This window comes from Coregonus clupeaformis, chromosome 19, assembly GCF_020615455.1.
Source record: "Coregonus clupeaformis isolate EN_2021a chromosome 19, ASM2061545v1, whole genome shotgun sequence".
Taxonomy (NCBI): domain Eukaryota; kingdom Metazoa; phylum Chordata; class Actinopteri; order Salmoniformes; family Salmonidae; genus Coregonus; species Coregonus clupeaformis.
Window position 1 is genome coordinate 43,611,662 of NC_059210.1, and position 122,083 is coordinate 43,733,744.

Consider the following 122,083-nt stretch of genomic DNA (forward strand, 5'->3'; position numbering starts at 1 on the left):
CACATAGATTAACTGTTATCTCTGAAGCAAGGTGTTAACATTTGCTTCCCGCCTCTCTGACACACTCACCTATTCTTTCAACACCTCATACAGGAGTGTTAAACACTGGTCCTGGTGGGCCACAGTTTTAGCTGAGCCTGAGGATTCTGTAGAGTTGATGACTATTCTGAGTTAAACAGGACCCTAACCCAACTCCTGCTCCTCCACACAGGAACCTGCTGACATTATCAAAGTGTTGATGGGGCGCATGTCTGTGATTTGTAGCAGACAGACAGGCAGGAGCAGCCTGGTTACAATAGCACACAAATCAGTGAAGGGGCTATTGTGCAACAAGCGCTCACAGTTCACGTCAAAATTAGACATTCATTCATGTTTCTCAAAAGTAAAATTTCGAAGTTGTTCCAAACGTAACATTTCAAGGTGTTTAACATTACGTTTAGGCATTAAGTCCACATTTTTTAGGTTAGGGTTAAGTTTAGGAATCTTAAGATTAGGCATTAACTTCGAATGGTTAAGTTATCAGAACTCAGTACAAGACCCAGATGCAGACAGTTCGAATCACAGATGTTTATTAACAAAACAGGGGGCAGGCAGACAGAGGTCGGTAATCCAGGGCAGAGTCAGTAAGGTACCGAATGGCAGGCAGGCTCTGGGTCAGGGCAGGCAGAGTGGTCAAAACCTGAAAAACTTGAAAAAAAGGGGCTAGGTAGAAACAGGAGTACTGGAAAAAGACGCTGGTAGGCTTGACGAGACAAGATAGACAAACAGAAAACACAGGTATAAATGTACAGATGATAATGGGGGAAAATGGGCGACACCTGGAGTGGGGTGGAGACAAGCACAAGACAGGTGAAACAGTTCAGGGTGTGACATAAGGTAAGTGTTAAGGTTTGGGATAGGCTAATTTCAAAGTGTTTAAGGTTATATTTAGGCATTAAGTCCACATTTTTTAAGGTTAGGGTTAAGTTTAGGAATTAACTCTGAAATCTTAAGGTTAGGCATTAACTCTGAATGGTTAAGGTAAGGGTTAAGGGCTGGATTTGAACATGCAACCTTTGGCACCAAAGACAGATGCTTCTGCCCATCCACCATCCCGGCCACAATGCCTGAGCAAAAACCGAAAATTCTATATATCAATATAACGCGTTGTCATCCCTACTGCCTCTGATCTGGCAGACTCACTAAACAAAAATACGGAGTTTGTAAATGATGTCTGAGTTTTGGAGTGTGCCCCGTCTGTCCATCTGGTTTGCTTAATATAAGGAATTTGATGTATAGCATTTGCTTTTACTTGAGTACTTTTTCCACCACTATACTTAAGTATAGTGGATTACAGCTTTATTCTAAAATGGATTAAATAGTTTTTTCTACACACAATACCCCATAATAACTAAGCAAAACATTTTTTTTTGAAATGTATTAAAAGTAAAAAATTGAAATATGACATTTACATAAGTGTTCAGACCCTTTACTCAGTACTTTGTTGAAGCACCTTTGGCAGCGATTACAACCTCGAGTCTTCTTGGGTGTTTCGCTACAAGCTTGGCACACCTGTATTTGGGGAGTTTCTCCCATTCTTCTCTGCAGATCCTCTCAAGCTCTGTCAGGTTGGATGGGGAGTGTCGCTGCACAGCTATTTTCAAGTCTCTCCAGATATGTTCGATCGGGTTCATGTCCGGGCTCTGGCTGGGCCACTCAAGGACATTCAGAGACTTTCCCAAAGCCACTCCTGCATTATCTTGTCTTGTGCTTAGAGTCATTGTCCTGTTGGAAGGTGAACTTTAGCCCCAGTCTGAGGTCTTGAGAGCTCTGGAGCAGGTTTTCATCAAGGATCTCTCTGTACTTTGCTCCGTTCATTTTTCCCTCGATCCTGACTAGTCTCCCAGTCCCTGCTGCTGAAAAACACCCCACAGCATGATGCTGCCACCACCATGCTTCACTGTAGGGATGGTGCCAGGTTTCCTCCAGACGTGACGCTTGGCATTCAGGCCAAATAGTTCAATCTTGGTTTCATCAGACCAGAGAATCTTGTTTCTCATGGTCTGAGAGTCCTTTAGGTGCCTTTTGGTAAACTCCAAGCGGGCTGTCATGTGCCTTTTACTGAGGAGTGGTTTCCATCTGGCCACTCTACCCAAAGGCCTGATTGGTGGAGTGCTGCAGAGATGGTTATCCTTCTGGATGTTCTCCCATCTCCACAGAGGAACTCTGGAGCTCTGTCAGAGTGACCATCGGGTTCTTGGTCACCTCTCTGACCAAGGTCCTTCTCCCCCGATTGCTCAGTTTGGCCGGGCGGCCAGCTCTAGGAAGAGTCTTGGTGGTTACAAACTTCTTCCATTTAAGAATGATGGAGGCCACTGTGTTCTTGGGAACCTTCAATGCTGCAGAAATGTTTTGGTACCCTTCCCCAGATCTGTGCCTCTACACAATCCAGTCTTGGAGCATTGCAGACAATTCCTTTGACCTCATGGCTTGGTTTTTGCTCTGACATGCACTGTCAACTGTGGGACCTTATATAGACAGGTGTGTGTCTTTCCAAATCATGTCCAATCAATTGAATTTACCACAGGTGGACTCCAATCAAGTTGTAGAGACAGCTCAAGGATTATCAATGGAAACAGGATGCACCTGAGCTCAATTTCGAGTCTCATAGCAAAGGGTCTGAATACTTATGTAAATAAGGTCTTCATGTTTTTTATTTTTAGTACATTTGCAAAAATGTAAAAAGAAACTGTTTTTGCTTTGTCATTATGGGGTTTTGTGTTTAGATTATTGAGAAAAAATAATAATGTATTACATTTTTGAATAAGGCTGTAACGTAACAAAATGTGGAAAAAGTCAAGGGGTCTAAATACTTTCCGAATGCACTGTATATTTAAAACAAGATACTTTTAGAATTTTACACAAGTTGTATTTTATTGGGTGACTTTTACTGTTACTTGTGTCATTTTCTATTAAGATATCTTTACTTTCACTCAAGTATGACAATTGAGTACTTTTTCCACCACTGCTATAGTGTGTGTTCGTGCGTTTGTGTCACGACTTCCACCGAGGCTGCCTCCCCTCCTTGTTCGGGCAGGTTTCGGCGTTCGTCGTCACCGCTCCATATATCATCATTCCATTTGTCTTGTCTTGTCAATTACACACACCTGGTTCATATCCCCTCATTAGTCCGTGTATAAGTGTTCCCTCTGCCCCCTTGTCCTTGTGGGTGATTGTTTTATGTGAAGATGAGTGTAGCTCGGTTGAGCTACCCGTACTTTGTATTGCCGGGGTTATTTTTCCCCGTGTGCCTGTATTGTATTCCAGTGCGCCTGTATGACGCCCTGTGCTGTTGACGTTATCCAGCGTAACTGCGTACTAAGGAATAAACTCTGTATTCGGTGATTTACCCTCCTGCGCCTGACTCCTTCAAATCACACTCTCACAGTGTGCGTGTGTGTGTGTGTGCATGTGTGTGTTCGTCGGTCTCAGACAATCAGTGTGTCTCTGGTTTGGGGTGAGTCTTATTGCCTCTATGCCACTTCAAAGGGACTGTGGCTACATGGAGGCTGATAGAAAGTGCCAAGACATTTCCCCTGTTTCCACTGTAGCTCTGTTCATGGTGGTCCTGTGCTGGAGCAGGATGGCAGCTCTCTGATTCAATTAAAAACACCACCAATCTAGCACACACGCACACACACACACATACACACACTCACACATACACACACACACACAGCATTCCACAGTGGTCTTAGTAATTCACAACATCCCTCAGATACAGCTCTCTCTCAGATCCAGTTTCACATTCTTCTGTTCCATTAGAGTTTAATAATATGCTCTGCACTGAACGACAATGGCATGTCATTTATCATAAACTGGTATAAATGAGTGGAGGGTTTAAACTTGTTGTAATGACTGCCATTGACAGGTGTCATGCCAACCCTTATTATGGTCATTTGTCAGTATGTTAGCTCCACAAATGTAATCAGAATAGTAACATTCCATAAACAAGGTCAACCAAAGCAGAGGTCAGGAGAGAGAGAGACCTCAGGTCTCCCCAGTCATAAAGCCAACCATGTCACAGAGCTTTTCAAATGTTTTTTTCAATCCCGCTCCTCCCTTCTGTTCTCCTGAACCCAAACTTTACACCCATAAATACGCATGTCACCAGGCCTAGCATGATGGATGACAATACACAGGAGGTTGGATGGGCACTTTCGCGTGTCACACACATACACTCACACACTCACACACTCACACACACACACACACACAGATCAGTATATTTCAGAGTGCTCCGTGTGATGGATGATAATAAACAGCAGCTTTGACGGTCACTTCCACAGATCACTCCAGCGGTGTAACCCAGCCTTCCACTGAACCATCTGTGACTAGGCCTGGGTTTCCCATTACTGGCACTCTACACAGGGAAACTGTCTGTCCAAGGAGCCCGAGCACAGTACGGGCTCTGAGCCAACATGGTGGCCACAAAGCTTCCATAACTTCATGGAATGTCTGACCAGGTGAGCTGCTCAGAAATGATCTCTGGTGTCTGACAATGGGAGGGAAGAAGAGAGGGAAAGAGGAATGAGGGGAAAGGGGCGGGGTTTAGGGAGCTAAATAAGAAGTTGATGAGCTGTACCAATAAAGGCAGAGGACAAGTGATATTTTTTACATCTGTGTCTGCCGAGTGTGTTCAATGGGCTGGGAGAGTGAGGGTGCTGGGCTGTACCCACTAAGAAGCTGGACAGCCCAGATATATGTCACCTATGTGTGTTCAACAACATTCTGTTGGCCAACCATAACACACCTGGATTCTCAGTCAGAGTGCTTCAGATCTAACTTTCCTCTCTCCCTCTCCTTCTCTCTTCTCTACCTCAATACATCTCTCCCAGAGCTACTGAACTGATGGTATCAGAGTTTCACAACAGGCCAAATACTGAATGGGCACACGGACGGATGGACACAAACACACACACAATACTAAGAAATCACACAGTGCATGTGTGCCGAGCCATATGACGTGCACCTGTGTAAACGGGCTTGGTATCTGGTGGCTCTGTAGAACAGTGGGTCCTCTCTGCTTCTGAACACTGCTGGAGAAGAGTAGTAGTCATCCCTGATCCCTGCCTGACCTCTGAGCATGGGGTCTGGTATATATACACTACACGCTCTCTGCGCCTGCTGTGCACTGTGGCGTGTGTGTGTGTGCCTGTAGGTGGGTTAGCGCGAGCGTGTGGAGTGCATGCGTGCGTGCATGTGTGCATGTTGCATGCGTGCGTGCATGAGCCCATGCATACGACTCTGTGTGTGTATATGTGTGTGTTCAGAGTTGGTGTGTGCAGGAAGAGTTGCTGGACAGAGGCAAATATTGACACAGCATTAGCATGAGTGAAAATATTTAGACTGTGTGAGGAGACCTTGAGAGGAACTTCTGGATATGGCATAGTAAAACAAACCCCCAACATCAACAGTCAATCACACTATCGCTTCCAGACGTTTTGGTAAAGCTTGTTAGGTGTTTGTCTAAGAGGATGCATAGTGAGGCTTCTTTGTTACAGGCCAGGTGGGTAACAGTGAAATGTTTGGTCATGAATATAAAACAGTCAGATATGTCAAGATCAGATGTTTTAAATGTTTACAGACTTCAGATAACCTATATGGAAATATGTCCAAACCCCGACTTTTGCCTGATTCCTGATTCCAGACAAATAAGGGAATGTTGGAATACAACAGTGCATACAGTGCATTCACACAGACTCCTCACTCCCCCTAATTCCTCTCTCCTCTCCTCTCCTCTCCAGAAACAGGAATAGTGAAAGAGAGAGGGGTAGAATGGAGTGAGAGGAAGATAAGGAGATTGAGGGCCGACAGCTGGTAGAGTAAGAGTGAGGAGTAAAAGGGGTGTATACTATGAATGACAATGTTAAGGCAGATATCTGAATGATCACTACCATTACACTGAGAAAGACTGTAATAAGGAAGAAGTGTAATAAGGAAGGAGTGTAATAAGGAATGAGTGTAATAAGGAAGGAGTGTAGTAAGGAAGGAGTGTAATAAGGAAGGAATGTAATAAGGACGGAGTGAAATAAGGAAGGAATGTAATAAGGAAGGAATGTAATAAGGAAGGAGTGTAATAAGGACGGAGTGTAATAAGGAAGGAGTGTAATAAGGAAGGAGTGTAATAAGGAAGAAGTGTAATAAGGAAGGAGTGTAATAAGGACGGAGTGTAATAAGGACGGAGTGTAATAAGGAAGGAGTGTAATAAGGAAGGAATGTAATAAGGAAGGAGTGTAATAAGGAAGGAGTGTAATAAGGAAGAAGTGTAATAAGGAAGGAGTGTAATAAGGACGGAGTGTAATAAGGAAGGAGTGTAATAAGGAAGGAGTGTAATAAGGATGGAGTGTAATAAGGAAGGAGTGTAATAAGGAAGGAGTGTAATGAGGAAGGAGTGTAATAAGGAAGGTGTGTGTGTGTGTGTGTGTGTGTGTGTGTGTGTGTGTGTGTGTGTATGTGTGTGTGCGTGCGTGCGTGCATGTGTGAGTGTGTGTGCGTGCGTGCTTGTGTGCATGGGTCTGTAATGAGAGCTCTGTTGTGTTCAGCCAGGGAACAGGTGCAGAGTGGGAGTTAGAGTCATTAGACCTCTGGGAGGACAGCTGCCTCTCTATGGACCATGATCCTCTCTGTCTGTTCCTAACTTAAACATCCTTTACAATCAAAGAATCCATGCCGATGGATACACACTATCTGTCAACCGCTTGCTTGCTCTCTCTCTCTCGCTCTCTCTCTCTCTCTCACTCCCTCTCTCTCTCTCCCCTGTTCTCTCTCTCCCCTGTTCTCTGTCTCTGTCTCTGTCTCTGTCTCTGTCTCTGTCTCTGTCTCTGTCTCTGTCTCTGTCTCTGTCTCTCTCTCTCTCTCTCTCTCTCTCTCTCTCTCTCTCTCTCTCTCTCTCTCTCTCTCTCTCTCTCTCTCTCTCTCTCTCTCTCTCTCTCTCTCTCTCTCTCTCTCTCTCTCTCTCTCTCTCTCTCTCTCTCTCTCTCTCTCTCTCTCTCTCTCTCTCTCTCTCTCTCTCTCTCTCTCTCTCTCTCTCTCTCTGAACTTATGAAGCAAGTGGTCGGTCTCTTTTGAGATGCGGTCGTATTTCCTGCTTATTCCACTTACCCTGCACATACTGTGTAATGGAATCAACATACCAATATGTGAAGGACTGCAATTAGAAGAGTGATTTCAGTGGCTGTGAGGTTACACATGTATTTCAAACATCAGCGAAACATCCTATCACAACTGTAACTCTGCTAAGCCTGAACCGTATCACATCTCTTCATTGAATACCAATCACACAGCTAGAGATTAATAATAATATTAATGCTGTCAGGGTGACATTTTCATCACACACATACACACACACACACACACACATACACACACAAACACACATACACAACACTTTCATCATATTCACAAGATTCAGTGAGCAAAATAACTGTAACGTTTCAAATAGATGGGAATTAAATCCGATCCATGTGATTGGAGATGATCAGATTCAGAGAAATTAAGGTCTCCTTGAAGAAAATGGAAAGAGAAAAAAAGCAAAACAAAGGAAAGTGGACTCCAAAGAGGTGTACATTTGTTCACTGTTACAGTTTTATAAACAGAATAAGGAGTGTTGACAATATCTGTCACAGACTACACACAAACACACAGCTTGGAGAAAGAACAGACTGTAACAGCAGAATCTTCTGGAGAAGAGAACACACTAATAACAGGGCTTCAGACAGATGAGAGAGAAGAGGGGGAGAAGGGAGAGAGAGGAAGGAAGAGAAGGAGAGAGGGGGGATACAAGAGATACAATGGAGATAAAGGAGAGAAGGAACGTGACAAGTGAGAGTACAATTTTTAAACAAAAAGCTAATAAAGAGTGAGAAATAGGGGACAGAGGGGAAAAGACAGAGAGAGAAGGAGAGGAAATAAGAGAGAGAAACTAAAGAGTCTGGATAAACTTTGGCTCTGGTCCATGTTAATGCTGCAGGAGAAGGGTAGTAGAGGGAAGAAGTGGAGGAGGACAGGGAGTGAGGGAGGAGAGGAGATGAGAGGTGGTCAGCTGCGCTGTGCGGTGCAGTGCGACGCGTGGAGAGGCAGTATTTCTTGGAGCATAGCGGGGAAGAGTCTGACCCTGAGATACACACAGCAGGCTGCACTTCAGCTGTCAGAGAGAGAGATAGAGAAAGGGGAGCGAGAGAGAGAGAGAGAGAGAGAGAGAGAGAGAGAGAGAGAGAGAGAGAGAGAGAGAGAGAGAGAGAGAGAGAGAGAGAGAGAGAGAGAGAGGGGGTTTCTTCTCATTAGCAGGGGTCAAAAGTCAGCCTTGAGAAGGAAAATGAGTGAATGAATGAATGGCACACACACACACTCTGGTATGTATCCTCTGCTCTGAGCAGTGGAAGCAGTACACACTAGTAAGCACAGTTGTTTGGATCCTCCCTGCCTGATCAGAGAGGAGAGAGAGAGAGCGCAAGAGAGACATCACAAGAGAGAGAGAGAGAGAGAGAGAGAGAGAGAGAGAGAGAGAGAGAGAGAGAGAGAGAGTGTCTCCCTCTCCCCCCTGCCTCTCCTGCTTCTCCTGGGCTTGTGGCCAGACACTTCCTCCATTGGATCCTGAAAGAACACAAGTTGAGGATACCACATTGCTGCCTTAGACAGAAGGACAGAACATACAGCAGCACTTTGGAAGGAATAGCAGCAGTATTTATTTTCCTTCATTTGTTCAGACAGAAAGACGATACAATATCCCTGCCAGGCAGCCACGAGAACGACAGTCAGTCGGACAGACGGACAGAGAGCAGCAGTGGTCATGCAGCTGGGGCTGTAACAGCTGGAGTACTCTCTCTCGCCTGAAACAATTGATTTTAGGAGCGACGTTCGTCACTCCCCCTCATTTATTGAATCATAGTCCTGTAGGATCTCCCCTCATAAAGATGGACACAAGACTGCAGTAGTCCTTACAGACTGACACAGAACAGTAGGAGGTTTAGGAGCGCTCCACTCTGAGATCAGTAGAAGGAAACCGTGGATTCTTCCCTCTCGGAGGGCTGAGAGACCTGTGAAACCTGTGGTCAGAGACTGGATTACTGCCTTTTCCTATGGAGGATAGTTTTATGATGATACTGTATATCTGATTTAACATAACAGATTCTGGTCATAGAGCCTGGACTCTCTCTGGTGGATATTTCCTACTCTTCCCTTGGACTTAAGTGGTGATTCACGCTGGATTGGCTTACTCCCTGCTCGGTGTGTGTGTGTGTGTGTGTGTGTGTGTGTGTGTGTCTGTCAGGATGGAATGTGTAAAGAGTGTGTCTCTGATTCTGTGTGTTTTCCTGTTGAGCTCAGCACACTCAGCCCAGAGCGTCTATCCCAGGATACGACTCTCCCATAAAGGTAGGAATCCGGCACGTTAGTATGTGTGTGTGTTGGCTAAGCGACATCATTAATTACATGATCATGCACAGCGTTCTCTATAGTCCTAACTGGTCAAAGTATGCTTTAAGGAACCTAACATTCTTGTTCCAGCAATGTTAAGGCAGGTGTGTCAGTGACAATATAGAATGTTTTCTAATAGACACCTCTGCACAACCCCGTAACATTCTGACAGTTTATTTACAACATACAGTGGGGGAAAAAAGTATTTAGTCAGCCACCAATTGTGCAAGTTCTCCCACTTAAAAATATGAGAGAGGCCTGTAATTTTCATCATAGGTACACGTCAACTATGACAGACAAATTGAGAAAAAAAAATACAGAAAATCACTTTGTAGGATTTTTAATGAATTTATTTGCAAATTATGGTGGAAAATAAGTATTTGGTCACCTACAAACAAGCAAGATTTCTGTCTCTCACAGACCTGTAACTTATTATTTAAGAGGCTCCTCTGTCCTCCACTCGTTACCTGTATTAATGGCACCTGTTTGAACTTGTTATCAGTATAAAAGACACCTGTCCACAACCTCAAACAGTCACACTCCAAACTCCACTATGACCAAGACCAAAGAGCTGTCAAAGGACACCAGAAACAAAATTGTAGACCTGCACCAGGCTGGGAAGACTGAATCTGCAATAGGTAAGCAGCTTGGTTAGAAGAAATCAACTGTGGGAGCAATTATTAGGAAATGGAAGACATACAAGACCACTGATAATCTCCCTCGATCTGGGGCTCCACGCAAGATCTCACCCCGTGGGGTCAAAATGATCACTAGAACGGTGAGCAAAAATCCCAGAACCACAAGGGTGGACCTAGTGAATGACCTGCAGAGAGCTGGGACCAAAGTAACAAAGCCTACCATCAGTAACACACTACGCCGCCAGGGACTCAAATCCTGCAGTGCAAGACGTGTCCCCCTTCTTAATGTCCAGGTCCGTCTGAAGTTTGCTAGAGTGCATTTGGATGATCCAGAAGAGGATTGGGAGACTGTCATATGGTCAGATGAAACAAAAATATAACTTTTTGGTAAAAACTCAACTCATCGTGTTTGGAGGACAAAGAATGCTGAGTTGCATCCAAATAACACCATACCTACTCTGAAGCATGGGGGTGGAAACATCATGCTTTGGGGCTGTTTTTCTGCAAAGGGACCGATCCGTGTAAAGGAAAGAAAGAATGGGGCCATGTATCGTGAGATTTTGAGTGAAAACCTCCTTCCATCAGCAAGGGCATTGAAGATGAAACGTGGCTGGGTCTTTCAGCATGACAATGATCCCAAACACACCGCCCGGGCAACGAAGGAGTGGCTTCGTAAGAAGCATTTCAAGGTCCTGGAGTGGCTTAGCCAGTCTCCAGATCTCAACCCCATAGAAAATCTTTGGAGGGAGTTGAAAGTCCGTGTTGCCCAGCGACAGCCCCAAAACATCACTGCTCTGGAGGAGATCTGCATGGAGGAATGGGCCAAAATACCAGCAACAGTGTGTGAAAACCTTGTGAAGACTTACAGAAAACGTTTGACCTGTGTCATTGCCAACAAAGGGTATATAACAAAGTATTGAGAAACTTTTGTTATTGACCAAATACATATTTTCCACCATAATTTGCAAATAAATTCATTAAAAATCCTACAATGTGATTTTCTTGATTTTTTCTTCTCATTTTGTCTGTCATAGTTGACGTGTACCTATGATGAAAATTACAGGCCTCTCTCAGCTTTTTAAGTGGGAGAACTTGCACAATTGGTGGCTGACTAAATACGTTTTTTCCCCACTGTACAGTATACCCATTTGACATATACAGTGCCTTGCATAAGTATTCATCCCCCTTGGCGTTTTTCCTATTTTGTTGCATTACAACCTGTAATTTAAGTGGATTTATATTTGGATTTCAGGTAATGGACATTCACAAAATAGTCCAAATTGGTGAAGAGAAATGAAAAAAATTACTTGTTTCAAGAAAAAATTGAAAATAAATAACGGAAAAGTGGTGCGTGCATGTGTATTCACCCACTTTGCTATGAAGCCCCTAAATAAGATCTGGTGCAACCAATTACCTTCAGAAGTCACATAATTAGTTAAATAAAGTCCACCTGTGTGCAATCTAAATGTCACATGATCTGTCACATGATCTCAGTATATATACACCTGTTCTGAAAGGCCCCAGAGTCTGCAACACAACTAAGCAAGGGGCACCACCAAGCAAGCGGCACCATGAAGACCAAGGAGCTCTCCAAACAGGGCAGGGACAAAGTTGTGGAGAAGTACAGATCAGGGTTGGGTTATAAAAAAATATCTGACGCTTTGAACATCCCACAGAGCACCATTAAATCCATTATTAAAAAATTGAAAGAATATGGCACCACAACAAACCTGCCAAGAGAGGGCCGCCCACCAAAACTCACAGACCAGGCAAGGAGGGCACTAATCAAAGAGGCAACAAAGAGACCAAAGATAACCCTGGAGGAGCTGCAAAGCTCCACAGCGGAGATTGGAGTATATGTCCATAGGACCACTTTAAGCCGTACACTCCACAGAGCTGGGCTTTACAGAAGAGTGGCCAGAAAAAAGCCATTGCTTAAAGAAAAAAATAAGCAAACACGTTTAGTGTTCGCCAAAAGGCATGTGGGAGACTCCCCAAACATATGGAAGAAGGTACTATGGTCAGATGAGTCTAAAATTGAGCTTTTTGGCCATCAAGGAAAACACTATGTCTGGTGCAAACCCAACACCTCTCATCACCCCGAGAACACCATCCCCACAGTGAAGCATGGTGGTGGCAGCATCATGCTGTGGGGATGTTTTTCATCGGCTGGGACTGGGAAACTGGTCAGAATTGAAGGAATGATGGATGGCGCTAAATAAAGGGAAATTCTTGAGGGAAACTGTTTCAGTCTTCCAGAGATTTGAGACTGGGACGGAGGTTCACCTTCCAGCAGGACAATGACCCTAAGCATACTGCTAAAGCAACACTCGAGTGGTTTAAGGGGACATATTTAAATGTCTTGGAACGGCCTAGTCAAAGCCCAGAACTCAATCTAATTGAGAATCTGTGGTATGACTTAAAGATTGCTGTACACCAGCGGAACCCATCCAACCTGAAGGAGCTGGAGCAGTTTTGCCTTGAAGAATGGGCAAAATCCCAGTGGCTAAATGTGCCAAGCTTATAGAGACATACCCCAAGAGACTTGCAGCTGTAATTGCAGCAAAAGGTGGCTCTACAAAGTATTGACTTTGGGGGGGTGAAGAGTTATGCACGCTCAAGTTTTCAGTTTTTTTTTTGTCTTATTTATTGTTTGTTTCACAATAAAAAATATTTTGCATCTTCAAAGTGGTAGACATGTTGTGTAAATCAAATTATACAAAACCCCCAAAAATAAATTTTAATTCCAGGTTGTAAGGCAACAAAAAAGGAAAAATGCCAAGGGGGGTGAATACTTTCGCAAGCCACTGTATCCTTTGTCCAATGGCTCCATGTCATCCATTTGCTGTGGGGAAAAACGGGTCAATAGTGCAGGCTGATAGCAAATGAAAATGTGATGCAACGTTTAGAAATAAGTTATTACTCTACTAAACTGCCCGTTATCATCACTAAGTGTATACCTAGCAACAGTATCATCTCTGCTGTTAGAAACTGTTAATGAGTATTTGAGATTACTCTATGTGAGACGTGAGAGGACCTAAACAGCTATGACATTGTAAAGTGTGTTTTCTCCTTGTGATTATCTTGGTATTTTGGCATTTTGGTATTTTATTAGGATCCCCATTAGCTGTTGCAATATCAGCAGCTACTCTTCCTGGGGTACCCACAAGACATGAAACATTACATAATACAGAACATTAATAGAAAAGAACAGCTCAAGGACAGAACTACATACAGTGGCTTGCGAAATTATTCACCCCCCTTAGCATTTTTCCTATTTTGTTGGGGGGCTGTATCATTTGATTTACACAACATGCCTACCACTTTGAAGATGCAAAATATTTTTTCTGGTGAAACAAACAAGAAAGAAGACAAAAAAATATTTAAGTCATACCACAGATTCTCAATTAGATTGAGGTCTGGGCTTTGACTAGGCCATTCCCCTTGTTGCTTTAGCATTATGCTTAGGGTCATTGTCCTGCTGGAAGGTGAACGTCCCAGTCTCAAATCTCTGGAAGACTGAAACAGGTTTCTCTCAAGATTTTCCCTGTATTTAGCGCCATCCATCATTCCTTCAATTCTGACCAGTTTCCCAGTCCCTGCCACTATGAATGCTCGCTGGGGCCTGTCTGTATTATTTTCCCTCTCTTATCACCATGCTGGTTTAGATAACATCTCACAGTAAATGACTTTAATATATACAGATGTAGGATCTTAATTTGAGCCAATTTGCTACAGCAGGAAAATAATCCTGCAGCAACAGGAAATTATTTTTGTAGGGGTTGATACATTTTTTATTAGGGCAAATCAAGTCTGACATTTTTAAGTGGAATTACAAACTTTAGAAGCCTTTTTAAACTCAAATACACTAAAAGTTAAAATTTCCTGCTGTGCAGGAAAATCCTCAGCAAAGAAAGAGTGATCAAATTAAGATATTGCATCAGTAGAGGGATGAGGGAGAGGGAAAGAGAAGGGAGAGAGGAGGAAAGGATAGGTAGAAAGGGATGAATAACTGAAAAAGTGAGGAAGAAAGAGTATGCTAGAGGAATGGAAAGAAGGGAGAGACGAGCCCGGGAGGCAGGGAAGGAAAGAGAGTAGAAATGGAGAAGAGAAGCAGAAGGAAGGGAGGGAGAGAGTAGAGCTTGTTTGGTTAGTGAAGTGTGTTAGGCTGGTATATTGACAGAATCCCTTGCTGAGTGTTGATCTGTGCTGATGTGTTCAGTCATAAATGTCACATCAATTACAGTAATAACACTGACTTTCATATTTCACCTGAGTCATTACTAACCTGGGGGAGAGGAGCTGCACTGACTGACACTCACACACAGTCAGGGACAGAAAGAGAGAAAGAGAGAGAGTTAGAGTGAGAGAAAGAGAGAGGGAGAGTGAGAGAAAGGCAGACAGATGGAGGAAGACAGATTGTCCAGGTGGAGAGGTGTCTTTGTGACTGGCATTCACACCACAGGAGAGGAGAGGAGAGGAGAGGAGATGAGAGGAGAGGAGAGGAGAGGAGAGGAGAGGAGAGGAGAGGAGAGGAGAGGAGAGGGAGAGGAGAGGAGAGGGGAGGGAGAGGAGAGGAGGAGGAGAGGAGAGGAGAGGAGAGGAGAGGAGATCGAGTTCATACTGAACTCGATCTTAAACAAACTTTCATTCTGTCTGCTGTATGTCTCCTCTCCCTCAGTCCACCCTTTTCCACTCCATCGCTCTCTCTCCCCAATCTTTCTCTTACTCAAAATCAAATCAAAGTTTATTGGTCGTGTACACAGATTTGCAATGTTATCGCAGGTGCAGTGAAATGCTTGTTTTTCTAGCTCCAACAGTGCAGTAATACCTATCAATAAAAAAAATCATTTAAAAAATCATAATAATTTATATAGAATGAGCAATGACTAGAATACAGTATATACATATAAAGTGAGTGAAACAGTATGTAAACATATTAAAGTGACCAGTGTTCAATGACTCTATGTACATAGGGCTGCAGTCTCTAAGGTGCAGGGTAGTGTACCGGGTGGCAGCCTGCTAGAACAGTGACTAAGGTTCAGGGCAGGGTACTGGGCGGAGGCCGGCTAGTGGTGAGTGTCTAACATTCTGATGGCCTGGAGATAGAAGCTGTTTCTCAGTCTCTCGGTCCCAGCTTTGATGCACCTGTACTATCTCCGCCTTCTAGATGGTAGCGGGGTGAACAGGCCGTGCTTCGGGTGGCTGAGGTCCTTGACAATTTTCTTGGTCTTCCTGTGACACCGAGTGTTGTAGATGTCCTGGAAGGCAGGCAGTCTGCCCCCAGTGATGCGTTGGGCTGACCGCACCACTCTCTGGAGAGCCCTGCGATTGCGGACGGTGCAATTGTCGTAGCAGGTGGTGATACAGCCCAAGAGGATACTCTCAATGGTGCATCTGTAGGAGTTTGTGAGGGTCTTAGGAGCCACATTTTGTCAGCCTCCCGAGGTTGAAGAGCTACTGTTGTGCCTTCTTCATCACACTGCCTGTGTGAAGGGACCATTTCAGGTTGTCAGTGATATGCACACAGAGAAACCTTAAGCTTTTGACCCTCTCCACTCCCTTCGATGTGGATGGCAGCGTGCTCTCTCTGCTGTCTCTTGTAGTCCACGATCAGCTCCTTCATTTTGTTGACATTGAGGGAGAGATTATTTTCCTGGCAACACTCCGCCAGGACTCTCACCTCCTCCCTGTAGGCTGTCTCATTGTTGTTGGTAATCAGACCTACCACTGTTGTGTCGTCAGCAAACTTGATGATTGAGTTGAAGACGTGCGTGGCCACTCAGTCGTGGGTGAACAGGGAGTACAAGAGGGGGGCTGAGCATGCACCCCTGTGGGGCCCCCATGTTAGGATCAGAGTGGCAGAGGTGTAATTGCCTACCTTCACCACTGCCTGTCAGGAAGTCCAGGACCCTGTTGCACAGGGAGGGGTTCAGACCCAGGGCCCTGAGCTTAGTGATGAGCTTGAAGGGCACTATGGTATTGAAGGCAGAGATGAACAGCATTCCCCCTCCTTCTCTCTCTCCTGTAGCGTGTTCTGGCTGGAAGAGCATGCTGTAGAAGGCTGCTGGTGGATCCTATCATTATGGAATGAAAAACATCTAAGCTTTAATAATATGTGTCTCATGGTCTCTGCCAGCGTTGATTTACACCCACCCACCGACACACTGAGACACACAAACACACACACAGAGGGCGAATAATGTGAATACCTTACAATGTGCAGGCCTTGAAGGCAGATCAGGAAAAGAGAGGAATGTGGTTAAAGTCTCTGTTATTAGCTCTGAGGAAATAACTATCACAATACAGTGAGGGAAAAAAGTATTTGATCCCCTGCTGATTTTGTAAGTTTGCCCACTGACAAAGAAATTATCAGTGTATAATTTTAATGGTATGTTTATTTGAACAGTGAGAGACAGAATAACAACAAAAAAATCCCAAAAAAAGCGTGTCAAAAATATAATAAATTGATTTGCATTTTAATGAGGGAAATAAGTATTTGACCCCTCTGCAAAACATGATTTAGTACTTGGTGGCAAAACCCTTGTTGGCAATCACAGAGGTCAGACGTTTCTTCTAGTTGGCCACCAGGTTTGCACACATCTCAGGAGGGATTTTGTCCCACTCCTCTTTGCAGATCTTCTCCAAGTCATTAAAGTTTCGAGGCTGACGTTTGGCAACTCAAACCTTCAGCTCCCTCCACAGATGTTCTATGGGATTAAGGTCTGGAGACTGGTTAGTCAACTCCAGGACCTTAATGTGCTTCTTCTTGAGCCACTCCTTTGTTGCCTTGGCCGTGTGTTTTGGGTCATTGTCATGCTGGAATACCCATCCACGACCCATTTTCAATGCCCTGGCTGAGGGAAGGAGGTTCTCACCCAAGATTTGACGGTACATGGCCCCGTCCATCGTCCCTTTGATGCGGTGAAGTTGTCCTGTCCCCTTAGCAGAAAAACACCCCCAAAGCATAATGTTTCCACCTCCATGTTTGACGGTGGGGATGGTGTTCTTGGGGTCATAGGCAGCATTCCTCCTCCTCCAAACACAGTGAGTTGATGCCAAAGAGCTCCATTTTGGTCTCATCTGACCACAACACTTTCACCCAGGTCTCCTCTGAATCGTTCAGATGTTCATTGGCAAACTTCAGACGGGCGTGTATATGTGCTTTCTTGAGCAGGGGGACCTTGCGGGCGCTGCAGGATTTCAGTCCTTCACAGCGTAGTGTGTTACAAATTGTTTTCTTGGTGACTATGGTCCCAGCTGCCTTGAGATCATTGACAAGATCCTCCCATGTAGTTCTGGGCTGATTCCTCACCGTTCTCATGATCATTGCAACTCCACGAGGTGAGATCTTGCATGGAGCCCCAGGCCAAGGGAGATTGACAGGACTTTTGTGTTTCTTCCATTTGCGAATAATCGCACCAACTGTTGTCACCTTCTCACCAAACTGCTTGGCGATGGTCTTGTAGCCCATTCCAGCCTTGTGTAGGTCTACAATCTTGTCCCTGACATCCTTGGAGAGCTCTTTGGTCTTGGCCATGGTGAAGAGTTTGGAATCTGATTGATTGATTGCTTCTGTGGACAGGTGTCTATTATACAGGTAACAAACTGAGATTAGGAGCACTCCCTTTAAGAGTGTGCTCCTAATCTCAGCTCGTTACTTGTATAAAAGACACCTGGGAGCCAGAAATCTTTCTGATTGAGAGGGGGTCAAATACTTATTTCCCTCATTAAAATGCAAATCAATTTATAACATTTTTGACATGCGTTCTTCTGGATTTTTTTGTTGTTATTCTGTCTCTCACTGACCAAATAAACCTACCATTAAAATTATAGACTGATAATTTCTTTGTCAGTTGGCAAATGTACAAAATCAGCAGGGGATTAAAAACTTTTTTCCCTCACTGTATTACCGTAATATCAATCTATCTTGTTGGATTTCTCTGGATGTGGAGGAGTTTGTTTGAAATCATGGACGTAGTCATCAGAGATGTGTGACTCAGTTTCTGTCTGGTTTACAGGTGCTACATTACTGTAGAGATCAACAGAGTCTGCCCTTTAGGTCCGTGGAAATATGCTCTCAGATGGACATCCTCCAGGACTGAGTTTACAAGTCAGAATTATTTTGGGACTGTTATCAGAGTTTCCAAGGTCATCTATATGGATCATCAGAGCTCTGACATTGAGATTATTTTCTTCTGTGTTCATATTATTACTATCTCTTTCTCCTCTCTTTCATTCCACTCATCTCATCCCCCTCTTTCGTCTCCTGCATCTCTTCCCTGAACATTTCACCACGTGCGTAGGCGCAACTCTTTTCCAACACTGTTCATCTTTTCCGTCAACTATAATCTTGATTTACTCTCATTCCCATCAGTTAACTTAGAAAATCTGCTTTTGTTTCGAGTTGCAATCACAGACTGTCTCCAGTTTCCAAAGCAGAACAGACCTTAAGCTCTCCATGCAGCTCCTCCAAAGACCTTAAACACACTTCATGAGAGCCTAATACACCCTCATTGGGCAGTGCTTTCAGCCAATCAAAACTCTTTAATCCTATTGGTACATCGTCACGTCTGTCTGATTGTCTAAAGATGGCTGCCAGAGGGATTGGTCAGGCCATAGTATTACAATGAATAGAACGGACCTCCTTACTGAAAAAAACTATGAACAAACAATGACAGAGCCTTAGAATACATTACATGACTTGAAATTATATGCGGTCTTGTATTGTGTGTTGCATGTTTTGTCTGTATCCTTTTTATCTATATATTCTGTTTATTATGGAAACACCATTTCACCATGTCAAATTCCTGTGAATAAAGGTGATTCTGATTCTGATCATCTGCGTATTGTGGCCCTGTAGTGAACTCTTCATGGTAAAACAAGCATTATATTATGCTCTATGTTTAATGAGAGGTTGTTACTGCTGGCATGTGTCAAAGTATGGTGTGGTGGAGGCAGAGGGACAAATGAAGAGGTGGGGTGGAGGGAGAGACGGAGCCAAAACATGATTTATCTCTCTCCTACCATCTCCATCTATCTCTGTCCTCACACTTGGCTGGAAGCTGGACATTCACTAGGATTCCAACACAGACTGTTTTTTTCAGAGCCTCAATCTGGTTATTAGCTAAATAAATACCAGAGAGAGCCAGGCATTGGACTAATTCAGAGTATTGTCTTTTCACTTGCTATAACTAGGGACAAAGTACAGGCCTGCCATGTCAATGTGGATCCAATATATCCAATCCGTACAGGACCTCCTTCAAACACCGGTTATTAGCTCTCCAGTATTGGCATGTTCTCTAGGCATTGCAGATTGCGTCCTCTGATTCATACATTCCAAGCTGAGTTCTATCCTAACTGTGTCACTACACCCAGATAATAGCTACCTGTACAGAGGCTCTCCTCATTGAATGTGTTTAAAGAGACCATTATGGGTTTAAGAATCACATTAAACTCTGAGCAAAAGTTGTTACTGGAGCTGAATGTGAGAGGTAGTTCTCTGCTGTTTCTGATCACAGGGAAAAACATTATAATACCCCACAGTAACGGCCAATCCTTCAGATAAGTATGAAAATTGTCTTCTCCAATTTCTCAGAAATAACTTCAGACAAAGTCTAAGACAGAGAGACAGATGGCCGAGACAGCTAAAATATATTTTCTTGAAATGTGTCTGATTTTAATCAACGTATTGCTGCTGAAGACCACAGCATTTACTGAACATTTAACTAAAATAGATTTTAGCATAATTCAAACAGTATCTCTGCCAAATGAATATTTATTTAGAAAGCATAATCATTTTGTAACATTGGTAAATATTATTTCTTAAACCTCTGATTTTCTGTGCGTGGTGAATCAAGTGTTCAGGTGATGTCAGAGGGTTTGGACAGAGCTAATGTCAGACATGTTCACATGAATAAATAAACTCCTGTCCCTGTCATGTTGTAGTGGAACATTTTCCTCTCAGACAAGTCAAACAGTGAGCGCCTAAAAGCTCTCATGGGCCATACTTCACCACCACACTACTTTAAACGACATATACCTTACATACTTCTTACATACTTCCATGCAGTAAAAGCACACAGTTAAGACATCTGTTGTCCCCATATTGTAGATGGCATTCTGAGGTGATTTAAAATCTGCTGAACATACTGTGCTTCAACTCTGACATCTATTCCATCCCTAATATGTTTAGAGTTTGCACATTTTAGACCTGTACACCATTTGCGTTCTGATCATTCCTGATCATCCATGGCTCTGTTCCACTCCAATGTCTAGTCCTTATTCCTCTGTTCAATCGTTGATGTCCTACTGTGTAGTGCTCAGGTAGTAATTACCAGTAAAGAGCCCCCCTCTGACTGGTAATATAAATCCTTCCTTCCCAGACTAGAACAGAAGAGAGCTGCTGTATGTGTTTAAACGTCTTAAATGGCTTAGCTGGAGGTGGGTTTGTGATGAGGAATGAGTTGGGGAATACCATTGCTGCATGAAGCCCTGTGTTTGTTAGCTGAAGTCCTGTATCTTTTAAGTGAGGGGGATTTTTCTCATTAAATGTAATGTGTGATGTGAGACGAATTAAGTATTTTCCATCTACTCTATAATTACTACTATTCCCCCTTTCCGCTGACTGGTTCAGCTCTGGTGATAAAACAGAAATAGTACATCTTTATACTCTGGTGATAAAATAGTCTTTATATAATGTACTGTATAACTACCTTGATAGGATGTGAGAGGGAGATGTGTGTAATCACCTTAGGGGAATAGGAATCTCTCTCTCTTTCTCTGTTTCAGCCTCTCTCTCTCTCTCTCTCTCTCTCTCTCTCTCTCTCTCTCTCTCTCTCTCTCTCTCTCTTCTCTCTCTCTCTCTCTCTCTCTCTCTGTGTCGTGTGTGTTCTCTGTAGCTCTGTAGTGTCCAGAGGGTGAAACAGCTTGTGAGACATTTCTGCTCTGACCTTTTAACAGTACAAACACCAGGGGGAGAGGAGGAGGGTTGAGAGAGAGAGGGAATGAGGGGAGGAGAGGATGCAGTGGGTGAAATGGTATTGGGGTGAGGGATCCAGGGCTAGGGTATTGAGGGTGAGAGTGAGGGGGTTAGGGATGAGGCAACGGTGATTTGAGGTAATGCCTATTTAATCAGGCAGCACATTGCAGTCTGTTTGCCTATAGCTAGCAGACCCACCACTTCCTCCCTTTGAATGAACCTCAGCCTTTACTATCCCCACAGACAGACACCATGGAGCAGATGGGGTTTAGGGTTCTAGAGAGGACTGTTACTGTGGCGTCTACTCTACTAGCTGAGCTTTAATCAAACTCCATCATAATAGAATCTCTGTACACTCTCTGAGAGACTTCGTCTGTGTGTGTCTGACGTGACCAGTGCTCAGAGATATTTGCCCTCTGATGTCTGTCTCTCCTTTGGGGTACAATGATTTACACCCCACAAAGCAATGCACAACCTAGTCACATCAAACTTAAAACAGAGTTGGGGTGAACCACATGACAGTGTGTTTATCATGTTTTTGTTCTTTACAGGATGTATTATGTCAGGCAATCTGGTTCTCCTGCTCTCCAGATGTAGCTATGCACTCATTCAAAGATCACAGGTCACTTCGCCGACCTTCTCCTGTCCTTCTTCTGTTGTCATCCATCCTTATCTTCTCTCTGCTTTCCCAAATCTTCATTTTACTTTACCTCCACCTCTTCATCCACCTCTCTTCCCCTATGTTACCCTCACTGCCATTCTCATGTACTCTTCCCCTCGCTCCTTTCTTCTCCCCCAGCTCATCACCCCTAGCTCCTCTCCTACTCTCTTCTATCCTCTTCTCTCCCCCTTTCTTCTGTCCTGTTCTACTAAATGTGGCTCTTATTTTACTCTGTGACATTATTCCCCCATGCATGGTGCTCCAGGAACACAAGGCCATCCCACGTGCAGGCACCACACACACACTTCCCTCTGGGGACTACAGAGTCTCACGCCCCCCTGTAGAAAATACAAGAAAGACTCATTATTTTCCTTTATAATGCAAACATTTTTCCATCTCTTCAGTAGACTGTGTCACTGCGGACAAATGGGAATGCCTGTCATCAGTACACACACTTTAACATTGAACCTGTGGTTAGAACTATACTATACTCCCGAGTGGCGCAGTGGTCTAAGGCACTGCATCGCAGTGCTAGCTGTGCCACTAGAGATCCTGGTTCGAATCCAGGCTCTGTCGTAGCCGGCCGCGACCGGGAGACCCATGGGGCGGCGCGCACAATTGGCCCAGCGTCGTCCAGGGTAGGGGAGGGATTTGGCCCGGCAGGGGATGTAGCTCAGTTGGTAGAGCATATGGCATTTGCAACGCCAGGGTTGTGGGTTCGATAAAATAATGTATGCACTAACTGTAAGTTGCTCTGGATAAGAGCGTCTGCTAAATGACTGTAAATGTAAACTAGCAACTTGCCAGTGGCAGGACATCAACATATTGAATTATTGTCTTTACCTTTCCCAAGGTTTCCCAAGGTTCATGTTTTATTGACTCCTCTGTATTTCTCTATAACTACACATCAGTGTTTCCATCGCCTCACCACAATTGAGTAAAGTAAAGGTAGCCTTGTTTCCTCCCAGTCTGTCACACTCCGCTCTCTCCCATAGTAGCTAAAAAGTTATAGCATTTCCATGGAGGGATTGAAATTGTTTCTTATAATTTTATTTCTCCAAATCTCCCCTGCTATCTCTCAGCAGTTCACAGGCAGGCGATGAAAGGATTAGTCTCTCCTCTTTTTCTCTCCATCCGTCTTCCATTTGAAGTGGGAGCACAGTAGACCTGTGTGTCTCTCATTCTCTTTTGTTTTAGTGAAGCACACACTCCCTCGTTCAACTCCTTAGCTGAAGAGAGTCACACACACACACACACACACACACAAACACACACACACACACACACACAGCAGCTGCAGAAGATGACAGGGAGGAGAGGAGTGGAAATCCCCTCTGTCTATAGAGAAGGAACAGAATTAACTGTTTTAGATAATTATACACTGTTTCACTTGTATTAGCTCTACCTGTTACTAAGCATATATCCGCATGATCAAATCATCATATGTTTCATTCCAATATGCTATACACTGTATATGGGTCAATATCACCATAAGGTGCCTTTGAGACTTCCCCATTTCCCCCCCAAAAAGCTGAGATTTTCCATTGAACTTCATATTCATTGTATTAAGGATATGTTATGCTGTTAGAAATGCATATTGGTCAAGCTCCCACACTTTTTATAAATTAACTGCAAGCAGACAATTTACATGCAAACAGCAAAATATGTCCACCCTGTCATGGACAATTTCAAAGCAGAATAAATACATTGTAATTACATAGTGATTATAAAACGTACATTTTCAGAAAACTATTTAGTCACTTTCTCAACAATATATTTTAGTTTATGGGAAAAGTATTTGGATAATAATGAAATTATGGCAAACTATTTGTTTCTCTATAAAATCTGCGAGAGTTGCACTTTCTTTTCTAAATAAAATCTAACAAAAAAGATATCTGGTCTAACTTTCAAACAATACTATTTGGCCCTCATTTGTTTATAAAGGAATCACACAAAAGATTTTGCTAACTTGTGAAAATAATTTGTTTATTTTAATAGAACATGAAAATAACAGGGTGGACAGTGACATGACAGGGTGGACCCTGGGCATGACAGGGTGGACACGTTGTGAAATGTCATTGAATGGCCTCATAAATGCAAGGAACAATGCAAGAAAATGATGTAAAATATGCCTTTTCCCATGTAGGGGGAAATTACAAGTTGAACAGACTGTTTTTGATCCACTCTACCTGCATGCAGCCACTGAATAAAGATGCCCAAAATGAGACATTAATGTGGCCTTCTAGCGTTAAACTCTGTACATCATTCTGCACAGTGAAAGTCAAACATTCAACTGTAGAACAAGAAGAAAAATGTTTTTTAAGTGGAGAACAGTTGATTTGAAAAAACAGAATATTACAGAAAGATCACTTGGAACCATCTCCAAACAGTCTCTCCCTTTCTGCAGAGACATGGCTCAGTTCTGCAGTTGCTGTTCCACATACTTCCATGCAGACACTTCAATCTGTACAGAGCGCTTGTTCAGAGCCTGTGGTTCTGGTATTAGGCAAAGTACCTGCCAGTCATGGTACCAACAGATGTCGTCCCGAAGACTTGGCCATTTGAACTTGTTTATGCCATGGCGTTGCATACACTTAACTTTCACACTGTGCCCTTCTGCATCCATGATGATACCTGGGTATGCTTCATTGTCATAATTAACGACGCACCACTCTCCAATGTGCTTTACCTCAATCATTTCTGGTCTCCTAGGATTATCTGGTGTCTTTCCACATGCTGGGGACTTGTCAGATGAAACAGGAACATTAGCTAGAGTGACCTCTTGAAGGTTAAAGCAGGGGCAGTCCAAAACACCTTCCTCCCTTTTAAACAGACATGAAATGTCTCTGTATTTCATTTGGCCGGGTGTCAGACTGATAGCTTGGTGGATTCGCATAGTGCCTTTTATGGCAGCTATTGCAGGTACCTCAGGCTTTGATTCAATATCCCTCTCTGGGATGAAGAACAGCTCGACAGATGTGTCCAGGCTTTTCAGCTTGTTATACAAGCTCTGGGCATCAGGAATGTCTCCTCCATGGGCTACAATCCGGTCTGCTGACCTCTTGAGGGCCCCACCCACACCGTCTGGTGCCCCCTTCCCATGATTAGCCTCAAAGAAATTCCACGTTATTTATTTGAAGCCATACTTGTAGGGTTCCGTTGAGAGGTAGAAGAAATTTCCCTTTTGTCGATACTGCGTTGCAGGCCCATCGCTGAAAAAATGAAGTGTGCTGACTTGAGGGTGTTGTTCTCTCACTACCTTCAGAACTGGATCAAGGTGGGCCCAGATGGCCACAGGGTCGTGTCTTCTGGAGGGTGATATGGAGCAGAAGGTGTGTGGCGCTTGTTCACCAGTGGTGTAGAGCACTCCAGTGTGCAGACTGGCCTGCTTGTGTGAGCCTCCAAAATGCACAGATTGTATTTCTTCGCTGTACTTACATGAGTAATTTTCGCTAAAATCTATATGCAAGAGGGACTCATTGTGCTGGACTCAAACTGCCATTTAATGTTGAAGACATGGCTCCTAAAATGGAGAAGCCTCTCCTGGAAATCTGTGTTAAGCCAATGATCTAACCTGGAGGGCCCTGGCTCATGCTGATTTTCAGGAGTTTCAGCAGGGGAGTTGGGTGGTGTCTCTGACTGTAGCAAAGCACTGGCCCTGTTTCTGGCTCTGGCTTGACTTTTTGCCTCTCTCCATTTCTTTCTTTTTGCCCTCTTCTCTCTCTCACTGAGCTCATTGACACCCTTCTTCTTTCCAGTCTCTCTGTCTTTTTTCCATTTGACCTTTTCTTTCTCAAGGTACTTTCTTCTTCTGTCTGGGTCAGCATCACGACGTTCCCGATATCTCCTTGCTATCTCAGCTCCTTTTGATCTCATTCCTTGAAAAAGACGATTCAAAATGTTCCCTTACACACTTTAATTGGCAGTCCCGGTAAACTAGGCTTGCATTATCAAACTAGGTTTGCTGATACCGATATCGCCAAAAAAATTGTCCATATTGTCCATTCTTACTATGTATAGCATGTACTGTTATAAAATGTGTGTAATAGCTGTTGTAATATGTGTAACATTATCAGAATGTGGCCTAAACTATGCACATGTCCTTCCTGTCATGAACCATGTCCACCCTGTCATGGAAGGCTTGCTGACAGGGTGGACAATGACAGGGTGGACATTTTTGGCTAATGTTAGCATTTAATGAGCACATGGTGGACCTTCACTTAGCAACATACTACAGTTAGCAAGCTGACTGTGTACTGTTTTACAAATATATTTCAAAGTTCTGATAGGTTTTTCTATCAATTGATATTTCACTATGACAGAGTGGACATGTTAAGCTTGACAACATCCAACTACACACATAATATGATGAAAATTATGAAACATAAGTGTAAATACTTACTCTGCAACTAGACACTGCTTCAGCCTTCATTGAAGAAAGACAAAGTGCTCGTAGTGATGTCACTGAAAACATCAGTGGGTTTCTTAAAGGGGCAGTTACCCCATAATGACAGGGTGGACAGCAATTGCAGGGACACATGCAAAATGTTCAATATGATTATGAAAATACAATATACATGATCAAAATTACTTGTTTTATCAAATAACTTATTGTGGACAGTAAAACCATGTAAATTTTTTTGGGATTTAGTATCATTTAACCACTTATTACACACACTGTAGTTAGCAGAGCAGTGTGTGGGACATGCCAAAATCACGTACATCCGATGAAAAAAATTTAATAAAATGAAAGAAACACTTTTTTAGAGACTTATCATTCTACTGATATGTGTGCAAATGTTTGGCCACTTATAATAAGACTTCAGACTTTCATTATTCTGCTACATTTTCATGATGACTGAGTGAGTCTGATGAGGACACCAAAGGCACCTCATAGTGATATTGACTCATATCCATTTTCAGAAATGTTGGTAAATTAGCTTTTATTGTTTAAAGAACTTATGAAAGAGATTGGTGGGTTTTTTCACTTTCTAATCATGGCATGGGGTTGTTCAATGACAGACATGTATTTGCTTAAAATCTATCACTTGATGTTTTTTGCAAAATGCTATAACTGCCTCACTCTCAGAGAAATAAGAAGTCCTGCTAGGTTTTACACAATCAAATGTAAAAAATAACTACATTTTTAATAATGAAATGTATAGATCATACATTTGTGACATCAATATTTAAAAATATATTTAAATAACGAATAATTGAATACGGTAATATGATATCTGTATGTAAAACATTAATATTTTACATTTTAATCATTTAGCAGATTGTCACGATCGCTATAAACAGCGGACCAAGGCGCAGCGTGATATGCGTACATCTTTTATTTCGTACACAACACTAACCAAAACAATAAAACGATACGTGAAGTCCTAGGTTATACACCAAAACAAACCTTACGGAACAAGATCCCACAAATAACTAGTGCCAACAGGCTGCCTAAGTATGGTACCCAATCAGAGACAACGAGAATCAGCTGCCTCTGATTGGGAACCACCCTGGCCAACATAGAAAACACGAACTAGAACAAAACATAGAAAATCACACATTGAAAATCCACACCCTGGCTCAACATATAAGAGTCCCCAGAGCCAGGGCGTGACAGTACCCCCCCCCAAAGGCGCGGACTGCGACCGCGCCAACCAAACACAAGAGGGTAGGGGCCGGGTGGGCATTCCGCCTCGGAGGCGGATCCGGCTCCGGGCGTGACCACCACTCTCTCCGCACCCCCCCCCCGCAGCGCCCCCGGTCTGGTCTGGCCCCGCTGGCCGGAGCTGGACTGGACATCGGTGGAGCGGATTGCTTTGGCTCCGGTGTGGAGCAGCTGACCGGTGCCGGACCAGGCACCGGTAGAACAGGCACGGACCGTGCCGGACTGACGACGCGCACCACTGGCTTGGTGCGGGGAGCAGGAACGGGCCGGACCGGGCTGACGACGCGCACCACTGTCTTGGTGCGGGGAGCAGGAACAGGCCGGACCGGGCTGGCGACGCGCACCACTGGCTTGGTGCGGGGAGCAGGAACGGGCCGGACCGGGCTGGCGACGCGCACCACCGGCCCGGTGCGGGGAGCAGGAACGGGCCGGACCGGGCCAGACCGGGCTGGCGACGCGCACCACTGGCTTGGTGCGGGGAGCAGGAACAGGCCGGACCGGGCTGACGACGCGCACCACTGGCTTGGTGCGGGGAGCAGGAACAGGCCGGACCGGGCTGGCGACGCGCACCACAGGCTTAGTGCAGGGAGCAGGAACGGACCGTACTGGGAAAACACACCACTGGCCTTGTGCGGGAATCAGGAATGGGCCGGACCGGACTGGTGACACACACCACTTGCTTGGTGCGAGGAGCGGGACTGGGTTTCCACATAAACCTCTGCTCCCTCTGCTGCCTACTCAGTTCCTCTTGCCGTGCATCCACACTCTCCTTCTCCCTCGTGACCAGTGGCCCCCGTAACCTGGCGGCCTCCTTTGCCAACCTGCCGAACCGCTCTATCGCAGCCTCCCGCTGCCTCGCCGTCCACGGTGTGAGCCCCCCCCCTAAAAAATTGTTGGGCTTGTCTCTCCACCGTGCTCATGGCCTCCATCCCTCTTGCCAGACTCTCACTCATCTCCTCCCACGTCCATCCTCTCTCCTCGTCACGCTGCTTGATCCAGTCGAGGTGGGATCTTCTGTCACGATCGCTATAAACAGCGGACCAAGGCGCAGCGTGATATGCGTACATCTTTTATTTCGTACACAACACTAACCAAAACAATAAAACGATACGTGAAGTCCTAGGTTATACACCAAAACAAACCTTACGGAACAAGATCCCACAAATAACTAGTGCCAACAGGCTGCCTAAGTATGGTACCCAATCAGAGACAACGAGAATCAGCTGCCTCTGATTGGGAACAACCCTGGCCAACATAGAAAACACGAACTAGAACAAAACATAGAAAATCACACATAGAAAATCCACACCCTGGCTCGACATATAAGAGTCCCCAGAGCCAGGGCGTGACACAGATGCTATTATCCAGAGTGACTTACAGTAAGTGCATTCATTTAAAGATAGCTTGGTAAGACAACCACATATCACAGTCAAATATAAAGAAAACAAACATTCCATTCCAGATAAACAATGGATACATACAGTGAGGGAAAAAAGTATTTGATTCCCTGCTGATTTTGTACATTTGCCCACTGACAAAGAAATGATCAGTCTATAATTTTAATGGTAAGTTTATTTGAACAGTGAGAGACAGAATAACAAAAAAAAATCCAGAAGAACGCATGTCGAAAATGTTATAAATTGATTTGCATTTTAATGAGGGAAATAAGTATTTGACCCCCTCTCAAACAGAAAGATTTCTGTCTCCCAGGTGTCTTTTATACAGGTAACGAGCTGAGATTAGGAGCACACTCTTAAAGGGAGTGCTCCTAATCTCAGCTTCTTACCTGTATAAAAGACACCTGTCCACAGAAGCAATCAATCAATCAGATTCCAAACTCTCCACCATGGCCAAGACCAAAGCGCTCTCCAAGGATGTCAGGGACAAGATTGTAGACCTACACAAGGCTGGAATGGGCTACAAGACCATCGCCAAGCAGCTTGGCGAGAAGGTGACAACAGTTGGTGCGATTATTCGCAAATGGAAGAAACACTAAATAACTGTCAATCTCCCTTGGCCTGGGGTTCCATGCAAGATCTCACCTCGTGGAGTTGCAATGATCATGAGAGCGGTGAGGAATCAGCCCAGAACTACACGGGAGGATCTTGTCAATGATCTCAAGGCAGCTGGGACCATAGTCACCAAGAAAACAATTGGTAACACACTACGCCGTGAAGGACTGAAATCCTGCAGCGCCCGCAAGGTCCCCCTGCTCAAGAAAGCACATATACATGCCCGTCTTAAGTTTGCCAATGAACATCTGAATGATTCAGAGGAGAACTGGGTGAAAGTGTTGTGGTCAGATGAGACCAAAATTGAGCTCTTTGGCATCAACTCAACTCGCCGTGTTTGGAGGAGGAGGAATGCTGCCTATGACCCCAAGAACACCATCCCCACCGTCAAACATGGAGGTGGAAACATTATGCTTTGGGGGTGTTTTTCTGCTAAGGGGACAGGACAACTTCACCGCATCAAAGGGACGATGGACGGGGCCATGTACCGTCAAATCTTGGGTGAGAACTGTAGTATATGATGAATGGTGGTCATCATTGCTGTCAACAAAAGAGTCCATCTGTGCTGCATCGTGTCAGAAGTTTTTATTCATACCACGAGGTTACAGCATAAATTACAGACACGCGTTGTCTGGAGAGCAGTTGCCTCGAATTATAATAACCGCTCTGGGGTTTATTGTCTAAAACCCTTCTTATATAGACAATACCAAAATAAGGGTTACCCCCTCTTCTGGCCAATCACCAGTCTCCCCTCGGGCGTCACCCTCCAAGCGGCACATTTCAAATAACATCATAAAACATCCCCCCTCTGGCCTGAACAACCAACATTCCATTTCGTCATGAAAAACATTTAACAAAGGCATAATCTTCAGATACGATATTCCCCCCTTTCGAGACGAAATAAAAGTCTCGAAAACAAACAGAATAAGATTATGACTATTAACCATTTATCTCATTGAGTATCTTTAACATTAAACCAAACACATTCTCCTCTAGAGTGTAAATACCTTTCTATGAAATACCTGTTTATGAAGTGTGAATACATTACTATGACATATGAAGAAATCTCTATGGAGTGTAAATACATTACTATGACATATGAAGAAATCTCTATGGAGTGTAAATACATTACTATGACATATGAAGAAATCTCTATGGAGTGTAAGAGCGAAAAACTGTCCAGCAGCCATCCATCCATATCAATCAAGACAGTAAAATTCTCTCACGGTCCCTCTGCCCCAGGCAACCACAGTCGATACTCCAGATAACCTCATTAACCATGTAAATGCATTTGAAACTATGATGTAATTAAATACACATGTAAGCCCTGCAAACAAAATCCTATCCATAAACATTCATTGTACGGCTGGTCAACCCATAGGACCGGACAATGAAACTCTCCCTTCCTAGCCTCTCTGTCCCTAAACATTCACCGAAATAAACAAAAACATCTAAGATCCTTACATGTAGTCAATAACATCAAACATCATTCTACCAAAATTAATACCTAAAAATATGACACAATTATGTATTACACATGTCTATATTTCATTGCCAACACTGGAATGTAGTCCACTACACTTCATCTCCCTGTAGTGTCCTCTTCCAATGGACTTGTTGATGATGGAATCAGCCACACCCTCCTTGTTTCATCTCCTCCAGTCATATTGTCCCTTCATATTGTCTTTGTTTGAGTATTCCAATCTCCACATGTTCTCCCAAATGCTTCTGGAATGACAAGAAAATAAACGACCAAACAGTATCTTTTGCAAAACAACATTTTCAAATTAAACCTCAACATCAATTTAAGAATATAAAAATGACCTATAAATGATGTATGAATCACATTAACCTATCCCCCCCTTGATTCATAAATCATACCAACATCACCCTACTATTGAAAAAAAAATAATAATTTGAAAAATAATCAACTCATAAAAAAATGATATTTATCCATCAGTAGTCCATCCATCTTTATCCAGATCAGAAACAGTCAACACCGGCATCTGAGTGTTGTCTCCAGGAATCACTCTCCAACCTATCTCAATATCATAGCTTTCTCAAAGGTCAGTAACAAATTACAAACATCACACAGTGTTATCAAAGCTGAAACTAAAATCTGACCCATCACTGCCCCTACTGGCCTAATTGATCTTGCAACCAAATCTTCTCAGATCTCCCAAACACATCCCTTATAATGCATCTATAACCCCAGTGATCTTATCTGAACTATCTGGACTCAAAGTATAACTAATATTTATCAATATGATCTTCCCAAATGTTACACCATACCATGAATAAAGTCCCCCTTCTCCCTTAAATTCATCCTTCAATGATAGGCTTGAAGACTATGACATGTCACCCTTTTAACCCTAGATTTAGCTGTGTCCGGTGCTATCCCTCTTATAATAGTAGAAACCTCATATGGAAGCTTCAACGTTGACATGTAACCAAATCCTGTCCATCCCTAATGTAAGAATATAGATGCTTTATCACCCCCAAACCCCTAAATATCTCTAAAATTCCCCATAGTCACATTGTCAGTCAAAAGCTAATCATTTAACCATCAAAGTCCTGCTTTTCTACTACCTGGTACATAAAAAGTTACATTATATTTGTCATCTCTAACCTTATGTTCATGCTTATCCAAAGTTATCATATAACATCCCAATATGATATTCCCATAAACATACCCTTTACCTCATATGTTTTATTAGAACAAAAATAACTTTTAGCCCTCAATGTTTCACCTGAATACTTCAGGATTCCGTTGTTACCTGATTTTCCTTTCCCATTTAACAATTCCCATAGGGTAATTCATTTACCCAAGAACACTACTTAAACCTAGGCTTAAACCACTGTTCTGACAACGACATTATTTTATCGGTCAATGACTGTTGCCGATACCACAGTCATGACAAAGCATATGTGACACTCTGGCTCCAGGGACTCTGATTTATGGAGCCAGGGTTGTTCATTTTCATTTGGGTGTATTTCTATGTTGGGATTTCTAGTTGTGCATTTCTATGTTGTGGTGGTTCTTGATTATTCATGTGACTCCCAATCGGAGGTAACGAGTGACAGCTGTCGGCTCGTTATCTCTGATTGGGAGCCATATTTAAACTGTTGTGGTTTCACTGTGTGTTTGTGGGTTTTTGTTCCGTTTCAGTCATAGTCACTGTTGGACTTCACTATCGTCTTTTGTTTTGTATTTACGTGCTTTATCAATTAAAGTCATCATGTTCACTCAACGCGCTGCGTATTGGTCTGCTCCCTGTATAGACGACCGTGACAGAAAAACCCACCGTAAAAGGACCAAGCAGCGTGTCCAGGAGCAAGACAGCTGGACATGGGAGGAGGCGCCGGGTAAGGAGATCGAGAGGCTGGCGATGGCCCAGGTGGGCAAATCGTGGTCCTGGGAGGACATGCTCGGGGGCAAGGGACCTTGGGGGAGGATCAAGGCCCTGGCGAGAGAGGAGCAACGGCGTCAGCAGGGCCATCGTTGGAAGGACGAGAGGCAACCCCAAAAAATTTTTGGGGGGGGGCACATGGCTTGGGCGGCTGGGCAGCAGGAGGCTGCCACAGGGAGATATGGAGAGAAGGCTATCGGAGTACGGGAGCCATTGGCGAGTAGAGGGAGGGAAGTTGTTGTGGCACGGCGTGAGAGACTGAGGTGTGTTACCAGTCCGGTCCGGCCCGTTCCTGATCCCCAGTTAAGGCCAGTGGTATGTGTTCCCGGTACGGACCGGCCTGTTCCTACTCCACGCACCAGGTCCACGATGTGCGTCGCCAGCCCAGCCCGGCCGGTTCCTGCTCTCGCACTACGCCTGTGGTGGGCGTCGCCAACCCAGCCCGGCGGTTCCTGCTCCACGCACCAGGGATACGGTGCGCTTCGCCAGCCCGGCCCGGCCTGTTCCGGCCACTCGCACCAGGGATACGGTGCGCGTTGCCAGCCCAGCCCGGCCTGTTCCTGCTCCACGCACCAGGGATATGGTGTGCGTCGCCAGTCCAGACCGGCCTGTTCCTGCTCCACGCACTACGCCTGTGGGGTGCGTCGCCAGCCCAGCCCGGCCGGTTCCTGCTCTACGCACTACGCCTGTGGGGTGCGTCGCCAGCCCGGCCCGGCCTGTTCCTGCTCCACGCACCAGGGATACGGTGCGCTTCGCCAGCCCAGCCCGGCCTGTTCCTGCTCCACGCACCAGGGATATGGTGCGCTTCGCCAGCCCGGCCCGGCCTGTTCCTGCTTCCCGCACTAGCCCTGAGATGCGTGTCCTCAGCCCGGTACCTCCAGTTCCGGCACCACGCATCAGGCCTACGGTGCGTCCCCAGGGCCCAGCATGCCCTGTTCCTTCTCCCCGCACTAGCCCTGAGATGCGTGTCCTCAGCCCGGTACCTCCAGTTCCGGCACTACGCGCCAGGCCTAAGGTGCGCCTCAGACGGCCCGAGTCTGCCGTCTGCCCAACGGCGCCTGAACTGCCCGTCTGCCCAACGGCGCTTGAACTGGCCGTCTGCCCAACGGGGCCTGAACTGCCCGTCTGCCCAACGGCGCCTGAACTGCCCGTCTGCCCAACGGTGCCTGAACTGCCCGTCTGCCCAACGGCGCTTGAACTACCCGTCTGCCCTACGGCGCTAAAGCCGCCCGTCTGTACTGAGCCTGCAAAGCCGCCCGTCTGCCATGAGCCTTCAGAGCCGTCCGCCAGATCGGAGCCGCTAGAGCCTTCCGCCAGACAGGAGCCGCTAGAGCCTTCCGCCAGACAGGATCAGCCAGAGCCGTCTGCCAGACGGGATCAGCCAGAGCCTTCCGCCAGACAGGATCAGCCAGAGCATTCCGCCAGACAGGATCAGCCAGAGCCTTCCACCAGCTATGAGCAGCCAGATCCGTCAGCCAGCCATGAGCAGCCAGAGCCTTCCGCCAGCCATGAGCAGCCAGATCCGTCAGCCAGCCATGAGCAGCCAGATCCGTCAGCCAGCCATGAGCAGCCAGATCCGTCAGCCAGCCATGAGCCGTCCAGCCAGGATCCGCCAGAGCTGTCCAGCCAGGATCCGCCAGAGCCGTCCAGCCAGGATCCGCCAGAGCCGTCCAGCCAGGATCCGCCAGAGCCGTCCAGCCAGGATCCGCCAGAGCCGTCCAGCCAGGATCCGCCAGCCAGCCAGGATCTGCCAGAGCCAGCCAGCCAGGATCCGCCATTTAGTCCGGTACTGCCCCTTAGCCCTGTGCTGTCCCTTATCCTGGTGCTGCCCCTTATCCTGGTGCTGCCCCTTATCCTGGTGCTGCCCCTTAGTCCGGTGCTGCCCCTTAGTCCGGTGCTGCCCCTTAGTCTGGTGCTGCCCCTTAGTCTGGTGCTGCCCCTTAGTCTGGTGCTGCCCCTTATCCTGGTGCTGCCCCTTCTCCTGGTGCTGTCCCTTAGTCCGGTGTTGCCCCTTAGTCCGGTGCTGCCTCTTAGTCCGGTGCTGCCCCTTAATCCAGTGGGGTTATATTGGAGGGTGGTCATTTGGAGGAGGCTACGTAAGCGGGTAGTGACTATGGTGGGGTGGGGACCACGACCAGTGCCAGAGCCGCCACCATGGACAGACGCCCACCCAGACCCTCCCCTAGACTGTATGCTGGTGCGCCCGGAGTTCGCACCTTTAGGGGGGGGTACTGTGACACTCTGGCTCCAGGGACTCTGATTTATGGAGCCAGGGTTGTTCATTTTCATTTGGGTGTATTTCTATGTTGGGATTTCTAGTTGTGCATTTCTATGTTGTGGTGGTTCTTGATTATTCATGTGACTCCCAATCGGAGGTAACGAGTGACAGCTGTCGGCTCGTTATCTCTGATTGGGAGCCATATTTAAACTGTTGTGGTTTCACTGTGTGTTTGTGGGTTTTTGTTCCGTTTCAGTCATAGTCACTGTTGGACTTCACTATCGTCTTTTGTTTTGTATTTACGTGCTTTATCAATTAAAGTCATCATGTTCACTCAACGCGCTGCGTATTGGTCTGCTCCCTGTATAGACGACCGTGACAGCATAACTCTAACCCATACCTGACAGAGGCCGCGCGACCGTCTAACACGTCTTGGGCTGGCACCCCCAACAGACATCAACCCTCAAGATTCCTCACTGACCTTACAGAATGAGTTAATCTATCTCTAATTTTCACAACAGAGGAACGAGCAGTACTGATCAGATACCCCCCCCCTCTGTCATCAAAATCAAAAGACCCCATCCTGCAGCTTCCATGATGAATCTATATTCTCCATTTCAGATTAATCTATATTGTTTCTATCTGCTCTCCTATTTTAATCCTATTCGTACTATCATTGACAGCCCTCTCCATCCGTAACATAAACTCCTGAGTCATTAATTTCTTTCCAAAGTTACCATTACCGTCGTTGATTTAGTTGATGAATTAAAACCCTTAATTCCTTCTAGTGGAAAAGCTACCCATATCCCATGTGTATTATTCACTGTTGGAGTGACTACTGTAATAAACTTATCCCTTAACTCCCTCTGTGACTGTGGAAACTTCTACAGACTTCAAATCTTCCATTATAAGCGTTACTTTATGAATTACATAGCCCTTTAACCAATAATTCCTAACCGGAACAAATTCTAATGCTTGCCCTAAATAAGTACACATATATTCTCCCTGACCTTTCTCTGTAACATTACGCAACATAAGTGAACAGTCACTCCTAACCCTCTTCTAAACTATACCTCCTTTTACTCCTGGTCCTGATAACAATACTTATTCTCCATAATTATCTCTCCATATGGGAGAAACGTCCCCATCCTAAACCCTAATAAGTATTTTTCCCCCTAAAATTGGTGCTGTATTGGTTCCCTTATAATCAAATGCGATATATTTATGACTTTAATACCTATCAATGTTGAAAGAGTTAACTTGCTTCTCACTGTTGTTATAATAGACTGAAGTGTGAATGTCCTTAGTTACTCCTAGTTTTTCCCCCAATATAAAAGTTGTCTTTGCTTGTCCTTCCATCTATCACCACTAGTGTCACTTTTTCCCCAAATCTCAGTCCTTTCTCTAAATCCCTGACTTTCAAACTTTTGATTACACAAAATACCCCTATAATTACCTTGATCTTCCTGCTGGAAACTGTAACTATAGATACTCAATCACCCTCAATCTTCTCTTATCCATGCCTCGACTCCTAACAGATCTAAACTCCTACCATATCTTCCCACTAAACTTTAAAATGTCCTTCATCACTGTTCTCTCTCTCTCTTTCTACTACTAACTTTGAAACTTAGCTTACTGTCTTAGAGTCCCTTCAACCTAGCCTACCCCTAACTTATTTTAATCTAATCTTTTCTCTCATAACATTTAAAACCTTTTCCCCTGACTTATTGACAAAATCTCTTACCACCAAATTTGTAGAATATGTGATTGGGAAAGTTCCCCACCTGCTTCTGACTCATTACACACAGACTTGGCAAAACGACTAACCACCTTTTAGCCTAGCCTGAAATCCCTTAATGTAAGAATGTAACCCAGAATAACAGTCACCCTATTAAGTTTATTTTCCCAGACAGATTGTCTAACAGGCAATCTAATAGATTATCATCCTTCCTATGATATTATCTTTTAAGCAAATGATTCCCAAAAACCCTACTTTTTAAAATATTCTACCAGACAGTCAGTCGTCTAGTGTACATCTTATTGTACGCTTCAATTTACACCATGCATCTCTTTCCCAACAATGCCATAGGTATATTGTCCTAATATTAGTATGTCTCTTTTACTTCCTCTTTGACTTTTATAGCAGAGCTCAATTGATTCCCTAAGAGTAATTAAACTGTTTTACTACATCAAACCCCTATCCTACCCTAATTAATTTTACATAGTGAGATGTTTAACCTCTTTAGGCCTAAACCCAAATAAGTTTTTCCCTTATTCACTATCACTTCTAATGGCCGGTTGTTTCAACTGTTAGCTATTTTCTCTTCTCCTCTAATCGAGGCTCTCAGCAATGCACCCCCCTTCCGGATCTTCTCTAGAACAGGTGATCTTCACTTGCTCCTTCATCTTCCTCTGTTGTTTTCTCCTGTTCTTGGGATTCTCTCAGCAGTTTTCTTGGTCCTGTTCCTTCTCGTCGTTGACATATCAGTATTCTTCAACCTTAGTTCTAAGTTCTGTCCTCGAAATATCATCTTCCATCATCTTCTTACTTTTCTTCTGTGCCAGTCCTTGTAGGACAAACTCCTCTTGAAAATAAAGCACCTTTAATCTCCAAATCTTCATCGCTTTCTTCATCTTCAACTTCCATCAGAGATCAAATCTCGTGTACCCTTCTTCGTTTCTCTCTTGCCAACTTCCTTCTGATCACAGAGTCATATCCACCCATGACCTCTCTCAATCACTCTCATCTTCATCATCCTCTTCTCCTTCACGTTCCAGACCTCTCATTTTCTTCCGTCTTCTGGATTCATCTTCATCGTTGTTTCTGCTGGTACCCTATCTATTATTTGTTCATCTTAATTTCTGATGCAATAATCACTCCTAGATGATCATTGTAAGCTGAGAATAAACATCCCTAAGCTCTACTTTTTAGCCTATCTTATCGCTGGAATATTTTATCAATTTCTGTTTGAGAATGAAGGGCAACTTTTGTTTCACTTGCCGGATACCCTAGCAACACTTTAATTAAAGGATTACCACTATTTCAACCCGTGTAATGACTTTCATAGTCCTGATATCTTTTTCCCCATTGTAACAAGCCTTTCTATTCCTTTATTGTGAACTATCCTATTTTAGACTATATAAGTTATATAGGCTTCCCCCCTGTAATTCTTAATATAACCTAAACAAATCCATTAACAATCCTGAATAATTAACCCCAATTCCTATTCCTATGTCACCAATATCAATTAGTGTTAGCTATCTTACCACAACCCATCAACTGCAAGTAAATGCAAGTTAGTCATCTTCAGACTAAAATACCCATAAACAAAGCCTTCTAACCTTACAACCCTCCAATACTCCAATTCCCATAACCCCTTGCTCTATTAGCTCTAATTATCTTAAATTTACAGAACAATCCTCAATCCATCCTTGATTCCCAACACATCTGTAATCAAACCCCAGTGATACACAGAGCCACCAAAATACAATTTTTAATGAAATAGTATTTGCCAAGCCTATGTAAAATTGTCATAACATCACATATTCTGTTAGGATGATTTTGTGTACTAGCCTGATCCGATCCTCTCGTCTGCCTCGTCACACCTTGTTCGTGACGCACACGTCAGCCCCTTCTCTCTCTCTCCTCTCGTTCCATGTTCCTCTCATATTTCACAAAAACATAGAAACACACAGATTTCAGCAGTTAATGCAATCACTGAGTATTTCCAACCATTCAATATTCATTCGTTCTACATTATTCACTCTAAGACTAAACTCAGAACTAAATAGATCGCTCACAAACATTTTGATTTTAATCCGTCATTTAATTATTTAATTCAATCTATTATAATCCGTTATCATATATTTAATTTATAAATTCAATAGGTCCCAAAACAAGTTTCATCTTAACCCACCGCCGTTTAAACTTATAAGATTCGTGTTAAAATCTCTTTATGCGTATTTGTTCCGTCGTCTGTGTTGCTCTGTCTCCCCCTGCAGTTTAACCAATGTGTTGTTTTGCAGAATCCACGCATGCGCAAATATCATTTAACCTCATGCTTGAGTTTTAGCATCCCCTCGTGGTGTCGTTTAGTGCCGTAAAACAAAACGTTCCCTAATCTCGTACCATAAACTCCCCTTTCTGTAGTGTAGTGTCGCAAAATTAAACGCATGCGCACATCCATTCAAAAACCCGTTTTCACCTCCACTAAATGGATAACAGTCCAGCTGTACCTTTCGTTCCCCTCCTAGTCAAACAACATTTAACAGCGCTCACAAAACATACAACCTGACTTACAGACAGTGACAAGTTTAAGAGACTTTAATCCATCGCAATGGAATCTCTAAGGATATCCGTTAGCATGCATCACGCAACACAATTAGCCTTTAGCCTCTAGCCACGATGTACCATGTAGCATGAAACAATCAAGCATTAGCTTCAGCCTCCAGCCAACTGCGGCCTACTAGCTATACAAATGAACACCCGCACCGCGGCCAAATCATCATCATCGCAATTATCTCCGTCTAACTTTTTTTGTTGCCGTAAGTTCTGGATAATCATAGAGAGGTTACCCCATGCATTATAGTTCGTCAACCATACGATGAGTATATAACATGCATATAATTCGTCCAGCTTAATAATTCCCAGAATTAACCTTCCACCACCTAACGCGTTGCAAGGATTTTATGGCCCATTCCTAAAGAATCGCCTCGCCTCGAGGTCTTTTCCAGATTCACGGTGCTCTAACTATGCAGACATCTTCCAACATTTATTCTCTACCAATCCATTGTCACCCGTTACCAATGAAATATACACTTTCCACTCTAATTATCATTGTCTATAGTTACCAATGAAATCACATTTTAGCAGACTCCAGTCGACCAGCAACAACGCCACCCGAAACACGGTCGTAAGGGTACACTCCTCCAGTGTACATAAGCAGTAACAAAACCAACAACTTAGCTGTATCTAGTCGGGTCATGACTCCAGACCAAAGTCAGCTTGAGTTAGCCTGGCGACTCCAAATGCAGCAAAGAAGGATTGCATCATCCCCTCCTGGCAAGCTCGCCATTATGTAGTATATGATGAATGGTGGTCATCATTGCTGTCAACAAAAGAGTCCATCTATGCTGCATCGTGTCAGAAGTTTTTATTCATACCACGAGGTTACAGCATAAATTACAGACACGCGTTGTCTGGAGAGCAGTTGCCTCGAATTATAATAACCGCTCTGGGGTTTATTGTCTAAAACCCTTCTTATATAGACAATACCAAAATAAGGGTTACCCCCTCTTCTGGCCAATCACCAGTCTCCCCTCGGGCGTCACCCTCCAAGCGGCACATTTCAAATAACATCATAAAACATCCCCCCTCTGGCCTGAACAACCAACATTCCATTTCGTCATGAAAAACATTTAACAAAGGCATAATCTTCAGATACGATAGAACCTCCTTCCCTCAGCCGGGGCATTGAAAATGGGTCGTAAATGGGTATTCCAGCATGACAATGACCCAAAACACACGGCCAAGGCAACAAAGGAGTGGCTCAAGAAGAAGCACATTAAGGTCCTGGAGTGTCCTAGCCAGTCTCCAGACCTTAATCCCATAGAAAATCTGTGGAGGGAGCTGAAGGTCGAGTTGCCAAACGTCAGCCTCGAAACCTTAATGACTTGGAGAAGATCTGCAAAGAGGAGTGGGACAAAATCCCTCCTGAGATGTGTGCAAAACTGGTGGCCAACTACAAGAAACGTCTGACCTCTGTGATTGCCAACAAGGGTTTTGCCAGCAAGTACTGTCATGTTTTGCAGAGGGGTCAAATACTTATTTCCCTCATTAAAATGCAAATCAATTTATAACATTTTTGACATGCGTTTTTCTGGATTGTTTTGTTGTTATTCTGTCTCTCACTGTTCAAATAAACCTAACATTAAAATTATAGACTGTTAATTTCTTTGTCAGTGGGCAAATCAGCAGGGGATCAAATGCTTTTTTCCCTCACTGTAGCATACACATTTAAAATCTATGAATCAAAAATCTGTTATATTTTAGACACACATGAAGGTACCCATAAACCATCATTTCTGATGAAAAACCCAAATGTGAAAAATCGGTGGATATATTGTTTTGGAAATAAACTCTTCATATTTAATTCACTCAAGTCAAGTCCTGTCATTTCATTATCATCATGATTCATCACCATTATCATTTTTGTTATTAGAATTTGTCACCTTTATCCTTATCATCATTACCATATACACTGTTATCAATATGAAGGGCTTTTGGTCCAGCTATGTGTTAACTTATCTGCAGAGTTCCCATTAATTCCCTCAGTGGATGACAAGCTCTGTCCTGCTCCACTACAGGTCTGTCGTTGTTATTGTCAGCTGAAGCATTACACATTCCATAGTGTGTTACATCTGGAGGTGTGTGTGTGTGTGAGCGCGCCCCACATATGTGTGATCAGGGACCTGTCGCCGACGAAGATGGCTGCCTCCCGACTAGCTCTTAGGAATCTTTGCAGTATTTTGTTTTTTTTATGTATTATTATTTACATTATTAGCTCAGAAAGTGTTTTGCATCATTACATACAGCCGGGAAAAACTATTGGATATCAGATCGGCGGTAACTCACCAGCATTACGACCAAGAATACGACTTTCCCGAAGCAGATCCTTTGTTTGCTCTCCCCAGGGCAACTGAACTGATTACAGCGGCTGACCCAATACATCGCCGGCGGAGGAGAGGCACTCGGAGCGGCCTGCTGGTTCGACTTAGTAGGCGCGCACACCACCCACCGCTTCCAAGTATTCTACTCGCTAATGTTCAGTCTTTGGTTAACAAGCTCGATGAACTACGGGCAAGGATTTCCTTCCAGAGAGACATCAAGGCCTGTAGCATCCTCTGTTTCACGGAAACATGGCTCTCTTGTGATATTCTGTCGGAATCGGTCCAGCCAGATGGGTTCTCAGTTCATCGCGCAGACAGGAATAAATATCTCTCCGGGACGCAGAAGGGCGGAGGTGTGTGTTTCATGATTAACGACTCATGGTGTAATTGTAGTAACATTGAGGAACTCGAGTCCTTCTGTTCACCCGACCTAGAATATCTCACAATGAAATGCTGACCGTTTTATCTCCCAAGAGAATTTTCTTCGGTGAATTTTCTATCCCCCCTCAAGCCGATACCACGACGGCCCTCAAAGAACTTCACTGGACATTATGCAAACTGGAAACCACATATCCTGAGGCTGCATTTATTGTAGCCGGGGATTTTAACAAAGCAAATTTGAGGACTAGGCTGCCGAAGTTCTATCAACATGTCGACTGTTGTACTCACGCTGCTAAAATCCTCGACCATTGCTATTTGAACTTCCGGGACGTTATAAGGCCCTCCCCCGCCCTCCTTTCGGCAAATCTGACCACGACTCCATTTTGCTTCTCCCTTCCTATAGGCAGAAACTCAAACAGGAAGTACCCGTGCTAAGGACTATTCAACGCTGGTCTGACCAATTGGAATCCACGCTTCAAGATTGTTTTGATCAAGCGGACTGGGATGTGTTCCGGGTAACGAATACACTGAAACGGTGACTGAGTTTATCAGGAAGCGTATAGGTGATGTTGTGCCCACTGTGACTATTAAAACCTACCCTAACCAGAAACCGTGGATAGATGGCAGCATTCGCGCAAATCTGAAAGCGCGAACCGACGCATTCAACCATGGCAAGGTGACTGGGAATATGGCAGAATACAAACAGTGTAGCTACTCACTCTGCAATGCAGTTAAACTGGCAAAACATCAGTATAGAGACAAAGTGGAGTTGCAATTCAATGGCTCAGACACGAGACGTATGTGGCAGGGTCTACAGACAATCACGGACTACAAAAGGAAAACCAGCCACGTCGCCAACACAGATGTCTCGCATCCAGACAAGCTAAACACCTTCTTTGCCCGCTTTGAGGATAACACAGTGCCACTGACGAGGCCCACTGCCAAGGACTGTGGCCTCTCCTTCTCCATGGCCGACGTGATTAAGACATTTAAGCATGTTAACCCTCGCAAGGCTGCCGGCCCAGACGGCATCCCTAGCCGCGTCCTCAGAGCATGCGCAGACCAGCTGGATGGTGTGTTTATGGACATATTCAATCTCTCCCTTTCCCAGTCTGCAGTTCCCACATGCTTCAAGATGGCCACCATTGTTCCTGTACCCAAGAAAGTAAAGATAACTGAACTAAATGACTATCGCCCTGTAGCACTCACCTCTGTTATCATGAAGTGCTTTGAGAGACTAGTCAAGGATCATATCACCTCTACCTTACCTGTCACCCTAGACCCACTCCAATTTGCATACCGCCCCAATAGATCCACAGACGATGCAATCGCCATCACACTGCACACTGCCCTATCCCATCTGGACAAGAGGAATACCTATGTAAGAATGCTGTTCATTGACTATAGCTCAGCATTCAACACCATAGTACCCTCCAAGCTCATCATTAAGCTTGAGGCCCTGGATCTGAACCCTGCCCTGTGCAACTGGGTCCTGGACTTCCTGACGGGCCGCCCCCAGGTGGTGAAGGTAGGAAACAACATCTCCACTTCGCTGATCCTCAACACTGGGGCCCCACATGGGTGCGTGCTCAGCCCCCTCCTGTACTCCCTGTTCACCCATGACTGCGTGGCCAAGCACGCCTTCAACTCAATCATCAAGTTTGCAGACGACACAACAGTCGTAGGCTTGATTACCAACAATGACGAGACCGCCTACAGGGAGGAGGTGAGGGCTCTGGGAGTGTGGTACCAGGAAAATAACCTCTCACTTAACATTAACAAAACAAAGGAGACGATCGTGGACTTCAGGAAACAGCAGAGGGTGCACCCCCCCATTTCTCATCGACGGGACCGCAGTGGAGAAGGTGGAATGCTTCAAGTTGCTTGGCGTACACATCACCGACAAACTGAAATGGTCCACCCACGTAGACAGTGTGGTGAAGAAGGTGCAACAGAGCCTCTTCAATCTCAGGAGGCTGAATACATTTGGTTTAGCACCTAAAACCCTCACAAACTTTTACAGATGCACAATTGAGAGCATCCTGTCGGGCTGTATCACCGCCTGGTACGGCAACTGCACCGCCCACAACCGCAGGGCTTTCCAGAGGGTGGTGCGGTCTGCCGAACGCATTACCGGGGGCAAACTACTCGCCCGCCAAGACACATACAGCACCCGATGTCACAGGAAGGCCAAAAAGATCATCAAGGACATCAACCACCCGAGCCACTGCCTGTTCACCCCGCTATCATCCAGAAGGCGAGGTCAATACAGGTGCATCAAAGCTGGGACCGAGAGAATGAAAAACAGCTTCTATCTCAAGGCCATCAGACTGTTAAATAGCCATCACTAGCACATTAGAGGCTGCTGCTGCCTATTGAAATCACTGGCCACTTTAAGAAATGGAACACTAGTCACTTTAATAATGTTTACATATCTTGCACTACTCATCTCATATGTATATACTGCATTCTATTCTATAATATTCTACTGTATCTTAGTCCATGCTGCTCTGTCATTGCTTGTCCATATATGTATATATTCTTAAATCCCATTCCTTACTAGTTTTGTGTGTATTGGGTATATGTTGTGAAATTGTGAGATATTACTTGTTAGATATTACTGCACTGTCGGAGCTAGAAGCACAAGCATTTCGCTACACCCGCTATAACATCTGCTAAACACGTGTATGTGACAAATACAATTTGATTTGATTTGATTTGTGAGCCCCACGCACTGTATGTGTGTTTGGTGCCACGTGTGCCTGCGTGCATGTGTGTGTATGTGTGCGTGCAGGTGTGTGTGTGTGTCCAGGTGTGTGGGTATGTGTGCTTTAATGTGTGCTCAGTGCATGCATTTTAAGAGCTGTAACTGCCTGGATTAGATCATTACAGGAAGCATGTCTGGGCGCTGGAATAACACCACTGCCACAGCCCCTCTGTCTTTACCATAGAGATCTAATATCACTTAAACACACACACACACACACACACTGTTTGAGATCAATGATGCTACCAAAACAATCAGACTAATCTCAATCCTAATAGCACCTAGAGATCTAATACCTCTTAAAACAAACCTTCACTCTGTTTCTACCACACATATCTCTAATGCTAGCAAAACAAACAGACTGAATCTACCAGAGAGATCTAAAACCAGAAAAATAAACTAAATCTATTGGTCTCTTCCAAGACATCTAATACTGTCTCTACAGATGTAATGCTACTAAAAACACACAGATGTTGAAATAACAAATCACAGAATTCCCCTCCTGAAACACTGGCATTTAGAAAGCCCTGTAGGTGTTTGAAGTCACTTGAACCTTGACATATAACTCCAGAGAAGTTATGTCTGAGGAGACAGGTAGGGGGAGGTGACGGTTATGGTAGCCAGGAGTATTCTCCTCTCCTCTTTGCAAGAGAAAATGGCAGCTACAATTTGGGAAAGGGAGGAGTACAAATAGAGAGCCTCATTTGATCATATAAACCACCCGTGTCCTGGACTGCTCTGCATGACACTATGAAGCTTTAGGGGGTTTCCTAACACACTCCAGACTATGTCTCATCGTCCACAAGGACATCCAGTCGTGCTCCAGGGCCCAGGGCATGCAACCCACCACAGCCCACAGGAAGTTACCCTCTCTGGGGCTGTAGCTCCTGGCTCTGGTCCTTCACCTCCAGACCCGGGCTCCAGAGCTGTAGACATGATAGAAGGCAGGCCTGACAGGTTTGATTAGAGGGAAAATATGTGAATGTGTGTGTGCGTGTGTGTGTGTGGTTGTGCCAGCGTGTGTGTGACACGTGTTCAGTCACTATTAAACTTCACCCTCAAACTCACGGTCTAGTGACACACCGTTTCCTCTTTTAGATAAATAAATAGGCTAAATAAAACTGAGAGAGATAAAGGCAGAAGGATAAAGTCTCCCCCCCCACCCACCCCCCCTCCCTAGACACTGATCTAAGGCCCGTTTTACATTATTCTCCTAATGGTTCAAGTTAGGATTTTGTGGACTGTAAGCTGATCCTAGATCTGTGCCTAAGGGCAGCCGCTACCCAAGGTCAGATAAAGACAACAGTTCCGTTTCCTGTCTGATTAAATTACTTCCTCCCCTCGAGACAGCTGATAGGCTGGGCTGTGAGGATCAAATATCCCATTCAGCAATCACAACATCTTTCCCAGACATTACATCCGAGTTCCTACCAATGCTCTTCTGGGAGAAGCTTTGGGATATGACCAGTGTTCTTCCTGATTTGTATCTTCAAGTTCATAGCACATGATACAACAAAAGTTGAACCATGAAAAAGTACGCAGTTGTTATCCTCTACGGGATCGATGTCCCGTATACGAGACTGTTGAGCTAACGTGCGCTAATGTGATTAGCATGACTGTTGTAAGTAACAGCAAACTTTCCAGGACATAGACATGTCTTATATGGGCAGAAAGCTTACATTCTTGTTAATCTAACTACACTGTCCAATTTACAGTAGCTATTACAGTGAAAAAATACAGTCTATTGTCTGAAGATTGTGCACAACAACAAAAAATGTATCACGGCAACTGGTTTGATACATTCACCTCTGAAGGTAAAAAAACATTCAGTAATCTTGCTCTGATTTGTCATCCTAAGGGTCCCAGAGATAAAATGTAGCATAGTTTTGTTTGATACAATAAATGTTCATACTCAAATGTAGGAACTTGGTTCTACAGTTTGAACCCCTGCTGTCTCTGGCTCCACACCCACCCCGCCCAGCAATCTAGATGTGTGAAAGTTAGTGTATAAGCTAATGATCCATAATGTATGACATTCCTGGGAGTGTGTAAACTTACATTTTGTATTACCATATCATTTTTGTCGTTCTCTATAGTTATGTACTTGAAAATGTATCAATTGACCAATTTGGCACATTTGCTTCACTGGATCGATCTGAAACTTTGCAAACGCACTGCTGTCATCTAATCTAAATTGCGCCTAAACTGCAATATTATATTGTGGCCTTTCATTTCAAAGATGATAGAAAACTTCCACAAACGTCAAAGTGTTTCCTTTAAAATTGTATCAAGAATATGCATATCCTTGCTTCAGGTCATGAGCTACAGGCAGTTAGATTTGGGTATGTCATTTTAGGCGAAAATTGAAAAAAAGGGTCTGATCCTTAAGAGGTTTTAAAGTTGAGTAAAAGTAAAGATACTTTAATTGAAAATGACTCAAGTAAATGCTACACATCAAATTCCTTATATTAGGCAAACCAAGACAGCCCCATTATTATTATTTTTACAGACAGCCAGGGGCACACTCCAACACTCAGACATAATTTACAAACGCAGTATGTGTGTTTAGTGAGTCTGCCAGATCAGAGGCAGTAAGGATGACAATGCGTTATATTGATAAGTATGTGAATTGGACCATATTGCTGCCATGTCTGAGCATTCAAAATGTAAAGAGTACTTTTGGGTGTCAGGGAAGATGTATGGGAGTAAAAAGTGCATATTTTCTTTAGGAATGTAGTGGAGTGAAAGTAAAAGTATATAAAAAATATATATATGAATAGTAAAGTAAAGTACAGAGACCCCAACAAAAATACTTAAGTAGTACTTCAAAGTATTTTTACTTAGTTACTTTACACCACTGGTACTAGATACATTAGCATTATTACATTAGGATCTGTCTCTGATTCATCTGACTTACAGTATATTACACTGCCTCATTGTAAATACTGTTGAAAGGTGAGCTCATTATTGTAGTAACTTCCTGAACACATAAAAAAGGCATGGTGACTGCAATGGGGCTATTAGCCTACATTCGTTCTCAAATTAAATGATTGAATGACATGAGCAAAACGGCATAATATGAACCCAGTGCTACCTCTGCTAATGAATATGAAGTAGCCATTCACGTTCTGTTTTAATACTCATCTGTGTAACGGCTAACCTTTTCTTCATAGAGTAAAATCTTCCATGTACTTCCCATCACTATAATATTTAATAGCAACCTACTCACATCCTTGGCTTTATAGAGGGTTTCATTTCAGTGGGTTCCTCTCAAAGCCTCTGAGGTTACAGGGGTTAGAGCTCTCATAGTGGACTCTGGGTAATTTGGGGCAGCTTTTAGGAATCCATATGACAGGGTAATTGTTCAGCTTTAAAAGACATGCATGCACACACACATGCACGCACGCACACACACACACACACACACACACACACACACACACACACACACACACACACACACACACACACACACACACACACACACACAGATGGACAAAGCACCTTAGGGTGTGCTATTTGTTATGGTGATGCTAAACAGCCAGTGAAAAAATTACCATTCATCACAGGCGCTCTTCTTTTACGTAATGTTTGGTTTAAGTGCTTGAAGCTATTTCACTGAGTGCAGATTTCAGATCACATTTTACAAGCCTTCGATCATGTGGGCACCACTGTTTCCTACTGGTCGTGTAAATGTAAAAGCTTGTTCTGTGGGCCTACAGGCTTTAGAGCTGTGTCAGTGGGCCTATAGATTTGTAATAGCTAAACCGTCTCTCTCTCTCTCTCTCTCTCTCTCTCTCTCTCTCTCTCTCTCTCTCTCTCTCTCTCTCTCTCTCTCTCTCTCTCTCTCTCTCTCTTTCATCTCTCTCTCTCTGTCATCTCTCTCTCTCTCTCCCCTCTGTCTCTCTCTCTCCCTCTCTCTCTCTCTCCCTCTCTCTCTCTCTCTCCACTATCTCTCTCTTCCCCTCTCTCCCTGTACAGAGCTATGGGAGTTGAACAGGACGTGGGTGTTCCAGGGACCAGGTCCCTCCCTGCAGCCCCAGACCATGCTGTTGGACGAGGCCCATGAGAGGCTGTATGTAGGGGCTAAAAACACCCTGTACTCCCTCAGCCTGGAGAGAGTTAACCACCAACACAGAGAGGTAGGCCTGTCTGTCTGTCTGTGCGTGTGTGGAGGGGATTTGAACTCTTCCCCCTCCAGGTCAGTAGGTTACCTAAACAGAGTGTATGTGTTTGCGCATCTTCATTATATTACCAAGGAGTCTTTCCATAAAGAGCACACAGCTGGACACAGAGAGGAAAGAGATACTGCCATATGCCCAGTCTCAAATCCGAACTGCCCCCTTATCCTTTGATTGCCTAGGTGGAATTGTCTCCATATTACTAATACTATAATTAACTTTAATAATATTAACTTTAATTACGTTTAATTACGTTAGACAATGACATAAAGGGCAGGATAACTGACTACGGAACATATCTGTAATGTAGAGAAAATAATGTAATTATTATTGTCCATTTCCTACTGAGTCATTATTATAAGGTAATGTAGATTATTATTATTGTAAAAAATGTTCTCTTGTATCACTGATGTAATAACATCTTTAATGATGATAGAGAGTGATTTGGGGCTAATGTTTTCAATACAAACATGCTGTTGTGTCCTTACTTGACCCTTGCAATTACAAAGACACTATGTTTACTAGGGCAGACACTGAGGGTGACACTGATGGTTATGGAGACCATTTGCTCCTCATTCTTCACATAAACGGACATACACAACACAAGATGTTATGATGCACACCAGTCAAACAGACATACAGTACATTGTGCATCTGTGAGTGTTGGTGTCTTATGTATTGTCATTTCTCCACAGATCGACTGGGCCAGCTCTGTGTCGCAGGTAGAAGATTGTCTGATGAAAGGTAGAGAGAAGGTAACATAATCTGCTCATTCTACATTTGTAGCACTCCGTAATTCATTAAAACATTTTATCTGTCACTGTTTACCCTACAAATACGTACCTAATCACTCTCTATTCCTCCATCCTTCTTGTCCCTCCCTCCCTCCCTCCCTCCCTCCCTCCCTCCCTCCCTCCCTCCCTCCCTCCCTCTCTCCCTCACTCCCTCCCTCACTCCCTCACTCCCTCTCTCCCTCCCTCCCTCCCTCCCTCTCTCCCTCCCTCCCTCCCTCCCTACTCCCCTCTACCTCCCTCCATCCCTCTGTTCTCTCTCTCTCTCCCTACAGCCAGAGTGTGCTAACTACATCAAGGTGCTGCAGCAGTATAACACCACCCACCTGTTGGCCTGCGGAACAGGAGCATTTAACCCTCACTGTGCCAAAATCAGGGTGGGACACACAGGACAGGTGAGCAGGGTTGGGAGGGTTGATTGTTGACTTGGAGTTACTAATAGGGCTGATATACACTCAATGGTCAGTTTATTGGGTTCACCCATCTAGTATCGGGTGAGACCCCCTTTTGCCTCCAGAACAGCCTGAATTCTTCAGGGCATGGAAACATTGCTCAATTGGTATCAAGAGACCTAATGTGTGCCAGGAAAAAAAATTTGCACACGCAAAATCCTGACTAAAATCAAATCAAATTGTATTTGTCACATGCTTTGTAAACAACAGCTGTAGACTAACAGTGAAATGCTTACTTAAGGGCCTTTCCCAACAATGCAGAGAGAAAAATATATATAGAGAGAAAAATAGAAAAAGAATAACACAAGGAATAAATACAAAATGAGTAACGATAACTTGGCCATATACACAGGGTATCAGTACCAAGTCGATGTGCAGGGGTACGTGGTAATTGGGGTTGATACGTACATTTAAGTAGGGATAAAGTGACTAGGCAACAGGATAGATAATAATCAGTAACAGCAGTGTATGTGATGAGCGCAAAAAGGGTCATTGCAGATAGTCCGGGTAGCTATTGGTGAACTATTTACCTAATTATACTGAACAAAAATATAAATGCAACATGCAACAATTTCAAAGATTTTACTGAGTTACAGTTCATACAAGCAAATCAGTCAATTGAAATAAATTAATTAGGCCCTAATCTATGGATTTCACATGACTGGGAATACAGATATGCATCTGTTGGTCACAGATTCCTTTTTAAAAAATGGGCCTTACAATGGGCCACAGGATTTCGTCACGGTATCTCTGTGCATTCAAATTGCCATTGATAAAATGCAATTGTGTTCGTTGTCCATAGCTTATGCCTGCCCATACCATAACCCTACTGCCACCATGGGGCATTCTGTTCACAACATAGACATCAGCAAACCGCTCGCCCACACGACGCCATACACTTGGTCTGCGGTTGTGAGGCAGGTTGGACGTACTGCCAAATGCTGTTGTAGGCAGCTTATGGTAGAGAAAACTTGAGACATCTGTGGCATTGTGTTGTGTGACAAAACTGCACATTTTAGAATGGCCTTTTATTGTCCCCAGCACAAGGTGCACCTGTGTAATGATCATGCCGTTTAATCAGATTCTTGATATGCCACACCTGTCAGGTGGATGGATTATCTTGGCAAAGGTAAAATGCTCACTAACAGGGATGTAAACAAATTTGTACACAACATTTGAGAAATATAAGCTTTTTGTGCTTATGGAAAATTTCAGAGATCTTTAATTTCAGCTCATGAAACATGGGACCAACACTTTACATGTTGCGTTTGTATTTTTGTTCAAAGTATTTAGCAATCTTATGGCTTGGGGGTAGAAGCTGTTCAGGGTCCTATTGGTTCCAGACTTGGTGTATCGGTAACACTTGCCATGAGGTAGCAGAGGGAACAGTGTATGATGTGGGTGGCTGGAGTATTTGACAGAGGTCCTGGATGGCAGGAAGGTCCTGGATGGCAGGAAGATAGGCCCAGTGATGTACTGGGCCGTACTCACTACCCTCTGTAGCGCCTTGTGGTCGGATGCCAAGCAGTTGCCATACCAAGCGGTGATGCAGCCCGTCAAGATGCTCGCAATTGTGCAGCTGTAGAACGTTTTGAGGATCTGAGGTCCCATGCAGAATCTTTTCAGCCTCTTGAGGGGGAAGAGGAGTTGTCGTATCCTCTTCATGACTGTGTTAATGTGTGTGGACCATGATAATTCCTTAGTGATGTGGGCACCAAGGCTCTCGACCTGATCCACTGACGTTGAAATAGAGGTTGTTGTCCTGGCATCACACTGCAAAAATCTCTGACCTCCTCCCTGCAAGCTGTCTCATCGTCGTCGGTGATCAGGCCTACCACCGTCGTGTCATCTGCAAACTTAATGATGGTGTTGGAGTCGTGCGTGGCCACACAGTTGTGGGTGAACAAGGAGTACAGGAGGGGACTAAGCGGGCACCCTTGAGGGGCCCCCGTGTTGAGGTTCAGCGTGGCAGATGTGTTGTTGTGTACCCTCACCACCTGGGGGCGGCCCATCAGGAAGTCCAGGATCCAGTATCAGAGGGAGGTGTTTAATCCCACGGTCTTTAGCTTACTGATGAGCTTGGAGGGCACTCTGGTGTTGAACGCTGAGCTGTAGTCAATGAACAGCATTCTCACACAGATGTTTCTGTTGTCCAGGTGGGAAAGGGCAGTGTGGAGTGCAATAGAGATTGCGTCATCTGAGGATCTGTTGGGGAGGTATGCGAATTGGAGTGAAGGGGGTGGGGTGAGTTTTTTATTTTATTAATATTTTTATTGAATCATGATTTTTCAAGGGGTGCTGCAGCACCCTCAGCACCCCTACTTCCCACGGCTATGGATAGGAGTGGAACCCGGTGTGGTCGTCTGCTGAAATAGCCCATCCGTGACAAGGACCAACGAGTTGTGAGTTCCAAGATGTCATTCTGCACACCACTTATTTGCCTGTTTGTGGCCCACCTGTTAGCTTGCACGATTTTTGCCATTCCCCTTCGACCTCTCATCAACGAGCTGTTTTCGCCCACAGGACTGCAACTGACTGGATGCTTTTTGTTTGTCGCACCACTCTTGGTAAACCCTAGACACTATGGTGCGTGAAAAGCCATTTCTGAGCTACTGGAACCGGTGCGCCTGTCACCGACGATCATACCACGCTCAAAGTCGCTTAGGTCACTCATTTTGCCCATTCTAAAGCTCAATTGAACAGTAACTGGATGCCTGTCTCCCTGCTTTATATAGCAAGCCATGGCCAAATGGAGCAAACCATTTTCGTGAATGGGGTGGTGTACCTAGTAAATGTATGAATACATTTAGAAGGACATGCTGCTGGTTTGGCTCAGTCTCGTCATCTGTTCTTTAGACACATGCAGTCTTTCCTAAATGATCTGTAAATACCTCAACACATCCAGTGGTCAATTTGTGTCTCCTCAGAGAGAGAGAGAAGGGGAGTTTGTTTATTCACCTGACAGAGAAACACAGAGATACACAAGGAGTGACATAAATTAAGAGTTTCTTTCCAAAATGCTATATATCAATTTTCAGAAATGTTGGTAAATTAGCTTTTATTGTTTAAAGAACTTATGAAAGAGATTGGTGTGTTTTTCCATAATCTAATCATGGCACGGGGTTGTTCAATGACATGTATTTATTTGAAATCTATCACTTGATGGTTTCAATTCAGATATGTTTTTTTTTGCAAACACTATATATCTGTCTCAATCTCAGAAAAATAAGTAGTAATGCTAGGTTTTACACAGTCAAATGTAACAAATAACTACATTTTTTATAAAGAACTGTACAAATAATACATTTGTGACATAAATATGTATTTTTTAATAATTAAAATACAGTCAATACATTAATATGAGATACAGTAATTTGAGATCTGTATGTAAAGCATTTACATTTGACATTTTAGTCATTTAGCAGATGCTCTTATCCAGAGCGACTTACAGTTACTGCATTCATCTTAAGATAGCTAGGTGAGACAACCACATATCTCAGTCAAATATACAGTATATGAACATTCCATTCCAGCTAAACAATGAATATATAGCGTTTTGCAAAGAAACACACATTTTAATATACACCTAAAATCTATTAATTGAAAATCTGAGAACAGTAATAAATTATTTTACAATAATTTCTGGTGGAACCCACCAAATTTGAACAATTGGTGGATATAGCATTTTGGAAATAAACTCTTCAAATGTAGTTTGTCCTCTGAGAGAGAAAAGGAGCGAGAAACAGAGAGAGAGAGAGAGAGAGAGAGAGAGAGAGAGAGAGAGAGAGAGAGAGAGAGAGAGAGAGAGAGAGAGAGAGAGAGAGAGAGAGAGAGAGAGAGAGAGAGAGAGAGAGAGAGAGAGAGAGAGAGAGAGAGAGAGAGAGAGAGAGAGAGAGAGAGAGAGAGAAGAGAGGTAGAGAAATAGAGAAATAGAGAAAGAGGGACTTAGAGTTAGTTTGTGTCCGCTGAGAGATAGGGAGTGTGTTTGTTTGGGCTGTGAGTTAGTTTAGTTTATATCATCTACTGTCTGTCTGAGAGAACCTGTAACAGCACCATCAGGAAAAACTACGAATCTTCCTCTGGCACCAGGCACGCTATGGCTAAGGTCAAGCTCAGGGATGTCCCTGTGTGTGCATGTGCCAGCATGTGTGTGTGTTCTCACTCCTACTTGTTGGTCCCCAGGCCAGGCAGTTTGAGCTGGAGGAGCAGAGTGTAGAGAGCGGCAGAGGGAGATGTCCCTACGACCACAACAGCCCCGTTACATCCACCCTGGACAGTAAGAATACCTAACACTGCAACGCATTTTCACTTTTGTTCTTTCACTTTCTACCTTATTTTGTGTTTGATGATACATTATGTTCTTCTCCCAGTTGTCTCTCTGTCTCAGTCAGGCACACTAATGCTAACCCTTTTCAAGACTCATACTCTAGTCTAGTAGAATTGCTGTTACTGAGTATATTGCACAGTGCTTAGAGGCAGGTTTAGTTTTAGCACAATGCTGCCACCATGTGGAAATAAAGTATACATCTGTTATTTTCAGATTGTGATAACTAACCAAACATAGTTTCCCAAAATTACCAACATTTTGATTTTAATTTTGTTCTTCATTTTATGTTTGTGTGACAAATCTGAGGTGTAAAACTTTGCTCTGGTGAAACATCTGGTTTATTATGCTTCTCTGTGTGTGTGTTTGTTAGGAGGAGAGCTGTACATTGGCCTGTATACGGACTACTGGGAGAATGATGCAGCTCTGTGTCGACTGAACAACCAGAGCTACACACGCACTGAGAGAGACGACAGACAACAGCTCAACGGTCAGTGGCTGGGCATTTATCTCATTATTACTTTCTGTTTGATCTACACACTTTAAAAAAAAGGTGCTACCAAAAGGGTTCTACCTGGAACCTAAAAGGGTTCTTTGGCTGTCCCCATAGGAGAACCCTTTGAATAACCCTTTTTGGTTCCAAGTAGAACCCTTTTGGTTCCAGATATAACCCTATTGGGTTCCATGTAGAACCCTTTCACTGTGGGTTCTACATGAAACCCAAAGAGTTCTACCTGGAACCAAAAAGGGTTCTACCTGGAACCAAAAAGAGCTCTCCTATTTTTGACAGCCAAAGAAACTTTTTGGAACCCTTTTTTCTAAGAGTGTATGCACCTCCCACTCTATTTTTCTGCCCTTATAGAGATTGCTAGCTGCTTAGATGTCACGGTACTGATGTGGATGTGGTGGTGAAGTCAGGCGCAGGACACAGCGGATAAGTCAAAACGACTTTACTGAAGTGATTGAACAATATACAAAAATAAATGGCCTCGAAACAACGGAGGCGAACTGATACGCAAAATGCGTAAAACACTCATAAACAAAAGTACCGAACCTCACAACAAAACGACAGGCGGACAATAACACACAACTACAAAGCATAACACAGGGAAACTTATAGGTGACATAATCAGGACAGAATACGAAACAGGTGCACTAAACTAGACATGACCAAACAAACATCGAAAACATCAAACGGTGGCAGCTAGTACTCCGGGGACGACGAACGCCGAAGCCTGCCCGAACAAGGAGGAGGAGCAGCCTCGGCGGTATTCGTGACAGTATCCCCCCCTTGACGCGCGGCTCCAGCCGTGCGCCGACACCGGCCTCGGGGACAGCCAGGAGGACGCGGTGCAGGGCGCGTGGGATGGTTACGGTGGAACTCCGTCAGGAGGGAGGGATCTAAGATGTCCCTCCTAGGCACCCAGCACCGTTCCTCCGGACCGTACCCCTCCCACTCCACGAGATATTGTAGACCCCCCATCCGACGTCTCGAATCCACGATGGACCGGACTGTCCAGTGGGGGCGGAGGAGTCTCTCTTATCTCACTGTCCTGGAGTGGACCAGCTACCACCGGCCTGAGGTGAGACACATGGAACGAGGGGTTAATGTGATAATCATTAGGCAGTTGTAACTTGTAGCATACCTCGTTCAATCTCCTCAGGACTTTAAATGGCCCCACAAACCGCCGACCCAGCTTCCGGCAGGGCAGGCGAAGGGGCAGGTTTCGAGTCGAGAGCCAGACTCGATCTCCAGGTGCGTATACTGGACCCTCACTGCGGTGGAGATCGGCGCTCGCCTTCTGTCTACGGATAGCCCGCTGCAGATGGTCGTGTGCAGCGGTCCACGTCTCCTCCGAGTGCCGAAACCACTCATCCACCGCAGGAGCCTCGATCTGGCTCTGATGCCATGGTGCCAGAACCGGCTGATACCCTAACACACATTGGAAAGGGGTCAGGTTAGTAGAGGAGTGGCGAAGAGAGTTCTGGGCAATCTCTGCCCAAGGGATATAACCCGACCACTCCTCCTGCCGGTCCTGGCAATACGATCTCAGAAACCTACCCACATCCTGGTTCACTCTCTCCACCTGCCCATTACTCTCAGGGTGAAAACCAGAGGTAAGGCTAACCGAGACCCCCAAACGTTCCATGAACGCCCTCCAGACTCTAGAGGTGAATAGGGGACCTCGATCGGACACTATATCCTCGGGAACCCCGTAGTGCCGGAAGACGTGGGTAAACAAAGCCTCAGCGGTCTGTAGGGCAGTAGGGAGACCCGGCATTGGGATGAGACGACAGGCCTTAGAGAACTGATCCACAACGACCAGAATAGTGGTATTCCCCTGGGAGGGGGGTAGGTCAGTGACAAAGTCTACCGAGAGGTGAGACCACGGCCGTTGTGGAACGGGCAGGGCCTGTAACTTCCCCCTGGGCAGGTGTCTAGGCGCCTTACACTGGGCGCACACTGAGCAGGAGGAGACATAAACCCTCACGTCCCTAGCCAATGTTGGCCACCAGTACTTAACACTAAGGCAGTGCACTGTCCGGCCAATACCTGGATGTCCAGAGGAGGGTGACGTGTGAGCCCAATATTTGAGACGATCGCGGATCTCGAACGGCACGTACGTCCGCCCCACTGGACACTCCGGAGGAGTAGGGTCGGTGCGTAATGCCTGCTCGATTTCCGCATCGATATCCCACACCACCGGTGCCACCAGACAAGACTCCGGCAGTATGGGAGTGGGCTCAATGGACCTCTCCTCTGTGTCATACCACCAGGACAGGGCGTCTGCCTTACCGTTCTGGGACCCTGGGATGTAAGTAAGCTTAAAAACAAACCGGGTCAGAAACATGTTCCACCTAGCCTGACGAGGGTTCAGTCTCCTAGCTGCCCGGATGTACTCCAGGTTACGATGGTCAGTCAGAATGAGAAAAGGGTGTTGAGCCCCCTCAAGCCAATGCCTCCACACCTTTAGGGCCTGAACTACAGCTAGCAGCTCCCTGTCCCCTACATCATAATTTCGTTCCGCCGGGCTGAGCTTTTTAGAATAAAAAGCGCAGGGCCGGAGTTTAGGAGGCGTGCCTGAGCGTTGAGACAATACTGTCCCAATACCGGCCTCTGACGCGTCCACCTCCACTTGGAACGCTAAAGCGGGGTCCGGATGCGCCAGCACCGGAGCCGAGGTGAACAGGTTCTTCAGTTTATCAAACGCCCTGTCCGCCTCAGCCAACCACTGCAAACGCACCGGCCCCCCCTTCAGCAGGGAAGTGATGGGAGCTGCCACCTGTCCAAAACCCCGGATAAACCTCCGGTAGTAATTGGCAAAACCCAAGAACCGTTGCACCTCTTTAACAGTGGTTGGAGTCTGCCAATTACGCACGGCTGACACACGGTCAATCTCCATCTCCACCCCTGACGCGGACAACCGATGACCCAAGAAGGAGATGGACTCCTGGAAAAACAGACATTTCTCTGCCTTGACATACAAGTCATGCTCCAACAGCCTACCCAACACTCGGCGTACCAGGGCTACATGCTCGGCTCGTGTAGAAGAGTACACTAGAATGTCGTCAATGTACACGACCACACCCTGCCCATGCAAGTCCCGGAAGATCTCGTCCACAAAGGATTGGAAGACTGAAGGAACATTCATTAACCCGTACGGCATGACGAGATACTCATAATGACCCGAGGTGGTACTAAATGCTGTCTTCCATTCATCTCCCTCCCTAATGCGCACCAAGTTGTAAGCGCTCCTGAGATCCAGTTTTGTGAAGAAACGCGCTCCGCGTAATGATTCCGTCATACTTGCAATCAGAGGAAGAGGATAACTGTATTTAGCAGTGATCTGATTGAGATTACGGTAATCAATACACGGGCGCAACCCTCCATCCTTTTTCTTCACAAAAAAGAAACTCGAGGACACAGGGGAAGTGGAGGGCCGTATGTATCCCTGTCTCAGAGACTCGGCTATGTATGTCTCCATAGCCGCCGTCTCCTCTTGAGACAAGGGATACACATGGCTCCGCGGAAGTGCCGCACCCGCCAGGAGGTCTATCGCACAATCTCCCCGTCTATAAGGTGGCAATCGCGTCGCCCTAGTCTTGCTGAACACGAGTGCCAAATCCTCATACTCCGGGGGAATGTGCATTGCGGGCACCTGGTTCGGACTCTCCACCGTGGTCGCCCCTACGGAAACACCTAAACATCGCCCGACACACTGGTTAGACCACTCCTTGAGAGCCCGCTGCTGGGCGATTAACCAAGGATGCCCCAGTACCACGGGATACGCAGGAGAGTCGATCAGATACAACTGAATAATCTCTTCATGACCCCCCTGTGTCCTCATCTTAAGTGGCGCTGTGACCTCCCTAATCAACCCAGATCCCAACGGACAGCTATCTAGGGCATGGATAGGGAAGGGTGCATCAACGGGCAGGAGGGGAATCCCTAACCTCACACAAAAATTACGATCAATGAAATTCCCAGCTGCGCCTGAATCGACTAGCGCCTTATGCTGGGACTGAGATGCAACCTGAGGAAATACTACAGGTATACAAAAGTGAACAACAGAGAGCTATGGGTGAGTTGGGCGCCTACTCACCTGGAATGACTCCCCAGTGCGCGACCTGTTGCCTCGAACCCCTGGAGACCCTCCCCAGCACCTAGCCGCAGTGTGTCCTCTACGACCACAGTTGGTGCAGTGGACGGCCTCCCTCGGAATCTCTCTCCTCCTCTCTCTAGCGCCAGCACCCCCGAGCTCCTGTGCGCTCCTCTTCCCCTGTCGAAAGTGGAACAGACACTCCCTCGCCACTTTACCCTCAGGGGGATGATCGAAAACAGCCCTGAAGCGGCGGGAGAACTCCGCGTAGCTGATGGTGGCGGCGTCTATTGCCCTCCATTCGGCATTGGCCCACTCCAACGCCTTGCCGGAGAGACAGGAGATGAGGGCGGAAACGCTCTCGTATCCCGAGGGTGCCGGGTGTATGGTTGCCAGGTAGAGTTCCACTTGAAGGAGGAACCCCTGACACCCGGCTGCGGTGCCATCATATGCCCTCGGGAGCGAGAGCCGAATACCACTGGACTCCGGAGCTGGTATGGTGGAGCTGACCGATGGTGGTGGTACGGTAGGAGGAGGTGTGGGCAAGCCTCCTCTCTCCCATCGGCGCAGGGTGTTCATTACTTCTTGCATAGCGGATCCGAGTTGCTGGATCCTGGCGTCCTGGCAGCTGACCCGATCCTCAAGCGACTCGGTTCCCGCCGCTGCTCCTGCTGACTCCATAGTATTGGTGTGTTATTCTGTCACGGTACTGATATGGATGCGGTGGTGAAGTCAGGCGCAGGACACAGCGGATAAGTCAAAACGACTTTACTGAAGTAATTGAACAATATACAAAAATAAATGGCCTCGAAACAATGGAGGCGAACTGATACGCGAAATGCGTAAAACACTCATAAACAAAAGTACCGAACCTCACAACAAAACGACAGGCGGACAATAACACACAACTACAAAGCATAACACAGGGAAACTTATAGGTGACATAATCAGGACAGAATACGAAACAGGTGCACTAAACTAGACATGACCAAACAAACATCGAAAACATCAAACGGTGGCAGCTAGTACTCCGGGGACGACGAACGCCGAAGCCTGCCCGAACAAGGAGGAGGAGCAGCCTCGGCGGTATTCGTGACATTAGATTCTTATCCATCTCTACATGACTTCACATATCACACCTTTTTTTTCAGAAACAGATCATACAAGTCAGGGATAAAGTAGGCTTAAAGTAGGCTTAATGCAAATTATAATCAATACTCAAGTTCAAGACAAGGTAGGCTATAACACAGTACATCCCTGCTATGTACCATTTTCAGTTATATGGTTTCAATATTTTTTCTCTTGAAGGTTTTAATGAATAACTTTCCTTGCGCTGTAGGCTACATCTAGATACTTACCAGCGAAGGGTCTGTATTTACCAGAGAATTACAAGGAAACTCACACAGCTACAATATTGTATGTGCTGATTTATTCTATTTCACAGAGTACAAACATACAATTCATGGTTTTTCAGCTGTAAAATCAAGGGCCTTTTTAAAATAAAGCAACAATGATGGCAAATCAAAGAAAAATACAGTAGAAAATGAATATGCAATTGAACATCATATTTAGAAATACAATGTTATGCGGTATTGGATTTAGATACCTAAATCATATTTTTTAAAAGTATTAATACAATGAGAAAAATTACATATAATCAGACATTAGATTGCAGTTTTGATCATCTAATGATGCAATGAAAGCCAACGATAATAATATGTTGAAATTACATTAATTAAATTGTATTGATTGAGTTATTCATCTGGTACCAGATTGTGCCATATACCACCAGCACAACGTCAAATGTAAAAATAAAAAATAAATCTGACCAGTACTCTGCGATTATGGTCAATGATTTTTTGAAGAACATAGTCATGTGAATAGAGTAACTGTAACCTTTCCTGTTTTAGTAGCAAACTTTGATACATCTCAATGGTGAATTACATGACCGATCTTGGCTCCATCTGATCCCACGACTTCAACGTAGACAGTCTCACCACAATCGTTAGCAACATGGGTTATTTGCATGATGTAGCGGTCCTCAATGAATTTGTCCTGTAGGATTGGATACTATATAGATGCATGTATTAGGAAATAAAATGACCATGACAAATTACTTTACACAAAATAGTTGAGTTATTAACGATGCTCTTACAATGCTGGCACCAGCAGCACCTGCTGTCGTCAAAGCAACGGCAATAGGTATGAATGCCATTCCAAATGAGGAAACAAATTAACAATGGTTAATGGTTATCATCTCAGCTGATTTGACAATAGGCTTATTGATGAACCATTAACTTTTAAGCCTAATATTTAAATTAATAATAAAACATGGAGTTCTGAAACATGTTTAACTTCTGAATAACTAGATATTACATACTGAAGAGGTCCAGTATGTAGCTTTGTGGCGACATGACCAAATTCACATAGAAATGTGAGTTATATATCTGTCATTCTCATTGAAAGCAAGTGTGATAAGTGGTAGATACGTTCTACGTGTGCTATTTCTATGCTTCTTCCGGTCCTTAAGTTTAGCTTTTACTTATTTTTACTCTTTTGTACACCAGTTTCAAACAGCTGAAAATAAGATATTTTTGGTAATTTAAAATATTTTCCCATCAGTTTAGATTGTACAATGTGTTTTGATACCATTCCATTAACTATTATGAGCTGTCCTCCCCTCAGCAGCCTCCACTGACACATACACAATCCATGTCTCATTTGGCTCAAGGCTTAAAAATCAAACTTTAACCTGTCTCCTCCACTTCATCTACACTGATTGAATTGGATTTAACAAGTGACATCAATAAGGGATCATAGCTTTCACCTGGATAAACCTGGTCAGTCTATGTCATGGAAAGAGCAGGTGTTCTTAATGTTTTGTACACTCAGTGTATATGCTTTCTAGCCTACATAAAGTTGAATAAAAGTAGGTTATGTGACATTTCCAGGACAGCACAGTGAATTTTGTATTGGATAGGTTCATTACATTGTCACTTTCAATTTCTCTTTCTGAAACTGTCATCTTTCCTCCAGAGCCTAAGTTCATTGGGTCGGTGGTGATTCCTGATAACAATGACAGGGATGATGACAAGGTCTACTTCTTCTTCACGGAGAGAGGGATGGACGCAGAGGGGGTTAACAAGGCTGTTTACACCCGGGTGGGACGAGTCTGTGCGGTGAGAACGGAACTAATGCTTTGTTTTATCCTGCATGCCAGCATATCCCCATATACAGTGCCTTCAGAAAGTATTCATACCCCTTGACTTACTCCACATTTTGTTGTGTTACAGACTGAATTAAAAATGGATTAAGTAAAACAAATTATCACCCATGTATACACAATACCACATATAATGAAAAAGTGAAAACATGTTTTTAGAAATATTTGCAAATTTATAGAGAATGAAATACAGAAATATCTTATTTACCTAAGTATTCACACCCCTGAGTCAATACATGTTAGAATCTCCTTTGGCAGCAATTACAGCTGTGAGTCTTTCTAGGTAAGTCTCTAAGAGCTTTGCACACCTGGATTGTACAATATTTGCCAATTATTATTTTCAAAAGTCTTCATGCTGTGTCAAATTGGTTGTTGATCATTGCTAGACAACTATTTTCAAGTCTTGGCATAGATTTTCAATTAGATTTACGTCAAAACTTATGAACATTCAATGTCTTCTTGGGAAGTAACTCCAGTGTAGATTTGGCCTTGTGTTTTAGGTTATTGTCCTGCTGAAAGGTGAATTCATCTCCCAGTGTCTGGTGGAAAGCATACTGAACCAGGTTTTCCTTTAGGATTGTACCTGTGCTCAGCTCCATTCCATTTATTTTTTATCCTGAAAAACTCCCCAGTCGTTAATGATTACAAGCATACCCATAACACGATGCAGCCACCACTCTGCTTGAAAATATGGAGCGTGGTACTCAGTAAAGTATTGGATTTGCTCCAAACATACAGTGCCTTCGCAAAGTATTCAGACCCCTTGACCTTTTCCACATTTTGTTATGTTACAGCCTTATTCTAAAATTGATTAAATCGTTTTTTCCCCCCTCACCAATCTACACACAATACCCTATAATGACAGAGCAAAAACCGTTTTTTTTTAGAAATATTTGCTAATTTATTGAATATAGAAAAGGGAAATATAAGTACTCAGACCCTTTACTCAGTACTTTGTAGAGAAACCTTTGGCAGCGATTACAGCCTTGAGTCTTCTTGGGTATGATGCTACAAGCTTGGCACACTTGTATTTGGGGAGTTTCTCCCATTCTTCTCTGCAGATCCACTCAAGCTCTGTCAGGTTGGATGGGGAGCGTCGCTGCACAGCTATTTTCATGTCTCTCCAGAGATGTTCGATCGGGTTCAAGTCCGGGCTCTGGCTGGGCCACTCAAGGTCATTCAGACACTTGTCATGAAGCCACTCCTGCGTTGTCTTGGCTGTGTGCTTAGGGTCGTTGTCCTGATGGAAAGTTAACCTTCGTCCCAGTCTGAGGTCCTGAGTGCTCTGGAGCAGGTTTTCATCAAGGATATCTCTGTACTTTGCTCCGTTCATCTTTTCCTCGATCCTGACTAGTCTCCCAGTCCCTGCAACTGAAAAACATCCCCACAGCATGATGCTGCCACCACCATGCTTCACCGTAGGGATGGTGCCAGGTTTCCTCCAGACGTGACACTTGGCATTCAGGCCAAAGAGTTCAATCTTGGATTCATCAGTCCAGAGAATCTTGTTTCTCATGGTCTGAGAGCCGTTAGTTGCCTTTTGGCAAACTCCAAGCGGGCTGTCATGTGCCTTTTACTGAGGAGTGTCTTCTGTCTGATCACTCTACCATAAAGGCCTGATTGGTGGAGTGCTGCAGAGATTGTTGTCCTTCTGGAAGGTTCTCCCATCTCCACAGAGGATCTCTAGAGCTCTGTCAGAGTGACCATCGGGTTCTTGGTCACCTTCCTGACCAAGACCCTTCTCCCACGATTGCTCAGTTTGACCGGGTGGCCAGCTCTAGGAAGAGACTTGGGGGTTCCAAACTTCTTCATTTTAAGAATGATGGAGGCCACTGTGTTCTTGGGGACCCAATGCTGCAAACATTTTTTGGTGCACATCCCCAGATCTGTGTCTTGACACAATCCTGTCTCGGAGCTCTACGGACAATTCATTCGAACTCATGGCTTGGTTTTTGCTCTGACATGCACTGTCAACAGTGGGACCTTATATAGACAGGTGTGTGCCTTTCCAAATCATGTCCAATCAATTGAATTTACCACAGGTGGACTACAATCAAGTTGTAGAAACATCTCAAGGATGATCAATGGAAACAGGATGGACCTGAGCTCAATTTCGAGTCCCATAGCAAAGGGTCTGAGTACCTATGTAAATAAGGTATTTCTGTTTTTTATTTTTAATACATTTGCATACATTTCTAAAAACCTGTTTTCGCTTTGTATTATGGGGTATTGTGTATAGATTATTGCTGAGGATTTGTATTTATTTAATCCATTTTAGAATAAGGCTGTAACGTAACAAAATATGGAAAAAGTCAACGGGTCTGAATACTTTCCGAAGGCATTGTAACACGTTGTATTCAGGACAAAGTTAATTGCTTTGCCAAATTTTTTGCAGTATTACTTTAGTGCCTTGTTGCAAACAGGATGCATGTTTTGGAATATTTTATCTCTGTACAGGCTTCCTTCTTTTCACTCTGTCAATTAGGTTAGTATTGTGGAGTAACTACAATGTTGTTGATCCATCCTCAATTGTGTCCTATCACAGCCATTAAACTCTGTGACTGTTTCAAAGGCGCCATTGGCCTCATAGTGAAATCCCTAAGTGGTGTCCTTCCTCTCCGGAAACTGAGTTAGGAAGGACGCCTGGATCTTTGTAGTGACTGGGTGTATTGATACATAATCCAAAGTGTAATTAATAACTTCACCATGCTCAAAGGGATATTCAATGTGGGTTTTTTTGTGTTTTTTTTACCCATCTACCAATAGGTGCCCTTCTTGGCGAGGCATTGGAAAACCTCTCTGGTCTTTGTGGTTGAATCTGTGTTTGAAACTCACTGCTCGACTGAGGGAATTTACAGATAATTGTATGTGTGGGGTCATGTTAAGCACAAATCATGTTGAACACTATTATTTCACACAGAGTGAGTGAAATACTTATTTGCCCAAGACATTTCAGCTTTTTATTTTTTATTAATTTGTAAACATTTTTAAAAACATAATTCCACTTTGACGTTATGGGATATTGTGTGTAGGCCAGTGAAAAAATATCTAAATTCTATCTATTTTAAATTCAGGCTGTTACACAACAAAATGTGAATACTTTCTGAAGGTAGTGTATCATTTCATCGCCTCCCTTCCATTCTAACCAATTCCCTTCCCTGTCCCCCTCTCCATCCCCTCCCTTCAGAATGACCAGGGAGGTCAGAGGATGTTGGTGAATCGTTGGAGCTCCTTCCTAAAGACTCGTCTCATCTGCTCTGTGGCTGGACCCAACGGCATTGACACACACTTTGACGAGCTAGGTACAGATGTGTGTGTGTGTGTGTGTGTGTGTGTATGTGCGAAGGCAGGGGATACAGCTATAGTACTTTTACTCCCTCTCTCCCTCCCTCCTCCTCTCTCTCCCTCCCTCTCTGTCTCCCACTCTTTCTCTCTCTCTCCCTCTCTCTTTCTTCAAATTCAAATTCAGATTGCTTAATTGCCATGAAATACAATTTGTAGATATTGCCAAAGCAGTATAGTGGTACAGCATTTCAGTAAATACAGTACAATGCAATGGGGATAATGAAATACAGTCAATTTCATTAGTAATAATAATAGTACATATAATCATGTATACAGGTACAACACTACTGCTGTTGTACTGTGTAATCTTCAGTCGATACATTTAATAAAATAAAACGAAGATTATAAAAAATAAAAAGAAAGAATGGCTAATAAATAAACAACAAAATTTATATGGATAATGGTTACACTATGTTTTACTTGTAAGTTATATACAATAAATACTTCAAGGAATTAATGGTCATGGGATGTCCCTCAGGCTATGGCAATCATATACTCGGGCTCCCAAGTGGCGCAGCGGTCTAAGGCACTGCATCTCAGTGCTAGAGGCGTCACTACAAACCCTCTGATTCGATTCCAGGCTGTATCACAACTGGCTGTGATTGGGAGTCCCATAGGGCTGCGCACAATTGGCCCAGCGTTGACCGGATTTGGCCGGTGTAGGCCGTCATTGTAAATAAGAATTTGTTCTTAACTGACTTGCCTAGTTAAATAAAGGTACAAAAATAAAACCACTTGAGTGTTGCTTTAGCAGTATACTTAGGGTCATTGTCTTGCTGGAAGGTGAACCGCCGTCCCAGTCTCAAATCTCTGGAAGTCTGAAACAGGTTTCCCTCAAGAATTTCTCTGTATTTAGCGCCATCCAACATTCCTTCAATTCTGACCAGTTTCCCAGTCCCTGCCGATGAAAAACATCCCCAAAAGCATGATGCTGCCACCACCATGCTTCATTGTGGGGATGGTGTTCTCGGGGTGATAAGAGGTGTTGGGTTTGCGCCAGACATAGCGTTTTCCTTGATGGCCAAAAAGTTAAATTTTAGTCTCATCTGACCAGAGTACCTTCTTCCATATGTTTGTCTTTTGGCGAACACCAAACCTTTTGCTTAATTTTTTCTTTAAGCAATGGCTTTTTTTCTGGCCACTCTTCTGTAAAGCCCAGCTCTGTGGAGTGTACGGCTTAAAGTGGTCCTATGGACAGATACTCCAACCTCCGCTGTGGAGCTCCTTCAGGGTTATCTTTGGTCTCATTGTTGCCTCTCTGATTAATGCCCTCCTTGCCTGGTCCGTGAGTTTTGGTGGGCGGCCCTCTCTTGGCAGGTTTGTTGTGGTGCCATATTCTTTCAATTTTTTAATAATGGATTTAATGGTGCTCCGTGGGATATTCAAAGTTTCTGATATTTTTTTATAACCCAACCCTGATCTGTACTTCTCCACAACTTTGTCCCTGACCTGTTTGGAGAGCTCCTTGGTCTTCATGGTGCCGCTTGCTTGGTGGTGCCCCTTGCTTAGTGGTGTTGCAGACTCTGGGGCCTTTCAGAACAGGTGTATATATACTGAGATCATATGACACTTAAGATTGCACACAGGTGGACTTTATTTAACTAATTATGTGACTTCTGAAGGTAATTGGTTGCACCAGATCTTATTTAGGGGCTTCATAGCAAAGGGGGTGAATACACTTGCACGCACCACTTTTCCATTATTTATTTTTTTGAATTTTTTGAAACAAGTTATTTCTTTCATTTCACTTCACCAATTTGGACTATTTTGTGTATGTCCATTACATGAAATCCAAATAAAAATCAATTTAAATTACAGGTAGTAATGCAACAAAATAGGAAAGACGCCAAGGGGGATGAATACTTTTGCAAGGCACTGTACATATCGGGCAGTAATATTAGCGGTTTCTCCCTCACCTAGAATAATTCCCAGCTTTATGTTGTTAGTAAATGCACAGAAGTTGGGAATTAATTGAGATATTTTGGGAGTATTTCTCACAGTAGAGGAAAAAGTGCATCTCTGTCTCTACCTCCCCTGTCGGGCAGTGACCACATAGACGCTCCTCTTTGGGTAGCCATGTCTTTTCATGTCTCTCTTTTTCTATAGCCAATTGGTGGTCGCTGAGCCTGTATTCTGTCAGGATCTGTCTCTGTTTTGTATCTCTGACAGAGTAGAGATATTCTGCCAATTTGTATTCTCTTTTGAGGGCCAAATAGCAATTTAGTTTATTCTGTGTTTTTGTTTCATTTTCCCAATTTGTGAAATTGGAGGTTTTCATTTCTGTAACAATTTTATTGATTTCCCTGTGTGTTTGGATAATAGGGTTGTTTAGTGTTTTTAACAGCTGACATTGGGGACTATTTTCAGGGTTCAGCTCTTGGGTTTCCAGTGCTTTGAATTGTAAGGATGTTTTGGGGCTTAATTTCAAATGGTGCCAAAAATGTTGTGTAATTTTCTTTATATTTAAAATGAAAGGGAATCATCCGAGTTCCGCTCTGCTTGCATTATTTGGTGCTTTCTTTTGGACATTTAGGATAATTCTGCAGAATTCTGTATGTAGATTTTCTATTGTGTTTTTCTCCAAATGTTTATAAATGTAATTACAGGTTGGACCCCAAACCTCACTTCCATATAGTGCAATTGGTAAAATTACACAATTGGTAAAATTACAAAATTACACACAATTGATACAGGTTGTAATTTCTGGGCAGTGCAATGCTGTGTTGAAGTGTGTTGCACTGTCAGGGGCCCATCTGTAGGTTTTATTTTGATTAATCAGTGTACAGGGATCTGTTTGTGTGGTCTTGTGGAGAAGTCTTTTCAAAAGGACATTAATCTGACAGTGGTCAGACAATGGTGTCTGTGGTCTGACAGTGAATGCACAAATGGAGGAGGGGTCCAAGTCTGAGATTGCATAGTCAACAATACTGGTCCCAAGAGTTGAGCAGTAGGTGAACCTTCCCAAAGAATGCCCTCTAATCCTGCCATTAAGAAAATACAGGCCTAAACTCGACAGAGATGCACAAACTCCTTTCCATTTTTGTTCACTACCTGGTCAGGACTATTTATATTACTAGTGATGGGAATCGGGTATAAGGAGGGATGTCCAAACGTGGAAAAAGTAAAGGGTTCTGAATACTTTCCGAATGCACTGTATATGTCTCAACAGGAGGCTGGCTCTGCATATGTGAGCTGGCAGTGAGGCTGAGTTATTGTCTGGGCTGGGATACCTTCCTGTTGGCCACAATTTGTCCTACCCCTAGAGTACAGTCCAGTGCTGTGAAGTGAAGTGTTGGGCTGAGCTGAGCTGTGTCCAGCACCGCTGGGCTGAGCTGGGCTGGTTCGGGCACTGCTCGGCTGAACTGAGTTGGTTCTGGCTCCGCCGGGCTGAGCTTGTCTGGGTCTAGCGCCGCTGGGTTCGGACATGTTGGCAGGGGCTGGAGATGTCTGTGTCTGGCTCAACTGGGATGAAATTAGCCTCCTCTCTCTTCTTGGATAGCGGGGAGGTGGGAGGGCTCTGTTGGTGGGCTGGTATGATTGTGGAACTCTGCCTAACGTCCTTGGCAAAGATTCTGACTCCCTCATGGTCCAGGTGTACATGGTCGTACAAGTGCTTACATGTCAGGGTGTGGTGGTGAGAGATGCTGACATTTGGTAGTGAAGCACAGTCCATGGTGATTTTCTGGTTGACATTGTGGATCATTTGCCAGGAGAGATTTTTCCTTGGTAGGACGGTGGATATAATAATGTTTGTCCTTGGGAACAGGGTGTGTGCTTTCTCTGCCACCTTTCTCACTTCCTCAGCCACTCTTTCTCCTTTTGTGCGCAGGTCATTTGTCCCAGTATGTCTGATAAATTTGTCTGGATTTTCCAGCTTGGCTTGATAGAGCAGTTGCAGTGCACTGCCAGTAGTGGGACACCATAATTTAGCTGTCTGGTGTCTTGGGAATAGTCTCCTATCTTCCAGATACTTCCCTTTAGAGTCTATCAGAACTTCAGTTTTTGGAGGTCTCCTGGGTTGAACTGGATCCTGTCCCCTGTCCTCTGGAGGTGTGTTCAGCTGAACATGGTCAAACTGCTAATGGGTTTGGCAGGTCAGGGTAGACTGTGGCAGGCTGGGAGGTTGGCAGGTCAGGGTAGACTGTGGCAGGCTGGGAGGTTGGCAGGTCAGGGTAGACTGTGGCAGGCTGGGAGGTTGGCAGGTCAGGGTTGACACTAAGAAGCTGAGAGGCTTGTGAGGCAGATGGGGTGAAGGCTGCACTGGGCTCAGGGGTATCTGGGCTTCCACCAGGCTGATGGGGCTGCTCTGTTGGTGGCATGGTCAGAAGCTGCTGACGGAGGGCATCGATGTCCCTCTCTTTCTGCTAAAGTTCCACCTTTACCACACACAGCTCCTCTTGGAGGGCATCATTGGACTGTGTCATTTGTTCAGTGTTCTGTCTTAACTTCTATCTTAACTGTTCTATTGAAGCACGGCTCTCCTCCTGGAAATGCCTCAACTCTTTCATCAGTGTCTGGACAGTGTTACATTCTTGTTGTTTGCTCTCCCTAAATTCCATAATTTCCACTTCAAGTAATAATAATAATAATAATAATAATAATAATAATAATAATAATAATATGCCATTTAGCAGACGCTTTTATCCAAAGCGACTTACAGTCATGTGTGCATTATGGGACCCATCTCGTCCAAAAAGTTGACTCAAGTTTGCCAAAAAGCACCTGGATGATCATCAAGACTCTTGGAAGAACGTTCTATGGACAGATGATTCAAAAGTATAGCTTTTTGGACGACATGGTTCCAGTAATACCTGGCGAAAACCAAACTCTGAATTCCACAGTAAGAACATCATACCAAAGGTCAAGCATGGTGGTGGTGGTGTGATGGTTTGGGGATGCTTTGCTGCCTCAGGACCTGGACGACTTGCCTTAATAGAAGGAACCATGAATTCTGCTCTGTATCAGAGAATTCTACAGGAGAATGTCAGACCATCCGTCTGTGAGCTGAAGCTGAAGCGCAACTGGGTCATTCAGCAAGACAATGATCCAGAACACACAATCAAGTCTACATGAAAATTGCTAAAAAGCAACAAATTAGACGTTTTGGAATGGCCTAGTCAAAGTCCAGACCTAATCCCAATTGAGATGTTGTGGCAGGACTTGAAGCGAGCAGTTCATGCTTGAAAACCCACACGTCCCTGAGTTAAAGCAGTTCTGCATGGAAGAGTGGGCCAAAATTCCTCCACAGCGACGTGAGAGACTGATCAACAACTACAGGAAGCATTTGGTTGGAGTCATTGCAGCTAAAGGTGGCACAACCAGTTATTGAGTGTAAGGTGGCGATTACTTTTTCACACAGGGGAATTGGGTGTTGCGTAACTTTGTTTATGAAATAAATGAAATAAATATGTAATTGTTGTGTTATTTGTTCTCTTGTGTTCCCTTTATCTAATATTAGGTTTTGGTTGAAGATCTGATAACATTCAGTATCACAAATATGCAAAAGTAGAGAAAATTAGAAAGGGGGCAAATACTTTTTCATAGCACTGTAAATAATACTAGATATTAGGAGCGCATCATTTTACCTACTGGTTTTGGAACTCTCCTAAATAATAACATCTATTTCTTGTGTGTGTGTGTGTCATTTCAGAGGATATATTTGTGTTGAAGAACAAGGATGAGAAGAATCCAGAGATCTTTGGCCTCTTCAGCACTACAAGGTCAGCTTAGTCATGTTTTTCATGTTAACACCATTTACTGGTATGTTTACATTTTTACATTTTAGTCATTTAGCAGACGCTCTTATCCAGAGCGACTTACATGAGCAATTAGGGTTAAGTGCCTTGCTCAAGGGCACATCGACAGATTTTTCACCTAGTCGGCTCGGGGATTAGAACCAGCGACCTTTCGGTTACTGGCACAACGCTCTTAACCACTAAGCTACCTGCCGCCACTAAGCTAAGCTACCTGCCGCTCTGTTGAAATGAATATATCAAAATACATTTCTCTCCCCTCCATAGCGCTGTGTTCCAGGGCTATGCGGTGTGTGTGTACCACATGGATGATGTGCGAGCAGCGTTCAATGGCCAGTTTGCCCACCGTGAGAGACCAGAGCACTACTGGACCCCCTACGAAGGCCGGGTCCCCTACCCACGCCCCGGATCTGTGAGTCCTGTCCCAACAGCCACCCCTACAGCATCTACTGACTTATCAATATACCTGATTGGCTCTCCAAACATGATTAATAAGGGTCCAAGCACTGCATGGTTGGTGTAGCATAATAAGGTAGTTTAGGAATGTGCTTAAGAGATGCACCTCCATGACAGCAAACTCCATATATCCAAACTATACAATATATTTTTACAAGGTGATATTCAAGCAGCAGCATGTTACATTCACAATTTGAACATCCCACGGAGCACCATTAAATCCATTATAAAATAATGGAAAGAATATGGCACCACAACAAACCTGCCAGGAGAGGGCCACCCACCAAAACTCACGGACCAGGCAAGGAGGGCATTAATCAGAGAAGCAACAAAGAGACCAAAGATAACCCTGAAGGAGCTGCAAAGCTCCACAGCGGAGATTGGAGTATCTGTCATTAGGACCACTTTAAGCAGTACACTCCACAGTGCTGGGCTTTACGGAAGATTGGCCAGAAAAAAAGCCATTGCTTAAAGAAAAAAATAAGCAAACAAGTTTGGTGTTCGCCAAAAGCCATGTGGGAGACTCGCCAAACATATGGAAGAAGGTACTCTGGTCAGATGAGACTAAAATTGAGCTTTTTGGCCATCAAGGAAAACGCTGTGTCTGGCGCAAACCCAACACCTCTCATCACCCCGAGAACACCATTGGCTGTGGGGATGTTTTTAATCGACAGAGACTGGGAAATTTTGTCAAAATTGAAGGAATGATGGATGGCGCTAAATAAAGGGAAATTCTTGAGGGAAAACTGTTTCAGTCTTCCAGAGATTTGAGACTGGGGCGGAGGTTCACCATCCAGCAGGACAATGACCCTAAGCAGACTGCTAAAGCAACACTCAAGTGGTTTAAGGGGAAACATTTAAATGTTTTGGAATGGCCTAGTCAAAGCCCAGACCTCAATCCAATTGAGGACCTGTGGTATGACTTAAAGATTGCTGTACACCAGCGGAACCCATCCAACTTGAAGGAGCTGGAGCAGTTTTGCCTTGAAGAATGGGAAAAAAATCCCAGTGGCTAGATGTGCCAAGCTTATAGAGAAATACCCCAAGAGAATTGCAGCTGTAATTGCTGCAAAATGTGGCTCTACAAAGTATTGACTTTGGGGGGGTGAACAGTTATGCACACTCAAGTTTTCTGTTTTTTTTGGTGTTATTTCTTGTTTTATTCACCCAAAAATATATTTTGCATCTTCAAAGTGCATGTTGTACAGTGGGGAAAAAAGGTATTTAGTCAGCCACCAATTGTGCAAGTTCTCCCACTTAAAAAGATGAGAGAGGCCTGTATTTTCATCATAGGTACACGTCAACTATGACAGACAGAATGAGATTTTTTTTCTCCAGAAAATCACATTGTAGGATTTTTAATGAATGTATTTGCAAATTATGGTGGAAAATAAGTATTTGGTCAATAACAAAAGTTTCTCAATACTTTATTATATACCCTTTGTTGGCAATGACACAGGTCAAACGTTTTCTGTAAGTCTTCACAAGGTTTTCACACACTGTTGCTGGTATTTTGGCCCATTCCTCCATGCAGATCTCCTCTAGAGCAGTGATGTTTTGGGGCTGTCGCTGGGCAACACAGACTTTCAACTCCCTCCAAAGATTTTCTGTGGGGTTGAGATCAGGAGACTGGCTAGGCCACTCCAGGACCTTGAAATGCTTCTTACGAAGCCACTCCTTCGTTGCCCGGGCGGTGTGTTTGGGATCATTGTCATGCTGAAAGACCCAGCCACATTTCATCTTCAATGCCCTTGCTGATGGAAGGAGGTTTTCACTCAAAATCTCACGATACATGGCCCCATTCATTCTTTCCTTTACACTTATCAGTCGTCATTGTCCCTTTGCAGAAAAACAGCCCCAAAGCATGATGTTTCCACCCCCATGCTTCACAGTATGTATGGTGTTCTTTGGATGCAACCCAGCATTCTTTGTCCTCCAAACACGACGAGTTGAGTTTTTACCAAAAAGTTATATTTTGGTTTCATCTGACCATATGACATTCTCCCAATCCTCTTCTGGATCATCCAAATGCACTCTAGCAAACTTCAGACGGGCCTGGACATGTACTGGCTTAAGCAGGGGGACACGTCTTGCACTGCAGGATTTGAGTCCCTGGCGGCGTAGTGTGTTACTGATGGTAGGCTTTGTTACTTTGGTCCCAGCTCTCTGCAGGTCATTCACTAGGTCCCCCCGTGTGGTTCTGGGATTTTTGCTCACCGTTCTTGTGATCATTTTGACCCCACGGGGTGAGATCTTGCGTGGAGCCCCAGATCGAGGGAGATTATCAGTGGTCTTGTATGTCTTCCATTTCCTAATAATTGCTCCCACAGTTGATTTCTTCAAACCAAGCTGCTTACCTATTGCAGATTCAGTCTTCCCAGCCTGGTGCAGGTCTACAATTTTGTTTCTGGTGTCCTTTGACAGCTCTTTGGTCTTGGCCATAGTGGAGTTTGGAGTGTGACTGTTTGAGGTTGTGAACAGGTGTCTTTTATACTGATAACAAGTTCAAACAGGTGCCATTAATACAGGTAACGAGTGGAGGACAGAGGAGCCTCTTAAAGAAGAAGTTACAGGTCTGTGAGAGCCAGAAATCTTGCTTGTTTGTAGGTGACCAAATACTTATTTTCCACCATAATTTGCAAATAAATTCATTAAAAATCCTACAATGTGATTTTCTGGGGTTTTTTTCTCAATTTGTCTGTCATAGTTGACGTGTACCTATGATGAAAATTACAGGCCTCTCTCATCTTTTTAAGTGGGAGAACTTGCACAATTGGTGGCTGACTAAATACTTTTTTTCCCCACTGTATAAATCGAATGATAAAACCCCCATAAAAATCCATTTTAAATCTAGGTTGTAAGGCAACAAAATAGGAAAAATGCCAAGGGGCGTCAATACTTTCGCAAGTCACTGTAGCTTCCTAGTACATATGGAAATTAAAAAGGTTTATGAATGACTTTTTGGAGGGTTACTGCCAACATTATTCATATAAAAAATAGACATCAATATCAGACAGGCGCATCGGCCCTCAGAGCTTGTGGGAGTTTTGCGGGGGCTAGAGGGGTGTCCGGTACACCAGTGAATCATTGTAGTCTATGACAGTGTAATGCTATTTTCTTATTCCTCAATTTCTTCTCTTCCTCTCTTCCACTCTATTCCTCTCTCTCTCTCTCTCTCTCTTTCTCTCTCTCTCTCTCTCTCTCTCTCTCTCTCTCTCTCTCTCTCTCTCTCTCTCTCTCTCTCTCTCTCTCTCTCTCTCTCTCTCTCTCTCTGTCTGTCCCTTCTCCCTCTCCATCTCCTTCCCTTCCACTCGCTCCAGTGTGGCAGTAAGGTGAATGGTGGTGCGTTCTCAGGTTCTAAGGAGTTCCCTGATGAGGTTCTGCGATTCGTGCGTTCCCACCCCGTCATTTTCAGCCCGGTCCTCCCCCTCCACCGCAGACCAGTTCTACTGCAGACAGAGCCAGAGGGGAGGAGACTAACTCAGATCGCTGTGGACCGCGTCCAGGCCCAGGACGGACACTATCATGTTCTGTATATAGGAACAGGTACAGGTCCTGAAATTGTCCAGTGCTGTGTATTGTATCTTCAGGGTTGACACTCCCTCCACTGGGCATACAGTATCACTCACTATTCAAATTATAACATTCACTCAATCTGCCTTTCATGGGAATTTATTTAAAATATTTTGAACTCCAATGTTACAATTACAATCTACAGAGACAATATTAAGAGAGAGAGGTAATAACATCCCAAAACAAAGGCTTTGACTCTCTTCCATTTTGATTTCCTCTCTGAATGGGTGGTAGTATTGGTGAAGGTGTAATATTTACACTACCAGTCAAAAGTTCGGACACACCTACTCATTCAAGGGTTTTTCTTAATTTTTTACATTGTAGAATAATAGTGAAGACATCAAAACTATAAAATAACAGATATGGAATCATGTAGTAACCAAAAAAGTGTTCAACAAATCAAAATATATTTTATATTTGAGATTCTTCAAATAGCCACCCTTTGCCTTGATGAGAGCTTTGCACACTTTGGCATTCTCTCAACCAGCTTCATGAGGTAGTCAGCTGGAATGCATTTCAATTAACAGGTGTGCCTTCTTAAAAGTTAATTTGAGGAATTTCTTTCCTTCTTAATGCGTTTGAGCCAATCAGTGCTGTGACAAGGTATACAGAAGATAGCCCTATTTGGTAAAAGACCAAGTCCATATTATGGCAAGAACAGCTCAAATAAGCAAAGAGAAAGGACAGTCCATCATTACTTTAAGACATGAAGGACAGTCAATATGGAACACTTCAAGAACTTTGAACGTTTCTTCAAGTGCAGTCGCAAAAACCATCAAGCGCTATGATGAAACTGGCTCTCATGAGGACCGCCACAGGAATGGAAGACCCAGCTTTACCTCTGCTGCAGAGGATAAGTTCATTAGAGTTACCAGCCTCAGAAATTGCAGCCCAAATAAATGCTTCACAGAGTTCAAGTCACAGACACATCTCAACATCAACTTTTCAGAGGGGACTGTGTGAATCAGGCCTTCATGGTCAAATTGCTGCAAAGCAACCACTACTAAAGGACACCAATAAGAAGAAGAGACTTGCTTGGGACAAGAAACACGAGCAAATGACATTAGACCGATGGAAATTTGTCCAAATTTGCAATTTCTGGTTCCAACCGCCGTGTCTTTGTGAGACGCGATGTGGGTGAATGGATGATCTCTGCATGTGTAGTTCCCACCGTAAAGCATGGAGGAGGAGGTTTTATGGTGTTGGGGTGCTTTGCTTGTGACACTATCTGTGATTTATTTGGAATTCAAGGCACACTTAACCAGCATGGCTACCACAGCATTCTGCAGCAATAAGCTGGTTTGGGCTTAGTGGGACTATAATTTGTTTTTCAACAGGACAATGACCCAACACACCTACAGGCTGTGTAAGGGCGATTGTGCTAAGAAGGAGAGTGATGGAGTGCTGCATCAGATGACCTGGCCTCCACAATCCCCCGACCTCAACCCAATTGAGATGGTTTGGGATGAGTCGGACAGCAGAGTGAAGGAAAAGCAGCCAACAAGTGCTCAGCATATATGGGAACTCCTTCAAGACTGTTGGAAAAGCATTCCAGGTGAAGCTGGTTGAGAGAATGCCAAGAGTGTGCAAAGCTGGTGTTGAATGGAGCTGAAGGATGGGACTAATAACAACAACTAATAACAACAAGATAACTAGTGTAAGACATGATGTGTCCATAATAAGTATATAGGTTATATATTGTGAGCTTTTGTGAAAGAGCACAGTTAGAAAGATATGGCATATAGAAGCATACCAGATTGACATCATGAAAATGATCGGAGGAAGTTCAGGAGTAAAAACAAACTAAATATAATTATGTATATAGATGTATAAGCATGAAGTAGAGGCCTAATCATTGTTGTTCACTAGTTTACTCCAATTAGGGAGGGGATGGTGGGGTTGGTGTTGTAGAAACATTTGACTAGATAATTAACTCAAAAATATCTCTCAAGACATCAGAGCCTGTGAATTTAAGAATTTAGACTTTATTAAAAAAACAAAGCCGAGCCTTTTTCCAAAGAGACAAAGACTGTCCCTTTTTTCGCCAAGAGCTCAATTTTATAGCCACATGTACAAACATTCCTAACTTTTTTTTTAGTTCGTACCACCCTCTCATTCGATCATTCTATTGGCTGCGTGCCTAGGCCCCTTCTCAAAAGCCCCTTCTTAAAAAACTAATGTAAATGCAAACCAGATGTCTAGAACCCCATGGCCTCAGTTTAAAAACCCCTGTAAAATAACACATCATATTCTTAATGTCTATATTCATTATTTAAACATATATCTGGATTATAAAATATCAAACATGTTCATTCTGTTTCACCATTATCATTTCATAACACATTATAAAACATTTATCATTCATCATCCTCTCAGCCCCTGAGATTATGTGTATGTGGCCATGTGTCAGGTCATAAGGTCATAAGCATAAAGAAATGCAAACACTAGCTCCATTGTTACTTCTATCTCCACAGCCATCACGTCATTGACATTCCTAAACCAGCTGCAGGAGTTTTCATGAAAAACACATAATTATCTCTGCTCTATATTCAACTGGCTCTCAATCCATAAACACTCCAAGGCATATAGATTTTCAATTTTACAACATATCCATGCTTATTACTAATATTATTATTTGACCTTTGACCTTTCCCTACATTTACCTTCATGATACATAAAATAATACAACATATCCCCCCTTTGGGACATTATAATATTGTCCCATCAATACAAAGATTAATCACTCATATCACAAGTATTATAACAATCAAAATAATCAATATCCATATCTAATCAAGTAATTGCCATGTCAACATCACTAAGCATTAATATTATAAGTTATTCAGATCAGTCAGTCCACTTATAATTTATAATCATAATCAAATGAATTACCCAAAACAACTTAAAATGACAATTCTTAATTAGTCACCTTTGTTCCATCATTCAAGTTAAAATTCTCACCTTGGCACATATCGATACTGGCTGAATGTATATTTATATTATAATAATTCTAGCATTAACTTCCTCATAACAAGAATTACATCAGATCAGTACCCTAATGCATTGTCCAAATTACTATAAATTTAGTAGTGTATAATACCTCCTTAATCAACATACTACCTCAACTAACACTCCCTTCCTCTACCGGCACTCAATCTTCTGGCGTCTTCATTATTCTTCATTATTCATCATAGTTCATCTTGAATTACCCATAACAATGTCCCAATTCCAATGTCACACCTGAACCACCACACCTCCACCATCATCCTGTTTTGTCCATGTGCAAACCAGTATACCCAAACTAGGCCTTTGCATATACCTCTTTCCTCACATTCTTGAAAGAAAAAACAGAAAAGAAAAGGCATTTGATTGCTTTGATTTGATGTTGGATTCAGGGCAGAGGTGGGTCAGACAGGAACCTCTTCAACGCCTTTGTTGTTCCTCTTCAGCCGAGTAGAGGATTTTTGGTTTTTATTGAGGTTTACACCGTTCTGAGCCAATTGATCTCTGCAATGCATTACGACACCATCCGTTGTAACCTCAGGAAAGGACAGATCATAACAGTTCAGTTGAGTTAATTTCCAATTCAAAACATCCCTAGTAACATCGTCTACATGACAAATCATTATGTTTCACATTCTCCCTTGAATTCTTCCAAACTATATAACCCAATTGTTTTATTGTAACATTCCTATATTTTTTCTCATACTCTATTTGACATTAATCTAGTGTTTCCCTTTCTTTGTTCCTATTCTAACACTTGCTTATACTTCTCTCTTCTAATAACACTTTCCCCTGGAAATCTAACACCAATACTACATCAAATTGTTTATCTAAATCTTGGACTGTTCTCCTTATGTCTATGATTCACCTGTCTCTTTCTTTCATTATCTTAAGGTCACACTACCCCATGTGACTTCCCCATACCTCTTTGTGCTGGTTTCTCACACACCAATAATATTTTAACCCTTGTATTTTAATAGTGATCCCTTCCTGTATTTTTAGTTATGGTTCCTGCCTGTGCAAGAATCTACATTCTACTCCTGTCTATATCCCTTCTATGTCTTGTTCTTCTGCTCTTTATTATTATTATCAGTACTCCATTCCCCTTATTCTCAGGTAACTAGTCAAGTACATAGAAATCAATGATAAGGATATCTGGTGCATCTTGGAGATCTGGAATCTCTCAATCATCAGTTCCCTCACTCTGGTACAATGGTTAAGATGATACCCAATACTCCCCTCTATCAGTACCATCGTTGGTATAACCTGGACAACAATATGTAGGTCACTTCTGTTGTTAACCTTCCCCCCATCACTAGGATCTCCGGATCAGCCAAAGTCCCTCTCAATCTATCGACATCGGTCTGTGAAAAGTGTCCTTCTATCAGCCTTCTCATAGAGAAGCTCAGAGTTACTGCTGCAAAGACACAAGCACAGACACACACAAAAACAACAATGCTACCCAATGGCTGAGGTTGGAACACTCCTATAGTGGAAAACATTAATCTTAGTATCTGTCTCCACCAGTTTTACCATCATTAAGGCAGCCAACAACACCTGGTACAAGCCCCCCCACATAGGGTCTTTCCAGCTCTTTCTTCTGTAGTCTTTTGCCATCACATAGTCTCCAGGGCACAGAAAATACTCAGATTATCCTACTCAGTTGGACATAGCTATCTTCACCCATGAAAATAAAATCTTAAGAACATTGTTAGGTTAGGTGAGACACAGTATGCTACTCATGTCCTCTCATCCGTCAAGAGAAGCCTTGAGATTATGAAGCACACCTGCTTCCAGCTTGTTGTAGTCCACTTATCTCATAGACAGACCACCTCTACACCATGCCTCCTATCACAAAAACAAAAATGATTTAACCTATCACAAAAACAAAAATGATTTAACCTATCACAAAAACAAAAATGATTTAACCTAACCCATAACACATTATTACTACTGCTCACATCCTTAATACACCCTGCATATTTCCCCACAAAACCATAATAAACCATTAAAACCTCTAATAAACCATTAAAACCTCTGTAATCCCAACTTCCCCCCTTGGACACATACATCACATCGTGATTCATGTGTACAAAAAACAAAACAAAACAATATTGCTTATCAAACCTAAAATAATAACTAACCTTAAAATGACAACCCTTGAGCATATCTTTACTTAACTGTATTCCATAACACTATTCAATGAATACTTCTCATTCAGGACTAACTCTCTCACTACATCCTTGTCCTGTTTAGACTCATTTATATATAGGATTTTTCCAATTTGTAAACTTCTTCACAATTATCCTTATTTTATCTAACCCCTTAATTCAGCATGCCTCTAGAATTCATAGTGCAGGTGATCAGGTCACACTATAAAGCCAGGACAGATTTCAGAGGTCATTGAAATCATTCAATTAATTGTTTCATCCTATAGTATACTACTTCTAACAACCATCAAAACCTTTCATAACTGTTGTAATTCCTTATTACAGCTCTTTTCAAAATAAATCACACATATTTACTTATCCCTCAGTAAATAAAACCCAAATTACATGTGTATGCCCCTTTAAGATATTTCACTTCCATCCTGTCAAAAAACCCCAAATAGAAATAAAAATCCTATACAACTAACCATTTCATACTAAGTAGTTTGTTTGTGGTTATTTGAACACCATATAGTAAAACAATAAACAAACAAAAATGGCCAGGCCTTATTTATTTTTGTAGCTCCCTATGACAACCTAAGAATAAAACTACTTAATTTTACTAACTAGTTCCACCCTAGCCTACAGACTTTTCTAACCTCCCAATAAAGAAATCCCCATGTTCCTGGAAGAGAAAGTATACATGTCGTTAACATATAATCATCAATCCAAAGATAGTAATTACACACCAAACATCATACATATATCCCCAGTCCTATCTCATCAACAATCATTAACCCCAGCATCGATTTTAAAATTGTTTGATACGTCGTGTCCTACTTTACCCCTAACCTAATATTATAGGAGACTCTCATCAATTCTTAAAAGAAAACTCCCATTTAGAAGATACTAGATAATAACCCATTTTATTAAGTTAACTCCACCTTCCACTATAAACCTATAACCCCTTTTTAATAATTTAAACGTCGCAAACTGTTGCATCGATGTTTTCTTTTTTTCCCCAAATATAAACTTATTGTTTCATAATCCAAAACCCATAAAAAGATGTCTACTTAATTCATCAAGTCAACAGCAACAACTACCTCCCAAGGTTCAACGTACTATAAACAATTCATCGTTATCTGAAGTAATAAAACATCATCATAACTCACTGCTGTTTAAACAAACTATATAATGTCATAATAAAATGATCAATTATCAAATAGCGTTCCTTATTCAACTATCGAGACATGTTCTTCATTAGTTAATCGTCTCCACAAAGCAATACTACCTAATAACATATTCTCATTCTCCTAAATATAAATCAATAAAACATCAAATTCACCAATATGCTATTTCAATTACTATGTTATCCTATTCGACATAGATTGGTAGGACAACATCTTTCCTATAATGTTATCAATGAAACCAGTAATTCACATCAATAACATCAATGTAAAAGATTTGCTTTCTGTCCCTCACTGGATTCGAACCAGGGACCCTCTGCACACATTGACAACTTTCACCATAAAAGTACCGTTACCCGGCGCTCCACCAGTGCCACACAATTAAACCATCACCCCGCCATTACAGAATGAATTACTATCCTTGCTAAGTAAGCTACAAGTAACACCAAACACTTGCTGTAGTTCACCATCATATATTTAAATAATCAATTTATCACAATCCAATGTATCTATAGACATATCCCACTATAGCCATTTGTTTAATCTAGCAAAACCTTATTCAATGACTACCACGTACTCTCCTCTCCATACATTAAACATTTTAGCAGATGCTCTTTTTCCAAACGACTCTCCATTCGTGAGCTCATACCTTTCTATACTTATACTACCCCCCTTGGGAATCGAACACCCAACCCTGGCGTTGCAAGCACCGTGCTCTACCAACTGAGCTACAGCGGACCACAGATGAGCGTATAGTGCCCTTTTTCTGATAATGTTATAATTGTAGCCTATTGCATTACTTTTGTTTAAAACATAAGTTTGTTTATTCAACAAATCCACAACCCACTATAACTTGATGCTATTCCCTCAGCATAAAAGCCAAAGCTCCTTGCATCCCCTAGTTCACGTAATGAAAATACATTATCATTCTACAATTCACCAACTATTCGCATATACCACTGGTGACGCAAACCATAGAATAAAGTAATAACAATTAGAATTTTGTCAAATAGATGTTTTCCATTCAACTATTCAAACTTTCTTTAAATAACTATTTCAGCTCGATACAGTCAAACAAGTATGACTCTCTTTTTACGGAAACTAATTCATGGCATTAGTAAAATCTATTCACATCCCAACAATAGCTAAACTATACTTAGAAAACCTAGACTCTGTTCAGCGATGCAGAATCCATGCTTTATCGAAATGACAAGTTAATCCTCTTTTATTCCAATGATAATAGTCAGTAGTTTTAGTATCTGGCACATACTACACTTTTTCAGAAAATAGCTTTGAAGGACACAGATCTCACACGCTCAACGTAATCAACTTAGCAGTCAACAAGTCAAACCCCACATTCATTGATTTGGAAACAGATTTAACAACCAACCAATTTAATTATATATCTGCTTCTGAAATAATATATAGTTTATTATTATGCTTAATTCTACCACATGTCCTATGTACTCTCTCCCATTTCCACATCCGTCTACGTGTTTGAACAAGTCAACACCTATAATTTTATTATTTTCGTAGTCAATTTATCATAATACTGCATTACCTCTAAAGTTTCTAAATATATCGTCCGAAACATACTCTAACAGATGTATCAAAATACAATGCATAGACGTCATATGACCACACCAATAAACGTGACCTGTTCCTCCAACAGGATTTATTCTACCCCTCCTAGTAACGTGAATTTTCTACACTCAGTTGGTCAATGAATATCCACGCACCATTTATTCTTCTCTTTCCTAAGTGAGATTGGGCACCCCCTTTCTCCATCAGACAGAAGCTTCAAACAACCTCAAATAGATTTCCTTTCCTTACAGAAAGGCTATCTACTTGCAGGATTTAATATTATATTCTCACTCACACAGATGAGCAGCCACTTGTGCCCAAATGAATCAGACAGTTGAATGACTCACAGCCGCACAAGCAACCCATTCACCATACGAGATGAGCAGACCTACTCTATATATAACACTTTATCAAAATTTGGAAGCCCTTGTAGCTATTTAACCCGTTCACCTACTCAGGATGACCTAACTTTTTTACCTGATAGACCCTACATAATATTGACATCATCACAACACAGGATGATTCACTACTTACCCGTACAGACCTCTAACAAAGAATTTATCATCAGAGCGGTATCCGTAAGTAATCTTGTCTGTTCAGGCCAATGGAATGCTAATTTATAGCCCCCAAAGCGGTATCCACAAGATTTCTATTTATACTACACTTTCCTAAGTGACCTGTCAATTCTGCCCTAATTTTTCTGTTACACTTCCTCAACACAGAAAAAGAAGCGGTATTACCCAGGATTTCTGCCTACCTATGCAGTCCTCAAGACGATTAACGTCTAAAGCGGTATCTGCAGGACTTAACATGTTATTGTCTGATCGCTCAACCAGCCGTACAACCACCCATCTCGAAATGACCCAGACAGAGCAATCAGCAAGATGAATCAACTGAATCAAATGAATCAAATCAATTGAACAGACGGTTCAGACAAACAACAGCGACATGTATTCTTAAATTCAAAAGCTCATAGTGTCTAACTTTCTGGTTCTTAAATTTGGAGAGACCTACTTGGTATTTCTTTAGATGTTGCCGAGCCCCGGATCGGACCACACAAACTTTATACTATTTTAGTAAGAACTTCTTACCTTTTTAAAAAGCGGCCGCTTTTGTTTGTATGGTCCCGTCCAAGCCGTTTCACAACTGCAAATACATACCGTCACTGATCCCTATCAAGTCCCTTCGTGGTCGCCAATTATGTTGTAGAAACATTTGACTAGATAATTAACTCAAAAATATCTCTCAAGACATCAGAGCCTGTGAATTTAAGAATTTAGACTTTATTAAAAAAACAAAGCCGAGCCTTTTTCCAAAGAGACAAAGACTGTCCCTTTTTCGCCAAGAGCTCAATTTTATAGCCACATGTACAAACATTCCTAACTTTTTTTTAGTTCGTACCACCCTCTCATTCGATCATTCTATTGGCTGCGTGCCTAGGCCCCTTCTCAAAAGCCCCTTCTTAAAAAACTAATGTAAATGCAAACCAGATGTCTAGAACCCCATGGCCTCAGTTTAAAAACCCCTGTAAAATAACACATCATATTCTTAATGTCTATATTCATTATTTAAACATATATCTGGATTATAAAATATCAAACATGTTCATTCTGTTTCACCATTATCATTTCATAACACATTATAAAACATTTATCATTCATCATCCTCTCAGCCCCTGAGATTATGTGTATGTGGCCATGTGTCAGGTCATAAGGTCATAAGCATAAAGAAATGCAAACACTAGTTCCATTGTTACTTCTATCTCCACAGCCATCACGTCATTGACATTCCTAAACCAGCTGCAGGAGTTTTCATGAAAAACACATAATTATCTCTGCTCTATATTCAACTGGCTCTCAATCCATAAACACTCCAAGGCATATAGATTTTCAATTTTACAACATATCCATGCTTATTACTAATATTATTATTTGACCTTTGACCTTTCCCTACATTTACCTTCATGATACATAAAATAATACAACATTGGAAAGTAATAAAGGGATATATATATTTTTAAAGGATATGTATGTATGAATATATGTATGTATGTGTATATATATATGTGTATGTATGTGTATATATATATATATATATATGTATATATATATGCGAGAGAAAAAAAACATATGGGGGATTGGAAGTGATGCAGACAATTACATTGATGGAAGTTACAATCTATCTGCAATATTAAAGCTGATCTACCCCCTAAAAAAAAAAAAAAAAAAAAAAAAGAGTGTGCAAAGCTGTCATCAAGGCAAAGGGTGGCTATTTGAAGAATCTCAAATATAAAATATATTTGCATTTGTTTAACACTTTTTGGGTTACTACATGATTCCATATGTGTTATTTCATAGTTTTGATGTCTTCACTATTATTCTACAATGTAGAAAATAGTAAAAATAAAGAAAAACCCTTGAATGAGTAGGTGTGTCCAAACTTTTGACGGGTACTGTACATCAGATAATACTCTCTCCCGTAGACGACTCTGTTGTGTTGAAGGTTATCACCATCTACAACAAAGACACAGACACCATAGAGGAAGTGCTACTGGAGGAACTGCAGGTGTTCAAGGTACTGTTGTTACTCAGCGCCACTATGTGGCAAACAATAGTCATTGCACACATAAAGAAGATTGGCACTCAACAATTTGATTTAATTGTGGAAGTTCAGAAATGTTTTTATTTTTCTTCTTTAGGTCCCTTTTCCAATAACTGAGATCATCATATCAGCTAAACGGGTATGAAAACGATGTATTGTCTTAAAATGTTTCATTAATAACATCATTATTCATATAATTTTTTTGTGTGGTTGTTTAAAACTGCAGTACCTTAATCTAGCCACAAGATCACAGTGTATTGACATCTGAATGTGCGGGAATGTAATGCATTTTATGTTCTCGATATCACAGGAGGCTGCTGAGGGGAGAACGGCTCATAATAATGGCTGGAACGGAGCAAATGGAATGGCATCAAACACCTGGAAACCATGTGTTTGATGTATTTGATACCATTCCACTGATTCCGCTCCAGTCATTTCCACAAGCCTGTTCTCCCCAATTAAGGTGCCACCAACCTCCTGTGCTTGATATATACTCCAATGTGTACCTCCATTAATTTCTGTCCCTGTTTTGTTGTTTCCATAGCAACAGCTATATGTGGGTTCTGAGATGGGTGTGGCTCAGGTGAGGCTCCATCAGTGTGACCTGTATGGGTCTGAGTGTGCCGACTGTTGCCTAGCGAGGGACCCTTACTGCGCCTGGGATGGAATCACCTGCTCACGATACTACCCTGCTGGGGTCTACACCAAGAGGTGAGACACACACACACACACACACATGCAGGCACACAGGCATGTACAGTCACACACAGACACATGCACATGTGCACACGCACACAGAGGTGCAGAGGCATCACATATCACTCATTAGCACCTCATCCAGCACCTCTATCCTCCTTAATCCCTCTCTGTCCTTATCTCACTCTCTCAAATGCCCATCTAACACCCTCCTCCCTTACCCCTCTCTCTCAGTAGACGATTCAGGAGACAGGATGTTCGCCATGGCAACGCTGTACAGCTGTGCAACGGGCTGCAGATTGATGGTCAGTCTGTGTTTTTTTTCCTACATTATCAGGACCCCAAAGTCCTAACATTTCAGCTGAAAGTCCAGAAAAGGTAGGAAAACATGTTTATTTTTTTTATGGTCAGGACTTTTTTCAGGACCTGAATTTGTTCAAATGCTATTTTAAGCTTAAGGGTTAGATTGAGGGTTTTGGGGTTAAGGTTAGGGTTAGGGTTATGTTTACGGTTAGGGTTTTTGGGGTTAGGGTTAGGGTTAGGGTTAGGGTTAGGGTTAGGGTTAGGGTTAGGGTTAGGTTTAGGTTAAGGGTTAAGGTTAGGGTTAGTTTTAGGGTTAGGTTTAGTGTTGAGGGTTAGGGAAAATAGGATTTGTAATGGTCAAACATTTTTACATTCCAAAAAGTCCTGACATTTCATGTGTGTGTGTGTGTGTGCGTGAAGCTGTCCAATCTGAGATTCACCTCCTATGATGTGTGTTTCATGCAGCTTACAATTTTGAAGCTCAGGTCCAATAAAGCATTTAGCTGTGGATAATAATAGAATGTGATTACACCTTGACCAATGGACTTTGGCCTGGCTGGGGTGACATAAAGGTCACTGTGTGTGTGTGTGTGTGTGTGTGTGTGTGTGTGTGTGTGTGTGTGTGTGTGCGTGCGTGCGTGCGTGCGTGCGTGCGTGCGTGCGTGCGTGTATGTAGAGAAGCTTTTTGTGACAGGCAAGAGGATAAAAGAGGTCACTGTAAGTTGAATTACTATGTTGTCCTCTTTTTTATATCTCACATATAATGTCTCCTCTGAACATGTGTGTGGTGTGTATGTAGGGGAGCAGTACCAGGGTGTAGAGCAGAGGCAGGTGTATGGGGTAGAGAGCAACAGTACTCTACTGGAGTGTACCCCTCGCTCTCTACAGGCCAGAGTCATGTGGTACATACAGAGAGACCCAGACAGAGAGGAGGTGAGACACACACAAACATCACTTTCCTCCCCTATTCCCTGCTTTCCCATCTCTTTTCACCCTTACCCTTCTCTCCCTACCTCCAGGTCAGAGGTGATGAGCGTGTAGTTATGACAACCCACGGGCTCCTTTTCCTGCGTGTGCGGAGCGGGGATGCTGGTGTGTACGTGTGTCAGACGGTGGAACATGGCTATGTCCACACCCTACTGAGGGTCACGCTACACGTGCTGGGAGGGGGGAAGGTTGGGGCCCTGATACACAGGACAGGGGAGGAGGGTGAGGGAGAGTGGGAGACAAAAGCAACCTGTCACCTCCCTATAGATACCTCTCCAGATCCCCACCCTGGTTCCAACTCTGACCCCAGTTCCAGGCTACAAGGTGCCCTACCAGGGTCCTCCCTAGCCCCAGCCTCAGCTCCAGGACCTACCTCCAGACTGCCAGCCCCAGGCCCAGGTCCTACTTCCAGGCTGTGGTACAAGGAGTTCCTCCAGCTGATAGGCTATGGGGACACCCAGCGGGTGGAGGAGTACTGTGAGAAGGTCTGGTGCTCAGGGAAGAGACACAGGAAGACTAAACGCAGATACACCCAGCCAATGGAAGGAGGAGAGAGAAAGGGGAGGGGGAAGGGAGACCCACACCGAGCCCCCAGACACACCTTGGACACCTGAGAGGAGAGAGAGAGAGAGCAGAGACTGTACAAAACACACACACACACTGGGACAGGTTTTTTCAATTCTACAACCAATGAAGCTAAAACATGACACTGTCTTCTTTTAGACTTGACCATATTGTCTTCTTTCTTCTAATAACCAGACTTTGTTATATTGTGTTTTTTCCTTCCCTGGTTTCTGGTGGAAACCTTGTCACTGGTAGGTATGCTGAGTGTATCTGTCCCTGAGTGTCCGTCAGATCGAAGGCACGTAGTACAGATTAACTGTTTGGAATGACGTGACCTCTGAACTTAAGACCACAGAACTGACAGCAGGCTCTCTGAACGGACAAAAGATTCACAGCCATGCCAGCTAAACCCACAGATAACAGACATTCAAACAGATTCATTAGAAATAAAACATATTTATGTTTCTAGAGATACTCTTGAGCTGCTCGCGTTTAAAACCACTGGTTAGAAAATACATAACTTATACGCACATCAACAAGTAGTGATTCTTTCAAATGTGTCTTACTGTAAATACGTTATTATTATAGGTATCTGTTTTGAGTTTAGTAGTGCTTTAAATTTTATTAAACTGGAAATGGTACTGTGATATTGTTTTACTGTATAGTTAAATGTAATCTTTCATGATGATGTACGCAAGTATTACCTACCGTACTTTGTCAGATCGTTTGGTTTTACTTGTGATTTAATTTAGTTTTACATGAGATTTTTTAAATTCTAGGTAAGTTGTCATCATTGAATTATTACATTTATGCGGAATTCTGTGTGTACGAATCAGAGAATATTGAAAGGCACACACCTGTCTATTTCAGGTCCCACAGTTGACAGTGCATGTCAGAGCAAAAACCAAGCCATGAGGTCAAAGGAATTGTCCGTAGAGCTCTGAGACAGGATTGTGTCGAGGCACAGATCTGGGGAAGGGTACCATTTTTTTCTTGCAGCATTGAAGGTCCCCATGAACACAGTGGCCTCCATCATTCTTAAATGGAAGATGTTTGGAACCACCAAGACTCTTCCTAGAGCTGGCCGCCGGGCCAAAATGAGCAATAGCACTGAACAATAAAAATAGTTTTGAGAAAGTACTGTTGATGATTTAACATGGATTCTATGAAATGGAATAGATGTAACCCCACTATAAAAGTTATAGATACTTGATCTGAGTCATTAGATATGAAATTATATATACATTGTATCTCAAACTATGCATTTCCACTTCAATAAATGTCCAACTTAAATGTGAAGTGTATTCAACTGGTAATTGATTAGTATTCATATCAGCTCCTGTTTTGCTGTCTATTTCTCTCTCCCTCCCTCCCTCTCTTTCCCTCTCTCTCTCTGTCACTGCTGTTAGTAATGATTCTAGAGATGGAGTTCATAATAACCAGAACAGAAGTCAATCTACGTCACCACATTTTCCCTCTGGAATAAGGAAGAGCGCCACAGTGACCATTCAAGCATGTCATTGGCTAGACTGAGGAGCCTGTCTCATTAATATTCAAACCTATCTGAGAAAATAAACGGTTTTATATTCTGACAACGTAACATTCATCAGGGTGTTTTTGTTGAGTAAATTTGGGTTTTTCATGTGTCCATTACACAATCCCTCTTTTATACACTACCGTTCAAAAGTTTTAGAACACCTACGCATTCAAGGGTTTTTCTTTATTTTTACTATTTTCTACATTGTAGAATAATAGTGAAGAAATCAAAACTATGAAATGACACATGTGGAATCATGTAGTAACCAAAAAAGTGTTAAACAAATCAAAATATTTTCTATATTTGAGATTCTTCAAATAGCCACCCTTTGCCTTGATGACCACTCTTGGCATTCTTTCAACTAGCTTCACCTGGAATGCTTTTCCAACAGTCTTGAAGGAGTTGTCACATATTCTGAGCACTTGTTGGCTGCTTTTCCTCTGCGGTCCGACTCATCCCAAACCATCTCAATTGGGTTGAGGTCAGGGGATTGTGGAGGCCAGGTCAACTGATGCAGCACTCCATCACTCTCCTCCTTGGTAAAATAGCCCTTACACAGCCTGGAGGTTTGTTGGGTCATTGTCCTCTTGAAGAACAAATGATGACAAATTGATCACAGACAGTGTCACCAGCAAAGCACACCCACCCCATAACACATCCTCCTCCATGCTTTACGGTGGGAAATACACATGCGGGGGTCATCCGTTCACCCATACCGCGTCTCACAAAGACACGGCGGTTGGAACCAAAAATCTCAAATTTGGACTCCAGATCAAAGGACAAATCTCCACCGGTTTAAACTCTTAAGGATTGGACGCTTTTTTTCAATTTTCGCCTAAGAAGATAATACAAACAAAAAAACATGTGTTTTCTATTTTATTTTTATTTTTATCATCTTTGAAATGCAAGAGAAAGGTCACAATATAATATTGCAGTTTAGGCGCAATTTAGATTTAGGCAACTAGATGGAAGCAGTGTGTGTGCAAAGTTTCAGATTGATCCAGTGAAGCATTTCAATACTGGACTATTTTGTATCAAGTCTGCCCAAATGTACCAAATTGGTCCAATGACACATTTTCAAGTACATAACTATAGAGAACATACAAAAATGATATGGTAATACAAAATGTAAGTTTACACACTCCCAGGAATGTCATATATGATGGATCATTAACTTGTACACTAACTTTCACACATCTAGATGGCAGGGCGGTGTGGGTGTGGAGCCAGAGACTGCAGGGGTTCAAACTGTAAAACCCAGTTCCAACATTTGAATATAAAAATGATTTTTTTCAAACAAAACTATGCTACATTCTATCTCTGGGACCCTCAGGATGACAAATATACATTTACATTTTAGTCATTTAGCAGACGCTCTTATCCAGAGCGACTTACATAAGTGAGTGCATACATTTTTCATACATTTTCATTCAAATCAGAGCAAGTTTACTGAATGTAAGTACATTATTTACCTTCAGAGGTGAATGTATCAAATCAGCTGCCGTGATAAGTTTTTTGTTGTTATGCACTCTCCTCAAACAATAGCATGGCATTTTTTCAGTGTAATAGCTAATGTAAATTGGATATTGCAGATTAACATGAATTTAAGCTTTCTGCCCATATCAGACATGTCTAGGTCCTGGAAAATTTGCTGTTACTTATAACAGTCATGCTAATCACATTAGCGCATGTTAACTCAACCGTCCCGTATATGGGACACCGATCCCGTAGAGGCTAATGTCCATTGCTTGTGTTTCTTGGCCAAGCAAGTCTCTTCTTATTATTGGTGTCCTTTAGCAGTGGTTTATTTGCAGCAATTCGACCATGAAGGCCTTATTCACATTTCCTCTGAACAGTTGATGTTGAGATGTGTCTGTTACTTAAACTCTGTGAAGCATTTATTTGGGCTGCAATTTCTGAGGCTGGTAACTCGAATGAACTCCTGTGGCGGTCCTCATGAGAGCAAGTTTCATCATAACACTTGATGGTTTTTGCGACTACACTTGAAGAAACTTTCAAAGTTCTTGAAATGTTCCATATTGACTGACCTTCATGTCTTAAAGTAATGATGGACTGTGGTTTCTCTTTGCTTATTTGAGGTGTTCTTGCCATAATATGGACTTGGCCTTTTACCAAATAGGGATATCTTCTGTATACTCCCCCTACCTTGTCACAACACAACTGATTGGCTCAAACGCATTAAGAAGGAAATAAATTCCACAAATTAACTTTTAAGGCACACCTGTTGATTGAAATGCATTCCAGGTGGCTACCTCATAAAGCTGGTTGAGAGAATTCCGTGAGTGTGCAAAGCTGTCATCAAGGCAAAGAGTGGCTTTTTGAAGAATCTCAAATATAAAATATATGATTCCATATGTGTTATTTCATAGTTTAATGTCTTCACTATTATTCTACAATGTAGAAAATAGTAAAAATTAAGGAAAACCCTTGAATGAGTAGGTGTTCTAAAACTTTTGACCGGTAGTGTTTTAGTGTTTTTATGTTATCATATTTCACCGTAGGCCTACTCATGATCTGAAGTTTCTGCATGACTTTATTCCTGCACTCATCATCTTTCTGAATGTTCTTTGACTAAGAGTTTTGGCCTAAATAGATACTGTGTGTGTGTGTGTGTGTTTGTCTCCCCTTTACCCTACCTCATAAATGCCTGACATTAAAATAAATATATGTTCTCTTGCTGGTGTCACCTCTAGGATTCAGCTATCAATAATGTGGCTAACACACACAAACACACACGCACACAAACACAAACACACACAAACACACACACACACAAACTGGAGTCATCTGAGGATGGAGTTCACACCGCTGATCTGTTCCACTGGCTACCATAGCAACGGTCTATAAGTCCCCTAACACCCCTCCCTCTCACCACCGCTACCCATCTTTGTGTCTTAGCAAGGTAGCACTGTCACTCAGGTAGTGGGTGTTAAACCACAATGTTTCAGTTGAAACAGCCTTCATCAGACCTGTAATTGGGTTCATTGTGGTGAATAAAGCATTTACCATGAGGAGGTTGACACCCTTAACACTCAGCCCAGCCAATAGCCCCTCTAGCTGCCCAGCCCAGTGAAATAATAGTAGATACATCTCAGTCCCCTTCCCCTAGTTTCTATGCCTTCTTGATCTCCTCCCATCTCTCTCTCTCTCTCTCTCTCTCTCTCTCTCTCTCTCTCTCTCTCTCTCTCTCTCTCTCTCTCTCTCTCTCTCTCTCTCTCTCTCTCTCTCTCTCTCTCTCTCTCTCTCTCTCTCTCTCTCTCTCTCTCTCTCTCTCTCTCTCTCTCTCTCTCTCTCTCTCTCTCTCTCTCTCTCTCTCTCTCTCTCTCTCTCTCTCTCTCTCTCTCTCTCTCTCTCTCTCTCTCTCTCTCTCTCTCTCTCTCTCTCTCTCTCTCTCTCTCTCTCTCTCTCTCTCTCTCTCTCTCTCTCTCTCTCTCTCTCTCTCTCTCTCTCTCTCTCTCTCTCTCTCTCTCTCTCTCTCTCTCTCTCTCTCTCTCTCTCTCTCTCTCTCTCTCTCTCTCTCTCTCTCTCTCTCTCTCTCTCTCTCTTCTCTCTCTCTCTCTCTCTCTCTCTCTCTCTCTCTCTCTCTCTCTCTCTCTCTCTCTCTCTCTCTCTCTCTCTCTCTCCCCATCAGCAGCACAGTGATGTTTTCATCAGTGCCCAATGCACCAGAACACTTTATTACGTATGAAATGGTCTCTCTGTGTCTCTGTGTGTGTGTGTGTGTGTGTGTGTGTGTGTGTGTGTGTGTGTGTGTGTGTGTGTGTGTGCGTGCGTGCTTGCGTGCGTGTGTGCATGTATGTGTGTGCGTGTGCATTTGTGCGTGACTGGTCTAGATGAAAGCCTGGAGCATGAAGGGCAGATAGTTCTCAGTGGTTGTCTGTTATCTGTGTTGTGCCAGATTCACCACACGCCCACACACAGATGCAAGAGAACACGCCCCTGCGGTACCATGTTTGATGATTTTATTCCCTTCACTATATCATACATACTCCTCATCTGAAACATTCAATCCAGATTAAAGCTTTGAATTAATAAATGGTTGATTATTATTATTATTTATTATTTTATTAATCAGGAGCTCTGGGATATATTGCCGGCTTTCACTTCCTGCAGTCTTTATTATATGCATCGCTATTTCTGAATATTTCACAGCTATGTGTATCAGGGCTTGAGGTGGGGAGAAAAAGGTGTCGGTACTGTTGTGGAGGTCATATTAGAGAGGGTATTTCTAGAAGAGGCACCAGTACTCAAACGGTGGAAAAGTAGAGTCTATCGGCAGCGGTCAGCACCCGTCCACCTCAATGGCTGCTATCTACTGTTTATTTTCTGTGAATTGTAATGATTAAGATTATGTGTGATTCTGACGTTTCTGTGCTGACAGAAGAGAGAGGAGAGGGAGAGAGAGAGAGAATGAGTGTGTGAGAGGGAGAGTTAGAGAAAGAGTGAGAGAGAGAGAGCGGCAAGTCATTCCCAGCCACCTGTCACTCGATGTTATCAATGTAGGAGTGATGAATAAATGTTTAAATCCCAAATCCAGCTCTATCAAAGTTCATCAATAAGCAACAGAGATGGAGGAGAAGATGATCAACCATCAGACAGACACTAGTCTCTCTCTCATATCAGGTCAAACGAAGGACTCTGAATAATAAGGAGACCTGTACAAGCACACACTGTAAAACAAAACACACATTGCAAACACCTACACTGTACAAACACACAAAGTATGAAAACACACACATTATGTCAGTGTGGTGCAGCTCTGGCCTTAAGCAGTCAACACATCTCCCCAATTTGACCCTACTATACCATACAGGTCTCAGTGACTCCAGTCTCTGCCTCAGTGTGTGAGTGTGTGAGTGTGGCACATTTCGATGTCACACTGAATACCCTTACTCACAATGAGTCACTTACTTATTTGTGCGCATGTCTGTGTGTGTGAGATAAGGCATTTGAGAAAAACCCACAATCCATCAGCTGCACTGACACCCCACCTACTTACACACCTCACGACTCACGAGCGAGGGAGTGAGAGAATGAACAACCAGATGGTATAGATCTTGTGACTCACTCCTACATGATAATCCTTTCAAAGGGAGAGGGGGAGAGCCAGAGAAAGGGATGAAGGCAATTCACAGAGCCAGAGAAAAGATGAGAATCACTAAATGGGTAGGAGAGACTCCAGAACAAAGAGATGAGAGCACTTGGAGAGAAATAGAAAGGGGAAGAGACCGTTAGAAAACAACAGGCAGCAAGTGATTCAGAGGTAGAGAGTGACAACGAGAGAGAGAGCGAGAGAGACAGAGAGAGAGAGAGAGGCAGACAGAGAGAGAGACAGAGAGAGAGAGAGAGAGAGAGAGAGAGAGAGAGGAGAGAGAGAGAGAGTTGGGGGTGGAAGTAGAGAACAGAGGCAATGAGGCAGTGCTGAGTTATTCTGTGTGTGAGAGCTAGTCTGTCACACTGTGGTATTTCTATTCAGCAGGAGCTGCAGGGTCGTCTCTCTCTCTCTTTCTCTCTCTCTGCATTACCAAGCCCTGAAACCACAGGAGGTTCAGCACTCTCTTTTAGAATGCATTGGCCTGAGGTTTACAGAGGCTGCTATTTTGAGGTCTAGTGACTAGAATTCAGTAGTGGTATGTTAGCGTCAGTACCACCAATCAGCAGAGAACAGAGACTGGTGACTGACAGCTGTGTGTGTGTGATGTGATAACAAGAGTTTGTGTGTGTGGATTGAGTCTTTGGAGCTGTGGTTAATCTATGTGTAATCATGGTGTATCCATCCCCTTGTGTCTCTCTCTCTCTCTCTCTCTCTCTCTCTCTCTCTCTCTCTCTCTCTCTCTCTCTCTCTCTCTCTCTCTCTCTCTCTCTCTCTCTCTCTCTCTCTCTCTCTCTCTCTCTCTCTCTCTCTCTCTCTCTCTCTCTCTCTCTCTCTCTCTCTCTCTCTCTCTCTCTCTCTCTCTCTCTCTCTCTCTCTCTCTCTCTCTCTCTCTCTCTCTCTCTCTCTCTCTCTCTCTCTCTCTCTCTCTCTCTCTCTCTCTCTCTCTCTCTCTCTCTCTCTCTCTCTCTCTCTCTCTCTCTCTCTCTCTCTCTCTCTCTCTCTCTCTCTCTCTCTCTCTCTCTCTCTCTCTCTCTCTCTCTCTCTCTCTCTCTCTCTCTCTCTCTCTCTCTCTCTCTCTCTCTCTCTCTCTCTCTCTCTCTCTCTCTCTCTCTCTCTCTCTCTCTCTCTCTCTCTCTCTCTCTCTCTCTCTCTCTCTCTCTCTCTCTCTCTCTCTCTCTCTCTCTCTCTCTCTCTCTCTCTCTCTCTCTCTCTCTCTCTCTCTCTCTCTCTCTCTCTCTCTCTCTCTCTCTCTCTCTCTCTCTCTCTCTCTCTCTCTCTCTCTCTCTCTCTCTCTCTCTCTCTCTCTCTCTCTCTCTCTCTCTCTCTCTCTCTCTCTCTCTCTCTCTCTCTCTCTCTCTCTCTCTCTCTCTCTCTCTCTCTCTCTCTCATCCATCTACCTCATTACTTCCTCATCACTACGACCTTTGCACTCACATCAGCTGGTTTAGGCCATAAAACACAGACACACAAACACACAGTGTGTACGCTAGGCAGAACACAGCTACACATAAATCAATGGTCTATAGGCAGAAGGATAAGACTAGCAACATGTTTATACCGTAGTATGTGATATGCCACTACTCGGATTACATACCAAACCATGAATATGGCTGATTCTCACCTCTATGGCCAGAGTCTGGCATACACTGTTTCAAAATGTTAATCACAAGTTCAGCAACACTTTTCCTCTGAAGGAATTCCATTGGGAGATAACAGAAATGGATAAGAAATAATACCTTCAACAGCATGACAAGTGTTGAATATCATGAATGTTATAGAATCATATGCAGAACAACTGTAACTTGGGTTTCTTTCACAGAATATATCTCCCAGTGCAGTAGACTATATGTTGAGGTGTGTCTGTTTACCTGTTCTTAATGAGGCTGTTGGGTTACTGAAGGAAAAGTATATTAGATTGATGCAGCATTTCTTTTTTGTGTCTGCATCACTCAATAGATGTGCTTAGCGATTGTAAAAGTAAACGGCTGTGTGTGTGTGTGTGTGTGTGTGTGTGTGTGTGTGTGTGTGTGTGTGTGTGTGTGTGTGTGTGTGTGTGTGTGTGTGTGTGTGTGTGTGTGAGTGTGCGTGAGTGTGTGTAAATTCTGACCTGAGCCATTACGGAGACTAGGCATCTACCACCCCACTAAAACTATCAGCGGGGCAATGTAGCATATGTTTTTTGTCCACCCACTTTGGTTCTGAAATGTGTGTGTGTGTGTGTGTGTGTGTGTGTGTGTGTGTGTGTGTGTGTGTGTGTGTGTGTGTGTGTGTGTGTGTGTGTGTGTGTGTGTGTGTGTGTGTGTGTGTGTGTGTGTGTGTGGTTATTACAGCAGCACCTGGGAGGGCTGAGGTTGCTGGTAAATATTTGATGAGAGAATGGATCCTCTACTCTGTGAGCAGGTCAAGTACAGTAGCACACACACACACACACACACACAAACACACAAAACACACACACAAAACACACACACACACACACACACACACAGAACACACACACAGGACATTATATTTTCTGAAAGCAGTGTGAGTACAGTAGCTATGCCGCTTCACATATAGAATAGATGATGTAAGACTATGACACACACACACCTATTCAGTGGGTAGGTGCCAGAGAAAGTGATATCAGAGTATAACTGCCAGATGAAAGTCACACCAGAAAATGTTACTGTTATTTGGCATGGTCTATGCATGTGGCTCAACACATATGTACACAATCAACACAACTACTGCGCTGTTGGAGCTAGGAACACAAGCATTTAGCTACACCCGCAATAACATCTGCTAAATATGTGTATGTGACCAATGCAATTTGATTTGATTTGATTTGAACACTCTCACAAGGTGGAGAGTGTTGGATAATATATGTCAGAAATAGAAATCCTGAGGAGACCAGAGAGGGTAAAATTCAGGAAATAATGTAAAGTAACAATAGAATGTTCTCTCATATGTATGGAAGATGTAGTTGGATTGTGTCCCATCATCATTCTCATCAACCATATTCGGTTTGATTACTCTGATGCACTGTAAATTGATCAAGCTTATGAATCACCTCATTCTTAGATATTAAATGACATAACTATAATAACTATAGAGTGCCTGAGGACCTTATTCCCATCAACATCTTGATATAGTAAACAACAGTATTGGCAGCAACCAGACAGTGAGAGGCAGACCAGAGAGAGGTAACAGTCCATCCTGAGGTAGCCTAAAACCTTGGGCAGCTTCTTTTACACCTCTTCAATGACTGTATATACAGCCTGTCTAGAGTCTAGACCTGACCACTGAGCTACGGCTGACTTCTGTCCATCTCCTCAGCATCCAGCTACAACAATCAACACACCACTACTGAGCCTGTTCTGTGAAACATTACACTCCAAACAGACTAAAACCAGTAGTATTCATGTTAGTGTATGTACTGTAACTGTAGCCTAAGGTCTTGAATGAATGTACAGCTGAGAACACTGTTAATTCTATTGGCGTGGTACCAGTGGTAGTAGAAGTAGAATTAGTAGTAGTAATACTTAATCTTGCTCCTCCTTCTAAACAGCTGGAGCAGAAGCAGCAGTACACTGTACAAGCATCCTCAGGCCTCTTATGCTCCATGCATTCTCTCTATCCCTCTTCTCTCCTCTCCTCTCCTCTCCTGCCAGAGATCACTGCTGATTTCCTGCCGGCTCCTGATTCGTTTGTGTGGGCGGGAGGAGATTAGGGGGCGGAGGGAGAGATGGTTGAGAGGGGGAGAAGGGAGGAGGGCTAGGATAATGATGGCCCTTTAAGATTATTTTTAGTATGCAATAAGAATTATTCACTGGTCAGGAAAACAGGCATTAGGGATGGAATGAGACTGGCAGTAGAAAACAGACATATAGGGATGATATGAGACTGGCATAGAAAACAGACATATATGGATGGTATGAGACTGGCAGTAGAAATCAGACATATAGGGATGGTATGAGACTGGCAGTAGAAAACAGACATGTAGGGTTGGTATGAGACTGGCAGTGGAAAACAGATATACAGTTGAAGTCGGAAGTTTACATACACTTAGGTTGGAGTCATTAAAACTCGTTTTTCAACCACTCCACAAATTTCTTGTTAACAAACTATAGTTTTGGCAAGTCAGTTAGGACATCTACTTTGTGCATGAAACAAGTACATTTTTCAACAATTGTTTACAGACAGATTATTTCACTTATAATTCACTGTATCACAATTCCAGTGGGTCAGAAGTGGCTTTAGAAGCTTCTGATAGGCTAATTGACATCATTTGAGTCAATTGGAGTTGTACCTGTGGATGTATTTCAAGGCCTTCCTTCAAACTCAGTGCCTCTTTGCTTGACATCATGGGAAAATCAAAAGAAATCAGCCAAGACCTCAGAAAACAAATTGTAGACCTCCACAAGTCTGGTTCATCCTGGGAGCAATTTCCAAATGCCTGAAGATACCACGTTCATCTGTACAAACAATAGTACGCAAGTATAAACACCATGGGACCACGCAGCCGTCATACCGCTCAGGAAGGAGACGTGTTCTGTCTCCTAGAGATGAACGTACTTTGGTGCGAAAAGTGCAAATCAATCCCAGAACAACAGCAAAGGACCTTGTGAAGATGCTGGAGGAAACAGGTACAAAAGTATCTATATCCACAGTAAAACAAGTCCTATATCGACATAACCTGAAAGGCCGCTCAGCAAGGAAGAAGGCACTGCTCCAAAACCGCCATAAAAAAGCCAGACTACGGTTTGCAACTGCACATGGGGACAAAGATCGTACTTTTTGGAGAAATGTCCTCTGGTCTGATGAAACAAAAATAGAACTGTTTGGCCATAATGACTATCGTTATGTTTAGAGGAAAAAGGGGAAGGCTTGCAAGCCGAAGAACACCATCCCAACCGTGAAGAACGGGGGTGGCAGCATCATGCTGTGGGGGTGCTTTGCTGCAGGAGGGACTGATGCACTTCACAAAATAGATGACACCATGAGGAAGGAAAATTATGTGATTATATTGAAGCAACATCTCAAGACATCAGTCAGGAAGTTAAAGCTTGGTCGCAAATGGGTCTTCCAAATGGACAATGACCCGAAGCATACTTCCAAAGTTCTGGCAAAATGGCTTAAGGACAACAAAGTCAAGGTATTGGAGTGGCCATCACAAAGCCCTGACCTCAATCCTATAGAAAATATGTGGGCAGAACTAAAAAGCGTGTGCAAGCAAGGAGGCCTACAAACCTGACTCAGTTACACCAGCTCTGTCAGGAGGAATGGGCCAATATTCACCCAACTTATTGTAGGAAGCTTGTGAAAGGCTACCCGAAACGTTTGACCCAACTTAAACAATTTAAAGGCAATGCTACCAAATACTAATTGAGTGTATGTAAACTTCTGACCCACTGGAAATGTGATGAAAGAAATAAAAGCTGAAATAAATCATTCTCGCTGCTATTATTCTGACATTTCACATTCTTAAAATAAAGTGGTGATCCTAACTGACCTAAGACAGGGAATTTTTACTAGGATTAAATGTCAGGAATTGTAAAAAAAACTGAGCTAAAATGTATTTGGCTAAGGTGTATGTAAACTTCCGACTTCAACTGTATAGGGATGGTATGAGACTGACAGTAGAAAACAGACATATAGGGATGGTATGAGACTGACAGTAGAAAACAGACATATAGGGATGGTATGAGACTGACTGTAGAAAACAGACATATAGGGATGGTATGAGACTGACAGTAGAAAACAGACATATAGGGATGGTATGAGACTGACAGTAGAAAACAGACATATAGGGCTGGTATGAGACTGACAGTAGAAAACAGACATATAGGGGTAGCAGCAGACTGGCAGCCTCCTAACAGTGAAGTAGAGGGATGGGAGGAAGAGAGAGGCCGGTGCTACAGTGGCAAAGCCTGGTACCGTTAGCCAAAGCCTAAGATGGCTCAATGGAGCCATCCATCACCTTTGATTACTGGTCCAATGCTCTTAACCAATAATGCATTCCTTTCTGAAACAATGCCCGGAGGAAGAGTTATAGAGGTGAAAGGTCCAATACTGTCCAATACAGTGAGCAACCTGTTGGAAAATGCATTCCTGGAAGTTCTAGAAATGCATTTTATTCATATTCCCAGCATATTCATTACATATTTATGCCATCAGTAGAAACCGATCAGTGGCCCACCTGGTCTCAGTGTTGTAGTCTTGCTTCTCATCTACAGAGTACTGTTCCTGGTCCATATTTTCCCCTCTTCAGGGCAGATATGTAAATTTAATGACGCTGGCGAAGTGTATGAGATCAGGTTACTGTATTGATTACACAGTGACCCTGCTCCGCTCTGCTCTATCAGAGACGCAGCGACACAGAGACCCAGAGAGACAGGCCAGGAGCAGCACTAGTAGCAGGTAGCAGCTCCATGCAGGTTACAGCACCACACCACTCTGCTCCAGGGAAAGACATGCCGGGCAAAAACTGCTTTTCCTTTCTGAAAAGCAAGCATCAGAGGTAAGATAACATACGTTTTATGGTCTTTCGACAGAATTGTGGATAGCACCAACAACAAGTGCATTACATGACACAGAATCAGTACACAACAGGTGGCTATTCAACTATTGTTAGTAAATGGGTCATTCAGAACTGAATAACCAAGAAGAAAGTGTATGTTTTAAACAACTTGAACTCACGAGGTCACATGGCTGCACTGCTCTCAAATAATGTTTTGCTAGGCGAAAGTTGCAGTCTGACTTGCTGTTAGAAATGCTGTAGAGTTGATGATGATAATCAACTTAATCAGCAGACAGGCTTTAATTAAAATTAGAGAGTGATATGTACTTCTGAGGATACAGCTGTGTGTGAAAGACAGAGGGAGGGGGAGAGAGATGAAGGGAGAGAGACAGAGAGGGAGAGAGACAGAGAGAGAGAGAGAGAGAGAGAGAGAGAGAGAGAGAGAGAGAGAGAGAAGAGAGAGAGAGAGACATCTCTGCCCTGCAGAAACATCTCTGTGCTTCATGCTTGAGTGAGCAGTGAGACATTGTTAGTGTAGGCCGGGCTTTGGATCACAGAGGCTGTTTGTCAGAGACGTGCCCCCATGTCCACAACAGACTGTGTTGGCTCTAAAATGGCAGCCAGGTTTAGTTTTATTTGTTTTCGTTTTATTTATTCACACAAAAAAGACAAAGGAAAGACAAACATTGCAGATAAAAACACGGTAAAAAGGTCTGCAGGTGAGGTTGGAAATCCCAGAGGGCTTATATGAAAACCACACACAAAAAAAATAAAGATATACAGCTGTGGAAAAAATTAAGAGACAACTGCAAATCTTTCTTAAATCAGCATCTCTACATGTATGACAGCCATTCCATTCCAGTGTCTGTTGAATCCCAACACAGGCACACCTCATTCTACTGAATTAGGTACTGATTAGGTGATCACATGAACCAAATCTTATTTAACGAGGAAAAGTATAAAAACCACTGCTGTGGTCATCACTATCCTCTTGCAATAGGACCAGCTGGATGGCAAAAACAGTGCTAATAGTACCTGAAAAGTAATATTAATCAAAAAATAACTATTGACCATGCCAAAAGAGTTGAAAAGGAACGTTTTGAGTGAGGGAAAGAAGGGTTCAATTCTGGCTTTACTGGCAGAAGGATACAGTGAGCGTCACGTTGCTTCCATCCTTAAAATGTCAAAGACGGCGGTTCATAAGAACAAGGTCAAGCAGCAGACATTGGGGACAACAAAGCTACAGACCGGCAGAGGGCGAAAACTACTCTACTGACCGGGATGACCGCCAACTCATTCGAATGTCACTCAACAACCATAGGATGACATCAAGTGACCTACAAAAAGAATGGCAAACGGCAGCTGGGGTGAAGTGCACGGCGAGGACGGTTCGAAACATGCTCCTAGGGGCAGGGCTGAAGTCGTGCAAAGCTAGAAAAAAGCCCTTCATCAATGAGAAGCAAAGAAGAGCCAGGCTGAGGTTTGCAAAAGACCATAAGGATTGGACCGTAGAGGACTGGAGTAAGGTCATCTTCTTTGATGAATCCAATTTTCAGCTTTGCCCAACACCTGGTCGTCTAATGGTTTGACGGAAACCTGGAGAGGCCTACAAGCCACAGTGTCTCGCACCCACTGTGAAATTTGGTGGAGGATCGGTGATGATCTGGTGGTGCTTCAGCAAGGCAGATTTGTCTTTGTGAAGGACGCATGAATCAAGCCACGTACAAGGTTGTCCTGGAAGAAAACTTGCTTCCTTTTGCTCTGACATCTTTCCCCAACTCTGAGGATTGGTTTTTCCAGCAGGACAATGCACCATGCCACACAGCCAGGTCAATCAAGGTGTGGATGGAGGACCACCAGATCAAGACCCTGTCATGGCCAGCCCAATCTCCAGACCTGAACACCATTGAAAACTTCTGGAATGTGATCAAGAGGAAGCTGTGATTGAAAATCAGGGTTATTCCACCAAATATTGATTTCTGAACTCTTCCTAAGTTAAAACATTAGTATTGTGTTGTTAAAAAATTAACATGAACTTATTTTCTTTGCATTATTCGAGGTCTGACAACACTGCATATTCTCCCAATCCTCTTCTGGATCATCCAAATGCACTCTAGCAAACTTCAGACGGGCCTGGACATGTACTGGCTTAAGCAGGGGGACACGTCTAGCACTGCAGGATTTGAGTCCCTGGCGGTGTAGTGTGTTACTGATGGTAGGCTTTGTTACTTTGGTCCCAGCTCTCTGCAGGTCATTCACTAGGTCCCCCCGTGTGGTTCTGGGATTTTTGCTCACCGTTCTTGTGATCATTTTGACCCCACGGGGTGAGATCTTGCGTGGAGCCCCAGATCGAGGGAGATTATCAGTGGTCTTGTATGTCTTCCATTTCCTAATAATTGCTCCCACAGTTGATTTCTTCAAACCAAGCTGCTTACCTATTGCAGATTCAGTCTTCCCAGCCTGGTGCAGGTCTACAATTTTGTTTCTGGTGTCCTTTGACAGCTCTTTGGTCTTGGCCATAGTGGAGTTTGGAGTGTGACTGTTTGAGGTTGTGGACAGGTGTCTTTTATACTGATAACAAGTTCAAACAGGTGCCATTAATACAGGTAACGAGTGGAGGACAGAGGAGCCTCTTAAAGAAGAAGTTACAGGTCGGTGAGAGCCAGAAATCCTGCTTGTTTGTAGGTGACCAAATACTTATTTTCCACCATAATATGCTAATTAATTCATAAAAAATCCTACAATGTGATTTTCTAGATTTTTTTTCCTCAATTTGTCTGTCATAGTTGACATGTACCTATGATGAAAATTACAGGCCTCTCTCATCTTTTTAAGTGGGAGAACTTGCACAATTGGTGGCTGACCAAATACTTTTTTTCCCCACTGTATATATATATATATATATACACACGTAACAGATTGTTCAATCTAATAAACAAAGCATACTAATTACAATTGAACATGATAAACTCAGTGTTAAAAAAACATAGCGTGCATGTGTATGTGTGTGCACAGGTGCGTGTGTGTGTGAGGGGGTGTTATGCTGCATGGAGGAGTAGTTTGGTTCATCAGGCTGAACCCAGTCTACCTTTGAAATTGTTTAGGGATGATGAGGTTTGGTAATGTGAAGATAGGAATTCCAGAGTATGGAACCTCTGTATCTGCTAGAGAATTGACTATGTGAGGTGCGGCACTGGGGAGGGTGAAGGTTATCAGAGTGTCTTGTGTTGTATGCATGGATTTCGGAATTAGCCTGGAAGAATACATTTAAGAGTTTGGCGAGGCTGTCTGGGAGGTACGTGTATTTATAGATGAAGGTGCATATTTGGGGAATATTAATGTTGTAGATGGGCATGAAGCTGAATTTCTTAAACAGAGGGTCAGATGTAGCCAAGTAGTTAGAGAAGGTGGCAAGTCTTGCAAATTACATTTGGATTATGTGAAAATTGTGTAGGTAGGAAGCATACAGTATATACTGGCCCAGACAATGTGGCAGTAGATGAGATATGGGTAGGTATAGGTTGATGTAATGACTAGAAGTCAAAGGAAACTCTCTCCTTTCAGTGTCACAGATAATAAGACGTACTGTAGCTATGCAACTATTAGTTCTACTGCTCATAATGATGTGGTTTGGATAGAGAATGTCTGGTGAAAGACCAATTTCAGTCCCAGAGTGAGCAGGCCAATGCTACTGCCCAGATGATCACAAAGATAAAAGGATGTAGTGTGTGTGTGTGTGTGTGTATGTGTGTGTGTGTGTGTGAGAGAGAGAGAGAGAGAGAGAGAGGAGAGAGAGAGAGAGAGAGAGAGAGAACCCAAATTCTGATCTCACATTACACATGATGCAACATTTCCTCACGTCCACTCACCACTTGATCTCCTGTTCACACACATACACAGTCCATCATGCTGAGGGGAGTGTGTGTGTGTGTGTGTTTGTGTGAAATCCTTGCTAAATCCCATCCCCTGCTGATGGAGTCATTGGTGCTGTATTATCTCTCTCATAGCAGATGAGTGGTCTATAAAGGCTGGGAGCTGGTTTGCCCTTTGGTACCACTGCTCTTTCTTCACACCCCGCTGGTTTGGGGTGCCATATACTGCTCTAAGCTTCAGTACAGCTGAGGTAGTCAGGGTGCCAGATACTACTCCTAGCTTCACAATACCTTGTTTAGTGTAATACACTAATAAAAGAAGACTGATGTCCTAGTTTGAGCTTTACCTTCCTCTTAGTAGCTCCACCTGGGCAGAAAGAAGGAGAGAGAGAGCGAGAGAGCGAGAGAGAGAGAGAGAGAGAGAGAGAGAGAGAGAGAGAGAGAGAGAGAGAGAGAGAGAGAGAGAGAGAGAGAGAGAGAGGAGAAGGCAGTCTGTCATCCACAGCCCATCACAGTGACACTGGGCCAGCGAGGATAGCCCAGCCTGTCTCATCTCATCACATCTACACTGGAAGAAAAACTCATCTGGGACATGTGCCAGCCAGCGTGCATGGGTCTGTGCTGTGGAGGAGGAGAAGAGAGAGAGTCTAGACTTGAGGAGCTGTAGTGTCTGTAGTGCTGTGGCCCTGTGGGTGTTCTCTCTTCTTAATGTATCTTCTCCTCCTATTACACTATTACAGGATGTCTCTGTCTGCTGAAGAGCCATGTCTCTCACCTAAGACCCAGGAGGGATGGCCTATTTTTACAATTGAAAAAAGACTAAAACAATTGGTAACAGAAATAGACGTAAAGTCTAAATAATCTGTATTGTGTGCCTTTGGGTGTCCTACTTCACTAGTACTTGATGCCTGTATATGTGATGATGGGCCCAGAGAGGGCCATATCACGCGTGCAATGAGTACGTAGCACGCTCTACATACAAACGTTCTCACTACGTTGCTAAAGATGGTCAGACAGTCACCATTAAAATGTGTACTTTAAACCCCACACTGAAAACATGTTGTGTCAGGGGGTCATGTCCAAGCAGGCCTCGATTTGGCAACACTTCCCAGCCATTATGTAATGTTGTTGTCTATATTTCTCACACACACACACACACACACACACACAGACAGACAGACACAGTGCCTACAGGCAGACAGTGGTGAGGGATAGCCGATGTTATGGATCCGTCATTAGGGCCTCTGTAGTGCTGATAATATTTATCAGACATAAGCCATGAGAGAGCCTTCAGAAAGCCAATGGGACGAATGGCCATCTCACTTTGAGCGATTACCTGAATTCCAGTGTGTGTGTGTGTGTGTGTGTGTGTGTGTGTGTGTGTGTGTGTGTGTGTGTGTGTGTGAAACAGAAATATGACATTTACATAAGTATTCAGACCCTTTACTCAGTACTTTGTTGAAGCGCCTTTGGCAGCAATTACAGCCTTGAGTATTCTTGGGTATGACGCTACAAGCTTGGCACACCAGTATTTGGGGAGTTTCTCCCATTCTTCTCTGCAGATCCACTCAAGCTCTGTCAGGTTGGATGGGGAGCATTGCTGCACAGCTATTTTCAGGTCTCTCCAGAGATGTTCGATCGGGATCAAGTCCGCGCGCTGGCTGGGCCACTCAAGGTCATTCATAGACTTGTCCCAAAGCCACTCCTGCGTTGTCTTGGCTGTGTGCTTACGTCGTTGTCCTGTTAGAAGGTGAACCTTCACCCCAGTCTGAGGTCCTGAGCGCTCTGGAGCAGGTTTTCATCAAGGATCTCTATGTACTTTGCTCCGTTCATCTTTGCCTCGCTCCTGACTAGTCTCCCAGTCCCTGCTGTTGAAATACACCCCCACAGCATGATGCTGCCACCACCATGCTTCACCGTAGGGATGGTGCCAGGTTTCCTCCAGACGTGACGCTTGGCATTCAGGCCAAATATTTCAATCTTGGTTTCATCAGACCAGGGAATCTTGTTTCTCATGGTATGAGAGTATTTAGGCGTCTTTTGGCAAACTCCAAGCGGGCTGTCATGTGCCTTTTACTGAGGAGTGGCATCCGTCTGGCCACTCTACCATAAAGGCCTGATTGGTGGAGTGCTGCAGAGATGGTTGTCCTTCTGGGAGGTTCTCCCATCTCCACAGAGGAACTCTAGAGCTCTGTCAGAGTGACCATCGGGTTCTTGGTCACCTCCCTGACCAAGGCCCTTCTTCCCCGATTGCTCAGTTTGGCCGGGCAGCCAGCTCTAGGAAGAATCTTGGTGGTTCCAAATGTCTTCCATTTACGAATGATGGAGGCCACTGTGTTCTAGGGGACTTTCAATGCTGCATAAATGTTTTGGTACCCTTCCCCAGATCTGTGCCTCGACACAATCCTGTCTCTGAGCTCTACGGACAATTTCTTCGACCTCATGGCTTGGTTTCTGCTCTGACATGCACTGTCAACTGTGGGACCTTATATAGACAGGCGTGTGCCTTTCCAAATCATGTCCAATCAATTTCATTTACCACAGGTGGACTCCAATCAAGTTGTAGAAACATCTCAAGGATGATCAATGGAAACAGGATGCACCTGAGCTCAATTTCGAGTCTCATAGTAAAGGGTCTGAATACTTATGTAAATAAGGTATTTCTGTATATAAAAACCTGTTTTTGCTTTGTCATTATTGGGTATTGTGTGTAGATTGCTGAGGATTATATATTGTTTAATCCATTTTAGAATAAGGCTGTAACGTAACAAAATTTTGAAAAAGTGAAGGGGTCTGAATACTTTCTGAATGCACTGTAATGCCATTCTCTGCCTGACCAAAAGGCCAACGAATGAGAGATAATAGGCCTAATATGATGCATTTCTATTTTTACTGCATTCATGGCAATTGTTCATTTCACATTAACAAAACCAAATCATTTTTGATGAGAAAAGAAATGCAAACATATGGCGCATGCACGCGATACACGTGGGGGTCGTCATCGTTTATATGTGACTGCAGGATAAATAGCCTTGTCCCTTTAATTTAAATTTTCCTGTGCGATGCATCGTGATCACCTGGCTGTCAGAGGATGGCGCATGCGCAGTGCACCAGGGGAGCAGAATCAGTGGATGCTGTAGGCTCGTGCTGGTCGTTGCCCTCCATCCCTCCGCAGCCAGTGTGTCAGACCACAGAAACGGACAGAGAGTAGCGGACTGGAGGAGGGCTGAGCCAAGATGGGGAGAGACATCTGGCACGACAGAGCCAGAGCAACGACAGGTAGCATTTGCGTCGTCTTTTTCAGAGAACCGTGTGCTGTACACGTCTGTTTGACATTGTGGGTGAAGGATGCTGGGCTGGAGGAGAGGGGAGGGGGGATACTGTACTGGATTATCAGCGGGGGATGTCTCTGATGGCAGGGGGTTTCTCTCGGGTGTCCGCAGGAATGATGGCGTTTCCGACAAATTTTATAGGCTATAGCTTTTACGAGATCGGGGCGAATGTCAAGGGCGCACCGAGCGAAAAACGGATGAGCAAAGGGGTTACTTCATCTCACTACTGCGATGATCCGTGGTTTCAGAGCTGTCTTATTTGAGGTCTGGTGGTGAACCAGTATCTGTGAGTTAGAGACGTCTCTCATCAGAAAGCTCCAATTCAAACGCCATTCACCAGCTCTGCAAGCGTTATAATGCCAAAATATGTTCGTTGATCACCAAATATGGAGTTTTGCTGAGCAACTATCTTCATTTACTCCCGTATGTACTTCCAAAAAAGGTCAAAATAAAAACGGACAAGCAACCGAAAAAATGCCGGCACCTCCAATGTATTGAGCTGTTGTAGACTTCCGACCAGTGCATGGCAGAAATGCGAAGATTATTGTTGTCGGTTGCTTGTACATTTTTATTTAAACCTTTTTTGGAAGTACATACTGGCCGTAACGGGAGTAAATTAAGATAGTTGCTTAGCGAAACTCCATATGTGGTGATCAACCAACGTATTTTGACATTATAAGGCTTGCAGAGCTGGTGAATTTGAGTTTCAATCAGCTTTGTGTGCGGTAGAGAGGTCTCTAACACACAGAGACTGGTTTGGTCAGGTGGTAGCCTACTCTACAACGCGGATTGCGTTGTGTAGCCTAAAGTAGAGTAGCCTGTAATACTGTTTGACTGACTGATGGTAAATCAAGACCAGACGCAAGGGAGATGGGCTCCTATACATCCCCCCTACTGACATTTGATAGTTCAGTCTTCGACAATTATTGTGAAGAATTTGGTTTAAAAAAATAACAGAAATAGGCCTATGGTAAATGACAACACACGAAAATAAACAACTTGGACCTGGCTACCTAGCTAACAAATTAGAATTCTTATCATACATATTGAAAATTCGTAACATATTGTACAAATTGCAATTCGTAACATATCATATGAATTCAAATTTGTAACATATATCATACGAATTCTAATTCGTCACATCATACAACATGGATATTGGACATCCACAAATAAACACATACCATATCAAACGTAACATATCATGCTATTTGAGTGTCCTGGATTTTTGTTTACTATGTTACGTCTAGTTTATGAAACCAGGCTGAAATGAATAATAGGTTATAGCAACAGTTTGGCTCATTAGGCTTGTATTGGCGACTGCCATGTCTTTACTATCATATTTTCCTCTGATGTCTAGCTAAGTATGGAAATAATATGTCCATATCAGCATTCAGTTCGCATGCATCATTAGCTGTCTCCTGCCCGGATGTGCCTGCGGTTTCTCCAGAGAGCGCCAGATTGACTGTGTTTGTGTGTGTGTGTGTGTGTGTGTGTGTGTGTGTGTGTGTGTGTGTGTGTGTGTGTGTGTGTGTGTGTGTGTGTGTGTGTGTGCAGGGTTGGGTAGGTTACTTTCTAAATGTAATCCGTTATAGTTAGCCTTCTAGTTACCTGTCCAAAATTGTAATCAGTAATGTAATTTTTGGATTACACAAACTGAGTAATGTAATCAGATAATTTTCAGTTACTTTTTGATTACTTCCCCCTTAAGAGGCATTAGTTGAAGACAATAAGGATCCATCAAACACATTTGGTGTGTAATCATACATACTAAAAACTAATTGTAATTTTTTTGAAGGTTCTATAAAGAACCATGCTCATAAGGTTCTAAATAGAACCTGTATGGTTCTATAAATAACTCTTCCCCAAGGTTCTAAAATGAAACATTAAAAAAAGGTCCCAAATAGCACCAAAAAAGGGTTCCGCTATTGCTACAACTCTTTTTGGGGCTATATACAGTGGCTTGCGAAAGTATTCACTCCCCTTGGCATTTTTCCTATTTCATTGCCTTACAACCTGGAATTAAAATAGATTTTTGGGGGGTTTGTATCATTTGATTTACACAACATGCCTACCACTTTGAAAATGCAAAATATTTGTTATTGTGAAACAAACAAGAAATAAGACAAAAAAACTGAAAACTTGAGCGTGCATAACTATTCACCCCCCCAAAGTCAATACTTTGTAGAGACACCTTTTGCAGCAATTACAGCTGCAAGTCTCTTGGGGTATGTCTCTATAAGCTTGCCACATCTAGCCACTGGAATTTTTGCCCATTCTTCAAGGCAAAACTGTTCCAGCTCCTTCAAGTTGGATGGGTTCCGCTGGTGTACAGCAATCTTTAAGTCATACCACAGATTCTCAATTGGATTGAGGTCTGGGCTTTGAATAGGCCATTCCAAGACATTTAAATGTTTCCCCTTAAACCACTAGAGTGTTGCTTTAGCGGTATGCTTAGGGTCATTGTCCTGCTGGAAGGTGAACCTCCGTCCCAGTCTCAAATCTCTGGAAGACTGAAACAGGTTTCCCTCAATAATTTCCCTTTATTTAGCGCCATCCATTATTCCTTCAATTCTGACCAGTTTCCCAGTCCCTGCCGATGAAAAACATCCCCACAGCATGATGCTGCCACCACCATGCTTCACAGTGGGGATGGTGTTCTCGGGGTGATGAGAGGGGTTGGGTTTGCGCCAGACATAGCGTTTTCCTTGATGGCCAAAAAGCTCAATTTTAGTCTCATCTGACCAGAATATCTTCTTCCAAACGTGTTTGCTTATTTTTTTCTTTAAGCCTTGGCTTTTTTCTGTCCACTCTTCCGTAAAGGCGAGCTCTGTGGAGTGTACGGCTTAAAGTGGTCCTATGGACAGATACTCCAAATCTCCGCTGTGGAGCTTTGCAGCTCCTTCAGGGTTATCTTTGGTCTCTTTGTTGCCTCTCTGATTAATGCCCTCCTTGCCTGGTCCATGAGTTTTGGTGGGTTGCCCTCTCTTGGCAGGTTTGTTGTGGTGCCATATTCTTTCCATTTATTTATAATGGATTTAATGGTGCTCCGTGGGATGTTCAAAGTTTCTGATATTTTTTTATAACCCAACCCTGATCGGTACTTCTCCACAACTTTGTCCCTGACCTGTTTGGAGAGCTCCTTGGTCTTCATGGTGCCGCTTGCTTGGTGGTGCCCCTTGCTTAGTGGTGTTGCAGACTCTGGGACCTTTCAGAACAGGTGTATATATACTGAGATCATGTGACACTTAGATTGCACACAGGTGGACTTTATTTAACTAATTATGTGACTTCTGACGGTAATTGGTTGCACCAGATCTTATTTAGGGGCTTCATAGCAAAGGGGTGAATACATATGCACGCACCACTTTTCCGTTATTTATTTTTTTGAATTTTTTGAAACAAGAAATTTTTTTCATTTCACTTCAGCAATTTGGACTATTTTGTGTATGTCCATTACATGAAATCCAAACTAAAATTACAGGTTGTAATTTAACAAAATAGGAAAAACGCTAAGGGGGATGAATACTTTTGCAAGGCATTGTAGGACCCTTTTTATGGTTCTTTATATAACCTTTATGGAGAATGGTTCTATAAATTACTTTTCTCAATCTCAAAGTTTATTTGTACAACCATACAGTTTGTTTTATTTTTTTAATTCTAGTTTAATAGCCATATTATATTGATAAAATCCCATAGGTTTTATTATTGTGTTTATTAACAAGTTGAATCAGGTGTGCTAGCTCTGGAACGGCTGGGGGTCCCTGAGGAGAGAATTGAGAACTACACCTCCCATGGCTGCATTTTTTCTCAAACTCTCTTTTCAAAAGTATATGTAATCTGATTACAATATTTTAGCTGGTAACGTAACTGAATAGTTAGTTTTTTTTTAAATATTCAGATTACATGTAATCCGTAACTCCCAAACCCTGTATGTGTGTGTGTGTGTGTGTGTGTGTGTGTGTGTGTGTGTATGCATGTTTACTTGGGTTTCCGCTCTAAACCAGACTCTGGATTTCATCTCCTCTACAATAATACTGTATGTTGGGTAAAAGCATTTATTCCCCATTTGATGGGGCTACAGAGGGTACACATTTTTAAGCCTATGGGGATGTGCTTTATTCCCATCTATATGAATGTGGTTATAACCTTATAACTTGGATTTGGCTATGCAGTGTCCACCTCCCATGGCTGTGTAGGACCCTGGCCTTTATTGTATTTCTGGTTGAAAGGGATGTCTCTTCGGCTTGAGGGTGTATGAAACCGTGATCAATAGCTGTGGCTCTGTTCTGCTGTCCATGGTGCTGAAAGCCTAACAACAACCCATGTGGAGTAAATCAAACGGAGACGCAATCATTAATGCCTCAGCTGAATGCACGCAACAATTTAATGTGCAAATGATCATCGTTTTGAGCCGAGATATCCGTAGAGAGTCACTTGGTGTTAATTTACATCCTTGTGCCACAAAAAGTATATTCCTATCAATGATGTACAGTGAGGGAAAAAAGTTTTTGATCCCCTGCTGATTTTGTACGTTTGCCCACTGACAAAGAAATGATCAGTCTATAATTCTAATGGTAGGTTTATTTGAACAGTGAGAGACAAAATAAAAACAAAAAAATCCAGAAAAATGCATGTCAAAAATTTTATAAATTTATTTGCATTTTAATGAGGGAAATAAGTATTTGACCCCCTCTCAATCAGAAAGATTTCTGGCTCCCAGGTGTCTTTTATACAGGTAACGAGCTGAGATTAGGAGCACACTCTTAAAGGGAGTGCTCCTAATCTCAGCTTGTTACCTGTATAATAGACACCTGTCCACAGAAGCAATCAATCAGATTCCAAACTCTCCACCATGGCCAAGACCAAAGAGCTCTCCAAGGATGTCAGGGACAAGATTGTAGACCTACACAAGGCTGGAATGGGCTACAAGACCATCGCCAAGCAGTTTGGTGAGAAGGTGACAACAGTTGGTGCGATTATTCGCAAATGGAAGAAACACAAACTGTCAATCTCCCTCGGCCTGGGGCTCCATGCAAGATCTCACCTCGTGGAGTTGCAATGATCATGAGAATGGTGAGGAATCAGCCCAGAACTACACGGGAGGATCTTGTCAATGATCTCAAGGCAGCTGAGACCATAGTCACCAAGAAAACAATTGGTAACACACTACACTGTGAAGGACTGAAATCCTGCAGCGCCTGCAAGGTCCCCCTGCTCAAGAAAGCACATATACGGGCCCGTCTGAAGTTTGCCAATGAACATCTGAATGATTCAGAGGAGGACTGGGTGAAAGTGTTGTGGTCAGATGAGACCAAAATAGAGCTCTTTGGCATCAACTCATGTTGGAGGAGGAGGAATGCTGCCTATGACCCCAAGAACACCATCCCCATCGTCAAACATGGAGGTGGAAACATTATGCTTTGGGGGTGTTTTTCTGCTAAGGGGACAGGACAACTTCACCGCATCAAAGGGACGATGGACGGGGCCATGTACCGTCAAATCTTGGGTGAGAACCTCCTTCCCTCAGCCGGGGCATTGAAAATGGGTCGTGGATGGGTATTCCAGCATGACAATGACCCAAAACACACGGCCAAGGCAACAAAGGAGTGGCTCAAGAAGAAGCACATTAAGGTCCTGGAGTGGCCTAGCCAGTCTCCAGACCTTAATCCCATAGAAAATCTGTGGAGGGAGCTGAAGGTTCGAGTTGCCAAACGTCAGCCTCAAAACCTTAATGACTTGGAGAAGATCTGCAAAGAGGAGTGGGACAAAATCCCTCCTGAGATGTGTGCAAACCTGGTGGCCAACTACAAGAAACGTCTGACCTCTGTGATTGCCAACAAGGGTTTTGCCACCAAGTAATGTTTTGCAGAGGGGTCAAATACTTATTTCCCTCATTAAAATGCAAATCAATTTATAACATTTTTGACATGCGTTTTTCTGGATTTTTTTGTTGTTATTCTGTCTCTCACTGTTCAAATAAACCTACCATTAGAATTATAGACTGATCATGTCTTTGTCAGTGGGCAAACGTACAAAATCAGCAGGGGATCAAATACTTTTTTCCCTCACTGTATATAATCCCTGGATTGCTTATGCTATGTATTGGCCAATAAAAGGCTTTGAAGCCACCGGCCAGCTATATTGGAACTCCCCAGAAGGAACAGTCCTCCATAGGAAGTATTTCAATTAAATGGACAATATGTATTTAAATACATGTTTTTCAGTATTTTTTGTTGTAGTGGGGACAGTAACATTAGTATGTAAATTATACTTTATTTTTTATATATTTTTATGTTTAGCTCACATAATATAATGTAAAAGTAAGCATTAAGGTGTAATAGAATAAACGTGGCAAAAACAAATGTGGACATCTCTCTCTCTCTCTTGAAAATGTTTACAATCTGTTGCTATAGCCATGTAGTAATTGATTAATATACAGCGGGGGAAAAAAGTATTTAGTCAGCCACCAATTGTGCAAGTTCTCCCACTTAAAAAGATGAGAGAGGCCTGTCATTTTCATCATAGGTACATGTCAACTATGACAGACAAAATGAGAAAAAATAATCCAGAAAATCACATTGTAGGATTTTTTATGAATTTATTTGCAAATTATGGTGGAAAATAAGTATTTGGTCAATAACAAAAGTTTCTCAATACTTTGTTATATACCCTTTGTTGGCAATGACACAGGTCAAACGTTTTCTGTAAGTCTTCACAAGGTTTTCACACACTGTTGCTGGTATTTTGGCCCATTCCTCCATGCAGATCTCCTCTAGAGCAGTGATGTTTTGGGGCTGTCGCTGGGCAACACGGACTTTCAACTCCCTCCAAAGTTTTTCTATGGGGTTGAGATCTGGAGACTGGCTAGGCCACTCCAGGACCTTGAAATGCTTCTTACGAAGCCACTCCTTCGTTGCCCGGGCGGTGTGTTTGGGATCATTGTCATGCTAAAAGACCCAGCCACGTTTCATCTTCAATGCCCTTGCTGATGGAAGGAGGTTTTCACTCAAAATATCACGATACATGGCCCCATTCATTCTTTCCTTTACACGGATCAGTCGTCCTGGTCCCTTTGCAGAAAAACAGCCCCAAAGCATGAAGTTTCCACCCCCATGCTTCACAGTAGGTATGGTGTTCTTTGGATGCAACTCAGCATTCTTTGTCCTCCAAACACGACGAGTTGAGTTTTTACCAAAAAGTTCTATTTTGGTTTCATCTGACCATATGACATTCTCCCAAACTTCAGACGGGCCTGGACATGTACTGGCTTAAGCAGGGGGACACGTCTGGCAATGCAGGATTTGAGTCCCTGGCGGAGTAGTGTGTTACTGATGGTAGGCTTTGTTACTTTGGTCCCAGCTCTCTGCAGGTCATTCACTAGGTCCCCCCGTGTGGTTCTGGGATTTTTGCTCACCGTTCTTGTGATCATTTTGACCCCACGGGTGAGATCTTGCGTGGAGCCCCAGATCGAGGGAGATTATCAGTGGTCTTGTATGTCTTCCATTTCCTAATAATTGCTCCCACAGTTGATTTCTTCAAACCAAGCTGCTTACCTATTGCAGATTCAGTCTTCCCAGCCTGGTGCAGGTCTACAATTTTGTTTCTGGTGTCCTTTGACAGCTCTTTGGTCTTGACCATAGTGGAGTTTGGAGTGTGACTGTTTGAGGTTGTGGACAGGTGTCTTTTATACTGATAACAAGTTCAAACAGGTGCCATTAATACAGGTAACGAGTGGAGGACAGAGGAGCCTCTTAAAGAAGAAGTTACAGGTCTGTGAGAGCCAGAAATCTTGCTTGTTTGTAGGTGACCAAATACTTATTTTCCACCATAATTTGCAAATAAATTCATTAAAAATCCTACAATGTGATTTTCTGGATTTTTTTTTCTCAATTTGTCTGTCATAGTTTACGTGTACCTATGATGAAAATGACAGGCCTCTCTCATCTTTTTAAGTGGGAGAACTTGCACAATTGGTGGCTGACTAAATACTTTTTTTCCCCACTGTATGTATTTTCTATGCAGGATATGAGGTGTATCAGGGTGCAGAGAGGGAATAACAAACGGACCTCAGAGACATTAATGGCATTATATTCCCTGTGTTCTCATTATTTTCCAATATATTCTGAGATGTTGTTATTTGTTTACCATCCTCTGCCTGACTGGGGTAGCATGTTTAATTAGAATATTGTAAATGCATTACAAATATGCTCATATTCCTCTCGTTCTATCTCTCTCCCTTACCCTCACATTCTCTCTCACTTTCATTCACCCCACCTCTCTCTCTCTCTCTCTCTCTCTCTCTCTCTCTCTCTCTCTCTCTCTCTCTCTCTCTCTCTCTCTCTCTCTCTCTCTCTCTCTCTCTCTCTCTCTCTCTCTCTCTCTCTCTCTCTCTCTCTCTCTCTCTCTCTCTCTCTCTCTCTCTCTCTCTCTCTCTCTCTCTCTCTCTCTCTCTCTCTCTCTCTCTCTCTCTCTCTCTCTCTCTCTCTCTCTCTCTCTCTCTCTCTCTCTCTCTCTCTCTCTCTCTCTCTCTCTCTCTCTCTCTCTCTCTCTCTCTCTCTCTCTCTCTCTCTCTCTCTCTCTCTCTCTCTCTCTCTCTCTCTCTCTCTCTCTCTCTCTCTCTCTCTCTCTCTCTCTCTCTCTCTCTCTCTCTCTCTCTCTCTCTCTCTCTCTCTCTCTCTCTCTCTCTCTCTCTCTCTCCACTCCTCTCTCTCACTCTCTCCCTCTCTCACTCCTCCCTCACTCACTCACTCCACTCCTCACTCACTCACTCACTCACTCACTCACTCACTCACTCACTCACTCCTCACTCACTCACTCACTCACTCACTCACTCACTCACTCACTCACTCTCACTCCACTCACTCACTCACTCACTCACTCCACCTCCTCACCACTCACTCACTCACTCACTCACTCACTCACTCACTCACACACTACACACACACACACACACACACATATGCCCGTCTCTCTACCCCCCCTCTCTGTCACCCTCTCTATCGTCTCTGTAGGAAGTCTGGTGTAGAATTTGAACCAGAGGAGAGCCCAGGTAGCAACAGTAGCAGTAGTAGCAGCGACAGCAGTAGTGGGGCGGTAGATGCCCTTCCCCCAGCCCCAGTTCCTCCCCAGGCCCCTGCAGGAGAGAAGAGGGAGGACAGCTCCTGCTCTGACTCAGACAGCTCTGTAGAGTCCAGCGAGGAGGAACCTGCCATGTTCTCTAACTTTTTAAGCGGGGTGAACCCCCTCAGCTCCGTCTCTTCTGCTGTCAGAGGAGGTCTGTTTGGGGACAATGCGGAGGGGGACAAACAGAAAGCAGGCCCTCAGCAGCCTAGGTCAGGCCCTGGCCCTCGGAAGGCCCCGCAGCAGGGACCTGGGAAACAGGACCAGGCACCTCCTAAACAGGGAGGACCCCAACTCCAGGGGAATGGCCAGGCTGGTCAAGCAGCCAAACCTAGCGGGCAGCAAGCGTCCACTAAGAGTGGACCACAACAGCAAGCCCCTGCTAAGGGTCGACCACAACAGCAAGCTCCTGATAAGGGTGGACCTCAACATCAAGGACTTCATAAGGGTGGGCCTCAACAGGAAGGACCTGCTAAAGGTGGACTACAACAAGCCCCCCAACAGCAAGGACCTCCTAAAGGTGGACCACAACAAGATTCCCCTAAGGTAGGGGCTCAACAGCAAGCCCCTGCTAAGGGTGGACTACAACAACAATGGTCACCTAAGGTTGGGGCTCAACAACAAGCCCCTGCTAAAAGTGGACCCCAACAGCAAGGTCCTCCTAAAGGTGGACCACAACAAGATTCCCCTAAGGTAGGGGCTCAACAGCAAGCCTCTGCTAAGTGTGGACCACAACAGCAAGGTTCGCCTAAGTTCGGAGCTCAACAGCAAGCCCCTGCTAAAAGTGGACCCCAACAGCAAGGTTCGCATAAAATTGGGGCTCAACAACAAGCTCCTGCTAAAGGTGGACCCCAACAGCAAGGTTCACCTAAGGTTGGATCTCAACAGCAAGCCCCTTCTAAGGGTGGACCACAACAGCAAGGGTCCCCTAAGGTTGGAGTTCAGCCACAAGGGTCCCCTAAGACCGGCACTAAGCAGCAGGGCTCCCCCAGGACTACACCACAGCAGCAGGCTGCTGGTAAACCTGGGCCTCAGTCTAAAGCTGGACCTATGGCTGGAGCTAAACCCCTGTGTCCAGTGTGTAACACTACTGGACTCAATCTGAACACTAAGGAGCCACCCAACCATAACACCTGCACACAGTGTAAGACTGTCGTCTGCTGCTTGTGTGGCTTCAGTCCTCCTGACTCGGGTGTAAGTAGAGCATATATTTAACATTATAAACTGGGTGGTTCAAGCCCTGAATGCTGATTGGCTGAAAGCCGTGGTATATCAGATCGTATACCACAGGTATGACAAAACATTTATATTTACTGCTCTAATTACGTTGGTAACCAGTTTATAATAGCAATAACGCACCTCAGGTGTTTGTGGTATATTGCCAATATACCATGGCTAATGGCTGTATCCAGGCACTCCGCGTTGCGTCGTGCTTAAGAACATCCCTTAGCCGCGGTATATTGGCCATATACCACACCCCCTCGTGCCTTATTGCTTAAGTATATAATGTTAATAATTTATCAGTATTAAACAGTAGGCCTAATATCTTCTTTTTGACCTTAGTTCACCTTGTAGCATTTGTACCATGAATCACATTCTATGTCAAACTATTTTGGTATGTTTTTGTACAGTGGAGAATTGAGCATACTTGAGCCTGCCCAGTGTGATTTGATCAGTCAGAATATTGACTCTAGTTACCACTTAGCAGGATGCTAAAAGAGAGTAATCTGATTTAGTGACAGTTCAGTGAGCATGAGGCATTGCTCACTGCAGTCATTAACATGGTAGGAGGGTAGTTGCCTGTACTGTGAAGATGAAGACTGTTACTCTACTATTCACATATTTTGAACAATAAATTATAACCTTCATTATGTACTACTAGTATGCATTTAGAAAAAAACATAGATCATGAAAAAAACATTGATCATGTTAATGGATTTCACAGATTTGTTTTGTTTAAAAAAAATCTGTATATGATGCTAAAACCATGATTTCTATTGCAGGGTAAGGAGTGGCTATGTCTGACCTGCCAGATGCAGAGAGCACTCGGAGGCTCTGACCCCCCTGGACCCCCTAAGATGAAGCCCCAGCCTTCACCCAACAAAGCCTCTACATCTCTTGCACCACAGAAGAAAGACACTCCAACACCAGGCTCCCCCCAGAGAAAACCTGCTACATCAGCAACACAGCCACCCAAAGTAGAGGTTGCTAAAGCAGCAGATGCTCAGAAACCTTCCAGCCCAGCTCCTGGTCAGAAGACACTACAGGAGAACCGGAGAACATCAGGGCCTCAGAAACCACCAGAGCAGCCAGGCCAACCTGGGCTTAAGCAGAGTAATGCTACCCCATCCACACAGCAGGAGCCCGGGAAGCCTCAGCAACAGCCTCCAAAAAGTGGAGCCTCTCCTGCCAAAGCTGTGCCACCAGAGGCCCAGCCCACCAAGGAGGAGTCAGGAGGCTTCTTTGGCTTTGGTGTTCCTAAATCTCAGCCTGACCCCTCAAAGCCTGAAGAATCAGTGTCTGGAAAGATGTTTGGCTTTGGCTCCTCCATCTTCAGCTCTGCATCCACTTTGATCACCTCAGTTGTTCAGGACGAACCACTCACCACACTGCCAGCTTCCCCCAAGGTGTCTGCAGCAGCCAAGGCCTCTCCCAAGATGCCCCCTGCAAAGGAGACCAAACCACCTGCTGCTCAGAAAGCAGAGGAGAAGAAAGCAGAGCAACTCCAGCAGGCCAAGGTCCCCCCATCAGTACAGGCCAAAGTGGACAAACCCCCACCAGAGCCTCCAAAGGGAGCAGCATCCTCCCAACCAGCTCCCAAAGCAGGCCAGTCCACCTGTCCACTCTGCAAGGTGGAACTCAACAAGGGCTCCAAGGACCCTCCCAACTACAACACCTGCACCGAATGCAAGAACACTGTCTGCAATCTCTGTGGATTCAACCCCATGCCAAATGTTACTGAGGTAAGACGGCTATATAATTTCCACTACAGCTGAGGCTGTATTTATTGATTAATATTATAAACATATTTTCACACCTACAGTCCTTCTATGCCCTGGCAATGCTGGCATTAATCTATGTAGACCAATTGGTGCTGTGGTGTCACTACAATATTTTATAAGATGCTGTTTCACTGTCACAATCCCTTCAACATTGACTGCATCAATATAGTGCAATATAATGCCAGGGAATATTAATTAGCTGCCACCACTTTACAACAGGCAATTAAATCTTACAATTTGATGCTGACGACTCATTCATTTGGAATTATGCAATCGATCATGCATTGAGCCAGAAACTGAGTTTCAGAAAGGGTAATGTAAACAGGCCCCACATCACACTAAGTTCTGATTTCTACACAGTGATCAGTGGGTAAGGCCTACAGTATCACTGCCACTCACACCCACTCAGGTGTACATGATGGTTATAAAGCAAGCTATTTTTAGGATAAGATCATCTCTATAAGAGTTTTAACTGGCTTGCTTAATGAGTGATCTGTCATTCTGTCAAATCTCTCATCGTGGATGTTCATTGGTGCAGAGTAAAGGTAGTCTTGCTTCACTGTGTAGAGACGGATGCAAGGCTGTAGCACAATAATCAATCTGGTGAATGCACACAATTATATATTATCGCTCCAGAGGCGCTATTCTGACCCAAAGCTCATAACCAAAGGAAACACACACTTTCAAGTGTAATTCCAGACCATTGTGCTTGGTTCCCCAATGCCTGGGTATGATTGCATCTTATACCCTCACTGACATGCTTTGTGATGGTTACTGCTAGAGATGCATTCAGCATAATGGTTTTAGTGAGATATTCACAGCTAAATCCATGCTGGTGCGGTAATGACGTGTTTGTGATAGGTTGAAAGCTGCTGTAGGAATAGCCTATTTATCCTCAGGCTGTGCTACGCTGCACTCAGGCCTCTTGGGGATCACCTGTCAGGGAACACCATGTTGGATGGTGCTC

The 122,083-nt window shown here is 43.5% G+C and overlaps 2 protein-coding genes across 3 annotated transcripts; both read left to right on the top strand.

The window, feature by feature from the left end:
- The first annotated feature begins 8,558 nt into the window (after nucleotides 1-8,558).
- LOC121531950 (semaphorin-3E-like) lies at nucleotides 8,559-89,544 on the top strand. Of its 2 annotated transcripts, none has more exons than XM_041837537.2 (17): nucleotides 8,559-9,414; nucleotides 48,843-49,003; nucleotides 49,738-49,797; nucleotides 50,109-50,228; nucleotides 54,468-54,561; nucleotides 54,983-55,099; nucleotides 62,247-62,389; nucleotides 65,621-65,735; nucleotides 71,429-71,498; nucleotides 71,799-71,943; nucleotides 75,308-75,533; nucleotides 85,964-86,055; nucleotides 86,180-86,221; nucleotides 86,627-86,793; nucleotides 87,013-87,083; nucleotides 87,881-88,014; nucleotides 88,101-89,544. In XM_041837537.2, exons 1-17 carry the CDS (start codon nucleotides 9,312-9,314, stop codon nucleotides 88,680-88,682), a joined length of 2,442 nt encoding a protein of 813 aa, XP_041693471.1. In that variant the 5' UTR covers nucleotides 8,559-9,311; the 3' UTR covers nucleotides 88,683-89,544. The 2 variants fall into 2 exon arrangements, with proteins under 2 accessions (XP_041693471.1, XP_041693472.1); XM_041837538.2 differs by having other exon boundaries at nucleotides 87,016-87,083.
- A 19,260-nt stretch (nucleotides 89,545-108,804) lies between these two features.
- LOC121531353 (protein piccolo-like) lies at nucleotides 108,805-121,371 on the top strand. The gene is made up of 3 exons (XM_041836589.2): nucleotides 108,805-108,938; nucleotides 118,006-119,308; nucleotides 120,118-121,371. Exons 2-3 carry the CDS (start codon nucleotides 118,205-118,207, stop codon nucleotides 121,108-121,110), a joined length of 2,097 nt encoding a protein of 698 aa, XP_041692523.2. The 5' UTR covers nucleotides 108,805-108,938; nucleotides 118,006-118,204; the 3' UTR covers nucleotides 121,111-121,371.
- Nucleotides 121,372-122,083: the final 712 nt, after the last annotated feature.

Excerpts from the sequence above, each read along its gene's own strand:
- LOC121531950 (XM_041837537.2), top strand. The coding sequence starts at position 9,312 with ATGGAATGTGTAAAGAGTGTGTCTCTGATTCTGTGTGTTTTCCTGTTG. Across the intron at positions 49,798-50,108 it reads TGATGAAAGGTAGAGAGAAG|CCAGAGTGTGCTAACTACAT; the intron begins GTAACATAATCT and ends CTCTCCCTACAG. Across the intron at positions 86,222-86,626 it reads TCATCATATCAGCTAAACGG|CAACAGCTATATGTGGGTTC; the intron begins GTATGAAAACGA and ends TTGTTTCCATAG.
- LOC121531353 (XM_041836589.2), top strand. The coding sequence starts at position 118,205 with ATGTTCTCTAACTTTTTAAGCGGGGTGAACCCCCTCAGCTCCGTCTCT. Across the intron at positions 119,309-120,117 it reads TCAGTCCTCCTGACTCGGGT|GGTAAGGAGTGGCTATGTCT; the intron begins GTAAGTAGAGCA and ends TTTCTATTGCAG.